Source organism: Dinoponera quadriceps, unplaced genomic scaffold (assembly GCF_001313825.1).
Source record: "Dinoponera quadriceps isolate SergipeBrazil2010 unplaced genomic scaffold, ASM131382v1 scaffold367, whole genome shotgun sequence".
NCBI classification, from domain to species: Eukaryota; Metazoa; Arthropoda; class Insecta; order Hymenoptera; family Formicidae; genus Dinoponera; species Dinoponera quadriceps.
Genome location: NW_014554712.1, coordinates 331,830 through 450,223, shown reverse-complemented (window position 1 = coordinate 450,223; position 118,394 = coordinate 331,830). Strand labels below are relative to the sequence as shown.

Sequence of the window (118,394 nt, the reverse complement as noted above, 5' to 3'; positions counted from 1 at the left end):
CACACACACACACACACACACACACACACACACACACACACACACACACATGGTGGTATAATAAGAAAATAATACACAAAATACAACACTTATTCATTTGAACCTTTTAAATCTCTTATGAATTTAGATCAAGGAAAATTTAAGTGCACAAAGAAATGTAAAGAACGTAAATGTAACGACGATAGAGAAGACCAAGTTACAAGATAATATTCCCGACGACAATGTCGGAAAGAAGTTGTTGAAATTAATGGGCTGGAGCGGTGGCGGTCTTGGAAAATCTCAGCAGGGCATCACGGAACCTGTGATGTTTGTGCTCAATGATATTGTTAATTAATTTTTGGACAACATTTAAATAAGCTCTTAAATAAGTTATCAGAGATATAACGACTGAGTATCCTTATTGTCTTTTTTCTAGGCTCAAGCAACAGCTGAGCCGGAAAGGTTTGGGTCTGAAATCAAGTATTTGTACTTCTAAACCAGCGCTATTACGGGAGTTGAAAGCCAAATGCAAGGAAGCTTTTAAGAAATTGCTAATGGGCGATACGGAAAATGATATAATATTCTCTACGGATTTTACCAGTGATGAAAGAGCAATGATCCATCAGTGCGTATCATTTTTCCTTAAACTATATACTAACGTGAACTGGAAACCCCTCCCTCCTCTCTCTAGACATATACAGCTATATGATTCGCAATATACTATGAATTATATTTCGGGAAAAAATAATTTCCTAATAGATTATTTCTTATAATAATGATTAAATAAGATACGATATTTCCGAGAAGTTTCGCGTCCTCAACGCGAATGTTTTTAATTTGTTTCAGAGTCGCGCGTTCCATGGGTCTCAAATCGCGCAGCTACGGCCCCTCGGATCAACGGAGATTGGTGATATCCTGCAAGATCGATATCCGTAGCTTGGTCGAGGAACTGAAAGGCCTCGGTGAAATTACCGAGAAATACGAGCTGATAGGACCGACCACGTAAATGAGGAGAGATTAGTTTCACCAAGGCACCTGTAAATTTCTTTTATACATAAGCGTCCCGTAACATTAAAATCATACACACACATACTGTAGCAATTTATCGTCTGTCTGGACAAATAAATGGGCTTTTCATGTGTTTTATAATATTTTATTGTTTAAACGATCCAAAAACAAGCTGTTTGAAGTAAATATATCGCAACATTCTAACTGATCACTCCTAGCACGAAGTAGCAAGACTCGCTCGATTCCTGTCTCTAAATAGACACGAAAGTATTTGTGCCGAATGGAAAGGAAACGCTTATACAGATTAGAAGAATTCTATTACATAGTCAGTAAAACAGTACGAACGAATAGAGAGGCGAAATATAGGTGAAAAGTAACGTTCGTAAGGAGCGTTGTTAAGTGGAATGAAGATCTGTTGAATCTCGTGATTCGCGCTCGTCGAATGATGCAACGTACGTTAACTTCCCTCGCACGTCACATTTTAACGTTGAAATCATCTCCGACATCGTGTAGCTTCTTGAGGTTCGTCGATCAGAACTGAGGAAACGGTAAATTTCTTCTTTTTCTTCTTCTTTCGCTCGGCGATCATCGGAAATACCAAGTTCAACGAATGAAAGTACAAAACTCGAAGAAGTCATAGGAAGGGTGGAGAGAGGGGATTACTTACAGTGTACATACGTGTCGCAGTTTGCCGTATAATAAGAATGCTTTGGCAGTAGAACAATTAGAAGTCGAAAAGTAACATATATATAGATACGACGGTGCGTGATTTTAGTAGATTATCACATTGTTATATCTCGATAATTAAGGTGGTCATCGGTAAATTCTTTTTCTTTTTTTTTCTCTTTTCCCGTTTACACATGTATGTCTATATAGATATATATGCATGCGCCGCGTATATTTGCTCGAAGTGACAAGGCTGAGGATTACGCGCGTCTCTTACATAATCACTAATTTATTGATCCACTTGACATCACACGAACGATGTGTGTTTGTATGTGTGTGTATTGCACACGCACACAATATTACATCAGTATAAATGAATAACGAAACTACCGATTGAAACGTGCACATGCAACACGTGTGTATGCGTGTGTGTAAACGCACACCCACTCGAAAGAATATAAATCACATCTTCCGTGTGTTGATTAATCGATTAACCGTGCGATCGCGCGCGCATAATAGCCGACCCGGGTAAGATATTTTCGCAAGAGCTGCCGCAACATTTTCCGCACAGTTGAATTTACGAAAGAAGTCACGCCTTCGTGCGGCGTTAATTCTCCTTGTTTCTCTATTTTCCGAACGACTCCCGTCGTCCCGCGATCGATAAATCGCGGAGAGCGAACTTGTTGCAAAAGGAAAAAAAAGTAAACATACACGTACAATACATATAAGAGACGACACACAATTCATCGGATCGGAAACTAAATCGAATACTTATTTATAGCCGGTGGAGATTTGCGTGGGGAAATGTTGCGCACGGAAAGGATGTTTTGTTCAATGTAGAAATAATTATTTACAGTCGTGCTCGCAGTCGCTTTTTGTATTGTGCGAGGTATAAAAAAAAAAGAGAAAAAAGATAAAAAAACAGAATAATCGTTCGAGGTTAATTCTTTCAAAGGTAACAAATGACATTTGACGAGCCTTTTGTTGCACATTACCAACCTAGTAGCCATTTAGTTTCGCCGCCGAGCTCTGTGTATTATCGTTGGAACGATAATGCCAAAGGGCACGTACACGGCGGGAGATACCACGGAAAAACTAGGCCATTTGTCACCGAAACAGAACAGTGGACGGATCGACGATTTCCCTCGAACCAACGACTCCATGCTCGGTTTTTATTTCAGTTGCGTTCGCTGTTTTTATTTCCGCACGTCATAATTATACCAATTATCGGCGAAACCTGCGAGGAGAAAAAGAAGAGCGATTGGAGCTTAGAATGAACGTGTCTCTCAATTGAACGTGTTTCGAAATAATTCCCCTTTTGATAGAAAAACAAAACATTAATTTAAAGACGTGCTTCGCGGTTTCGACCAAACCAATCTCTTTTGAATCACAGCTGCTATTCTCTCTGTAAGGGCGCGAATAAGCGCAGAACGCGAGACATGCGAAATAATAGATAAGCGTGAGATAAATAAAATGTAGCAGGAGAAGGAGGAGGAGGAGGAAAAAGCAATTTCTTGTCACTCCAAGACGATTGGTAACGCGCGCCGAAAACGTGGCATATATACGTATATATATATATCAGGTATTTTGGAACTCCATTTTGCCGCTCTCTCGGGGGAGAATAAGATTGGTGACCTTATGACTTACGTTGAAATTGGGCTAGAGGGTCAAGGCGCGTGCGGGGCGGAGTTGTCGCGGCGCCTTGACCCCCGGCGCGCCCGCTCTCTAACACACACAAGTTTCCCTCGGATTTTGCCCTCGGTCCAGGCCCTACTTTGGACCGTAATTGACATCTGGAGGGAATATTACACCTTTTTTTAATTTTCTTTATATACCAAAATATTATCTACCATCTGATAAAAGTGATATCTCTGTTCGCTATGCATATAGAGTACGTCTATATGTATGTATGTATGTATGTATGTGTATATATATATATATATATATACACATATATATATACCTAAGTTCGCTTACAATTAGAAGATGATATGTCTCAATCGTTCGACTAGAAGATACCCTTAGCAGGTAAATAGAGACGGGGGAATTCTTTCGAGGTAAATACACTGGACTCGTCCGTCCGCCAAACATCGTCGATTGTCGTAAATAACAATTACTTTAGCGTGGGTGTGTATTATATATATATATATATATGTATATATATATATATATATATTGTGTGTGTATATATACTAGGAATTTATAATATGCGTCATTAATTCTCCTCGAAGTGAAACGAAAGCGCGACGGGGGGAACGCTATACCTCGAGAGAGAAAACCCGGCTCCGTTTTTCTTTTTTTATACTTCACTATATATTTCTTCATATAATTTACTGATATGTATGTGTACTGATATGTATCGTGTTGCCGTAATGAAAATATCAATACGCTAGCGTTATATATATATATATATATCTTGCTCTTTTTTTCTTTCTTTCTCCTCTTTCATTCATTTAAGTAAAACGCGCGTCATACCCTGAAGGAACGCGACGCGATGCTCCGCTCTCTTTTTGTACCCGCACATCACTTCTCCTGTCGTCGTCGATCTCGAAACGCGCATTGTAAAGCGTCCCGACGTCGTCGTCATCGCCGACATCGTGTGTATCGCCTGTGTCGATCGCGTGACGCGCTCGGAGGAAAATGCATCGGGAGAAATTAAACGTAATCTATTTCCTCGGGCCCGAAGGCTGGTACTCTATTCTTGCTGCGCATTTAACGCTAAAAAGGCGGCCATTCCAGCTAATCTCGCGTTCGCGTCGAATGCCACTTTTAAAGACAAGAACTTGCGATTCGCGTGCTCGAACGTAGCTAACTTGTTAAGAGACTTGCTGTCCGCACGCTGTTTCTCTCTCTCTCTCTCTCTTTCTCTCTTTCTCTCTCTCTCCCTCCCTCTTACTTTCTTATATATATATATATTTATATGTATAATTGATATGTTGCGATATTGCCTCGTGGGACTCGTGCAGACAGCGGCGGTAGCGATAAAGTTAAATTAAAAAATACACCGAGAGAACAGCGCGGTCTGAATTAATTTAACGTTATCGACGCTACGATACGGTTCCAGCAGTAAATAGAATAAAACGACATCATCTTGTCTCTATATGTACAGCGATATACATATATATATATAAAATACATTATTCTATAATTATGCGCAACATAAAATTTTTCATCAGCATCGTCGTTCTGCTTGCATCGAAGCGAGTAAGAGTGAGACTCGAGACTCCGTAAGTAAGAGCAACGAAAACAATCGTTGCGTACACGTTCTTCCGTAATAATGCAAAAGTAGCTAAGAGTATATATAGACATCTCTGCACAAACTCCCCTTTCTCCAACCCTCAACCCTTATCGAAGCGCAGCTTCGAGAATATCCGGTCCGACGGTTGCACACTTTTCAGAAAATAAATTAAATAATTTTATTTAAAAAATGGGGGGTAAATTATACTCGGGGCTGATAAAACTTTTCTCTGTAATAGCATAAATTAACTTGTGTTATGAAAAGAGAGGAAAAAGAAAGAGAAAGAGAGAGAAAGAGAGAGAGAGAGAGAAAGAGAGAGAAAAGAAACAGGACTATTGTGTTAAGAAAAAAGTCAGCGTTACGTTTCACGCAACCTTTACTAAGTAAAGGCGTTTTTCATTACAAAACTAGTATTCCATGCTCGAGCGTAATTACATTTCAAGAGTTTCCTTCTTACAGAGTTTTCCTTGTCGAGTTTGAAACACAGAAGTAGCAATCTCATCAAGGATCGTTTAAAAGTGACCTTACCGAGCTTGAGAAATGTTTCATCACGGACATTAAGCGTGGATATTAACCGACAATAATTTCTCTGTGAATGTACCAGCTAGTTATAATTGTTCAGATCTTTCAATTGTTCAGTAGCAGGCGACAAACGTGACCGATCGCATTTAATCTCTTTCAACGACGTGGTTACGAGAAATTTATATACTTCAGATTTTCGCGGTAAGGATCAATTTGTCGATTTTCTACTTCGCGTACGTCCTCGGTGCACAACCGTCGGGCATTACGTTACAGTCGATTGCAAACGATTGTCATCGACCACTCATCACTTATGCAAAGAAACATACGGTGTTACATATGTGCTCGCGTATACTGAAGACACAAGGTTCGAATAAAAGCGGGACACGCGACAGCGCACATATACATGAGGGTGAGAGAACCCTGTGTGAGACACAAGATATAAAGGAAGCTCAATATTTTAGAAGCAGGTCTCGGGTGAAAGCTCATTATTTGCTCGCACGAAGAGGGAGAGATTACGCTTTGACACACACACATACACACACGCGCACACATACGGATACACACACACACACAGAGCTGGGGAAGCAACAGCGAACGTAAGTTCTGTCAAAGTGGAGCCAACAGCCCTGGTAGAAATGTCATGCATTTTTTTCCAGCGGTTACTGGCAGCAATTTATTAACTTCTGTCTAATAAATGAGGAGTAAAACTACTTTTTACTTGATCAAGATGCAAGACGCTTTTCCCGCAGTTGCTGCGCACAAAAGTTGCGCAAGGTCTGAGGTCATTTACTGAACAAAAAAAACAGAACAATGGACAAAAGAACCATTCTTGATTGATTAATAAGCAAGCCTGCTGCTCGTGAAATAGGCAATTTTGCCTTGAATAAAACTCTATTAGATTCTTGTCCATTTCTCACATAGCGTATTGTTACAACTAATGAGAATGCATTAATACTTGACAAGTGGACGGGCGTCTGGGAAAAACTGCGTACATTTGCACCAGGGAGTCTATGTTGATAATAATTCGGTCGGACCAAACAACATTGTTCAAGATTAATAATTGAGGGGATGTAGGGAAAAATTGCTCAGAGAATGGTGTTTTTCGCACGGAAAGAAAAGACTCAGTTCCTGAAACGGAACAGGGACTAGGTGACAAAACTCGGTGACGAGAAACGAAAACTCGGCGACAAAAATCCTATAAGCGAGTAATATTCTAAGTGTGTGATGTAATATTTTTTAATATCGTAGGAATATTCTATTGATGTTATATATCCACTTCACATAATATTCTTGGCATATTATACAAATGTTCTTAGAATATTAAAAAAAAATAATAATATAGACAAAAAAATATATATATGTACAATTTTTTTAGTATAAAACGTATTTTTATACAAAATTCTTTCGACTTTATACATACAGAGTTGAATATTTTAAAAAATATATAACATTACAATAACATTAAATGATATTATTTTTTAAATATTATTAGAAGTGGACATATAACCATCTATCAATATTCCAGAGAATATTAATATTAAAAAATATTACGCGCTTATATAGGGAAGTAATATCTCTGTTATCGCGAACATTTCGCGCGAACATTCTAAACTGCGTTAAAACTCGAAATTGAGACAACCGAGAACAATTTAACCGAGCAGAACATTTCCTACAGGAATCTTTCCGTTCCTGCAACCGAGTTGTCGTCCGGCCTCCCAGGGGTGCTATTCTGCATATGTCCAGCGGCAACTATCGCGTCTGTACAGGTCCTTGCGCAGCTTTTCTGCTGTATACATTACACCTGCGCAACGACACATCCCCTGGCAGTTGTTGGCGGACGGAATGGCACCCCAGACAACGGAAAATTCAGTCACACCAATGGAAAACTGTTCTTTCCCGCGCGACTCCTCAATTAAAATTAAAATCCTCCCTTTCCGTATATCGCGCTCATCGTGAATCCTCTTTTCGCGAACAGAATCGTGTAAACCATCGACAGATGCGAAATAAATATTCGCCCGGAGGAGTACGCGTGTTAGCTATTGATCGGGCGGACTCGTCCGTCTGAATATCACGCTCCTCCCCTGTGCAAAAGAAAAGAAACCGGGCCCCCCGGGGTCGTCCGGGGGAAAGAGCGTCATCGAGAAGTTGACCTGAACGTGATCGACTACGAAACATGCGAGACGGAAACGCTCGACTTGATCCGCTCGCGCGGATGGAGAATCGACTCGCTTGCGTTCGTTCCTGCGGATATCTCGACGTATATCTCGGTGCTCGCAGCGTTTGTTGCGAAGCAAGAAGAGGCTCGGGAAGGGTAGGAGAAGGACAAGTGGAGAGAGAGAGAGAGACTACATCGCGCGGCCGGTAAGAAGAAGAAGCCGACGGCGGCGTGGAACCGTCGCGAGGACACGCGGCGCGGAGAGAGAGAGTGCAGGAGGAGCCTGCGAGGAAGAGGACGACTTAGGCTGCGTCAAACGAGAGGTCTGGTGCGACGGTGATGCGCCGCCGACACGGGTCGTCGCCGTCGGCAGCGGCGGCGATGATTCAGCGGGCGTCCCCGTTCAATCGAGGAAGCCCGTCTTCACGAGCTTCTCGAGGAAGAACTTGACGTCGCCCAGCTCGGAATCCTTGATGCCGATTGACTTCAGCATACCCAGGTCGCCGTTCTCCACCGCCATGAAGACCGAGCGCAGGTGCTCGAGATCGCCGCGCAACAGGTGCAACGCCGCGCCGAAGTCCTCGATCGTCTGCGACTCTTCAATGTTTCAATGTTCTCGATTATTTCCCGCTGGCTGGGAAAGCGACCTCGTCGGCCTCCGCCTCTCAATTCTCGCGACTCGTCTTGAGCGCCGATCTCGATACTTGTACCGTTTTACTCGCGAAACGGGTGTCTCCCGAGGGTAAAGCGAGCGAATTCAGCAAATTCAGGGCTTGGCGTTCGTTTCGGGTGCGTCAGGAGCTTGCAAGCGTCGCTTACATCGTTCGCTCTGCAGCTGTGAGCGTTCGCGGAGCGAATTATGACGCCAACGTCAGAACTGTATTAAGTTATGTACTCCATTCTTCGTATTATAAATATTATAAATATTATAACACACACATTTTCCGTGTAAATATTATAAATATTATGACACACACATTTTCCGTAATATTATATAATATAACAAGACATATGAGAACTTATTGGGAGTATTTTAAAATAAGGTACTGGATGGAAGGCCGTTAGATCATCGAAAAGCGGGGATGGCAAAATGGGCATAGGGTGGGCAAAATTCGTGACCGTCACTTGATCGTGTTCTGAATATCGGTCGTGTAATTTACACTTTTCCCGAATTTACGCTAGAAGAAAATGAATTTATCATCAACCCCCAGGAATTCATGAATTTTCTCCTCGAGCGTAAATTCGTGAAAAGTGTAAATGTTGAAACATTTGGGCTTCTTACGTTTGCACCCTAGGGAAAGATTACACGATCGACATTGACCGTGTTTTGACTGTGTAATGAGAACTGGCCTTGAGTGCCCCAACTGAGCAGTGTGTGAGCATCACCAGGGTTATCACAGGAAATGAATTTTGAAATTGTCCGACTTTTTCACACGACGTGTTTCTCAGGTGATAGCGGAAAATTTTTCATAAACAATATGCAATCTTAAGATTTAACGTTCAGAAGCAGGGATTGTGGAAAAAGTAACTTATATTATTAGGAGAAACGCAAATTTAAAAGTTTAATAATATAATATAATCCTGAGTGCAATTCAGGCTAATAAAAAATAAATGAGTTTTGGAAAGAAGAATTGAGAAGAATGGGAAAGAAGGGTCGAGAGCATTTGAGGGAATTATTAGTAAAGTTCAAGATTCCAGGCTTTTTATATCTTTCCTTGACCTATCCGGATATTTCTTGACATTTTAAGTTTCCAGGACTTTTCCCGGTTTTCCAGGTCTGGCAAACCCTGACCACTAACTAAATATAGGTTGCATTTTAATATTCACCGCCAATACTGAAAATCTACAGTTCATATTACGTACACTATAGATTTTCGATTTACTAACAGTAAATATCGGAACGTAGCCATTAGATTCCAATAAGCAAACATAATAATATCCTCTAATTTCTTATCGTTCGGACTTTTGTCATTTTCATCATTAAAAAATAATCTTAATGACGTGATTATTCGTGCAAATAACATTATCGGTAAATTAACTTTTCATTCCGCCATTTCAACGCGCTTATAATCGCTTACAGTTGCCAAAGCAAACGATATTTCTTACTAATGCGTGAGCGCTCATACATTAAATCGACGAACGACGGAAAGCTACGCTTACAAACGTGGGCACCCAAATCGAACGTACTTTTACATCGAGAGGAAAATATTCAGTATTTGTAACTATATCATCATAGTAAAAGAATTATAATCAAAACCAATTTTCTAATAAATGTCAGTGATAATAATCTTACACGCATATTCTTACTATTATATTTTTGTGATTACAACCGTAAAAGAAATATAGTCGAGGCCGAAAATAACTATAATCTCCCTCAACGTAATATCGCGAGTTTCATGCGTTATGTACAAATTGGTACTTACCAGACAACGCGATGGCTACTTTGTCTATGCCACCGAGCGGTTTTAGCGTGTCGCGTGCTTTAGTTCCGAATAGCTTTTCCAGGTAATTGGGACCGTGGCTGGCTAAAAGGGATTGCAGAAAACTCGCGGTCTCTTCCACGGGTGGTCGTTTGGCTGCAACAAGTACGTGCATGAGCTTTTCTTTACACATAAAAGCCGCGTATAACGTGAAAGAATTACCAACGCACTGCTCATTGTTAATTGTCGATACAATAATGGATCTATTCTTTTTCGCTGAATTGTTACACATATATAGAACTTGAAAAGAGATAAACATATAGTCAAGATTCGGTAAAAGGAAGAAAAGAAGAGAACTAGTACCAATTAGTGCAGCCAGAGTTCGGTGGAAGGAAAAAACATATGTAATAACACATGAATTCATAAATGCTCAACACGTTCATTGCCAATCACGCGATATCGCGTGATGCGAGTTCTCACCAAACGGCCGATCACGCGTTATCGCGTAGTAGATATTTAGGGTACATAAATCCTATGTACATAATAATAAAAGCATATAAATAATATATTAACTTATTTTGAGCACAATAAAAACTAAATAAAAAAATATAAAAAATACGAAATTCCAATTTTCAGCTTGGCAATGAACGTGTTAAAGTGGTTTATAAATAGGCCGCATGATGAGTAAGTTTTTCTCCGAAAGACGTCGGACTTATCCTCGCGAGTTAAAGTTCATTGTAAGTGAATTAATTCTCCGTTTTCTCTCTCCCTCTCTCTCTCTCTCTTCCTTTCTCTAGTTGTTTTCCCCGAAAAGACCGACATGAACGACTGACTGACGCGGGCATATTTCGCACGTCTGAACGAACACACGAGGCAACGGTGCGTCTGCACCGAGCGTTATTGTTATACAGTAACGGCCGGTGCGGTTGCACGGAGCATCGTCGAGTGCATCTACACCGGACGGTATTATTGCATCCACCTACTGCACAACGTGTCTAAATTAAGTCTACGTCATAGATCACGCGGTAACCTTGCGTAACAAAAAAGAAATATTCGACACGAGTGGGAAAAAAGAGGTCAAGAGGTAGGTCAAAGATTATCACATTACGCAGAGCGAATCGTCGTCGTTTTCTGTTATAATTGGCAATCAATCTGCCCGGGAAACACCAATTAATAGCAACGTAACATCGATGTTACAATTTCCCGCTCAACAATGTAAATGCGACATTACGCGCGTGTGTTACAATTGCATTGTTGAATGAGAAATGATAACATTGATATTATGTTACTGTTAGTTGTCAGTGTGATTTATTTAAATTAGTTTCCGAGTTACTGTACTCGCGTCCTTCATGAAGTTGCTTCCAACGTTTTGTGAATATTTCAGTTCACCTCTTCAGAGTGAGGAGGCGACACTGAACTATCGTCCGAGCCGATCGATTTAATTGGCGACTTCGGGAGTCGTCTGTTAACGTCCAATTATGGGTCTGATCGATTGCGATACTAGTGATCGCTCATTACCTGCGGTACACAATCTAGAGTCCTCGTCGTATCCATTCTGGCAATCCGGTGCGCCGTCGCATAGATACTGTATCGAGATGCAGACACCGTCGCCCGGGCACTTGAACGGTTCGTACGGGTGGCAAGCTTCTCCTGAAAGGCACGCGCGATATAAACGCTATGGAATTCTCCGTCGGAATTGCGTCGGGAGAAATCAAGTATGCGTGCATTTCCCGCGTAAATCCGCACGATCGACGACATATCGTGTGTACCCGCGGCTTCTAATTACTTCGCTGAAACGATAGAGTTCAGAAAGAGCGACACACGGTGAGTCGTGGGATCACAAGTCGCCGGATAATTAAATTACCGACGCCAACGTGTATTAAAGCCTGGCCGGGATGGGCAGGGTGGGGAAAGGGGGATCAGAGACGAAATTAGTAACGCATATGGATAATGAGGCAGCACCCCTTCGTAGTACGAAGCTTTCGAGTTAATTGAGGGACACGCAAGAGCAAATTACTCACGCGACAACCGGTTGATGGTTCTCAAAAATCATCTTGACAAGCCTCGAAATTCGACGGGCAACGATCGGAGGAGTAAACGTAATGTACTGAGAAACCGGTTTGGTTGGATCAATTTGATAATCAAGCGTGTTTTCGAAGGAAACAGAATTTCTGGTTATAAGAACTAAATTCTCATTGAGTCCTTTTATTCACTAAAATTTCTGTTATATGCTCTCTCTCTCTCTCTCTCTTTCTCTCTCTCTCTCTCTCTCTCTTTCTCTCTCTCTCTCTCTTTCTCCCGTGTCCTTTTTTATCTGCAAACTGAGGTCAGAGTGATATAACATATATTTTTCGCGTAATGCGTAACCAATAAATTGCGACGTTTGGAATTTATGTTGGGAACGGTGGAAGCTTCTAAAAAACTAAAAAGATGTGATTGGTTACGTGACACGTGTGATACGCGAAAAATATGTGCCGTGAGACATCACCCTTAGATCCTTTTATTTTCTGGCTAACTTGTGGTTTACACTGAAATTGACAATAATGCAAAAATTACGTTTTTCTATTCACGGTTGATTATTAAACTGATGGTTTTGTAGTGGTAACATTTAAAATTTAATGATTAACTACGAGAAGGAAAACACAATTTTTAAATCATCAGCAAGTTAAGTTTAAACTACAAAAGTTAACGACAAACCGGGGGAAAATGATAAACCGAGCCTTAGAGGTACAGCCGAAGTGTCGTTAAATTTAATGAGAACTTTTACTCAGAGTCCCATTTAAAGAAATGAAAGAAGTACACCTCGTACTCTTTCCCAAGGGTCAATTATCGCTAATGTCCTATCGAACAAAGGACCCTGGCGAGAATCCCTCAGCGACCCTCCAAAAAAAAAAACCAGAAAAAATTGGTTCCCGCCTTTAACTGTCCGGAAGAGAATAGCTCGCGAAACGTGTTGAAACACACGTGTACACACACACATACACACACACACATTCGCTCTATGTACTTTTATTTCGGGAGGAACTTTTCGTCCGTTGTTCTCGCGAGAGAATAATTCTCACTACAGCTAGTTTCCACACGCTGTGAGTGTTACAAACGTCGTATAATGTAAGCGCTTCTGGCGCATGGATTGTGCAACATTATGTCATTCGTTATGCGATCGTACGCACGTTCCGCGAAAAGGCAATTTACAGTACAAACACCCGTCGTAAAGCGAATTCGCGGCCGCGTCGAAATTTGCGTCGCCGCGCAATTTAAAACTTCTCCCGGTCGAATCGACCATACAGGCTATATTAAAGCGTTATTAAATAGTGTTACTATAGCGAATATCGTCACGGTTCTCGTCTGTTTAGACAAGGACGGACGGCCGCAGGCGTTCGTGCGCCCGGATCGTTTAGTGACGTAGCGGACAAATATTTTACTAATCAACGAGAGAAGCCTATCCTCCTCCCCTTCCCCCCGGAGTATTCGTTACTCCCACGACATCATTACTCCCGCCGACCTCAATGCATTCCGTATGAAATGGCCGTCGAGGGAATATTAAAGAGAGATTGCCGCTTGTGTTCCGACTTGTGTTACGGCCGTACGAGTGGCGAGTGAGGCGCGACGAGTGCAATGAATTTTAAATAGGGACCGTGTGCGCGGCTCGTTTCAATCGACCATTTATTCCCCAGACGCATGTTGTGGACTTTTCTGATATTACGCTGAAACCTTGTGCACTTTTCGCTCTTTCAAGCGGCACATTCGATACGAGACGGAGGCTTTAATACGCGAGGAGAGAGCACGGCGACGGTCGAATCTGTCCAACGCACCCCGCCGTAGCGTGTTTCTCGTAATATCATCAATCAAATCTTTTCTTTCTCTCTTCTTTCTCTCGGGGAAATTCTTGTACACAATGCACGCAACCGAATTGCGCATTCTTTCGCTGTCGGAGTTCTTTGCGAATTTCCACCACGAGGTCACGCGCATCCCGGAGTCGCTGTTATAATCCCTCGATCTGTTTTAATTGAAACTGATACATCTCTGTAGAGAGAAAGAGAAAGAATCGATGATAGAAAATAAAAAACACACACGTACGTACACGCGCGAATATTGAATAAATCATACGAATATGATCCCGATAGAAATATATGCAGTTTTTCTGAACATCCATCCAGTTTTTTACCGTAGCATCAATGCGTTCTCATTAGTTATAACAATACCGCGTAGAAAATGGATAAGAACCTGACAGAGTTTTATTCAAAGTTATTTCCAAGGCAAAACTGTCCATTTCATGAGCGGCCGGTTTGCTTATTAATCAACTGAATAGCTTTCTGTTCATTCATCGTTCTATTTTCGTTCAGTAAACGAGTCCAGATTTTGCTCATCTTTCGTGCGCAGTAACTGCGGGAGAAGCGCGTAGGTTACATCTTGACTGGGGATCCCAAGTGGTTTTAATTCTCAGAACTTTACTAGGCAGATGTTAGTAAACTGTCAGAAGTTAGTAACTGCTCGAAGAATGCATGAGATTTCTAAGGTGGCGCCCTTTTAGAAAAGTCTCGGCAGGCTCGAAGAAGTGCGGCAGTTCCGACCCTGAACGGGGTATTCGCGAGTCGGGAAGAGGGTTTTTTCCTTTTTTTTTTCCTAAATGTCAACGCGTAAACGCGACTATGTATACGACCTCGCGCAATACTATGCGGGGTATGCGCGTTATTGACCGAGCGTCATGTAACTATCCACCGGAGAGCCACACTCCCATATGGTGCGAACGTACGGCCGCTTCAAGTGGAACAGCTCAGTCATGATTGCGGCCTGCACGGCCCGTTAATGTTAATGAACGAATGAATGGTAGCGGCCAGAAGCGTGACAAAAGCAAAGGGCAAATGTTGTGTTTCCCGGAGCTTTTTTATTTATCCCGTGCCCTTAGAAACGTGCGTCAGAACGCGACCGGGAATTTCACCGAAATGCTGAAAACGCTCATTCGCTATTCGAGCTCAAATTTGCACGCGTAATTTACATTTGAACGAGTCATTTAATCATATATAACCGCGCGTAAAATCACACAGGAGTATAAAATTATGTATGAATCATTGCACGAATATGTATATTTTCACACGATTCGGTTCGAGGGAATCAGGCGGGTACAGAATCGTGTAAAATTATATACAATCATATAAAAAATTATGTATAATTTTATCTGCTTCTATGTGATTTTATACGATCACAATCTCGTATGATTGCGTGTGGAGGATTTTCTATCGGGGTGCGCTACGTAAAAGCTCGTGTTCGATTCTTTTGCTTTGTTTCGCCTCATTCTGGCGCTTTTCGAGAAGCATCTCAAATCTGGGATGGGAATGTTAAAAAATGCAGATCGGCTCGAAGAAGCGGTGCTGATGATCGTTTCCGACGCGAAAGATATTCTATTTAAATGCTAATAACGCGCTAAACTTGAGATGAACTTTAAATGAAAAAAGTTACGCTGCCCGGGTGACTTTAAGTGAATTTATAAAGACGCTAAAGAGAAAACTCACAAGGCGACGATAAACTACGTTGGCTTCCTCAGAATGCGCCCCCACGCATTTCACGGAAGGAACGTAGCTCCAGATTGGCGGAAGAATTTATTCCACCAATAGAGGACACGATGTAGAGAAATGGAATATCATTTCCTGTACATGCCGACAACGATATAGGGAATAGCGACGAGAGGGTTAAGCTAACTAATTAACGAGTCTCACGATAAATTAGTTTCCTTCAGCGATCTCCCACGAGCCCTTCATCCGGCTGAATTATCCGATTAAATTAGCATTTCGCAGTCATGCGGGCAGCTATAAATTGCTCGTTTTTATGGCCAGCTTGCGATGACAATCGCTTTGTTTTTTTCTCAGCTAAACCGGCTGCACTGACTCAAGAAATGTGCACGGAGAAAATATTGTAGTAAAAATCACCACCAAATTTTGCAACGTTGGACCATATACCGGAATTATAGCTGCAATTATGACGCATCCTTATATGATGTAATCCTTAGTGATGTACTACATTGTATACATCACTAAAGATCACAACACACGAAACGATTTCAATCAATTACAGTATGGTAACATTGTAAAATTTTGTAGTAATTTTTACCACAATATTTTTCTCCGTGTACGTACATTGAAGCGCACGAAGCATACGTATACGACATTCCAATGCTTCAATTCGCTCGTGCATTTCCTGAACCAGTGCAGCTAGTTCAACTAAAGAGAAACATATCAGATAGTTCAAACAGAACGGACGATATACGTGGATTATCTCGCATTGCTTACACGTGCGAGATGCGATATTATTGCGTCGCAATATTATTGGGTGCGAACGGGTTCGTTCAAGCTCGCGCACGAACGAGATTAATCGTCGGTAAAAAAAAAAAGGGAGCCACGACAGCTGTGCCGGATACACCAAGAGGTGAACCCGTGTATCCCGGCGAGACGGTCCGTCCGCGAAATACATAGCTGCTTCGGCGCGGAAAATCGATGAAAAATCTCGCGCGTTTACCCGCGCGCGCGCCGCGTATTTTCCCCCCCCCTTTTTTTTTTACTATTTTTACCAACCGTTTTCGCGCACGCACCATCGCTTTCCGATCGTCGTCGTCATCGACGGGATCATCATCGAGGTCCCGACACCGCGTCCGGGCGAACTTCCGGCGAATCCCCTCGAGCTCGGCTCGCCCTCCCTCCCTACCATCTCCCCCGGTTCTCGCAGAAGCTTCGACTTACCCGCGCGTTTGGAGTTGAAGTGGCCGTAAAAGCGGCTAAGGTCGATCGCCATAACGGCGCGCGGAAAAGCGGCGCAGGCCGTCAGGGCGATGCTAAGTGCAACCGCGCCGTTGCAGAGCCTCCGTACCATCCTCTTGTCTTGGTGGTCTCGCGTGGAACGCAGGCAGATACCGGCTGCTGCAGCTCTTCACCCGCTTCGAAGCTCCCTTCTCTATCTCTCTCTCTTTTTCACTCACTCTCTCTCTCTCTCTCTCCTTCTCTCTCTCTCCTGTTCTGTCGCTCCAAATCCGGGAACTTTGTGCTTCTTCTTCCTCCCTTTCTCTCTCTCTCTCTCTCTTTTCTTCTTCTTCTTCCTGTTTCCTCACGACGTGTACCCGACGATGTATTGCCGTCGTCCTGCGAGAATCACCTGCTCGCTCGCCCGCTCGCCGACTGGCAGCCGCTCTCAGCAAGGTTCGAGCAACTCCTCGGGGTGGCTTCTCGCGCAAGGTTCCTCGCCCCGAGAGCTCTCCGCTTCGCTGTGTCGCTCGTGTGTGCACGTACACGTGTGTACGTGTGTATGTGTGTGTGTTATTACGCGGGGATCGCCTCCCACTCAACCTCGTTCGCCCTTTCGCGGACTCTTTCTGTTTCTCTTTCTCCCACCCTTTTCGCTCTGTCCTTCCGCCGAGCTGTGTGTCCCGCCGTCTCGCTCACTCTCCGCACAGCTCTCTCCCGCTTCTGCGCTTCTCCTTATGCTCCCGTAAGAAAAGAGAGATTCTACCCCCGGCTGTGCGGCGCGTGTGACAGTGGGTGCGCAACCACACTGCGAACACACGTCTATGTTCGTTACGCACGTCTCGAGCGCGGTGTTCCTCAGGGCCGTGCTCTCTCCCTCTTTGCGCCCTCCCCGGTGCTGCGGGGGTCGCGTCGGGGGAGAAATTTTAAGACGGACGGGGCGAAAAGTTCTCTCCGAAGTAGATGTATACTTTATTCTCTTTCGCGTTCGATCGTTTTGTAGCTCTCCTAGCTTGACTTGTCGCGGTATCGGGTGTATAGTAATCCCAAGTAACGGTTTTCGGATCCGACAGAAGTGAAGGATAAAAGTTGTTAAAATATTTCCTTGAGAAGGTAACGATATTGATACAGATCTCTGAAAAATACCGCACCTAAAGGGATACCACCAAGATCGTCATCTCGAAAGATTTTGTTCGCCAACTTTTTAGAAAAATTGCGCCACCAGAGGCCCCTGGCAGCTTGCAACGCAACACACGCTGTTTCATGGTAGGGGTTGTGTGGGAGGCTTACTAGCCAATCGGCCGCCAGGTTATGCCGGATATGACCAATCGAGAGACGCGAGATCGCAAGTCTACCCTGGAACACCCACGCTCGCTGTTGCGCCTAGTCGCATCGATTCGAACCCATCGCCTAGTAGCGTAGCAAGGTTCGAATGAAACGGGCGATTTTGCGACAAAGGCCCCTCTCGATAGTTAGTTGAAATTCCGTTTTTTCCCTCCCCGAAACTGCGCTCCATTTTCCGATCCGCTTCGGACTCGCGCGTAATCGGACACTCGATCGAAAGTGTCAAACCGTCTTTTATTTTAGTACGAGTAAAATCAGAATTTATGATGAACGATCTCACTTTAGATTTCGCAACACATTTTCCCTACGAAAAACAAAAGTATTACTGACTGTGTGATAAATTGGCCGGTAATAAATTACGGTTGCTCAGTAGATTTATTACTCGTGCGACTCGCACTCGCACGAGTGATAAAACTACGGAGCAACGGTAATTTATTATTGGCTAACTCGTCACAGTCGGTAATACTTTTTCCGTATGGATTTAAGCTTCGAACATCACGTTATTAATTAATGCGACAATTCTCGTGTATTATTCCGAGACTGTTGAAGAATAAGAACGATCTCTCTACAGATATGTTGGCAAGATGAATGTATGAATTAATAACACTAAATCTGTGTGCTTTTTAACACATATTTATGTGTCTTTCAACACATCCCCCGTGTCAAAGTAACACCAAATTTCAGTGAGCATTTTTAACACCGATTTCTTACCGCGTAATATAATCCCGGAAAATCCCCAAGATTTTACGTGGGGAAACAACCGGCGTTACCCGGTCGTTACATCCGGTGTCGCCTCTCCGTGAATTATTGCGCGACTATTCCAGCGGATGATGCTATTAAATACCAGCGTCCGATGCCGGACATTCGCTCTGATCCTTGCGATCCTCCGAACGCGATAGGATTTAATTTGTCGTCGTAGGTAGATATCGTGTGTCGCAAGTACTGCGATATAACGGTGCCGAATATCGATTACTTCGAATCGCACGGCGCAAAGAGCAAACGTCCGGAAATTCGCGCGCGTATTATTCCGAAATAGACCCGTGGGACAGCCATTGCATACTGTTGCGGCACCGTTAAAAATAACCGCGCAATTCACAGGCTCGTCACGTACACGACGTACAGGGTGGTCAAAAGGAAGGGATCGACCTTTGCGCCCGCGTCGCATTTTTGTTTGGTGTGTGTTGTCTGTCTCGCTCCATCGATAATAAAAGAACAAGGAGCACGGTTGCACATTTGCTGTATTTAACTCTTAAATGGATTAATTTCTTTTTATTAATGAATTATTTTTTTTTTAGGTTCGTAAGTAGTCTCAGAAAATGAGAAAAATATTAAAAAAAATCTGAGGCATACGTTGAACATTGCCTTTGTGCCTGAATTGTATATTTCGTTCTAAGAAAGAATTTGGTCTTCCACGTTTAGATGTGACTTTGATCTCGACAAAAAGGAAAAATAAATATATTGCAAATTTGCAACACTATGCATTTAAGGATTAATATCGGAATGTCTATATACTGAGTGAAGAGTAAAAATAGCATTTCAGACGTGAAAAAAACGACGCACAGAGCTCAGCAAATCGCCGCGAGGTCGAGATTATTCTCTGTCGACGTTGTGTTTTAATTTAGCGTTGAATTCAGCGTGGGACGAGCAGCAGTTTACCTTAGGGTCGTTTTATTAGATTTCGCCAGGATGATGAACTGCGCTTATCCGTCGTTTTACTCGAGTCGTTACTTGGACCAATACCGAGCCCACGCGCGCGTTTTCTCCTTTCCCCTCCCATTTTCTTTCGCTCCTTCTTCCTCGAAATCCTCTCGCGTAAATGGCATCAACATTACGCCCACATATCGAGTGTCCATATTTATAAAGTGCATGTTATCAATGTAAACAGTTCTCTCTGGTTATTATCATAACATTTCGAGGAAACATATGGACCGTATTATGTTTCGTCGTATTATGTTTCCTATCGGTAATCGATAAATACGGTAACTCTGCAGTCGCTGGCTGAAAGTATTAACCGTTAATATCTTCGCATCATCCTGATTTGACCTTATTTTCGTTTTCTTTCTTAATCAAGGAAGAATTAAAAAAAAATATTTTGCCTCGCGTAAGATTTTTTTTAGTCTACCAGGAGGAAAAAATTTCTCATTAATAATTATATATAAAATATGTCCACATATATAAAATACATATTTAACATTGCAATATCGTCGCCATAATCACATTTGAATTCTCTGTTATCGATAAAAAGGTCTTAAATGTGACTTCTCAGCCAATCAAAATGGTTTCCAAGCCATCATGGTTTCCAAGCCGTTTCCAGGGCACTTTTATCGATAAGAGATAGTTCAGAATACGGGCCATTCTTTGTTTTTTTCAACTGCTAAATGAATTATCGCGAGACAATCTAACGGATAAAAGTTTCATCTACGCGAATAATGCGGGAGGGACGCGAGGATATCTCGTGGAACATCTCGCGTTACAATGCGTGTTGAGAAATCCACGTCACCGCCACGTGCGCCACGTTTACTCCAGGAGTTGAAGAGAAACGTCGAAAAAGTGTAGGAGCATCGCGCGGCCTTTCGAGCCGGCCGAGCTTGCGCACACACCTGAACGTAGCGGCGTTTGCGAAGTTCCACTACCGGAAACCTGGGGTTTCCTACTTCCTACCATGGCGATGGTTATCACGCGGAGCCTGTGCCGCACTACAGCCAACTTCAAAAGGGAGCGTCGTCGTTAACGTTTTGACAGCACTGTTGTCCGTATCGTGTCGTCCGTATACGTGGATGAGCGCGTGCCATCGGTTCCTTTTTTGTCCCCCTTTCAAAATTCAGACCGGAACTTACGCGTGATCAGTGATCAAGAGGATCATCCCATGATCGATCGGGCATTATGCCGTCCTTACTTCCCACTGAAAGAGTCGCGCTAATGCAAGGCGTATCAGCCGAGTGCCAGGTAAACAGATGAGGATGCTTCTGGTCTTCTGACGCGAGTCAGCCTGGCATCATGGAGGATTTGAAGTTCAAATTCTTCGGCCTCATTAACAAGCAGGCAAGTCACTCGTTCACGACGATATTCTCCCATGTCGAATATACCGTAACCGTGATATCATCTTAGGATTAGACGTTGTTGCTTGGCTGTGGCTATTCGTAAGTTAGGTTATGTGACACCGACTACCGATGCAGCGTACAATCAAATCTGACATTTCGTTGCACCAAGCGACGCTGTGTCGTTTCGTTTCGTCGTTCTTAACTGCAATTTAATATCAATTTTCAGACATTACTTTAATACGTAGTATCTCGATTGTTGTCTGTGTCGTAACGTGTCACACTTGGGGAAATATCTATTTAGCGTCGATAAATCCGTCGTACTGGCGTTATCCTTCTTCATTATTAATTGAAGTCCGACGAGACTTTGCTTCTCGGAGAGGCTATTTTTCCATTACCGGATGATTATAACTCGGCTATAACAATTTTTTTGTCATAACTTTCTAGAATGCAACCAAAGTACCCCTTATGGGTCTGAATCCTGATTTGCTTAACCCACCTGATTCGCAAAAATGTGAAGATCTACGTTCCGAGGCCGATCAGTCGACAGAGAGCGAGCCTATACCCGACCAAGATATAGAATCAATCGAAGGCATCTATTTTAATATGGACGGTAGTTTCGACCCATCTCGCTACGAATTGGAAAAATTGCCGATGATATTGCACTCCAAGGAAATTGAAAAGTGTTACAAGAAACTCAAGCAACAACATCAAGTTGTGTCTAAGAAAGTATTGCAGCTTATCATGCAGAAGCAGTTCGCCTGTAACACGGAATTTGAGAAGATTCTGCTGCTGCAGGAGCAACTGCAAGATGTGTTGGAGATATGTAAAATAGGAAGGGCAGATCTAAAATTAGCCAAGGAGCAGTTCACGACAGCAAGCTTAGGTATACTAGCTAATTATCGGAAACGACAAGCGGTTGAGGATCTGTTGAATAATCTAAACACTATAAAAACACTGGTAGGTTTCATCACATGTTGTCTTGCTTATGTAGAGAAAAACTTTGTATACTTTAGGGAAAGTCAATCTATATCTGTACATATTAAACGGACCGAACAGATTTTTTCCGATATAATAAATATGATACGACGAATATGATTGTACTGTGTTATCAGCAACGTACAGGGGATCGTCTGCAGGAGCTTCTGAACGAAGGGAATTACCCCGGAGCCATATCACTTCTCCTCGAATGCCAAAGTGCCGCTCAGACTTACAAACATTTCCACTGCATCGCCAAATTGAACGAAAACCTGCAAGATATTCTGGTGCAGGTGGAGGAAGCTTTAGACACCACACTTTCCAAAATGTGTACGAATTTCGACGTAGCGGTGTACGCATCCATTCAAGAGGCTTACACCTTGTTGGGCAAGACTCAATCCGCCATGGATCAGCTACATCTGCACTTCAGCGCTGCCATTCACAATACCGCATTGGCCGCTGTGCACGGTTACGCAGGAGGCGACATGAAGAGACAGTACAAGCAATTGTGCCAGGCTGTGCCTCGAGAGAAGTGCATAGCCTGCCTCACGGAACTGTGCAAATCGTTATGGACGATACTGAGCTCGTATTATCTAGTTGTAAATTGGCACAATGCGCAGGAAGATAAGGCGGAGTGTAAGTCCGACGTTAAGGATTTAGAGGCAACCTTCAGCAAGCAATACGTCAAGCATAAGCTGGAGAACAGTATGGTACGAGTGTGGCACGATGTGGAAACAAAGATATCGACATATCTGACCAATACTGACTTGACGCACACTAAGTTTGAACAGTTCGTTCAAGTGCTGGGCATAGTCAATAGGTAGGGAGTAAATCGATGATAACAGCAACTTTTACCTGGCTTAACTAACTTTAGATCTGTTCTTTTTCGCTGAATTATTAATTATATTTATAGAACTTAAAAAGAGACAGATAAGACTCGGTGAAAGAAAGGGCAGGAGAGAAATAGACCTTGTATAATTTGGCTATTTTGTGGTGAGCAACTTCTTCGATCAAATATTTGTTAATTACAGGCTGGTCGAAATCGGAGAAGAGCTGTGCGGCTACAAATCGGAGAACCTACAGGAGTCCATTAAGGAGCAATCCTCGTCTTACTTCTCTCATTACCACGCGTCACGTTTGGACGAATTGAGGATGTATTTGGAGAACGACGGTTGGAATTTGTGCCCTGTGAAGTCGAATTTCGTGGCCACGCAGTTACTAGAGTTCCGAAGTTTGAAGCCTTCTCTCAACAACTGCAAAGTGTGGAACAGCCTCGACAGTTCGAACTTGAGCGACAGCGACAATTCGGGCATCGATTGGCTGCAGAAATACCTGGAGGATGGCTCGTCGCCGTTCACGATAGGATTGGATGACAGCATGGATGAGGATATTATGATGAAAGATGATGTAAAACGGCTAAATAATCTCATAAATTATTCATCTCGTAAATGATTGTCCAGGACTTCCACGGTCACGCGCGTATCTGTTTTTATATTATTTTGAATAATATCTGAGATCATTGCACGTCTCTACGCGTAATGATCTCAGGTATTACATAATATGTTTGTATTCTATATTTTTTTCCAATTCTACCGTCTTACTCTCCTTCTTTTGCTATTAATTAATCAAACACCATTAATTAATATTTTTATCTAGCTGGCTAATCAACCAGCGTATTTTTCGGATGAGTCCGACGACGACATTCCTGATGAACTGAAACACGAGTACGTCGATGAGCCAGATCATGCGAGAGCCAGTAAAAAGAAATGCAAGCTCAAACAGACCGGGCCTATGGTCACGAACACGACGTTAAGCATACTGAGAGTGTGCGGCAAGTATCTACAGATGTCGAGGCTTTTACGGTCGATCGCGGTCACTGTCATAGAGAGCATGATACAATTTTTCGAGCTATGTTTCTACACAGTACACTTATTCTTTACGTCAGACCTCGTAAGTTCACGTCACAATACTCGATCGTACCTCTCTCGCGGTAACCCTGAATGCGATTTAGAGTGTGTGTCTCTCTCTCTCTCTCTTTCTCTCTCTCTCTCTGTTCCTCCAGCAAATCAACAGTGACTCGTTGTACAGCCCGAAATTAAAGCTGTCCTTAACGCGAATCAGAGAGAATCTAATTGTCTCTGAGAACGATACGATTGAGGACAATGGCAATGCAAAATACAACAAAGTAAGACAACCACAGCTTTCGTCCATTGTGAATTTGTCGCAGCCTGAGAAACTTCACGGATTAGCGGAACGTATTGTAGCTGTCGAGTCTCTGATATTTTTAGGCCAACAATACGAAGGCCTGAGGCCGTACTTAGAGCATCTCATTATCAACAGTCCTCAAAGAGGATTCTTGCATCAGTTTTATATGCAAACGATAGCGTCTACCGTAGATCTGAGAAAGCCGGTTTACATGGCGGTAGTGTCGCAGGTGTTCGATGTCGCGAACATTTTAAATCTAATGAATAGAGTCAATTGGGAGGTGACGGACGTCATGTCGCAGCACAGCAATTACATCGACGCATTGATCCAAGTACGCGTTTGCCGCTTCTTTCAATGAGAACAAAATACGCATTTGCGATTTGCGACGAAATGATATTAAAGAGTTGTCCGCTACCGTTTGCAGGAAGTATGCACCTTGAACGAAAGACTCAACGCTATCGGAACGTGCACTCCCTTACATGTGGACGTGTGCAACGCGGTATGGGAGAATGTAGCTCACTTAATCACACACACTTTGGTGGAAGGGTGAGAGGAAATTTGTTATCGCACTGTCCCGAACGTATTTATGCATGCAATGTCGCGAATAAATTCGTTTAAAAAAAAAAAAAAAAACGCAACATCGTTCATTGTAGATTCTCCAACGCTAAGAAGTGCTCGAACGGCGGCAGAGCGCTGATGCAGTTGGATTTCACACAGCTGAAATCGAAGTTCGAGAAAGTGACGTCGTTGAGACCTATGCCGCACAGGGAGTATGTTGAACTGTACATTAAAGCGTACTACCTTCCCGAGAACAGCTTCGAAGAATGGATCAAGGAGCACAAGGTATCTGAAGTCATAACACTTCAAGTGCTAAATAAAGAAAATGCTTTAGCAAGTTTTTTTTATTCTTCAATAACAACATGCATAAACATGCGTTTTGCAGGAATACTCGGTTAAGCATTTAGTCGGCTTGATATCGGCGGCTTGTCAGAACAATAAGAAAACCCGACAGCGATTGACAGCCCTCGTGGAGGAGCAACGACCCAGCAGATAGCATCCAACCATTTATTACAAACCTCTACAGAATTACATCGAAATAGGAAGCATATGAAGAACGAGCGGTACAGATGCAACGATTAAATACGGGAGATTGATCGATGATCGTGCTGTTGATTGTACAGTAGAATGATTTTTTAAATACGTTAACACGAATCCGGTCAGATGTTCGTGTTGAAATATTCTATCGAAGATCTTTAAATTGCGAGAACGAGCGCGAAACCCGACAAATCACACTTCGATATATTTGCGAGAAATATTCTGTGTATATGAATCTCAGTTTCGCGAAAACGCTTCTATTATGTACTAATTGTTAGTAACTTTAGCTCTAATGTATATATATTTACAGACATTTTAACACACATAGGTTTTTACTAGTATTTTAGGTTCCGTAAAGTTAAACTACACGTGCGAATTGGCGAATCGGAATGTGTACGATGAAAGCTTTAGCTTATTTTTAATACGCCATCTCTTGAGAGCAAAAATGCGCGGTTACGGGAATCTCGTATGTGAATCTGTAAGTTTGTAAGTAAATCGAAGTCTTAACTCGGAGAAGATATAAAAAGTCGACAATTGATTTTACATTTTGCATAATGAAGAAATAGGGGAGAGAAATGTATATGCAATCTGGAACGTGTAGTAATAACCTTAAGAAAGGAATGAGATGGTTTTCGTTTGAATGAAAAGAAATGTGATAAAATGAATTCTTGCGTTTGTTTATATATATATGTGTATGTAATATATGGATTTTTTTTTTTACTTTAGTCCTTTGTATAAACAACTTCGATTTTTTTCGCCTAGATTATATTCTCATGCGTGAAGAGGCAGAGCAAATGTGTTTTAAATACATGACGTTTAAACGTGCATTTCTCTCGCTTTCGTGCTAAATATATTAAATGTTAATTCGTTAACAGAACATCTCGAAACTAGGGCGGGAAACGAGGAAAATCATGACCGTTAACGTCGTCACTCATATATTCTACATACAACTAACCATGCAGATTATTGGAACAATAAAAAACCATGACTTCTCTTACAAAATTTTGATATCGTTATTCTATTCATTCTCTTGTCTCAATTATTCCTAGTGTAAATATGAGTAGAGCAAGTACCAAGGTAAGATACCAAGGAAAATTGTAAAATACACATCCTTAATGTTTCTATGAATTATTATGATAAAAATAATACGTGATGCGTGTTCAATGCGCAGCATATACATACCGCAGAATGCACAATTTAAAGAAATTTTTATTATACAAATGATAGCAATATACATGTATACTTTCTAGCTTCGTCGCTAGTTTTTAACTTGGTCGACTTCCGATCTCGTAAAAATCGCTATTATTTGTATTGCACTTATTATATATTTGTATTTTATATACAACATTAGCCAAAAAGCTCCTGCTGCACCAGCAATGCCCTTTGGCTCAAATTACTTCTATACCCGAGATACTTCGCATACAATTCTGCTCTCTTCCTACGCGTTTTACAGAGAACGATTCGCTTGTTGGTTTATCGAAAATACGAAAGATATATTAATTATTTATAAAAATTATTTCATAAAACTTTACTTTATAAAGCAATGATTGTAATGCTACATATAAATAATTTTACAATAACATTCGCGAGACATGATCTCTTTATGAAGAGTGTAACGTGCTGTAGATTCTATTTAAACAATAAAAAATAAGTAGCGAGAATATGTATAAATCAACGGAACAGTATTAATTTTTGTATCGCTAAATTTTTTTCTCTTTCTCTTTTTCTTAAGGCAGATATTGAAGGACAAATATCACGTTAATGTTATATATACTATTTAGTTTAAATACGCACTACGTACTATTTAGTTTAAAAATATATGTACGTCACGTCTTAGGTTACATTAACGAGTCATTTATTTAAATTTATGATCGGTAGGGTATATAATATTATAAATTAGAAATAAATTTGCTACATTTAGCTGTATATTACATTCATCGTTTCCATCTACATAGGTCATGGGTTGTAATAGTGGTTGTATTACAACAAAATCCTCTTCGTCAGAAGAATCAAATAATTTCATGTGATGCGCCATGTTGTTTACTGCACTCTGGCGTTTCAGCGGTGCAGCGAAAACGAACAGACCTTTCATTGCATTTTTGCACTGAACTGAACTATTCTGTATTAGTCTGTCCCAGTGCGGTTCAGTTCAGTTCGGTGCAGTTCTAGTGCAGTTTTAGTGTAGCGAAAAAAAACAGACCTACTGGCGGTACTAGTTTCATCTTGCTAAGTATACATTTTGACCAAATAATTCATTACTTTTGCCGAGGGATATTTTATATTGTTGACGAGTTCACCGAATATAATGATTGATTATGGAACAAAGGATTTCAAAAGAATCTTAAGTCACAAAAGCGGATAAAAGAGAGCGCGATTTTGGGCTCAACAAACGGCAAGTTTCCGTCAAGGGCAGATAACCTAACTTTGCTGTACCCGACTAGGTACGAAGGTCATCGACAGTCCAATGTTTCCAACACAAGTCGTAAACGGTAAACAAGGCTTTTACAGTTGCAAACGTGTTTCTATCGAAACAGGCCCAGGAGGGAAAGAGGAAACGTGGTGCCCGGATCGTCGCTAAGATGGCCAACTCGTTAGCGAACGTGACCGTGTCGACCATCTTGAAGAACAAGAGTTCTTTCGAGGATGAGCCGCGGAAGAAGAGCCGGGAGGATTGGCGCAAGGCGAAGGAACTCGAGGAGGCCAGGAAGGCTGGTACGGTTTCGGCTGTTGTCGACGAAGAGGGGAAGGATATCAACCCGCACATACCTCAATACATTGCTTATTTCATTGGATATGAAGAATCTTAAGATGAACTTAAGACGGTCTTAAACATAAGATCTGACTGTGAACACCGGCTTAAAACCCGTATCAGACTACGGATTAAAGATTGAGATTGAATTGAAATTTGACCAATCAGTGCAAAATTCACTAAATTTAACTAAATTTGAATTCAGTTAACTTTGCACTGATTGGCCAAATTCAATCTCAAATCAAGCCCCAAATCGTAGTTTGATATGGGCATTAAGTGCTTAACAACCAAAAGGGAACGGCTGTAAATAACATTCGCAAGCGGGAGCGTTTACAGCGCGTGAGCGTCCAAAGAGAACGCATCCTATAAAGAACAGACTATTAGTTTGCGATCTACCTCTAACGCTCCTTTATTCATGTCTTCCCCGGTTCCAGTGCTTTGATATGTTTGAATTTCTCATGTACGACAAACATTTTCTTGGACTTTGCATTTTCAAGTAAAATGAATCGTACAGCGATAAATGAGTCGAGGATCGATCGTTTGTTTACACCGCGTTCACCGCGAACGCAAGAACGTCAATGATTCGATTTAACTCTATTGGGAGAGGAAGAGGAAATTGACATTTCGGGATTGTGCGGTATAACATGATCGTCTTATTTTTTAATATTTTCAATGTAATAATTTCAATATAGCATTATTATTTAAGTTTAAGATATATATATAAATAATATGGCACCTGCAACACTAATTAATCTCTTCGTAGGCGACTTTAGCTTCGCTTCCCTGGAAGGCCGACTGATGAATGCGTCTCTCCGGGGATCCGTCCCGCACGCTGGAGGTCTCCCTGATGAAGGTCTTCCACGGTATGTCGATGTTATGTCATATGTGTATCCACTGTTGCAGGGACATTGCTCGAACGTTCGTTGCGCGACACGTTGTTTGCGAGATCCGCGCAACGGAAGCAACCGCGCGGCAACCCGGCTCCCGTGCTACTGAAAAGAACGGCAGATTATCAGAGAGAACCGCATACTCAATTGTGACCGAGTGCATTTTAAAATGAATAATGTTACACGTACATTTTCATCAACATCAACAGAGTGAACTTTCGCATCAGCTGAATAAATTGGCGTATAATAATGGCCAAGTACATACATGAAACCCTTGCATCAAATCGCACTCTTCTACATAAGATCTTATCCTGTCTGAAAAGTCATCGGAGAACTGCTCTGTTTTCCATAAATTGCAACCATATGTGAACGGTCGATTATTACAATTATGCGAATATTCTTTGACAACTGTCAATGACCTCGGATGAAACAACAGGTAAAAGATAATCAGCCCATGATGATTTCATGTCATTTTCGTCATCACTCGAAGTTGAATGCTTAGCTTCATCTGGTTCGTTCAATGCCTCTGTAGACGGTGTTTCCAGATTAGGTATTTCGGTGCTGGCGATTTCCAATTTTCCGCCGTCCCATAGTTGGTTATTCGAGGCAGATTCTATGCTCCGTATCATATAAGATACCTTGTTCATACATAGAGCTTATTCCTCCTTTTAAATTTGCTATCAATACTCTCGGTGTAAATGTAACTTGTCTCTGCGAAATGCAACTGTCCAATTATAATTACTATCTCAATCTAGTATTTTACATAGCAGTTGTATACATCATATATATTACACACATATATATATAATACACCTATTCATAATTAATGATTTTATAACATCCTTACCTGCAGATTTTCGCACACCCTGTACAGTACATCGGAGCGCGAGCGCGGCATGATAGCGCACCAGTCTACTATGCTAGAGAGGTCCCGGGTTCGATCCCCGGCAGAACCAGAAAAATATTTCATACACTCGTAGCTCCTCCTTCGGTGGCCTTGGTAAGCTATCAAAGAGTAGTAACTACATTCCAGAAAAACTTCTCTCCAACTGTCGTTCGGAACCGGCGTTAAACTGTAGGTCCTCCATATGCATGTGTACAATCTGGATGCGTACCACATGCATATATGTAAAAGAGAGAAGGCTAGGCCAAGTCTCAGACATGAGATGTTAGTGCCATGAAAGAAGAAGTACAGCACATCGTGATTTATTTCAGCTAGATCCTTTCGGATCGTACGTGAAATTGGAGGTCTGCAAAAAATCTTACAATGCATTGCGATCTTTAAAAGAATTATAGGAATAGGAGGGGGCTTAAGATTTGTAAATAAAATATAAAATTAATACCTGCAGATTCCACCAATGCGTGCCGATAAAATTGGCATAATGTCCCAATTGAATGGTCAATATCTCTCGCGCCATTGTTTATTCTTCGAATCTATATTCTGCTCTATAGAAAAAAATATGACTGAATACACCAATAGGTGTTAGTTTCTCCTCTTTTAAATTGACATCTTTTCCCGAACGCAGAACTATACGTCGATCAAAAGACTGTCATGTCGAGGACCGTCGTACTGCACAAATCGCCGTAGTTGTAGACGAAAGTTGAACTGAAGATTGAACCAATCAGAATATTGCTTTATGTTTGAGTAAACCAAAAGAAGCGATTAGAAAAGTCTTAGTCGGGGATCTTTGAGAATTAGGTTTGGTTACTAGAAGTGAAGAAGATCAAGTTGAAGCAAAGCTGAAAATCACTTATAGCAACCAATGAAAAAAAGAGCGAGCCAAAATTGAAACTAGCTGCTTTAATCTTTCATCAACATTAAGTCGGTTCATCTTGGTTAAAGATATATACACCAATCACATGGTTTCAAGTTTAAGATATCTTTAAATATTTTGGTCAAACGTCATATATAATAATGTTCCTCAATCTTCCTTCTCTTCTTACGACTTTCCTTCCTCTTTTGTTTCTTCAATCTCCGTTTAGCCGCCTTGCTCTACCTCTCAATCTTGTTCTTCGTATCTTTGTCTTCGTTATCGTCGTCAGACGAGGACTCGCTGCTCGAAAAACGGTCCTTGCCTGCGGTATCCGACAATCGTCGGGACTCGTTACCCGTTACGTTATAATATATATATATATAATACATTTTACAGAAATATTTCAATATATTTTATATATATATTATATATATATAATTATATATTATATATAAAATATATTAAAATAATATATTATATATATATATAATAGAAATATTTAATATATATATAAAATATATTAAAATATNTATATATATATATATATATATATATATATTAAAATATTTCTATTATAATATTATATACATATATATATATATATACATATATATTTGGAGAGATTTGCATTTCAAGATGCACGCAATCATTGACGATAAAGAAATATCGAATACGTCAGAATGCAAGGCCAAAGCAGAATACGTCATGAACGCGTTTTCAACAACATTCATAGCAGCTATCGCGCTAAGCTTATTATAATTTCTTTTTTCAGCGTCATCCGGTTTTTTAGCGAGGAAATAATTGCGATCTAATAAATTGCAAATCGGCACGCAACTACGTTGTGGAAATGCTCAACGAGCGACGTGATGACAAAAAAGAAAAAAAAAATAGCAAAACCGCCATATTCCACAGATTACTTACTAAATCCTCTTAGAACGATCTGTTCGGCAAAAATCAATGAAAATTGAAACACCCAACGATAAAATCCAACTGAATCTGAGAAGAGAAGTATTCATTGCAATTGCCATTCGTCTATGATCGATAATAACGTGGCATAATGCATTAATGTGCTTCTTTATGATAGCAGAGAGCATTTGAGAACATCTGATGGTAAAATTATACGCGACTATGCACGATACAGCTTATCTCCCTAGGTTCTCGACACTTCCTCTTGCCTACGCATTCGCTGACCAATACGCGTTTCCCGGGTAAATTGATGCTCTCTCTGCGCTCTCTGGTTACTGCTCCCTATCTCTGATTATCGCTTCTGTTTAATAATAGCAGCGATGATATAAATCCGGCGTCTTAAAACTCTCAATTACCGTCGATCAAAGAATTATTCGATTTAAAGCACATAAAATACCGTAATGCTATTTACACTGAGGAGAAAAATATTAAAAAAGAAATCAAATAAAATATTTGGAGCGGATTAATGAAATATTGACTTAGATCTAAATTCTTTTATTTAACACGTTCATTATCAGCGTGACGCATTGATCTTTCATCAGCGATAGTTTCACATGTGCATCAGCATATTTTGCATATACAGGGTGTCTCTTTCGCTAAGTAGAATATCCGTCACGTACTTGTAATTTAGGTCAATGTGGACAAAAGAGTTCTTTACCATTTTGCAAGTAAGCAACTTTTGAAATCATTCGTTAGAAAAGCCTTTATACACGGCCATTTTCAATAATTAAGACTCGTAGACTCGCCCACTTGCCGAGTGTAGCCTTCGAGATTCTTAGAGCAAATTTCGTTTTGTGTTATTTGCTTGCTAACGCCGTCGATTAACTGAAATTCCGCTCATAAATGTGGCCGACACATTAAATGTACTCCCACCCGGTTTCGCGAGCATGGCATGTCACGACGATCTTATCTCTACTGCGCTTCATGCAGCTGGCTTCAAATCTAATTTCTTCAGTGTTTCACCGTATCGCCGCCGTCATCTTCGTTGTCGTCGTCGCCATCGTCGTCGGTCAAATCAGTGCGGTAAATGTGCCAAATCGTGACAATTAATCGACGCCTTCCTGTCGAAATGATCGCGACAAGCGACCACGTGTTGGCCGATTCACGGCCGAGTAAACGAGTCAGTCGGCGGGTTACCGAATCAAAATTACCGGGTCAATTGGTCGGGACAGGTGCGGGGGGACGAGTAACACGTTGCAGATAAGGAAGTTTATACAGAAGGTCTATTCACATTCCGATAAGCGGAATGACGATTGATCTGAGACAGGGGTTGAGGGAGAGGCGGCGGGCACTTCAGAGGTTTGCTACCTGACGAGAACGCGGCTTACCATCGTTCCGCTCACCAAGCAACAGTCTCGGACGCGTCGATGATCCACCCGGGCGGCACTCGACGACAGCTGTCCTTTTAATTCCCCGTGTAGAACCGGTAGGGTCGCGAGATAACTGGTAAAAAACGAAGAATAGAACATTCCTGACTAAGGAATTCACGAACGAAAAACGCTGGTCGCAGTAAAGTTAGTAAAACGGGAGGTAAAAAATTGAGTGAAGTTCGATCACAGAGCGGCCGATGGTGGAACGGAGAAAGAGGAAGAGACGAGTGAGGTATTGAGCTGTTCTTCAGGTACGTCAACGGTGATTTCCGTACGGAACTCGAGAAACGCGGATGAAAATCGAGGATCGTACATGACTCGCCACGGATCAGGCGAGTGAAAGCGATTAAATGGATTAAGAAAAATGTCGCGGAACGTATCGGCCGGGTAATCATAGGTGTGTCGGTGGATGATACGTGAGAACTTGGAGAATAAGAGTCCCTCGGCGTACCGTATCAACGATAGGATCTTTTAGTTTTATTAGAAGACGCCCTTGTCTACGCGGTTCCTTCTATTCGATTACTTCAATTCAATTATTGGATCTCGCGTCGCGAGATCATCCCCGCCGCAATTGCGTGAGAGTTTGTTGATATCATAAAAATATCATAATTTCATATACACACACGCAATGTATACATTATATATATATACCTAATATATATACCTAACCTATATATATATAATAAACTTATATATATATAGGTTTCCCTCTTAATTTATGCTTTATGTAAACCCACACATTCTCAATTGGATTCGCATTCGGGGACGATGCAGGCCAATCGTGATGATACAATTTTCAGCTTTCTATTCTGTGCAGAGGCGACTCCGATGTTTGGGGTCGTTATCTTCCTGAAGCTCCCGATTCTATTTTTCCCATAAAATTCCCCAGCAGATGTCAACGAATATTTCAGACAAATGTAGTGCCTTTTTTTTTCGAACGATCGTTCTGTCCTCTCTTGACGTTGGCGCACGTTAAGCCTCTACCTGGCAAATCGTCGACATGCCCTACTTCTTTGAACAGTCTCACCCACTTCTGAACGATAATCTTCGATTTTCTAATCACTTTGAAAGTCTGAACATATGTTAACTTTATAGTCTTTTGTATGCAAAACTAAAAATACCTGCCTTGTAACACTTGAAATACTTTGCCTTCACTTTGAAAATTTCTATTCTGACCAAGCCGTAACGTCGGAATGACAACAAAGTGCAAACTGGTACGCTCCAAGCTTTTTAACGCTATAAAATAGGTGGCACTACGATCAACCGTTTTGTATTAAGGTCGTATATTTTCTTCTGGAACAGACATAATATATATATATATATATATATATATGTATGTATTTATAAAAGAGCTTATAATTCTCGAAAAGTAGGACCATCGATTATTCCTTAGACACACAGGTGGCCTGCATCACGATGATGTATATGAGGTTGTATTAGGAAATCGAGCGATTTGCATATCCTTTTATAAGACGAGCGTCAACTGCTCCATCGTTAGACGATCACCTTCGCTCGGTAGAGTTCTAATCATGGACGAGGAAGCGCCGCCGCCGACACGTTGCGTGCAAGCCGCAAAATCGAATTACTTCCATTCGATGCACCGACGCGATCCGGTCATGCGACGATAATTTATTCATGATTACATAAAACCTCGAACATACAACCAAGCCAAGAACTGTGTGCTCGTCCGTGTTTATTTGACCCGGGGCACTTTTCGTTTTCGCACTATGTACCCCTTTTCAAGAATTCGCAATCCACAAAACAACAAGGTTATTGGGTCAAATACTTCGCGTTCTCGTGATACGATATTAATACACATTCGCTCATAAATCCGCGTTTTCCATGGATTCGCAGTTCCCGGCAAGGAGTGGACGTCCTCGGACGGTCCACAAAAAATTCATATATATTCTTATTTTTCTGGAGAAGATGGTGAAAAAAATGCCGAGTAAGTGTGCTACCGTAGAAATAAGAAAACGGCGCAAACAAAAAAATGTATTTAATAATAATAATAAATTAATAATATGTTCAATGTAATTATAATAATTATATGATAATAAATTAATAAAATGTTCAATGTAATTTAATCAGTGCGACTATTATGCCGATGTGCTGAATAAAACAGATCAAAAAACGCCGTCGTTGAATCGCAAGTAACAAAATATTTAATTACATGTAATTATAGCACACTCCTGTTTTGCAGTGTTGTGGCATTAACTTTATATGTGATTGAAAAGATACAAGCGTGGTACAAAGCACACTTTTGTACATATGCAGATATTAATATTTGCACTTTATAATGAGCAAGGAAAAAATTTATAAAAATTTATAAAAAAGCAGAAAAAGATGAGAATAAAATATATAAGAATATATTAGAACGTACTAATAATAAGCAGCAAAAAAATAATTATAAAAATGTGCGTGATTCCGCTGCTTCATCAAATACCGAAAAAATTTGTGGTATTCCTTTGTAACTGGATTTATAAAAAGCTATTTTATGCTTGATCTTTTTTTAAATGTCCGCGGATATTTAAACAGACACCTTCTAATTATTATTCATTGGCGTCAATTAGCTCGTAGCGGATCAGAAAAATAAAGAGTTCACCGCGCATGTAATGCAAGTAAAAAAGAAAAAAAGTCACCCGACAGAAGACTAAAGCCTTCCCACGTGGTGACGTACGAGCCACGCAACGGCTAATTCGTCAGACTGCTAACGACGAGGGGACCGTCTGAAAGGGAACAAGGCGCGGTCACGAGGGCGCAAGGGATAAAAACGGCCGGAGGAAAATCCTCCCTAAGTGGAGGGGATACGAGATCTGTTGGATGCAGCCTGTTGATTCACAGTACTCGTCAGTAACAGTCGCGTCGCATGGAGAGCCGCGACAAACCGAGAGAGACACGTGTTGAGTACGCGAGTAGTTTCTGAACACAACGGACGTTTATCTTTCCATTCCGTCTCGTCTGCGACAGCAAACTCAGATCTTACGTGCACGTCAATACACAAAGGTTAAAGAGAGGGCGGCTGCAATTTTTTGACGGCTTGAGAAACGAGTTCACCGCATCGAGAAGTAAGTTCAACGTTTACGTTTCACGTTTCACGATTTTTATTTGAAAAATTTTATTCAAATCGATGTTTCCCTTCGTCTCGATTATAACATATTTTCCAAGTTACGTTGCTGTTAATAAGGAAACGTGAATAATAATGTATGTCCCCTCATCAAAATTCCTGTGTCAATATTAACAAGTAAGTTTTCCGGTCTAGAACGTCTAATACACAGTTTGTCAGATTTAACAAAACTCAACTCAAATATTTAACAGGAAAACTATAGAAAAAATAGAATTTTCAAACTTTGTATATATATTTATACGTATTTTTGGGACATGTAGTATTTTTTGTAATACAAATTCTCTTAGAAACTACAAATTTTCAAAAAGTTTTCAAATATTTAAATTATGATTTTGAAGAGAGATATAGTATTTTTGTGAAAAATATTATGTCTCTCTCCAAAATATATTTGTTTATTTCTACAATAGAAAAAGAAACTTGTAGTTTCCAAGAAAATCCGTATTATTGATGTCCTGAATTTCCTTCTTTATTTATTTAAAATAAAGAAGAAAAAAGATTTATGTGCAGTATGAACATCTTTATATGGCATAAACTATAGTGAAAAAATATTTAAAACTGTAAACATGGGACGGCATGTGAAACATAAAATTCAAAATTTCAGATAAAAATCGGATATTTTTCTGCTTACGAAAAATTTTTGCACATATCATGTTAATTATAGTTCATGCTATAAAAATTAAATTTGTATTTAATATATATGTACAGTTTAATGAGAGTTGCTCTAATGGCATAAACTTTAGGAGGCTCCAATTTGAGAAAAAAAAATAATTATAAGAAATACACATTTAAAGATTTACTTTCAAGTGTGAAAGAAGGACTCAGCTCAAGTGTTTCATTTATTTTTTAACTAATCAGTTATTCCTAATGTATATAATAAAGAGTTATAAAATGATAGGCTACACAAATTCTTCTTATGCCTCAGTATTTCTTTAACACCTTGACATACGAATAAAACGGAATTTGATGCGTCCGAAAAATACTATTTATTTTTGCTCAATGAACAGTTATGTGCAAGCTTGTGAAACAATTGAATAATCACAAGTGAAATAATTGAATAATCTAATATACTGCACGGCGTCACCGGAGACAGTTTTTGACGTCTCGGAGACATCAAAGTCTACAATGGTACATGAAATGAATGACGTCTCCCAGACGTCATTATATGTCAAGAGGTTAAGTTATTATTTTAAACTTTGAGAATGACTATCTTCATAATCGTTTTACTTCAGACTTGTTTTACTACACATTTGACCAAGGAGACAATTAAATGCAAAATAATTTCACTGAAGTTCTCGTCAGAATTCTGAGTGTAACTTTCTAAATATTCTTCCAAGAAATATATTGTCATAAGATTTTTCGAAGCATGTACGGAAGTGTTTCATTTACTCCAAATATTCAATATTCGGCCATACAAGATTATACTCTTGGTCTCACAATTCCGCAATTTCCCCAAATCTTGACCTGATACTTATACACTTTACAGAAATATTTAAAAAACTCGAAATTTCAAGAAAATGTAAAGAGATTTTTCGGAACTTTTAAGTTCTTGATCAAAAAACTCCTCTTTTACTTCTCTAATACTTTCGTATAAAAATTTACTCACGCACACGTTAAAATTACACATAGAAACCAATCGATTACTTGATTTATTGCTCGATCTTTCAAACACTAAGTCAAAACTGTATAAGTTTTTTTCATTTAGTTCTATGCTATCATTTTCAAGAGAGGAATTTTATCATTTTATGTATTATTATAATTATTATATACTTATTATTATATAGCACATATCTTACATGCAATTTTTGTCTTGTAGTCGATTAATAATTAATTAAGAGATATTTAATATTAATATATTTCTTGACTATCTTATAGCCGATAAAAATGAAAAAATTCAATATTTTACCGACTCTAAAATTTGTTGCTATAAATTACTCGTACCTGTATAATTTTAAAAGATATTAAATTATATTCAATATATTGATATTTTCTTTGGTATTTCTGTAAACTGCATATTTAGATTTCTAAGACTTCTAACATGTGAAAGATGAAAAATATCATATAAAGTGACTTAGTCTCGTTGACAGAAGAATCTCCGTCATCGAAAATAATAGATCAAAAGAGATGCCACTTGCCATCAACGGTACGGAGCATCATCGCACTGCATTGATGTTCAACAAGGAACGGACTATCAAATGACCTCGCGTGATTGTCGTTCATATATTGAAAAAGCGACATTGCTACTAATCATCGTAAAAACATTAATTATACAAAAGAAATCGCGAACATGACAAACAGTTCTCGTAGGAATCAAATGTACTATTAATTTATGTATCATTATCGCTGCACTTGTCGAGTGTAAAGAATTATTACAGCTGGAAAAAGCAAACACAGATGATAATTTTTTTAAGAGAGGAATTTTCGACCGAACATCACTTTCGCATAATGGCACTCGGATATTTTACATATGTAAATCGTTTCAGGCGAGACATATGAAAATCAATCAGTGATAAGTTCAACATAAGCCGGTGTATCGTCCGAATGCCAAATAGCGGCTGAGACGGTTTTATACAAGCGTTTATTCCCGTATAAATTTATACGGGGTACCTAATTGCAAAACACTTCATCGACGTTAAATTACAATTTTTCCTCTTCATTTGCGTAACATTGTCGTTCAATTCTCTATTAAATCTATGCATTAACGGAATACTTTCTACTAATCAGACTTACGGAGATTAAGCTTGGCCTGTTGAACTCTCTTACACAGTAATGAAGCTGCAAACACACTCAAAGCGTCAATCTACATTTGCATGTAACGCATTTCACAAGAATACGTCTTGTGTATTAAAAAAAAAAAAAAACTTCGGAGTCCTATATGTCACGTGAACAATTTCGTAATAAATATTTACCAATTTTCGAAGATTTGGTGATTCTCTATAAATTAAATGGACAAATTTATTAAATTCCGCAAGAATACAAATTTGAGAAGAATTATTTTTAAACAAGAAATTCTTCCGCCTTGCACATCAGCATATGTTAGTTAAGCAATAATTACACACAGTACATTTGAATTTAAAACCTCGATCAGTGATGTCGGTTTTTTTTTCACGCTTATTGACGTTATTGACGACATTTTTTATACGTCGATATTTAAATGTTGCAAAGTTTTTCTCCGTTAGAAAATGCGAATGCAGATATATTCAAACCAATTATTTTTATTTTTTTTTCAGCTGTAATTTTTCAGCGATAATTATAGCGGAAGAGCTTGATTATTAAGCAATTTGCAACTTCTTTCCTGTCTGCCACATTACATATCATCAATTATCATATATTGTATCATAGTTATGATACTGATAATGGTCGTAATGATTAATGAAAAAAAAATTAATGTCAATCGATTTGAATTTACAATCTCTTCCACCCTTCTTTTATGCGCATTATTTTTAGCGCATAAAGTACTGTAACATATGAGCAAATGGGAAGAATCAGCAATTTTTCTAATTGTACGCGAGTGTTAATCGTTCTTAAAATATATAATAATGCCGCATTGTGTGTAATCATCCATAACGTGAATCATAGATCACTGCACGATTGTTTATCCGAACCTGAGACGGAAATGGCCATGAATCGAGCAAACAGTCTGCAATTTTTATCCAGCGCGTCGATCGCAGATCTCTTCCTTATTGTCGAAAATATCGGGCATAATGTTAGTGCACAACCGATCGACTTTAACAAACTTACACGCTTTAGTCCGCTGTCGTTACATATAATATACAAGTGCGTAATGCGCGCACGCGTGTTCACGCATGCCCAACAAACGCAACTGTTATTTCTGTCTTATCAGCGTTCCCGATGTAATTGGCCTCGTCTTCGGCACGGTCTTTAACTTCAACAGAACAAAAGGATGAAACATTTTCCCATACCATTGATTTGCAGCACACGTAGTAGCAATGAAAATGTCTTCAGTATTTATACTAATAGCACGTCGTTTCATTTTGCATTACAAGTCGTTGCCTGACCTGCGGCGTTTTCCATATCTAATCAGTGCAGAAATCTTCTACGCAACGAATATAATCATCATGTGTTTCTTATTCATTTGTCTGATTTATTTCATCGCCAGGATTAATAAACGCTCGATATCGCCATAGTTACGCCAAGGGGGATGTCGGAAATGAGAAGCTCTGAGCTGCTTCAATTAATTCCATCGATCCTCAAACGCATGCCTAATGTATTCAATGAGAGTCCTGGGGATCGCGAAATCGCGGTTTACGTAATAACACGTGATAAATATTCTCGAGAAAATAGAACCTACGATTATAAAAGTCGTGATTTTTCATGATCATACATATGTTTATACATTATGTATGATAACGTGCTAGATGTGCTATGTAGAGAATGTGCATAGATTTTGCTTTTATTCTTACTTAACCCTTTGCACTCCGCTGTCGCCGTAGCGGCGACATGGTTGTTTTGCTGCCTCGGCACTTTAAGAAATTTTAAGTCCTAAAATTTATGTTTTTCTTTTATAATATAAGTTAGAATATGTTTTGTTATAAAATAGCTAAGAAATAAAAATTTTGTTTTATTGAAACGACTCTATTTTTCTTCTACATCATAGGTATGTACTTGGAACTAATAGCCTCTATGCATTACTAGGCTGGAGTGCAAAGGGTTAAATGTAAAGGAAAATATCTGATGGATAGACATTTCGTTGTAATCACAGAGTGTCAAGCGTATGTTATCAAGGTCATCTGAATACTAGGCAAGATTAACACAACAACCGCGATCGAGCCGTCTCTTTTACTCCATGATGAAATTCGCGGTGAAATTTTGATTTTTTTTCTCGCACCTTTCCGCACGTATCTCCGTACCAGAATCGGGAGTAACACCGTCAAAACATTCCGCAGAGATCCGGTGCATTCGTTGAGCGTGATGTGTCATCTATTCATGGCGATACCCACGCATTCTCGGTCGGTCTAAACTAGAAAACCGCCTGAGGAAATCAAAGAACGCGCGCACACATATACACACGCACACGTGACGCGCGCGTATACGTGACTATGTAAACACTTCGACACATCGACTTGTAGATTAGATAGATCTATTATCATACGCAGACTCCGTAGATCGTGGACCGTCGCTTGAGCCAGGCTAAAAGAAGTGATCAACGTGAGGAGGGCGACTATTCGAGGTTCAAGGTGCACATGCTGAAGAGACGAGAAGTGCGTGCGGAGAAAATACTCGCGTTGCCATGAAACCTTGGGCCAATAAATCTCTAGGGCTCGGTGTCTTCGGACTGTTACTGGTGGTCTGCGGCTTGTCCCTCTGCTCCTTCTGGCCAACCGTCTTTCATCAGATCCTCCAAAAAGTAAGTGATTCTCCAAATGTCGATTCGCAGCGATTGTTTACCTGTAGAGCGGAGGAGACCTCGTCTAACGAAGCGACGAGATTTACCAGTGGCGAAAATGCACTTCGTAACGCATCTATTTTCACGTTAGATTGCGCTAGTGCGACATTTTGCCATCGGATGCTTAATTGTCGAATGTCTAACTTGACCGTCGCCTCGTTAAACACACACCAAACACCCGAGGCAACGTGTCTCCCGGGATGCGATCACGAGTACGTCGACGATGAAAACATTATCTCTTTCATCACAGAACGTGATTAGAGCATTGAGGTTATTGCTAAACCGCGACGAATTTAAGATGAAAAATAACTTGAGATGCTCGAAGTACGGCGCGATCTCCAAACGTAAAGTCATTTTTACAGCGTTTGCTAGTAAAATACACAAGCGATATGGCATGATGTTCAACACAGTTTTTTCCTACGACGATGATAACATGGCACAAATACACACGGCTGAAGAGCCCAGTCAGCGTTATGTCGAAATCATGACTATCAATTGTTCAGTAATTATATGAAATTCATATATACAGTTTAAAAAAACCGCTGTTTTCAATTCTTGCTCGGAAAGAAACCGAAAAAACCTGTGGAGAAATTGAAAGATCCAGATTTTCTCCAAACCTTTAAAACTATATTCATGTGATAATAGTGATACAATTTATAACATAGTAATAATGTGTAATGTGCGTGTACACGTATGTGTTTCATAATATATGCGGCTTTTAATTTCCTCAAACAATTATATATTTCAGAAGAAACTTTCAGTAAAATTCCCAATTTTACAAGTTGTTGTCAAACATATATTTTGCAACGAAACTCAAAACATCAGAAGCATTGCAAGAACAAATGTTTCAAGAAGCAGTGTTTATTCACAGCGCTTCTGCGTTGTCATCGTGTCATATGACTATTTAAGACATATCTTTGTTGGTAATTTTAGATATCTCATTAGAAAGATAAATACGTCGCAAAATAACGGCTCGATAATTCGCAATTACACAATAAATTCACAACTTATTTGTTCACGAACTATATTATCAATGCAAACGAAAGTTTTAACTTCCTCCCTTTTTTCAACATATAATATATTTCACGCGATGTTTCCTGCATATTATACTCATCGCTTATTATTGCGATCATCAATGTCGACTCACTCTATTAAAATATAAATGATAAATTTCATAACGTGCAGGAAATATGGAACACATCATCGTCCACGAATCACATCTCGCTCTGTATTTTCGTTCCGTTCGCGCCGCGGATAGCCTTGCCTTGTTGGGTTATCATTGTCTTCCCCGCCGTCGTGATTATATTTTTTAAGTTCGCGTTTTGCAATGCAAAATGGCGACTCAGTTCGTGACTCGGCAAACTTGATCGTCGCTCATCGGATTTTTCCCAAAGGAATCCTGCGATTGCGCGCGTTGCGCGGAAAATGTATCACCGTGTCGGGTCGGCGCGTGAAATCCGTACCCATCGCACTGCTAAGGTCGTTTGCAACGAAGTAAGATCGCTCGTTGGGCACATACCATGCATTTGCAGACTGAACACTTGTCTCGGCGCTAGTCCCGGCCCGATTGGAAAAGTGGCCGATTGTCCCATTAATTGGCGTTCCTCTGTATCGCGCGGCCCGTCACGAACGGTTTCACCGACAACACACAGCGCGCGAATAATCTCGCCGCCGATGATGAAGATTGGAACGGAGGAACGCGCTATTCATATCGCCTCCTCGTGTTCCGTTCATGCCATCGTTTATCTTTCCGTATCTTTTTCACCGCGTAAGAAACCACGGAATTTTTATCGGGGATTCCGCTCAGGCCGGTCAGGATCGCATTTATTATTCGGTTGTAAACCAGCCAATTACTACAATCGGTTGGTGTGTCTTAACGTCAATCTAATCTTGTAAATATATCCCGTCTTGTTTACTTAAAACGCGTCGACTGCACGTAACGGTTTCAATTTCGCCAGATCACGTTATCGCAAGAATTAGCTTCTACTAATTTATTCGCGCAAAACTAACAGAATTAGTAGTAGAAATGTGGCAAAAACGTATTTAGAATATATTTGAATGATCATGTGAATATGATATAATATTTGAAATTTACTCGGGAAATCTAATTGCTAACGATAACAAGAATATGTTTTTCGCTTCATAACGCTAGTGTCAACATTAGTGACTACAACTGTTCGCTAATTGCGACAGACGTTAATCGTTCAGCCATTTATATAATAAATCTTGAAACGAGATAACATTCGTGCGGGAAAATTGTACGTAGTTTAAAAAAAAATTAAAACTCCGCTTTGATTGAATCCAAACAGACGTTCGCCACGGTTAACGTCATTCACTTTTTTTCCCCTGACACGCGACTTTCTATTATTAAACCACCTTATATTCCCAGGGTTTAGCTCTCACGCCAACTTCAAGGAGCTTCGGCATATGGAAGGACACCAGCAACCTCCCACCGATGCGCTTGCACATATACTTCTTCAATTGGACCAACCCGCAGGAATTGCGAGTACACGGAAAGAAGCCGCATTTCGTTCAAGTTGGCCCTTACACCTTCAGGTAGAAGACCTTCGCCCGAATATATCCGGATATCGTCCGATCAATAAAATCCTGCCGATCGAAATAAGAGCGAAACGAAGACGCGTGTCCCTGTGCATCGACAAGGCTTATATAAATCGATCTCCTCGCATGCACTTGTTAAACTCGTGCATGAAACGAGCTCGAATAACTTTCACCTGCGTATCGATTAACCCTTTACGTGTTAGACTACGGATCAGGATTGAGATCGGATTGAGGTTCAACCAATAAGTTCGACTAAGCTTGAGTTTGGTGAATTTAGGGCTGATTTGTCAAATTTCAATCCGATCTAAATCCTAATCCGTAGTTTGATACGGGCCTTACGGCCGTACGGCCGAGTCTGCCCCGACATGACGCGTTCGTGTTCTGGTCGATTCTGCACAAATTAATTCTTTATTATTTATTTATTTGTTAATACTGCATTCGATACAAATATATTGCTGCAGAAGTTGCATGCAGTTAAATGTGAAAGTGCTGAAACAAACACGATATTGTCGCTAAATCGGTTTCACAGGAATCGGTTTCACAGGAATCGAATGAGTCGACGAAAATTCTAAACACAACAATGTTAAAAATAGCGATAATCTAATTACATTTTACATTATTCAGTATCGAGTTTTTTCCCCTAGTTATTAACCTTGATAACAAGCTTCGACGCAATCGATTCACCAGTAGTACCGAGATAAAATTACAATATTGATAATTATCGCGACTATGAATCGAGGAAAATATGTATCCATTTTATACTAGTTCTTGAGTTAAAAACAAAAAACACGCATCATGATGACATATTATAGCAAATGATTGGCAGGATCGTGTCCAATTTAGAGAACTTATAAAGAAAACATAAAAGAAAAGGCTTAAAAGAAAGAAAACATGACGCAAATGCTGTTTATTAACTATCATCCAATGAAACACGACCGTTCAAAATAAATTACAGTACACGAACACGATAAGTAATTAAATATATGATTATAAACTTACGACGCCTGCAAACGAAGGGCGACCTTCCTTTCGCGTTGAAACTGACGGCGGCGGTATTGAGCAGAAATTAACAGCGCGGTCAAAGTATCGTCGTTGCTTTTATCCACGTGACGTGTTATCGCAGGTCAGGTGAACGGAGAATATTCATAAGTGCGCGGAGTTCCCCCTAATTTTCGCTTACAAAGCGCGAAACAAAAATAAGATTATTCTAATCAGGCTCGCGAAGCGCGAGTCGAAGCGCGATAACAAAACCTAATAGCGATGAAAAAGAAATAGTTAACCCCGTCACATTGACTTCTTAATGAATGATGAAACGTTCCGGCCGTGCGCGACGCGTAGGCGACACTGCATGTGAAGTAATTGACTAATTACTTTCTCCTTGGTCGTGGACCTCTACTCTGCAACGAAACAAGTGTCGCGACTCCTCCTCGCGGACGTATAAATTTTCAGTAGCCACTGTGTCCTTCGTCCACGACTGGTTCACCTTATCACGAATTTTACGCCGGTGTGAAAAAGAAAGGGTTTAACCCTGAGATGTTGACCTGACAGAGAGAGAGAGAGAGAGAGAGAGAGAGTCTTTTCATTTGGCCGCTGTGACTATCGTTTACGGCTTCGCCGCGAATAAAATGATCGGCCCGTGATGACGGATGTAATATCGTTTGTTGGAAAGTAAACGGAGAGTTGTGATCTCTCGGCTAACCGTTCGGCAGAACCGCCGCGAAATCAAGAGAATTACGGATCGACACGATGAAACGAAATCCTATCCGACCGCACTCTGAAATTTTCTCGCATTCTGAATTCCATGATTCATCCACCTCACGTCGATCTCTTTGCGTCGATTATTCAACTGAATTGTGATAATTACTGCGTAAAAACGAACCCGGCTCGTTGGCCTTCTGCTGGAACCAGAGGATCCGGTTGTAAAAACATGAGAACTGTTTAGGTTTCAAATCAACCAAATATTTCCACTTATTTTAATTAAGTTTCGACAAGTAGCCGAATATTTTCCGTAGCGACAACTAGAAATCCTGTTTCTCGTCGTATAGTTTTCACTTAATCCGCATTCTGTTATGCAAACTACGATTTTTTTCCAATTAGGAAAAAGAATATTTATATACGTCTACTCTTTCACGTATTCCTTTTATCTCTCTCTCTTTCTCTCTCTCTCTCTCTCTCTCTCTCCTCTGTTTTTCCTTAACAGTAAACTTTTCTTCTAACATCGCGTGGCCGATTCTAATCTTACATCGGTTATACAACAAAGACTGCGTCTTTGATAACAAGTGCACATTAAGGCACAGTCATCATCATTGCGTACGTACACTCCATACGATTGCACAGCAATTGTTCCGTTCATACTAATAAGCAAAACATGTAGGTCAGTGTCTAAATCACGTTCGAATAATCAACTTCGGCAACTAGCGACAAATTGTGCCCAAGGCGTGCTCGCGCGTAATTCACGGGGCATTAGTCAATGAGCGACTTACCGATTAAAATAACTTAAGGGGAACGCTAACGCAGAACGCTACTGTTACTAATTTTTTTTTTCTATGCGAACATTGTAATGTTCGAGTCAATTTACGAGTCAATATTACTTGTCTCTCTGATTGAGAAATTGATAAACTATGCGTAAAGCGTGCCCCGGCGAAATTTTTGTTAGATGAAATACCGAAAAAAGAGGAAGAAAAGTAATCAGATTTACAACTGAAAATTTCAGGGAGATAAAACAAAAGAATAATATCACGTTTCATCCCGAAAACAACACCGTCAGTTATTTTCAACGACGATCTTGGAACTTTGATCCGGAGCACAGCAACGGAAGTCTCAGCGACATCATCATCCATCTGAACGTCGTCGCTGTGGTGAGCCGCCTCATTGCATCTTTTGTCACATACTCAATACAATAAACTGGATTCTTAATATCGTTTGCGAGACTAAAAGAGAATGATTGTGTGCATAATCCCAGGATATTAGCACGCAATTGTCAAAATACATTTTCGCTACCTCAATTCTTCTCAAGGTAAATAAAAAAAAAAGAAAATGAAAGAAAACAAAGATATAATCGGTCTGTATGTGTGCCGCGAAATTTTTGATATTAAACGAAGCAACTTTTCGATTATTAGAATCCCATTTGAACGAAGTTTTTAAATGAAAGCCACTCCCCAAAGCTATAAAATGTGAATATAATCACGTGAATCGGTGGATTGTTTTTTCTATTTCACTAAACATTTTATTGCGTAACTATGCATAATATGCATAATATTCGAAAATAGAATTTTCACTTCTTACCAATGCTACTGGAAAAATGACTAAAAATAAATTCGCTCAAGATCGAAGAATTTATTTAACCAGTTAAGTGTGTTTGACGACTATATCCGTCATGGAGATGTAGCAGAATCTTGTGTCATGACGACTATATCCGTCATGCGTAAAATTTTGTTACAATTTGATATTTAAATTGTAATTCTGGCGAAAACTAAATTATATTCGTAAATTTTAATATGGGTAAAATGTTTAGAGGTCAAGACGAAATGAAACAAACAAATGAAAATTATAAATAATTTGAGTTGGATTTATAACTTCCTGAGAGCTAACTCGCTTGATTATCGCGACACACACTGGTGGGCGCTTTGCAAAGAGATCGCCACAGTTAACTGGTTAAACGACGAATAAATAATTTTTTAGATCAAGTATTATCTCAATACATGAAAAACACGAATTATACGATATTTCATATTTTCCCCCGTCGCTTCTGATTCACGCGCGACTTATTCGACAACCGTGAATCTCATCCAAAAGTTATTATTCGAACGGAATTTTAATCAAACGAAAGGTTACTTCGTATCCGAGAATCTCGTTTTGGTATCAAGAATCTCCCGGTGCACTTCGCATTGTGATTATTCTGGGCTACCCTGTATAAAAGAAAGAAAAAATACGCACATAGATAGAGTCTCAGACTGACTCAGGTGTCAGATGTTACATATGCATCTACGTCTTATTTGCAGTCGGCAGCGCACAAAATCCGCTATTGGGATTACAGTTTGCAGAAATCCTTATCAATACTCCTGTCTGGGTCGGATGTCCACATCAAGAAGACGGTGGAGCAATTGCTTTTCGTGGGCTACGAGGACAATCTGCTCACTATGGGCAAGATGTTGGCCAGCGATACTGAAATGCCGCTTTACGATCGTTTCGGCTGGTTTTATATGGTACGATCCGTCAGGTTGAGGTGAATTTTTTTTCATATGGCGAGCCATTTCCACTGAGAGGATAAAGAACTACCTCGAGACATCCTCAAGGCGGCGTCACATACGTATACATTATTTCCGAGGACGCCATTTAACGATCAGTCGTCCACATTCTTGCGCGCTTTCCTTTTCAATTTCCGTCCTTCACATTCATCATTATAAATCAACAACCTGTTTGGTTTCGTTAAATATCGAGAGGCCAGGCAGAACCTCCCGCTCTGTTTTATCGCTGTATCATTAATCACTTACAAGTCCCTCTTCTTCCTTCGACAATTTCAAATGCAATGTTTCAAGTGCTAACGTCGAAAACAGAATATGGCCTTCGATATCACAGGTGTGATATCGAAAGCCATATACGCAGGAACGCGAAGTAAGCTGTTCCGGGAACAGATTGTTTATCAGTTAACATCGAGTGCAAGTAACGTGGAAGTCTAAAGTCTGGTTGGATAACGAGCGAGTACAACGGCGTTACGGTCGATGCTGGAGTGTTCGTACAACCGAGTTTAAATTGGTAATGAATGAAAGAGGTCCTATGTAGGCCGCCACGGTAGTGAATGAAACATGACGAGTACATATTATATGCATTATATATGAGACACAAGCGCTATACAAAACAACTTATAGCTCGCGCGGAAGTATTTCGGCTTTAACCTTCGATCCGTCAACGTAACTTCACGAATGTATCACACTCGTTGAAACCGGTTTTCGTAAATATATAATATGGCTAACTTGTCGCGAGTAGAGAAACCAGTTTTTCGATTGCCTTATTGCCGATAAAAGAAAGATTAACGGAGATTGATGAGAAATATAATATTGACGATGAGACAAAATTACCATTGAAAAGGTATTGATAGAGTCACGGGAGATCAAACCGCGCCGGTCTCGCGATTCATCATCATGCTAATCCCTCGATTATGCGCAGAGGAATAATTCGTACGAGATGGAAGGACTGTACAACATGGAGACCGGCGTGGACGACATCTCCAAGTTGGGGATAATGAGGAAGTGGAACAACAGAGACACAATAAAGTTTTACAGAAGCCCGTGCAACATCGTCGAAGGCAGCGCGGGTGAATTCTGGCCGCCCGGCAGGACGAAGGACGACATCGTTTTGTTCAGCACGGACATCTGCCGGTGGGTGAATAATCCCGCCCGCTTTTGCGGAGATAACGAGGAGCATTTCCGCCCGCACGTGCTGCCAATCGATAGCAAATCGAGCGACACTCGACGAGAGAGATTAAAATCTTTTTCTCAAAGCGACGAGAGATTCACGTACGAGCGCTCTTCCGAGCGATTTAATCCTCGTTCGTTTCTAGTTGTTGTACAGATAATTATACAGATAACGTTGTAATTGGATTATATCTTCTTTCTATCTACGCGCGATCACACACGACGCTAACGAGCACGTTGCATAATTACCGGCGGTTCGTACGCTCGCATGCTCCAAATAATCCGCTTAAAGCCATTTGCGCGTCGTTTCGTCGATGCATCGGCGTTAAAGCCGCGTTCGGTGACGATTCGTTGCGAAACAGACATTGCGCGACATTATCGCGCGCAAAATCCGTACGTATCCCCGGGTGAAATCCCCGGATGAGTGTCCATCTATCACTGATTGCAGGCCGTTAATTTATGAATACGAGCGGACGGTCTCGCGCTTGGGCATCGAAGGTTACCGATATGTGATCGACAAGAAGACCCTCGGGAACGCGACGCGGCGACGCTACCCGCACGAGCAGGCGAAATACTTCGAGCCGACCACGACGACGGAGGACTTCTTCGCGGCCGAGCACACGAGCGACTTCACGACGGAGCCGCCCGTCACGACCACCGAGAGCCCGAGCTCCAGCGAAGAACGCTCGTCCGAGGAGACGGACGAGCTACCTGACGACGACCCGGATGTCGTCAACATGGGTCACTGTTACTGCAACGGCGAGTGCACGCCGTCCGGGCTGATGAACGTGTCTGCGTGCCGCTACGACGCACCGATCTTCATTAGTTTACCTCATTTTTACAAGAGCGACCCTATCCTGCTCGACCAGATCGAAGGGCTGAGCCCGAACGAGGAACACAGCTTCTCCATCACTCTCGAGCCCGTAAGTGATGATTGTCCTATGGATGGTGTCGGAGCGCGAGAGCGAGCGATAAATCCGCCACGTTCGAAATAACAACGGTCAGTCACCCCGCTGCTGCTATTGTCAAGATACTAATATCATTCTATCGCCTTTTATCCAAGCTGTCGAGCGCAGAGGATGCGGTCGCTCGATAATAACACACGCCGTTGTACGAACGGCGCGTGTCGCTCGTGCAACTTCGCGCTCTTTGTGACGGACATGCGTTGCGTCCCAAAATATCAAAATGCCGAAACTCGAGAAGCGGGACAATCATCCCGAGAACTGAATATACCGGGATAATTCCTCGAAATATCGAAGGCACGTTACTGTCCCGAAAAGTTGCCATTCCGAAAACCGAATACCGGGATAATCTCCCGGAATATCGAAACTGTCTCGTTGTACAAGTGTTAGTACCTACTCATTTGAGTACAGCAAGAAAGTATTCAAATAGGTAGATATTAATACACCTGTATTGTTTCCGAGATGATAATTCCTCCTTGGAATAATCATGTTGCTCCGGAAAAATTGCATTTCGGAATGCCGTCTGGGTATTTCGATTTCGATATGACGGCTTTTCGGTGAAATTATCCCAGTTTTGGAATTTCAACAGATTTTGATTTTTCGGGACGTGTCTTTCCCCGCGTTATTTCCTTTCGATTTACTCCTCACGCATGTACGATTCGCACGTCCCACCTTGTAAATATGAGATTTCCCGAATAAGTCGCATTCTTGATGTTCCAGATAACGGGGATTCCCTTGGAAGTGAAAGCTAAATTTCAAATTAATGTTCTTCTGCAATCGTCAGAGCTTGTGTCGTAAGTATGTTTCGAGCAATAAGAAAGAAAAGTGTCTCTCGCGCGTCAAACCAGCGTGAAAATATATACTTGAATGTTGCGAGAGCGATAGAGAAAGACGCCTCGTTAATTTTGAACGAACGATCAATCGTGACGGCCGAGGAGACTGAGAAAGTATCGTTGTGTCTGTTTAGGCTCTTCGAAGATGTGCCCAAGATCTACTTCCCGATCTTTTGGTTCGATTTCAACGTCGAAATCAACAAGGAGATAGCGTCGGGCTTGAAACAATTGCTAGCGCTTCCAACAGTGATGTTATGCACCGGCATAATTATGACACTTATTGGATTATGCTTGATTTGCGGCGTAACGCTCTTGTATCTCGTAAAGAGGCAACGTATATCTTCGATAATAGTACGTGGAATCGTTTGCTCAATTTCTCCGAACGTAATTCGAACGGAGAACGCTTCGCGAACAAAGTGTAAGAAGCATGTTTTGCAGGAGACCGCGCCGGAGAAGCCGATCGACGAGTCTCTCGAGAAAAAATCGGAAACTGTGTACATGGATAAGATAGCCGCCAACGAGGACGCTAACGTCAGGAGCGATCGTCGTTTGTACGCGAAGCTCTACTGAGCGTTTCCCCTCATCGGGAGGCCTCTTTTTCACGAACGCGTTTAAATCACGTAGGAGACAAAAATGTGCAATCGTGGACCAACTTCGAAATATCGTAGAAGAACTTCTTCAAAGGTGCGTTCTCCAGTGGATTCTCAAGTGTGCTTGGCTCGACTGCAGCGACTCGTGTGGATGACTATCTCGAGATATAAATATTTGCACTTGGATACGGTATAAAAAGAAAAAAGAAGGAGACATTTGTATAGAGAGAGAGAGAGAGAGAGAGAGAAAGAATGTGTGTGTATGACAAAGTTACCGAGTACACTTTATCGTAAGTGATCTTAGTTTGTAACGATTCGATATACATATGCGCATCAATCAATTCGCATGATTGTATATCAATAAGTCACAAATAGTGCATGTTGCAAGTACAGAGCACTGTACAGATATAGATGCGTACAGATCGAAGCGTCGCTTTGGTTTTACTGTGCGACAATGAGTTTCAGTAGCGCTAAACACACAGAAAATTACGGATCGAATCGATATTCCTCATCGACGAAATCGAAAATCTTATCCTTCAAGTCGTTTCGAGGTGTTACTTGCTTTGCGAACGACGAATTCATTGTGATTGTTACATTCCCACGTGACGTACGGTGTAGAACGAAGAATGATATTCAAGTGTCGAATAATATTCAAGTTTCGACGTTATATACTAAGACTGACGAAATTGACGATCGTGGCGAAGCTCTTGTTAATTAATGATTCCTCATCTGTTTACTAAACCGGCTGCTGTCACACGCGTGTGCTCACAATCGGAACACAATGGACTGATCAGAAAGGCAAATCGTGCTGCAAATTTCAAATCGATCCGGGGCCGTTTTGTTAATTCATCGTGACAGATGTGAGTAGAGCTTTAATATATTGAGATAAGTCAATCAAACGGCTTTAATCGTAATTCGTAGGTGAATTAATATATCCATACGTTATTGATATCACCGCCGATATCAAATCAACGAGAAAACGCCGTAATTAAACGCAGTTGAATGAAAGAAAAATAGTACAAAAAGCTTTATAAGATAATGTGTGAAACACGGAGGCAACATGGTGTGAAAATGAATTTATCTTTCTACTCAAATTTATTCATAAAAGTGTGAACGCGACGAATCGCAGTTAGATAGTTATTATTCGTCGAGAAACCCGCGCGAAACAACGAATTTTATCGGCATTTAAACACGTAGATACGCGAAAAAATACGCTGCTTTCATGCGGAACGGATATCTGTGGCGTGCCTTGATATTGTAATTAAGTGTTATTGTGCGAATTCGGTGTTTATCATTGTTCGGTATAGGCGTTGTTGCGCACCGTAAGCTTCAGGATAACGTTGTAGCTTCTTGCTTATTTTTTTCGCAGAGAACATGCACGATCGATGTGAAATCAGTGCCTGCATTCAGAAGAGAGAGAGAGAGAGAGAGAGAGAAAGAGAAAATAGTTCAGTGAGCGCTTTGTAGTTATTACTGCTTCTGACTAGTATATTCTGCTAGATCTATAGAGGATCTAAAAGAATACTCCAATCGTAGACAATAATCAACGAGCGTTCACCGAGCTTTTTTCTTTACCGAACGCAGCCAACTTCGCGTCCAGTGAAATTAAGGGAAAACGTCGAATATGTGTTCCTTAGCGATTCATTTCTCGTCGCTACCTGATTACGCGTTGCTCTGTTGAAAAAGAAAAAAAAGACAGCTGGGAATCCACGTAGGAAGTCCACATGGCATCCTATGATAACCTCTGGGAATTTGCGCCGAAAACCTCGGTCCTAGGTTTAACAATCCATGTGGATTCCTGTGTGGATTTTCACACACCGTATGGATTCCTATGTAGGTTATTAATATCCTATGCAAAGCTTGCAGCCGGTTCGTACTTTTCCATAGTTGGACCGGCCGCAGGCCTGTCCTATATGGATTCACACGAGGGATCCCCGTAGATTTCCGTGAGAATCTAACGTAAAAATTTTCAACAGGCCGATACGAGGCCGACCGGCGTCGCGCCTGAGTTAGTTTACCGTGCCAATACTTTTCTTCGTTACAGCATCATTACTGGATAAGTTGTGAACGGCGGAATTTGTGATATTCAGCGTTACTTTACGCGTGTTTGTACAAAAGCAGCCATTTACGAGTGCCAATGACGTTTAGGTTAAGCGTTAATTGTGTTCCGAAATTCACCCCGTCAGTATTAAAAATCGACAGTTTACGTCACGTACACTATACATTTTCTATACTGGCGACGAACGTCGGAACATAATCTCTAAGGTATCCGACCATATAAGGGAAAGGGTGGGCGGGGCGGTATTTCATATGTTACCAATCCTAAGTGTGACCTCACAACGGTGCAATCATCACGTGCTAGAGTGCATTGTGACGCTTCAGTGTCCAAATATGCAAAGGTACGTGAGGCGCGATCCATCGGGCAAAATCGTACGATTTTGTATTTGTATTTTAATAAAGGGTCTACTATTTTTACAACATTACACACATACTCAGACACACTGTGCATCGATTTCGTGCCCGGCCGATACATTTCGGTACATACAGCGAAGCAGAACTCAAGACTAGTAATTTTTTCTTTTTTTTCGTTTCTTCGTCAAGTTTCTCAAACATGCAAATTTACTCAGAGCTTAATTTTATCTCGTTCATAGCATCAGTTCATAGTTAATCTTCGAACAGCCACGGCGCTGTTCCCGCGACTGCTTTATCGGTTACTGGTATCTAGAAGGCTACCCTTAGTAAGTAGGTTAACACAGCATTATTACAATGATATTTTATAACATGTAACGTGTCTTCAAACATGTAGTTCTTAATGTTGTATACAACGTTACTGCCATTGCCGGCAGTATCTGACCGAAACATAAAAAATAATGTTTCTACGCCATAATATTAAAAAATACAACATTATCAAGTAACGGTTGAAAAACATAAAATATTATGTCAAAATGTTTATAAAATCCACATAAAATCAATCATCTTTTGAAAAATCGATTTAACGTTTTTTGCTTACAGGGTACGTTCTCGTTTTCGCTATCGTTTATCGCTCACACAGATTACTGCATTATCAGTGCCAGTGACAGAGCATCCTCTCTTTATTGATCGAAGGTTCTCGGTCACTTTTAACCTAAGCAAAAAGTTCACGAGAAATGATTGGTATCTGCGTGAAATACGAGTACATGTTTCTACTGCGAACGCCAAAGATGCGAAATTCATTTCGACAATCGACGCATTAATGAGAATGAGTGTGCACACCGTTGCGCTATCGTGGGCGTATCGTCGAGGTCTTCGAAGCAACAGCAGCTCGCACAGTGCCGATTAAACCGACAGAGCTGCATCTTGCGCAAGTAAGACTACGTTAATTGTCATCGCGTAGATTAAGCCACGTAATGAAACTACGAGGAGCCTGAAAGTCGCGCGAAGAGACGCCGAAGTATTGCGAAAACTGAAATGTTAACCGTCAACGGAGACACGTAGAGAGAGAAAGAGAGAGAGAGCGCATTATGTGCTGCCCGCTATCGATTATTGCGAGCCTCGTGACTGTGAATACTCTGTTTATCTCGTAAGGTCAGATCTAAAGAGGAGCTGCTGCAAAATTCATTTATGCGCGATCACATCGCGATCACAGGCTCGCCTCCTCGGAATCTGCCGGCGACTCTCGCTGACGAGAACCATCATCTCGCTATCGTAGCTCGAGAGAGACAATTATTGTCGTTAACTATTATTAGCGACATAACCTCCAAACTCGGCTTGTGTCACGTTCGAGCGCAATATCTTGTAATACAACCGCCGCTTGCAAACAATATTTAAAGCGCTTGAGATAAGCGATATAAAAGAATTCAAGGCCGGCGAACCCCACAACACGCGCGCACACCTTCTCCGTATATATCACCGTAAGAAGCGCCGTCATCTTACTTGATATTCCGTTCTGTGACAGCCTCTTGTAACTTTGTTTTTTCCTTATACATTGCTGTATAACCATCTTTATTGGCGCGCTGGAACTCGTGAGAACGCAGGTCGTTCAAAAAGCGGCTACATTTTTCCACAATTCACGTTGCAAACACGTTGCGAACGTGTGACGCGTAAACACGCGAAAATATCGCCTTATCTCAGCCGGGCGAAATTATCATCCGCGAAGGTGCAACATCGCGCGCGCGCGCGCAAATTTCCGGGAACGACGTCGCGACAATATTTACATCCATATTATGGGCGTTCCTCAGCAGAAAAAAGATGCTAGATTAGAGTGAACAACCACTCCGATACTCCTGAACCCACACTTTTACTTGGCTCGGATGATATTTGCACGATCCAAGCGAAATTCACTTAATTCGAGTTAATTTTATTTACTTGATTATTCGCTTAATCCTAAAAGCTTCACTGAGGAATATCGGCGAGTAATTATTCCCTTAAACCTAGCATTTTTCCCCCTGTGCTTTTTTTGAGAAGAATACACGCAATGAGGGGACGCGATGTGACGACGACGTCTCTCTCGTCGACATTCAATTTCCGATGCGCGAGAAAACGCGCGCGAAACAAGCGCGAAGACGGCGGAGACGGAATAGGCGAAATACGCGCGGCGAGAGCGCAATAGTCGCGCGCGTGCTCCGATATTTTTCCCCGGCTTTCCTCCTTTTTCCGCACGATGAGAGAACTTAAGCTGCTTACCGCGCGCGCATAACTCGGGCCGAACTGAAATCACGTATTTAAAGCGGCGCATAGGCAACTGTTGACTCTGAATGTTGAATACGCAAACAGCGCCGCTAAACGAACACCGCCGCGGCCGGGAATTACAACGGCGTGGAACGCGCGCGGGACGGGGGAATTTTAAGAGGCGACAGCGAATTCGCGACGTGTTGTCGCGCAACCCGGCGGGTATCAACGACAGGAGGGTGAAAAAAAGAAGAAACGCGGCCGTATCGACGGAAGAGCGAGGGCGAGACATTTTGCGCGTTTCTAGCGGGCGGACTCGTTAATGATGTTTAATCGCTCGCGCCTGATAACACCATGCAGAAAAATAACCGCACCTCCTACGTGGGGTTAAAAGATTATCTAATGACACTGCACCATTGTTTGCATTATCTGCGAGCGCGATAACGTATCGCTCGCACGATCGTTGAGAACATAATGTTAAGCTGACGCCCAAACACCTCCCCGCTTTACGTGTCAAAGTCGATGAGAAATCCGATCGAAATCATGTCGAGATCGACAATCTTCGATATTTGATATTTCTAAGACTTCGTCGTGACATCCAGAAGATATTATGTAGACGTTGACGATCTATATTCGTTATCTATCTACTTTATATCATATCCACATCAAGTTGAGGTACGTGTGCAACTTTTCAACTTGGATATGATAGCGGACTAGGGACCGATTAGATCGCCAATAATCGGTCAACTTCTCATGTTTTCGTGTCACATAAATAGCTAGATACGGAATGTTCGAAATTAGGCCGACAGAGATAACTTCGTGAGGGCGTAGAACGGGTTGAGGTGAGTAAAAAAAGTCCTCTGTCATTTTGCAAACAACACGTAAAATTTCGAGTTATTAATTATTAAAAACGGTCATGTATAGAGACTTCTTTAATTAATAACTCGAAATTTTGCGTGCTGTTTGCAAAATGGCAAAAGACTTTTGTTCACCTCACTTCGTTCTATGCCCTCACGAAACTTGTCCCTATTCGACCGGGACACTCTATATAGCTGTATAAATGTCGACTATACATCGGCACGATATTAATAAAATATCATATAGATTCGTCGCTAATGTAGCGTCGGTTCTTCTTCGCACATCAATGAAAAATTTACTGATTACTAAGTCGAACGACTCGAATGATTAATTATCGATACTGAATCGATCGTCGACCTGTAAACCCGGGTTGTTACGGATACAAGTCGAAGAAACGGACCGGTCGCTTCAATTGTCGAAAAATTCAGAATTCAAGAGGACGCCCCGAGTTGAAATTTTCGCTTTATGTTTTAAACCTTTAATTCTACAACATAATAGGAACTAAAATAGTAAAACGGGTTCAATTTCAATTCTAATAACATAATAAAACCCCTACTTTGACTTTGATGTCTTAAATTTTCGTTTTCGCTGTTTTAGTATTAAAATAGGATGATGAAGGTAGCGTTAAAAATTCAATCCGTAGAATTAAAGGTTCGAGAGAGATGATTAAAAAGCATCAATGTTGTATCAAAGTTTTTATCGGTCTGGTAGGCTGCCTAAGTAAGCGCAAACTATCCTTGAGAGCGTCAGAGTGACGTCAAAATCCCGACTCGGGCTGTAGAAGACTCTTGGTTTCTTCCCGTGCTTATCTACCTGGTTTGATTCTTACGTCAATAATTTCCTCCATCATTCCTATCAGCAACTACGAGAGAGCCCACAAAGAAGGATTGCGCTCGTGAACGCAGATCGCGCTCGCTGTCGAGCGAACGTGCCGGCTTTCCTGAATTCGGTTTCGCTCTTTGCTTTTCTACTCCGGCGCGGAGTGAAATCTGCGGCGGTATTAGCATACGGACGAAAATTGGAACGTCTAATTGTCACGTCTGCCTGTCGCGCTGGTCGAACACGGAACGCTTTTTAAAGCGGATGTGCCCGAGCGAACGTCTTCGAAGGAGGAGGGAACCACACAGCAATGAAGAATAGCGTTCGCCGTTGTCCCTCGGAAATTCCCATTTCCCGGCCGCTGCAATTTTTCCCATCGTCGCGTCCTCGCCGGCGAGGCGGCCGAGAGACAATTCGTAAAATTCCAGGAATGCATCAACAATATTGAGCTCGTTATTAAAGGGAAAAATCGAAGATAACGCCGTGCCGGGTCAGAAAATGCGGCGATGCAGAGATGAGAATCCGCTGATGAAAAATCCGAGCACGTGAAAGGCTTTGCTTTAAGCACCGTTTTAGATGAGCTTCGTTGAATAATAATAGGTTTTGGGGACCGACCTGCGCGGAGGAGAAAAAATTCTGATTTCACGCGACATCCGGAGAGAGATGAAAAGCGCAGCGTCGCCGCTGCATGAGAGGACACCGCTCCTCGATCCCCGGCAAGGATCGGACGTTTCGCGTATAATTGCGGGCGCACCCATCGGCTGATTAAAAGTGGCCATCGCGAATATTAGAGACTCTCGGCGACGATGTATGTCCGACGACCATGCTGAAAATTGGAAGGCACGGGAAAAAAGACGTTCCCAGCTTTTCCGCCGGTGATTAACCGCGTGATTAGTCATCGTGAACGCTCGCGCGCTATCAGACACGAAGAGACAGATAGTGAGACAGACAGAACGAAAGGCACACAATGAATTCGTATTATCAGGCGCATCAGACGGTGCCTTCAGACGTTTCGAAAATAGGTTATCTTCGAAGTGGCGAGACGGGATCTCGAGAGATGAAACGTTTCTGTTAAGGCCGGCACGCGAGAAAAGGCACAAAAGAGGGCGGCAATTGTGGCGCTAAGTAAATAAGCCACCTTTCTGTAAAAATGGCGTGACGGTCGCTCGAGGAATTAACTCGTTGACACCGCTGACCTCCGGCCGCGACGATCCGTATAATACGATCGTGACGGCGTCCGAATAGACATCGCCGAGAGAGAAGGAGAGAGAGGAACAGAGAGAGAGAGAGAGAGAGGACGATACACGAAATAGATACGCACAGATATCGAGAAATAATGTCGGTTACAGTGACACGGGGATCTCGGGAACAAGCGCGCAGCTTATCTGTGCGCTATTTGATATCTAATTAAACGCGGTGTGTATACCTGCGGATTACATAGATCGTAGTTGCTTACACGTGAAAGAATGTAGTTTCAGCGCGGCCTCGTTAGAAGTAATTGCTGGTTTTACCTCCGCTGAATCGTAATTACCGCGGGTTCCTTCCAGAAAAGAGATGCGCGCGGAACAGCTTGATCGGCCAGCTTAATATATGACTAAACAATTACGACACGCGAGTTTAATTCGCGAACGCCGAGCGCGGGAGGGAGTGATTATTCATGAATTCGGTGAATCGCTCGGAGCACCACCCCTGGTGGATTCATTTCTGTCGCTGCGAGCAATAAGTCTCGTCATTCCTTCTTCCCGGAGAAACGTTGCGGGGACTCTTCGCATAAATTTGTCATATAATACGATTAGATGATCGTCGGATGATTCAGGCTAACGCTGAGAACGTCGTTGACAGGTTGAACCACGGTGGCTGTCGGTGGTGTTCCCACTGTCGGGCGAAACTCGCTGTGTTTAACAGTTCAACGTCTAGAAGAGATAACACGCGCGCAAACGCTTAATTGAATTCGTCGAATTCGTCGGCCGGCTTCAAATTACGTTCTCCCGATCGCCAAGCGTTCCCTTGCGCGTAACGCCGCCGAACAGTCGTCGGAATTTACTGACCGCTCCGATAATTCCAACAATCGTGATCGACGAGCACAACGGAGGAAAAACGCTCCTTCAACTTTGTTGATAATAGTAAAATATCGAGAGAATGGATCGTCTTCTTCTCCGTCGTAACGAGTACCGACCGGAGGAGAAGGTGGTGTTGCGGCTCTTGCAGGTGTAACGGTCCCTCTTAATGTCTTCTTTGTTAGGCGGAGAATTTTAGCGATTCATTGTGTAATCATTTGTTTAGCAGCCCGCTGTTATGCAGTGGCGTTAATACGTCGATATGTAATAGCCGGTATTTGTTATAATGTATTTTTACTTTCGAGTATTTCGACACATTTTCAAGGTACATCTTAGCATTTAATTACACATACGTAATTCCTCATTCCTCTTAAATTTGAGCGTATTATCACACGAATATATGCACACCTGTTTGTAGATTATTTCATATTTTATTCCACTGTAGCACATTTTGAGTTATGCGAAATTAAGCAATGGCATAGCATTTTTTTGCTAATTTGGACCTCCTACCACAATAGATTAAATGCGGTCTCTTTTGCGAGGTCTTCATATTTGATGAGTCATATTTGATTTCATAGTCAATAATTCAAGTTAAGTTTAAAAGCTTATTAGTTTTGTATTTTTTGTGTTTTGGCCTTCAAACAGTTTGCCATCTGTCTTCTGGCAGAGTAAGTCAGTATCTATTGTTACGCTCGCGCGGGGAAATAAAACGAGACAACGTTAAAAAGAAAACAACTTCAACTATATTTGCTATTTACAAGGAAGCACGCGAAACTCGCAGGCTTAAGCTCTCTCTTTCGTTAAAAACCGTCGCGCACGTCACGACGACTCAACCGCCCCAGAGAGAATCTCTCAAACCCGTTGTTTATCCGTCAACGCTGATCATCAGTTGTTTACGACTCGTTGCCAAGAGAATCAGCTGTATGTTCAGGGCGCTAAAAGCGCGGGCGCCAAGACACGGGCGTAACACTATATTAAAAATTCACGGTTATATTCATTGTGGTTTTTCGTAAGAGAGAGTTTATTTTGAAAAAAATATATAAATTTATAACAAAACACAGTGAACTTTTAAACAAAAAATCAATTTTTTAAGTCTATCTCAGTGAATAGACACATCATCATCCCTGTTCCTCTTCGAACCATCACGCAGTGTCAGATTTTTCAATAAATAACGTCCTGGATAATAAATATTTCATAGCTTTGAGCTTGAAATCGATTGAACGACGTTTTGATGAACGTAATTTCGTCAAATTGAGTTTTCAATTTGAAATATTGATTATTAACAAAGTTATCGCACAAAATGTAAAATAGGGGGACCATAATACCGCTTTCCCCTCGACATGATAACGATTTATACGTCGGAAGGATTCGTTATTCGCGTCGCGACCGAACCGGAAACGCGACCAGCGTCCTCCTCTCCGAACGTTCTCGTTGAGGAGCACAACACACGGTGCGAGAGCGTCGTCGTCGAAAGAAAGCCATTCGCGTCGTAGAGAAATATACTAGCCGGTGGCTTCCGTCAATTATAAAAGTTCTACAAAACTCGGCGACTACCCTACGCTCGTGAACCCTCGACAGATGTTCCGCCCCACCACCACGTGTGCCGAGTCACGAAAACGACCCTCGTCGCCGCATTTACGGTCCGTTCGGGGTTCCCTGCGTCGAACACATGTCGAACGCACTCGGCGAATTCTACGGTAAAACAACGACACGTGAACTCGTATTCGTCGCTCGTTTACGGCGCGTGAACTGTCAAGCTCGTCCTTTCGGCAACCCCATCAAAGCCGTTTAACCAAGTTGATCAAGTCGCGCGAGGGTCACGCCCGTTTGATTCACGGCCCCGGTTAAATTAATCAAACGCGGCGCGGCGATAAAACATCGCGGCTCCACAAGCCGCACAAAGCGGCTCCCGCTTTGTTTGTCGATCGATGCCCGTCAACTGTATCGCCGCGTTTCCTCGAATTTTCGCACATTGCACTCGCGCACATCCTTTGCAGCGCAATCGCAATCGGATAAATAATTTCTACGAGCGGGACGCGCAATTTATTTTGAGAAACGCCGAACCACCGCGCGATCGTCTACCTTTTTCCCGATACGCTCGATACTTCCTCTTTGCGCGCGAGCTGCGATCATCCGTGAAACGTGAGGATTCACCTGCCATTCGTAGGATTCGGAGGGTTGTAGCCGTTTTCCGTCTCGCGTCCAGTTCAACGGACGGACGCGAAAAGGACGCCGAGAGAAAAGTAGAGATTTCTCCGACACGATAAAAGAGGGTTCGCCAGGAGCGGACGTTCCACTCACCGGCGCCCGCGGCCAACGGACGTGCACCTACAAAGATGGGCGGTAGGAGTACGTTTGTATGAAGGAAGAGTAATAAATTAACTGATCATAGTCGATTATTCCCCTTACACACGGAGAAAAGAAATTTTGCCGGAACAGCAAATGTTCGATATAGTGACAGTAGAGAAAAATTTGTTTAGACAGCAAAAATTTGATTCGGACAGTGGGAAGATTTGTTGAGAGTTTTAATTGTCCGTGTGTCCAGCAAATAGCAATCAATACTCTCAACAAATCTTTCGGTTGTTCGAACCGATTTTTTGCTGTCTAAAACAAACTTTTCTTTTGCCGTCACTATATTGACGAACATTTACTGTCCTAACGAAATTTGCTTTCCCCGTGCATTCAAGTACGATCGGTTAATCTCATGCTTCTTACTTCTTATGAATATACTTCTACTCTGCCCATTGTAGACTACAGTAACAGAGTCTCAACCTGCTACCTGTCCACAGGTGCGAGTGTCCCGTGCGCGTGATATTTCTGTGCGCGTCTTCCGTTCGTTTCTCTTTCCGCGCGCACGCGAGCATTCGTCTCTCTCTCTCTTTCGCAAACGTCCCATGCGGAAATCCCGCGTCGAACGCGCGGAATGCCGCGATAAGCCACAATGGATCCTTCTAACCCTTGCGGCTCGAAGCGGCTTTCGATTCGATCCACGCATCGCGCGCCTTTCCGCTCGGCGAGAAAGAGAGAGAGAGAGAGAGAGCGCACACCACGTGTGTATACCGGCGCGCGCGGCGTTGCGGCGCCGCGAAATATGACCGACCGCCTGTGTACGTACCATTATGTACGCCTGGATTTCGACGATCGGTCGACCGCTCCTCTCTCGGTGGAGACAGTCAGTCGTTTCGAGACTGCCGAGTTGACCGGGTGTCGCCGAGAGACGTAGAGAAGGCCGCGTCGGTTCGTTCGCGCTGTGTGTCTCTTCCCCCCAACTGCCACTTCTCTTCTCTCTCATTCTCTCTCTCTCTCTCTCTCTTCCCCTTTTTCCTTCTTTCTCTCTCTCGATCTGTCCCCTCGTCCTTTCCTTTGTGAACCCACCCCAACGCGATTACGGTACACCCGACGACCAGGGCCATGGCGGGCACAGCGATCCCAACGACTATTTTCCTGCTGGCGGCGACACGTAAGTTCCATTCCGCACACAGTTCCATCGCAGTCGCGACGGGAGCGGAATATCATCCTTTCCAATGGATCGATTCAATAGATTTTGCTCTTGCACATCTGCCTTGAGATTCGAAATTCAACGGCAAGATTGCGGACTGAAACCGGCTGTGGAATAGTAACGGACGGTCATGTTTAGCACGAAACGACCCCGGTCTTACGGTGTTGATTGTCGAACGAATGACTCGAACGTTATTTTCCTTATACATTGAAAACGTAGCAACAATCAGTATACGCGACGTTACGCTTCGATAGGTCGCTCTATTCGTCGCTCCGAACGGTCTGACTCTTCGACAGAGCGGAAACGTATTTTGCGACGGTCAATCCGCTGTTTCGCAACAATGTCGCACACATTTCCCTCGAACTTTGATCGACGATACACGATGGCACGAGTTTGCGGACAGACAGCCCGATGATGCCGTTCGACGTCGTGCGAGACGTAAATCACCGCGAGGACGCGTTCGAAGCGCGCCGGTTCTCGAGACTCCGCGAGAGCACAACCGGCCCGCGTATCGATCCTATTTTAAAGCCGCGGCGGTTACGAGGCCTGACATTTAGCAGATCGTGAAATCGGTTCTGGAGTATCTTTCTCCGTCGTAAACGCGGCGGCACACCTCGCACATCGGTGATGGCCGAACGCCCCCTCTCTCTCTCTCTCTCTCTCTCGTCTAACAGATATATCGATTTTCTTTTCTCGTCGCGCGTTTTGCACCCATCGCATCATCGCGCGAAAAAACAGCCATTCTCCAGAGTCGCGTGAGCGAAGGTTCCGCGGCAGCCGAGTTTAATTAAGACGAGTCGCCGAAACCGGGCGACGCTCAACGACGTCGATGGCGCAGCCGCGCGTTCCAGCTCTCCTCCGGTTCGATTTCTCGCGAACGAGAGTCCGATGAAGTTAAAAAAGAACATCCCCTCGCTCGACAAGACAATGAGATCGTCGTCGTCGTGCCGTGTCGACTCAGGTCGAACGAATCTCGCTCGGCGAATCGTGACCTCGCGATCGCTTTTTATTAGAAATCGCGTCCCCGACGCGTTCGCGGCGTGCGAACAATCTCGACGGGGAAAATCGCGATCTCTCACCGTGCGCGGAAATTCCGCCTCCTCGGTGTGCTTGAATCAATTTGCAGCTTTCGGACGGTGTTCCAATTAGAGAGGGGAGCAGGGGGTGAGAGAGTCGGACTTTACACGGAGCACGGATAACGAGGTTTGAAGTCCGCGCGGGAACACCTTCGGTTGAGCCAACTTCGGTTAACGCTGATTGTAGACAATTAAATTTTCTTTCGCTCGCGCGGCACATGGCACGGTTTTCCGAGGGATTAAGCCGAAAGAGAGAGAGACAGAGAGGGCAATCGCCATTACGGCGTTCGGGACGGAGAGGTGGCTGCTCACGAGATTAGAGGACGTGGTCTCGAGACGATGGATGACACGTAATAAATCCTCATCCGCCCCCAATCGATCGCTAATAATAATTTCGCGTAGTGACGCACGTCGCTCGCTCGGCGGCCACCGTATATACCGTTCAGTGCTTGCCGAGGCCTTTTACCGTCTTACATTGGATTAGCCCTTCATTTCAGCCGTCCCGGAAGCGCTATTAATCCCGGGATGTACGCGACCAATATTTACCGTGCGCAAAGGCCGTTCTCTCGCGCCCGGTTTCTTTCTTCTTTTCTCTTTCGGCCGCAGCCCTCTCTCTTTCTCTCGTGAGCGATGCGCGGACCTGCTTCCGACCTACCGCACGACTTTTTCTCCCGCTCACCGCGCCAACGTGCGAACGTATTTCCGCTCGTTCCTTCTCTCTCTCTCTCTCTCTCTCTCTTTGTCTTTCTTTGTTTTTTTTTTATTCGTAAACGCGCGAATAAGACCGAGGACAATCTCGGTCCTCGGAATAATTAACCGTGTGTGACCACTTTGCCAATGGCCCTAGTAATGGCCGAATTTTCCTCCGTTAGACGCATTTTCAGCCGAGCGTAGTTATAGCATTTCGTTACAGAGAAGTGCGGTTGGTCAAAGGCGCGTTACGACCTGGCACCTTCCGCAACGCCGACGAGCGTTGCTTATAAACGGAGCGTCCGCAGAAATAGATTAACGCCGTGACCGTGGCGCGCAATGGTTGGCGGCCGTGTAACTTACATGCCGCGCGAAAATAGTACGAAAATAAATACTGTTTTTAGCGTTCCTCCTGCGCCTCCTGTCCACGCCCGCGGACTTAGCACGGTCGACGGGCAGGGCGGACGGTATAAAAAGAAGATACGGTCGGTGTAACTTCTCCTCGTGTTCGACGCGTCGTAAGGATTGCGTTCGGAAAACTGGCCTTGATTTTGACCGGTAATACGGAAGATGGGCGCGGACGTCGGCTAACGATGTGAAACGCCGTTTCTCTGAAACGAAGGACGGACGATAGGCGCGACGATGCCATCGGCAAAAATGAAACCGGGCGGACAATCAGCGTCAAGAATGGTCGGAGCTCCCGAGGGCGACCTCGGAAGCGACGTACGGCAATTACCCGCATTACCGAAATGAATGTTCGCAAATGAGATGGCGATTAATTATTTGTCGAAGAGTCAGCAATTATCCCCGGTGTAATTTGGAAATTTATTCTACGGGCCGGAGGTTAACGAGATTTCGTAATTCTACACCAAAGATAATACGTATACACGTTTTGGTGCGCACGTCCCGCAAATGATTCGTGTCGAAATGGTACATATGTATCGGGGAATACATATGTGCCATTCAAGCGATTATAATGGGGCATGCGGTATATTTACACACACACACACACACACACACACATATAAATATTTTAACCATTGTGAGAAAGAATATAATCCACGAATAATTGCCTACGATATGTTTCGCGTCGGCCGCCATTATGACCCGCATACATGTCAACATAGCATAGCACGAAGCAGTCGTGTATTATATTTCTTGTTAAATTCGACTCTCACTATTATAGCAACGAGAGAGGCAGAAATCCTTAGATCATCGCCCGTACGGGACTCACAGCAGAGCTAGCACAATGACTGGTCGTAAATAATTGTATATCAGTCGTCGTAAATATGAAAGTCGAACGACGAAAACAAGAACGCGATATTGGACTGCGATGTTATTATTCGCGTAGCGCGCGAGCGGCGATACGGTTATTACGATATATACATCTGAAACGATATCTGAATTCGATTTGAACAATTTATCGAGGGGGAATACACGATCGATAAGCAGGATCGATCTGATGCGGCAACCGATCTCTCGTCACATATTTTTCTCCTTTTTTTTTTATCACCACCTCGAGAAAAGGTGAGCATACGGGGCGCGAGGAGAGATGATAATGCGGGCACCGTAACGCAACGTTCCGCTCTTATCTGTCGTCGTGGAGAATCGCTGGAATCTGAGTCACACCGGTCGCATCTCGTCGTTTCCATCGCATTGTGTTTTCCATCTGAGGCGCGCGGAGCACATCCTAGTGCCGGTGAAATTGAAATAATATGCGCTGATACTGGTGTGTTTATTCGCGATAAGCGGAGCAGATAAAGGCACATCTTCTGGAGCACGTCGGAATGCAGGTGCGTTACATGCGCGCGTTCCACGGTGAGGAAAGATTATGAGGAGAACGTCGGCCATGTCGCTGGATTCGAGCGATACCGGGATATTCGTAAATTCCCCGCCTCCGTCCGCTTGCCACGGTCGCTGACTTCGGCAATAAGAACTCAGCACACTCGCGAATCGATTATGCGAATCGCGATCCACGACGGCCTCGTTCATAAACCGCTCGGATCGGTCGTTGCGTGAGAAACGACGCGATTTCCCCGACAACCGCTCGGTCACACTTTCGTCTAATGAAACGATCGCAATTATAGGGGCGCGAAACTACCCGGGAGTATTCGAAATTAACACGTCGAGTGCCGCATCGATCACGCCCGGATGACGAGTGAATTTCCACGAGAGAACCCTTCGCTTTGTACACGCTTTTATTTGCCTGATTAGGAGTGATTTAAACGAGCGCTCGATCATTTCTATAGAGTATTTACACGGATACCGAATAGGGGTAATAAAGTATCGTTAATCTCTTCGGAGGGGAATTTATTAAAGCAAGAAAGAACTGTTTATTTTGAAATGAAAATACATATATCTGTCCATCGTACAAGAGACGAGATCTCTGTTTCTTGTTGAGAAATCTTATAGTAAACGTTTATTCACAGTAACGTTATATCTTCGTTGATAAAGTTTATAATAAAGAAAACTTCGTCCCCGAAGAGGTTAACACAATACATTGGGAATTCGGGCCCAGTGGGATTGGCATGGCACTCAACGTGTTAAAGGGGAGGGGGAAGGAGGGGCGTTTCTCCCACGATGGATGCGAACGAAGTACAGGGCGACGCGCACCCCTGCTGGAAAATTACAGAACGAGAGAGAACGTTCGGTCGGAGAACGCGTCTCTTTCCTTCGATTCGGATAATAGCGCGAGACAAAACCTGAGCTGGCTGTATCTTCTCTCCGTCCAATCTCGGTTCGATAATTCTTGCGAGAGAAGAATCGCGTGAATTTATCATCGCGCGTGTGTGACGTCTGAGAGAGCTCACCGGAAAGAGACGCGGCTTTATAATTAATCAGTTTGTTCGAAGGGTCGCTCCCGCCGTCAATATTTTACGCGCGCGCGCGCGCGATTCGAGGTCGGGTCGCGCGACGAAATCTTTAATTTCGGTACCGACGCCGTCCGCAAACTTTATCAAACGTCCGACGTAAACTATAACGGAACTTCGTAATTGTGTCTTAAACTCCGTTATAATTTAATGGAAGTCGCAAGGTCCTCGCGCGGAATAACAAAGAACGATACAATGCGACTTTATACAGATTCCGTTCGCGGAGAATCTTTGTGTAACGACTGCGATTCACTTGCAATAAGGCAAGTAGCTCGCGGCTACTTCTTTGTCTCGTGATGGAGACGGAGTCTATGACAAAATTGCGTAATTTTCGTTACGCGTTACGCATAGCGAGACCGTGCACGGAACAAAAGAATATTCTTATTTTGAGAAGATCCGTATTCTCAACATATACTTGTTGAAATAAGATTATATAGCGTTGGGTGGATAAAATTTTGCTCACGCGAAATTCCATATATAGTTCCACTAAAAATATAATATTCTCGTTATTCGAGAATAATTTTCTTGAATTGAAAGTGAAGAATATTGGGCAGAAAGGAACGATATCTTCGAACCAAGAATTACAATTTCTTTAACTTGAAGTTATATTATCCTTATTTGGATATATCTTATTCTCGGAGAGAAAGCAGTTTATAATATCGAATTGAATTATTGGAAGTTTTTATAATAACAATTTCTTTGTCTTATTTCAAAATTGAGGGCATAAGAGGACAAGAAAGAGTGTGTTGAAGCAGATACTTGGATAGCTCAGTGGTAAAAATAGACATCTACAAGTAAAAAGTTCCGAGTTTCGAATCCTTCCAGCACAAATTCCGGCTTGCAGATTTTCTTCGGCTCTTGTAAGAGCCGGGTTTTATATTTAAGATCATCTTAAGAGTATCTTCAGATACTATACGGTGGGTGGCTTCATTGGCTACAAGGTATATCTGAAGTTGACCTAACCTAATACGGTCTTAAAATATAAGACCTGATTTGTAATTTGAAGTGAAAACGTTCATATTGTTTGGAAGAAGATCACCGTACATTTGATTCAAACACAGAGTTATTCAAAATAACACACTCGTTCTTTTAACACGATTATTTTAAATGTTACAACAAGATTTATTATTTTCAGAATAATCATATTGTGATCCGTAGTGGACTGTCGTAATCTTGTAATAACATTATGATATCATTGAAATTCAAGAATATTAAATTTCTGTAAGAAGATAATATATTCTTCCTTATATATGGGAAACAATGATTGCGTCTATTGGAACATACAAGTCTTGAATTGATACTTAATTTTTTTCCGTGTAACATCTGTATTGTAACTCGCTGCAGCTCGGCTGCCGTTTGCTACTTACGTCGTCGTCACGCGCGTCACAGACGTTTTCCGGCTACGCCGAAATTAACTACTACTTCCAACGCTCCTTCGGAGCGCCGTTGCAACATGTGCGAGACTCCGGTAAATATAAGAGTAATCGATTTGGAGAAAGCGACACGACATAGCATTTCACGTAAAAATAGGGATACGTATAAAATACGGGACATACTCAGTTTGAACAGCACGGAACAAGCGTGACAGGTGGCCCATCAGATGTTCGCCGCCACCACAGCCGGCACACGTCGGCTATTTGTTTACCATCGGCTTGTCTGCATTACACATGGTCTCATGATACGCATAAATCATTCCCGCACAATTCGTATATTCGGCGGAACCGATATATCGTGATCGCCATATTTCGCGGCTCTCAACACTTGAGGACCCGCGTCTCGGAGGGTGATCGAGCGCTCGCTCGTAAATCATCAATGTCATCGCGCGCGCGATCCAATTAAACTTAATTTAGATACGTCGAATTCCGGTAATGTGCCGTTAGCTTAAAAGGAAAAAAAAAAAGAAGCGAAATATTAGTAGAGATAACTTACAACTCGAATTTCTCCTGCGTCCAAGAGAGATTACACCGAGACAAAGAAGTGGTACAGTCAATTTCGCTTGAGCAAGCGGAATCGTTTCGAGAGAGAGAACGCAATGTTGGCCTACTGAATAAATTATAGTAGTTGCTGTGATATGGATTGTCAATTGATTCAAACGATTGCGATTTGGTCAACATTTACACCCGTGGAAATGCATGCAATTTTCCTACATGGAGAAAAAAAATTAGTCTTAAATCGAGAAGAATCGAAATAGATATTCTCATATGTAAGCGAGAATATCGTAATCTTCTTAGGAGATTTTTAGTCTTGATTTGATTGAATTTATATTGATGCAAGTATCGCTTGAATTCAATTCAAGGCTAAAAATCGAAGATTATAATATTCTTGCTATATGAGAATCTTTATCTGATTTAAGACTCATTATTTTTTTCCGTAATTTTCCCCGATTTTTTTACTACACTGGTTCAGCAACTGCCTTAAAAAAATACATGATATCTCCACTAGCCAACACGTAATTCGTCCGATGGACTCGATATCTTCTCGAACGAGGACGATCTCGTCGATTTCGTCGACCCGAGCGTCTCAGTATCGAAGTATCGACTACGTCGAACTCTCTCTCTCTCTCTCTCTCTCTCTCTCTCTCTCTCTCTCTCTCTCGAATCCGGCGGAACACCAATTTAAGCCAATTTGGAGACGTCGAAAATTCGGGTAATATCGTCGGTTTGCAGAAAAAAAGCACCGAAAATTACCGGGAGAAAATAACTTTCCTTTCTTGCGATCTCCTCCGTGAGATATTAGAAATATCGACCACGTCGAGCGAGCGAGCTCTCGATTCCCGCGAAACTTTCTGACAGTAAGCGACCTACTCCGCATCTCCGCGCGGAGGAGCGCAAGACGTCAGAGCCGAGCCCGAAATTTCGTCGTCGGATAAATCCGAGGGATACATTAAACTCCATCGTTTATAAAGTTCAGCAAATTGCTGTTTTCGATCGGTGGCGATTTCTCGCTGCGAGATCTCCGAGGCTCGAAGTTTCTCGATAATAGACTCGCGGTCGTAAGTCACGCTTTGCCAGGTCGGCTGACTAAGGCGAAACTCTCTCTCTCTCTCTCTCTCGAGGCAGTCCGCCAGCCAGACGCCTTCAAAAGCGCACTCTAAGCGGAAGAGACTGGGTAGTCGCGGCTATTTGCAAACTATACCGGGGCCGCAGTGACGCGTGAAAGATGCTTTTATCAGGCCGCGAGGGCCCATCGGGTTCTTTTATACCGCGAAAGGCGGCCACGCCGGCGTGTTCACGAGGCTGGAAGGAAGCCTGATTCGATTTCGTCCTCCCGGCATCCGCGCGATTTACGCGTCGCGAACGATTCGAGCTAAGAAAATACAGGCCGCGATAAAGCTCGGAATGAAGAAAAACGGCCGATATACGCCTGATATTCCGTGCACGATGACGCTCACGATGCGCCGAGCCGGCGAGCGTCGGAAGTTGGCCAGGACGAAATTTTACCGAGGGAAAATTTTACGCGGCGCATTTCCCTCCCACTTCACTGCCGGTTTCGCGCCCTCGTTATGATCCACCGTCTCCGTGTGTGGGTGCGGTAGACAACTGATATTACAGGTGGACTGTGTGCCGAGGGGGCGCATAGGAAAATATTCGAACCCGTGTGTGTGTGCGCGCGTTCACGGGGAACCGTCATTTCCCCGATATGACGCCAGACGAGACTTCCGCCAACGTTAATTCGTCTCTCGTGTTTCATACGCACGCACAAGCGGTAAATATCTTCGACGAGCGTCGCCGTTGTTATCGCGACCGCGAGTTGGCATACAAACGGCAGGACACGCGATACACCCGCAGGTAACACGATCGCGCATCATCAAATGCGTGCTTTCATCGCGCGTGAAACGCAACGAAATCGTGCACGCCGCGCCACGAGAGACGCGCACCATTCGCGGGGTCCATTGTTGCGGGAAACAGATGATCGATTGTCCGGCCAATCTTATTCTCCCCGAGCGAGGTCAGTTTCAGAGTCTCGATCTCGTAGCGTTCGGTCGAGCGAGCGAACCCCGACCGCTCGTAACAAAAAAAAAGGGCCCCGCTCGCCCTCTCTCTCTCTCTCTCTTTCTCACGTTTTCCCTCCGTGGCCCAACCGGTCCGAACACACAGTACGGTCTCTGTGTGAGATCGCTGAGCCGGAAACGGCCGTTTCGAAGACATTGTAGCGGCGGGGCGCGTTCGCTACAGCGCGAGGACGCTGGATTTTTGGTAGGGTCGAGCCCGCGCGCCCACGAACACAGAAACGGACAACCTTTTCTCCCCTCTCGGTATCTCTCCTCGACCATCGGCACCGGGGAAGATTCCTCAAGGGTGAGTGGAAACTCGCCGCTCCACATCCGAGCGTCGTGAACGACGAACGCGGAGGAATGAATTTAAGACGTTGCGTGACGAATTCGAATGCCATGTCGATGAGTCACGTCTACTACACGTTGTCGTGAGTCTAAAGCACGAACAAACATTATCTTCGCTGGAATGTCATTAGATCAACCCGGGAGTGGCCCCGGGCTAAGTTCATTACAGTGTCATCGGCAAATGCAGTTTGATCACGATCTCCGGGGTTTTCGTTTTTTTCTCTCACGGCTCGGTCGTCATTGGATTATCGCGCGCGCATAACAGCGTTATCCACTCAAGGTGAAAATAATTTTGATAGCCGCACATTGGCATACATGGAGAGCAAGGCTCTTCAGCTCCGTGTGCGCGCGCGGAAAAATATCGCGGCAAAAATTGCAACGACATTTTTGCAATTCTACTGATTCCCCAGTCCAATCGGAGGATCTGCTTTTCAGTAATTCTCAAGAGATACTTCCTCATTCATTTTAAAGTTTCAGAAAACCGATTCTTTTCCCCTCTCCCCCTCTCCGCTTTTCCGCGGATTTTTATGGTTTTTTTTTATCTTCCTTTATGGGAAAAGGTAAATGCGGCAAGTTTCGACCGAACGCACGCGTGAATTTGTATAAACGGATTTTTGCACTCCTGGGAGAGGAACCGAAAAAATCCGCGGAAAATGTGGGGAAAAACAGTTTTTCCCCGAAACTTTATGTGCTTTCCCCTGTTACGGGATACGTTGGAATGCGTTGCAAAATTTATCGAGGAAGAGTGCCGCAACTTTTAATCAGCAGCCGACTGTGTACCTCGTCGAAAGCTCGCGGGCGCAATAACGTCAACCTGATTCCGATTCTAAGAGTGTATTTGTAAATAGGTTCGACTACCACCGGTAAAAAAAAATATGAAGTTAGCAGCAAAGAAAATTACTGGTGCTGCATCTCGTATCTCCCACCTTCAGATGCTACATGGTCAGTCACAAAAAGATTGTTTTCTTTTATACATTTCGGAACGTATCCTGCATACAATAGGAAAATTAGTTTTTTATTAATTCTCAAGAGAGACATTTTCCTATATTGGACACGAGATACGTTGCAAACCTCACAAAAAAAAACGTATGACAATATACCTTTTTTTTATGACTGGCCATACGGATTGTTTCATCGGATGCGCGGAGCGTCTGAAAATGAAGCCCAGCTTTATGAAAAATATCGTAAACAGATATAACTTTAACATAATTTTTTTCACAACCAAATTTCCTCCGTGTTCTCGTTACAACGTGAGTTCCCGCGAGCAGTTTGTAATTGAGAGGCGCTCGATCATCAATGTATGAGTATCAAAATTTTCAGACTACGGGCGGTTATTATCCGTGAACTGGGTTGCAACGGAAACGCTCGCGCGCGTATAGAAGGCTGTTATTAGTGCTTAAAAAAAAAAAAAAAAAGAGTCGGCTCGGCGTCTCTCCATTGGCCGGCACGAATCCGGGTTCACCTCGGTGATCGCCGGACCGGAAACGGGTCAGTAGAAATCAATGGCTCGGCCGATATCGATTGTTCGCACGAGAGGCTTTTCAGGAAAGTTTCGCAGAAAACAGATACGCGCGCGCGATAAATTCCGGGCGACTTAACGAGCGCGGTAATTTAAGGCCGGGCGGCGGTTCACGCAGGGGAAAGGTTCCCCGCGAAGTTTTTGTGCTCCAGTTACGAAGTGGTGGGGTAAGAGGTCGAGGAACAAACGCCACTTTCGGCTCGGAAGCTGATCAGTCGCCGGAACTTTCTCATTACGGTCGATATCGGATGAGACTTTGAATGGCGTACTCGCATCGCTGATCGCAACGTGTTCAGGGACACGCCGTCGTTTCTTTTTCCCGCGGAGGAAACGGAAGATTGCAGACACTTACAGGCATCTACAGGCATCCTTGCTTAATGCATTAACACATCTGTTCCCATTCGAGACGCGTCTACTTTCCGAAGTTATTGTCGGCACGATATTTGCATTGATACAATCGTCAAACGTGAAATGGGAGCGAACCAACAGTTAGCGAGTCAGTCTCCGACGAGTGGGTCGTGTTATCGGCGGATTGTTAAGGCTAATATTTATTTTACTTTATTATTCTGTTCGCTGTACCCGAAGAAGCCAAATTTTAGCCTGACACATAATCGACACGGTATCGAAATCGCGTAACTTACGAATATCTCGCCAATTTATCACAGCAGTTGATAGCCAGAGTGTCGCGCATTTTCCGAGCGCGATCGTAAACAAGAAACTTCGAGGGAATGAACTCGATGTTCGCCGAAGGGTCCATCGTTATAATAACCAAATACAATTTCGAATCACGCCGGCTAGTTAGGACTTCGGCCCGCTGTGTCGTGGCAAGTCCAGTTAGTCGTTCGTAAAAAGTCCGGCCTTACGGAAGGGTTTCGACGTGGTGGCCAATCGGCCTCGCAATCTGCCCGGAGGGGTCACACGTCGCGAAATTTGCCCGCCACATGGCCCGGGATCCGTGCCGGAAACGGCCCCCGAGGAGGATGGAGTTCTCGGCTGCCTTGTCGTGGAAAGTTCTGACGGCGAGATTCTTTATTCATTCACTCCGACATCTCCGAAGCGTCGGTGGAGCGTCGCGCTCTCGCGGTACTCGCCGTGCGATTCATTTATATCGGCTGCGGCAAATCGACGGGAAAAAAGGACGGTCGCGAGAAACGACGGGGGTATCCCCGATGACCCTCGCAAAGCGGTTCGCCGACAGATTCGGCCTCCGCCGAAGCGGCGCAGTGGAAGCCGTTCGGTAACGAGCGGGTGACAAATGAACGTGATTATCGATCGAACGGGTCGCACAATAGGAGGGGACGAATATCTCGGCCGCCTCGGAGAGCGGCCGGTCGCCGCGAGGAATTCACGGTCCGCTCAATTATGGAGCGAGAGAACCCGTCGAATATTGGGTCAGGGGTCTCGGGAATACTGATGGGGAAGGTCAAGTCCGGGTGGGCTCTCGCGCGAAACGCGGAACGCCGCAGGGTACTACACAGCTCCGGCACTTCCCATGTTTCAGAAGCCGTCATGTGCAACATGGTCTCGACGGAGCCGAGGAACTTCTTCCCCGACGTCAAAGGCAATCTCACGAAGATCGTGTGGGCGCACGCTGTCAACAGCAAAGCGGAATTGGAAGCGGTACTCTCGTCAGGTAGGTCGAGATCCTGCTTGTAATTGACGAGCGGGACCCCCTTCGTCCTTACGTTTATCGCACTCGAGATGAAGAGACGTCGGACGTCGACGACGTTCCGGTTAGCCTCGCGTGCTCGAACACCCAACCGGTATTATTGTATTGTAATCGAGTGGAGATTTCCAGCCGGTAACTGGCCGGTGATTCTCCAACTGGCTGCTTCCTGATCAGTTTTATCGGCCAGAAGCTTACAAGTTTGTTGCGCGCCAGTTCAAACTACGGCAGCTGGGAAAACATACCCTGGCGATACGCGACCACCGTGCGCTCTCGCTCGTTGAGAACATATATACTTTTTTTATTCGCATCGGCATTAACACCGTCACGTCAACAAGATCGCACGAGTCAGTTGGCGAATGACGGTTGCGCGAACGACGGGCGTTGCGCAATAAGGCAGCTCCGAGTGATTCATTTCGACGGGTAGCCGCGAGTACGCTTCGAGTCGCGCGATTTACTTTATGTAAATGCCGAAGAACAATGAGCAGATATGACGGGTATATATGTATATATATATATACATGTCCATCCAGACGCTGTCCATCCCTCTGTTATACGTATATCCGCGTAAATCGCGATAACATGAAACACCGGCTGCCTCTCCGAGTTTGCACGGCGCTTTAAAACCAATTTGCTCGCGAGTCGCTCAACAGTCAACCCATAAATATTTAATACCGCGACGTGTACAGTCGTCGGGGAGGTGCACGTAGCCTCGACTCGCGAAAATGTCCCGCGCCGGTGGGTACTTGAATCTTCCTCGCAAGTTCGCGACTCCCAGCATCGACCGTCAACATATTACTAGTTAATGAACTTCGTGACATTTCGCTGCGGCCGACGCGACGAGCCTTCAATGTCGCCGGTGGTGCTTCTGCGTTTGTCGCTTTCATGTCCCATCGTTGTCCGGCTGTGCGCGCCTTTGTGTGCAACCCGCATACGTGGTGACGTGTATTTTTACATCGGCGCGCTTTAAATAATGGTGGCGTGTCCTTGAAAAGTGCGCCTCCAGAAATATCGACAGCGAGGGAGAAAGCTTTATGGAAGCGGGTTTCTGCTTCCCGAGAAACGCTCTCCTCCTCTCGCGGTCCTGCGAAGTACGAGTCACATCGATTTGTTTCGCATTACCAACCGTCACCCCTTCCCCCCTCTCAGCCTCTCTTTGATATACATTACAGCGCGTATCTCGATTCCGGCTGGATGCCGATTCCGGAATTGGCCGGGAACTTGCCGCGAACTTCGCGCCCGGAAGATTTTCGAACTCTCTCTCTCTCTCTCTTCCTCTCGTATTTAAGTTTTCCACCTTTGTACGCCTCGGGCCCTCGTAGATAAGTCATTTGTACGCAGTCACGTCCGATGCAGAGTTTTCGGGAAGTACGCTTCACGCTTGTCTCTCTCTCGAATCTCAACGAGGTGGCTGAGGTAGCAAATTGCCGAAGGTCGGCCGCCGATTTTCGACCTTCGATCGCCGAATCCCGCGATCGAACACGGTTTATCACCTCGGATGAATCGCCCGCGCGATCCTCGCGCAACAGCCTGGAGAGAGAGAGAGAGAGAGAGAGGAACGTTCATCTTTTCGCGCAATACCCCGCAAATCCGTCGGTTCAAAGCGCGGTCACTCACGGGGAGGGGAAAAAGGGGCTATCCGCGGGGAAAAAGTGTCGCGGCTCTTTCAAGCTCGGCCGGAAACGCGCGCGCGAGTCTCTTTTTCCCTCCCTTTCTCTGAGCGCTTCCACTTTTCCGTTTATGAAAAGAGCCGGAATTTTCGGCCATTTGAGCGTCAACTCCGGCGGATGCGCGGCTCCGGCACCGAGTCTTCCAGCCTCTTTAGGCGTAATCGATATTCCCTGCACGTGTATGCATACCGGAATCCCCTCCCCGCCCGGCCGGTCGTCTCAACCACGGCTGGCTCACACGCATACACACACGGGGCCGGCGGACAACCGACTTTCCTTTTTAAAGACGACATCATGATGCTGGAGGCCGACGTCGTGATGGGCAAGCTTAACGAAACCAACAACAGCAGCGTCACCGAGATCCCGATAATGGCGCATCCGCCGGCCGAAGAAAGCGACCTGTCGCTCGAAGAGTTCCTCAACTCCACCATCCAGAGTAATGGCACCAAGGGGATCAAGCTGGACTTCAAGAGCATCCAGGCGTTCAACAAGAGCAAACCGATCCTCACGAAGTTCCGACCGAACGTACGTACGACTTAAACGCGCTGTTTCAGAATGTTAAAGAACGAAGAGAAGGAAAGAGAGAGAATAAAATGTTTGCTTGTGCAGTTAAAGTTCCCGGTTTTCATCAACGCGGACATCATCCCCGGGCCGGTGAACGCCACTACTACTCCGGTCAACGCCAATGATTTCCTGAAGGGCGTTATGGAAACCATTCCGGAATGCATCCTCTCCGTCGGCTGGACGACCAGGTAAATGTTGGATTACAGCGCGCGACGAACGGAGCGGCGGCGAGTTCTAATGTACAACCTTGTGATTAATTGACCGTATAAGCAAAGAAATATACACGGTGACGACCATGGAGGCGACCTCTTATAAAAAAAAAAGGCGGTTATAAATATAAAGTCCTTGGAGGAGGTGGTCCAATAAAATATGTTGAACGTACGTTAAACGCGCGGGACGATATTAGCGGGGTAAACACGATATCTTGGGAGCCGATCAACCGAAAGAAATCATGAGACACGTATTTAGATCCCATCGAGAGAAATCGAATGATGATGTACACTCGCAGTTACATCTGCCTGGCCGTCGCAACGAGGATTAACATGTACGACTTTTCGACCTCACATCATGCAAGGTCAAAATTCGTACAAGTAACTCTGGTTACAATTAACATGTGCGACACCGAGAGAGTTAGCCGTTCATGAAAACTTGGGCGCTCGCGAGTCGTATTTTTTATCCAAGCCGTCAACCGAAAGAAACGACGAAGAGCGTTGTCAATTCGAATCTCTCTTCGCGAAGCGTCGAGACTGAACGGTCCGTCGATATTTCAGGTACGGGAAGAAGGACGGCGTCACCGAGGGTCGATATCTTCCGTCGCAGATCAAGATGATGACCGACGCGCTGACGGATAACCAGGTGAAACAGTCGGTAACTTATCCTGTACGAGCCGGCCTCGCGGCGAACGATATCGAAGTCATGAAGAAACTGCTGAACGGCACGACAACGTCCAGCAACGCGACGCTGACGATCTGGTCGTCGGAGGGCGATTTCGTCGACGTCGCGCAGCTCAAGAAGCTCATGGCGGACGTGGGCGTGGATAAGATCTACCTGGACGTGCCGGAAGATCTGAGGAAGCAAATCAACCATTCGGGCGCGCCCGCCGCTTTGGGCTCCGCGACGATGCTGGTGACGAGCGTGGTGTTGGGCTTGATACTGTCCACGCTGTGAACGTTCGCACACGGATGTGTCGAAACGGACGTAGAGTCGCGGCGGGACTCGGGGAGAGGGGGAGTTCCGACCCCTCGATCCTACGACTCTCGATACAGGAAACGAAAGAGCGAACGACGAAGTCCGATAACGATCCGCACGGTCGTGAATACATCATTCTATCGCGCCATCGCTCGATCGGGCTCCTTCGCTTCCCGCTTCGTCGTCGACCTCGCGGACGTACGTCTTCGAGATATCCGAGATCTCGTCGCAGCGATTTCCACACATAACGATATATACGTTCTCCACCGCGAGTTTTTCTTCTGTCCCGATCGAAAAAAGTGAGAGAAGGGGAACGAGAAAGAAAAAAAATAAAACGCCCGCATATTCAGCCGACAACCCGATTTGTACTTAAATTGATTATCGATTATTGAGGGAAAACCTCGTTCTGCGACTTCAACGTTCTACTTTTCCGACAGATCCGAAAGCCGGCCCGTGATGTATCGAGAGAACACTCGCGCACAGACAGACACGCGTTTTCCGCGGAATCCGCATATCGGGAGTAACTTTAACACGTTAACGTAAGCATCTAAAAGTCTCGATCCGTACCGATCGTTTTTAATTGATGTCGAGACGATTTCTTATTATCGCATTGTATTCCGTAAAAGTGGGACGCAGAGCCCCCGATCGCACGTGTTCGAAAAGTAACTGTTAACACTGAGAGGCGGGAACGGTCGCGCGTCTGAGATACTGTTTACCCGCACTTTTGCCCGGCGCTTTTTTACGAAGGCGCGGCGAACACACGCGCGATACGAGGAAAAACGCGTCTCTCGTGTGGACTTTGTATCAAATTGTATTGCGCGCGCATCGAGCTTGCCGTGCACACTCATCACGATTGATGTCTCGTCTTATGTGGCGAGTTCAGCCTGCGCACTAAGGCTCGTTTACAGTACACTTTTATGTTTAAGATCGTGTCTCAAATACACATTTAAAAGCTTGTCAGCTAATTAAATGACGCGTACGGATACTGTGCATATCATATCATATCACTGGTCCGAAGTATTCGAAAATGTGTTCAAGATGATCTTTAAATGTAATGGCGGACTGTGAACGGGCCTTAGTGCGCGCTCGAGCAACCGAATTCGCTATCAACGTTCGCTACAACGCCGTACCCTGGCGCGTTCGACATATCTCCCCGGTCTAGACGCAGCAGAAAATGGTATTAGTCTCTATGTAAGCTACGTATCTAAGCCAAAGGATTATATAAAATGCAGTATACGGTGCGAGTGCACTGCGTTTGATAATGAGTCAATAAAATGATAAAAGGAAAAGTCGCCGAGGCGCTTCACAGTCTTCGAATTACTCATCCCGAGGCAACATCGGACCGGGTGATTTTCGATCTCGGAGGGGGGGAATTTGAAAGATCGCGACCTCGGAATAGAATTGCAATATCACATGGTATTAGCGCAATAAAGTAGTCGGCGTTGCTCCGCTAATTTAGTAGGACGCCTGGGGCCCGCTACTGCCGCGCGTAATTACCCGTGAAAATGAAATGCAAATCTCCGGCACGCATACAGCCGTCTCCGCAGGTGCGCAGCCCCGTCGAGGGCAGCAATCGCATTATATATCGTGCGCGCCGCATTCTTGGTTATTGCCGATTGCTGGCCTTTTATCTCCGGTGATTGTAGGTTTAAGTGTAAGACGCATATCACAGTGAAAGATCCGAGATAATGACCAGTGTCTGTTAACCATTTCGTTGCGGCGCGCCCCGACATTCGCTGTGTGCGGCGTAGAATTCAATCGTGCGACGCTGAGACGCGAATAATCGCTATTTCCCATTCAGTGATTTACAAATCAACGCGCGAGCACCGTTCGGTCTTTGTTCCGCGTTCAATGAGTAACGAAGATGGGATAAAATGCTCGTGTCGATTTATGTTACTGCACTGAGAAGGAGGCTTAACATTTTTTTGGTGAAACGTAAGATTTATTTCGCAGAAATTTAGATAATAGACCTTTAGATAAACCTTTAGAAGATAAAAGTACGAAGTTTATTTAAATACAAAAGAAATGAAATTTTATTTCTGGCAAATAAACCAATTAGTTTGAAAATTTAGGTATATTTCGCAAAAAATATATGTTCCGTCATCACGGTCAAATTATTTTTGTGACCAAAAAATATCGAAGAAAGTGTCACAAGAAACATTTACTTCGCGAAATTTAAATTTCTTTTTCTCAGTGCGGATGTGGAAGAAGCACCCATTATAATAAAGAAAATTCTAATCGAAAAATTCAAACGAGACGCAATACACACACAGTGTCCGCAAATCGCGAGCGATTTTTCACGTGTATACACACTGAAAAAAGTATTTCCTAATAAGTACTAAAATCTGGTTGATGTTTGCCGATTAAATATTTGGTTATTGCAACCAAATAATTTAGTTCCGTATATTGTATAGTTAGTACATGAAACTAAATTATATTTGGTTGCAATGATCAAATATTTGGTCGATAAATATACTGACTTGTTTTTAAAGTTATTTTTAAAGTTAAATTAGAAATTAACGGCCTGTACAATTAATTTAGTTAAGTCAAAAATAACGTAAACAGAAACTAATTAAAAGTTGAGTTAAAATTAAATTAACTTATCAAAGTTAAAATTTAATTATGCAAAACCATACATATATAACTTAGAAGAGAATAGTTAAGTTAGGTTTATATATATAAATAGTCTCGCATAACCAATCTTCAACTTTACTCAACTCTGCACGTGTAATACACAACGATCTCTCCAGGAGAGTCCAGCGTTACATATGTGCGGCGGCGAAATTTCTTTTCCACGTCGGTATCATCAAATTACGTTTGTTCGATATATTTACCGTAGAAGATAAAAGTACGAGATGGGCCCTGTGAAGAGGGTGGAAACGGAAAAATAAACCAAACGAACGTGTTAAAGTACGAAAATCGCTCCTGGTATCACTCGGGTGTGTAAAACCGCCCGGAGACGGAGGGTGCGACCCTACGGGAATTCACACGTCACCATCCAGATACGGCTGACGTGGCACTCTCGACCGTGTTGACCGTGCCACCGACCGACTTCCGCGAAGCTATAAAAATTACCACGAGAATCCACGAATTTCCATAGCCGCTACCGCGGTTTAGTGGCTGCGCGGTTGTTCCGGTTGTAACTCCGGAGAGGGGGGGCTGAGAGACTCTCATGAGCGATGTTTGCGTTATGATTTAATGCGCGAGGGGTGCGAGGAGAGCCGTGTAGAGGATTTTACCCTTTGTTTGTCTTCCGCTGTTTGTCTTCTAGTTATCTCCGAGGCACTTCCGCGGCCGAGCTGTCCCCGTTATCCGCCGGGGAACGTTAATGACTACGTGCGTTCCCGTTCTCGAACAGATCACATTGTGAAACGACACGCCCACGCGATTTTTTCTTTTCTTTCTCGAGCTTACCACCCCGACGATGTCTCGGAGGGACCGTCCTTCGGCCGTCCTTCGTCGCGACAACTCGATACAAAGATACCGCCGCGCTAAAGCGGAAACGTATTGCTCCGGCCGGAACGTGAAGCGTCATCAAGTGACAAAGCCGGCGCTTTCTCGGTGAACGCCGGGTGGTGCTGCGTCAAGGTGAACCCGGTGAAAGAAGAGGATCCCGGGGGAGAGTGTCGGGTGGGAGGTGTCGCTGGTCGAGCGCGCGCGGTGTCAGAGGTCGCGCGCGGCGAAGCACCGGCGGCGGCCTTGGGACACAAAAGAAGTTATTCCGGTTATCGCAATCGGACATACCCGACACACCGTTCTTTGTGTCGTCCCTCGCGCTGCCACTCAGCAGGTGCACCGTGCAAAATGGGATTCTCTACGTGTGCGAGCGGCCGATCATCAGACGAAAATGCATCCTCGCAGATTGCGGCCGACGGACGGCGTTTTTCTTTTTTGGAAGCCGAGAATCTCCCCCGACTCCCCTTCCTCTGCTCGTCCCTCCCTTCACCCTCGTGAATGTTTTTAACGCGTTGGGCGTGATTTATTTCCGCGTCTGAGAAAGAGAGAGAGAGAGAGAGGAAGAAACAGTCGACAATTCCTGCGTTATATATTTGTCCAGCACCCTCGTGAGTGTTTGTTTTTCCCGTCGTATTTTACGGGCGTTCCAAAATTGTTTGAATATGCTGCGTGCCGCGCACAAACACCGGAAAGGGGCGGGGGGGATAAATTCGAACTTTCTCGCCTCGCTCGTGATACCGTGATATGACGTTAAAGACGCGCGAAGGCAGTGCGCGGCTATCGCAGACGGAATGCGATACGAAATGGCAAAGTGACCCAAAAGCCTTAATCTCCGGCGATAACCCGGCGGATGAACTTGGTCGAAAGATCTCGAAATCGGAAGAGGCGTGCAACGTAAAACGTGCAACATGTCGATAGAGAATCCCGCGCGGCATTCAAGTCTGTCGCTTGTAATTCACTCGCGAGAGAGTTTACCGACGTTTGTCCTGCGGTGCAATCAGGTTTACCATTATTAAGCGGATCCGCCGTGACACTTATTTCCTATGTGGACAGGTTACGTTATCATAATTCATGATATTACAAATCACCATACGCGCGCTAACGCGTGAAAGCTTTCGTATTCAAGCCGACCGATGGGAAAATTGATGTGTGTTTCGTCGTGCCGGTTTCGCCGAGAATCCTGCGCGAACATTTACACGCATCCTACGGTCACGGTAGGCCCCCTTTATAATAATGAGAAACATGATTGATAATGTCTAACGTTAAATATCTGTGTGTTCATTAAACACCTGTAATTTCGTTACTGCCTGTGAAGTGGTTTGTAATAAATAGAGACGCGGGACTTCTCCTCTCCGTGCGTACGCTCGTACATCAAAATCGCTTTCGAATATCCTCGAGAGGTGAGAACACGAAGCGGATAATCCATACGGATTCTAACCGTGTTTCTCGCGGAGCGAGAACTCTCCGTCGGAACTTCTGTCGCGTTCCCCGTTGCTTTCAAGCTCGCTTTTATCACACGCCGTTCGTAAAGAATGAACGCGCTGTATTCACGGTCAACTGTCGGAGAGAGAAAAAATGTCCATGCGCGCGAGGAGAACGCCGCGAGGAATGAGATATCGTCGGCGAGCGAGCGAGCGTCACGGATCTTTGAGTCGGTGACATATGGAAAACTACAGGTACAGGTATTCCGAGCGAGCCCACACGTTTTGTAAGTAGAACAAATCGGTGCTGCGCGCGCGCGTCTCTCTTGGCACGAAAGTCGCGCTTAAATCCGCGTGACTAATCTCGTTTCGTGTTCACGAAAATCTTGATGAGACTAAGCGCGACCACGTGCTCCTTCTCTCTCTCTCTCTCTCTCTCTTTGTCTCTGTGCCTCTGCGAGCGTTTTCGATCTCGTCGAGGCATGCCGTGCATGCCGGAATCGCGCGAGCGAAACGAGATCTTAAATGCATGCACACTTCGTGCTTCGTGTGCAACGCGAAGGTGTCTCGCGACAACCGCGTATTTACGGCGAAGTAAACGACGCAAAAGTTCACCGTTATTAAACGGACGGGGTGTAAACGGTTATTTATCCGATCACCCACGGCGAGGCTGCGCAACGCGCGGCGCGTCTCAAATGGCACGCGTGAAAAGATCTTAAAAACGAGGACTTATTCATCGCGGCCATTACTTATTTTATTTAACGGCCGGGCTTAACACACCTCTCACCTGCGGTCTCCCGATTACACTGAGAAGAAAAAAGTGCCACCGTTCGAGTGATATTTACTTGGTCCAAGTAAGGTGGTTACTTCGATGTGTACTTCTTGTATTTATTAGAAATAGAAATATATACGATATAGTATCCATATAAGTAGACGTTTAATTGTACGTGTTAAAACAGTTACGACGAGTATGCGTAATGACGAGAGTACCAGAATTCACTTTTGAAAATTATCTGCCGAACGGAAAATCTAAATTTAAAATCAGCGGGTTTCTTCAGTGGAAAAGAGGTGTCACTTGATTCTGATAAATACTTTCTTAAATTTCGGACCATTGTACACATTCAATAATTCCTTTACAAATTGAGGTGTAACTGTATATTCGAGTAAGCATTTACCACAAGCTATTAAAATATATTTAACATGTCGAGTGCCACGTCAATTTTACGTGACTTCCCGTTCGCGCAGGCCACCGATATTACCGCGATATTACCTCATTTATTACAGATTTTAGTGTATATCTTTGCGGGATGTCTTATAACATTCGCGAGACTGCAAAAAACGTAATTATGAGGGAAAGAGGTGACGTAAAACACGGCGTTATGCAGCCGGAACGGAAAGTCCAACAGTCGTGGGGGTCACCGACAGCCCACGCGGCAACGCTCGACGTGTTGAATTGATAAAAATATCACGTGATTTAAGAGACTGAAAAACGGGCAATTGCGTTTACCCAACTCCGTCACTTTTTCCCGCGTTTCGCGCGTTCGAATTCCGCGGACGCGATTTAATCGTCATTTTGCGTCGGCGTTGACGAGCACCCGGTGTTTGTTCGCGCGCGCGAATCCTGACAAATGGATACAAATTAACGCGCGGGCGCGCGCGGCCACCGACGAGGCGTGAAAGCGAAATAATTAGAGAAATCCCCGGACGCCGACGCACCGCGTGAGAGCGCGAAACGAGGCGTGTTCGGCCGGATAAATTCCACCTTGCGGAATCAATTCCGGCTTCGGGTCGTGGCCGTCGTTGCGCAACGCGCGCGCGACGTTTAGGGGAACAAGCCCGCACGGAAGAAAATTCAGTATCAATTCAAGATTTGTATATTCTAATGAACGCAATCGTTGCTTCGTATGTAAGCAAGAATATACGACCCTCTTACGAAAAATTTCATATTCTTTCAACGATATCAACGTTATTGCAAGATTACGACAGTCCACTACAGATCGCAATATGGTTATTCTGAAAATAATAAATCTTGTAACATTTAGGATAATTATGTCAAAAAGATGAATGTGTTATCTTGAATAACTCTGTATTTGACTCAATATTCGTCGAAATATTATATTTCTAGCGTGACTACATTCGTCGTGTAGGCAAAATTTTATCTGTCCAACCCTATATAATCTTACATCAACGTGTACACGTTGAGAGCACGGATCTCCTCAAAATGAGAATATTCTTTTTCTTCCGTGCGCGTACGCGAAATATCTTAACGATGACGACGTGACGTGCGAGAATGTGCACGGGGACGACGCGGTAATATCGGTCCCCCTCGCGTCCCGCCGGTTTCGCAAGATAATAATCCATGCGTGGTAAAGTGCACATTCCGATTTTCGTCGCGGCGCGTGACGACGGCGCGTCCTCCGCGGTAGGAAACTGCGCGAGGAGCGGCTTTCACCGATCCCTCGCGTAGCAAATCGGCGATCAATCGCGCGAGCGCGCTCGTGAATTCGACGGACGATTTTCCGCGTCTCTCTCGAGTCTCTTCCGCGTGCGAAAACGGTGCGAAAGTAACGGCGGACGGGCCCGGCGCGTTCCCCGCTCTTTCCAGCTCTTCCTGCCATCCGTTGATGACGCGCGACGTTTCCTCGCGACAAATCGCGACCGATCGATCGGACCCGACGGGGACGATGTTGTGGTAGCCGGCGAGGGGGGGTCCCCACCGTGTTTATTTATCACCGTAAGCACCGCGGTTCGCTTAAAAGGGGCGACAAAAAGCGCTCGCCGACCTCCGTGCGCGCGACGAAAAACCAGTCCTCGTTGTACCGGTTGCGAGATCAGCATCGACGATCGGTATCTTCCTCCTTCGTTCGCGTTCTCCTTCTCTCTCTCTCTCTCTCCTCCGTGTCTCGATTGCCGACCTCTCCCCTCCAGCCCTTTTTTCACCCCCTTTTCGGCCGGATTTCGCGTCGTCCACTCTCCGTCGTGCCTCTCTGAATGGCGGCGCGAAAGTGAATGGGACGCGCGGCGAAAAGGCCAAGCCGGGTCCGGCTGTGTCGTTCGACTCGGACGATCGTAAAATCGAGAAAGAGAGAGAGAGAGAGAGAAACGCTGAGCCCGCGGGTGTGACAGGAACGCATACGTTCCGCACGTTATACGCCGTGGGCGAAGGTCGGGGGAAGCGGGAGCCGTCCGTGAGGGATTAAAATCGGGAACGTCCTTCTCGGACGCACTGAGTCGCCCGCCTCTGATATCTCTCGCTTTCGGCTAAAAGCACCAGCGACGGTTTTCGATAATCGCGCGCAAAAGGGTAAGACGAACGGCCGCCTGATAGCGCCCTCAAACATCGGTCATCCATTAAACCTAAACACGGTCGCGCGAGACTCGCCATGCGCTGATTCTCGATACTCCGAGTTCACCGGTAAAGCCTGTAAGTAAAGGAGATGCGGTTGAAAGGATTCGTTAAAAGTATCCCGACGGTGGACGCACGTGAAACGCCGGAAAGCGTCGACATTTTCACCGAATCACTTCGAGAGAGCGCACCTGTAATTAAATTCCCCGTTCGAGAAGCGATTCAACGTGAGCACAGGCTTGAGATACATTCGCCGTAGGAATCGCCCCTCCCTCCCTCCTTCGGCACTTTAATACACTTTAATACGGCTAATACGTTGTTACGAGGTATCCGTAATTTAACGTTATCGTCGATTCATCTCGGCGGAGGAATTTCGTATCTCTTAACGGATAATGAATCAGTGCTTTTATTTGCCGAGCGGGCCTCCCCGGTGGATAAATATCGCTTCTTATCTAAATTCGCTTCGAGACCAGTCGCGATTAAGATACATACAGGTAGAGAGCGGGGCGCGCACACCGTCGCGTAATGCCGCTCGGCTCGATATTAAATCAATTTAATGCCTTTTATCGCGGCGCGAGAAGCAATCCCCACGAAAGTCTAATGCGGATAATGTCGTGTCTATTCGAAATAAATTGAAAACCGGTTCCCGACGGTACGCGTAATGCCGAGCGGACCACGAAATCTCGCCGGATCGATCTCCGCGCCTCCGATTCCGATTTTTTCCCCGAGGCTTTCTAATCAACGTCCCATAAAGTACTCCGCCGGCGGAGTAATGATTCCCGCCGGTTGAAAAAGAAAATCCACCCGGCCATTCATACGCGAGTCTACTGCGTGACCACACCTGTGCTCACACACGGTTCGCCCGACCTCGGCGATGACGTGACGCCAAGCATCCGATCTCCCTTCTCGGCTACCATATTTCGCCGACTCGTTAAATATGATTCACGTCAAGTGGAATAATTATGTAAACTCCGTCATTCTCGCTTCGTTCGCAGTAAGCAAGATTCGAAGATCCGAGAAAATATACTTTCGCACCGTCGAAGGCCACGTCGTTCCTTCCGCTCCTCCTCTCCCCAGGCCACCCCGTCGCAAAAATACAACCCCGCCGAGGTGGTCGGAAGCGGCGATTCTTTTTTTTTTTAAGGAGCTCATCCGCGCGTACGTATCTCCGGCGGAGATGCGGCCCATCGCGCGTCTATTGTTTCATGGTGCATCATCGCGGAGCCCGTGAAACGTGCGCGTTTCTTGCGGAGGTAAAGGCGAAGGACGAAGGGGCGAAGGAGGTGGCCGAGGCGGCCGGAGGAGAACTCCGTCCGGCGCGGCGACGTGAGGGACGGTGGGGGCGAATATCGCCCGCACGCATGCGCGATGCGTTCCGCGATCTCTCAGGCCGCCGGCTGCTCCGGCCGGCCTCAGTCGCCCGCGACATTCTGTCCGCGATACGATTCCACGTGTACGTGTCGTCGTGCCCTCCGTCGTCAGTGGACGCGCGCGTATCGATCTTCGTGGATCGTGGCAGCACCCCCTCGAGAGAGAAAGAGAGAGAGAGAGGTGAACGGAAGAAACTCGTTGTGCGACCGGACAATCGGAAAATCGGATATCCGCCTGAGACCCCGCGACGGGGAGCGAACGTACGGAAGACGATCTCGCGACCGGTCGTCACCGGGGACCGTCGTGGAGGACGGAATTGACTCGTAACCCCGGGGACTGCCGGAGGGTGGAGGACCTCGGCGGTTTTCGGAGTGCGGATCGATAACTCGCGAGACGATAACGCCCCGGCGAGTAGCCTTCGCTGTAGCCGAGCCTCCGGTGACGTTCACGTGACGTTCGGGGCGAGATCAGAAGAGAGGCTCCCACTGGAGCCGCGCCAAAAAGAGTCGCTCGCGCGCGACTACCGTTGCTGCGGGTTCACCACGTGGTCGGCCGACCGCGCGAGTTCAGAGGGACGAGCCATCGGCGAAGGAGCGAGGAGGGATCGTCGCGCGATGGAATGATCGGGGAGCGTCGCGAGTCGACACGATGCGCCGCTGAAGGAGCCGTCATCCGCGAGGAGGCATCGAGAGGCATCGTCGGGGAGGAACAGGTGCGCGCGAAAGCCGCCGCGGTCACGTGGCCCCCCGTGATGATGTAAGGCTGCCTGAGAAACCGGCGTTTGCGGTGACGAGATGACGCGCGACAGGAGGCTGCTGCTGCTGCTGGGCCTGTTTATGGCATACGGCCTCTTCGTGGCCGAGTGCAAGTACCATCAGGACGCGACGGAGGCGAGACATCGGCACAGGCACAGGCATGAGTCCTCGAATCGGAGGAGTCATCACGAGGCCGACCGGCGAGCCTGGCAGGAGGTCGATTACGAGTACGACGGAGACGGCGAGGAGGACTCGGCCGCCGAGGAAGAGGATTACCAGATGCGATCGTACTACGATCATCACCTCAGGTCGCGTCAGCAACCGAGGAATTATCACGGCCGGATGTTCGAGCCGCGTTACCCGGCCAGGTATTATCACGGCGGGGCTTATCGCGGAAGCGGCTGGTACGACGACACGGAGGACGAGAGGCGCGAGATTTCGCCGCGATACAACGCCAAGTATCGCCGATACGGCAGGACCTACCACGGGCGTCGCGCTCATTCGCGCGATCACGACGTTGGGTCGGGCTACGACGACTCGAAGGAGGCCTACCTCGATCACGAGAGGTCGCACAGGTACGAGGACGGAGGGAGCGGTGACAGGCGTCCCGAGCGGTGGCGGAACTCCCGACGGCACGCGTCCCCGAGGAGGGACTGGAGGAGCCGGGCGACGCGTCTCGACGCCTCGAGGCATCGCCTGAAGGATCGCGACCGAGAGTCGAGATGGACGGAGAACTGGAGGAGAAGATCGAACTCGTCTTCGGACTACAAGTACGACTCGTTGATCAAAGGAGAGAGCGAGTCGGAGGAGGAGGAGGACGAGGATTACAAGGACCACGGCGGGCTCGAGGAGAGTGACAAGGACGAGGAGGAGGAGGAAGATTACATCTCGAGGATCTTCGACGACAAGGACGAGGAAGAGGACGAGGGTGACGAGACGGAGGAGCTGGACAACGACTTCTACAAGAGCAGCAGGTCGAAGACGGCCTTAACCTACGACGACATCATCAAGAGACTCACGTCGGACGACCCGACCACCACGAGGACCACCGTCAAGAGGGATTACCGGAACATCGAGGACAGGAACCTCAAGCACCAGCCGAAGAACGGCTCCAGGCTGCTGGGTCCCTTCACGCTCGCCGCCAACAGATCGCACGCGGTGAGCTCGAGCGTCAAATCCGCCGTCCCGGACGAGTCTCATAAGTCTCCGAAGAACGCGTACGAAGACGCGACGGTCCGGCGCGACTGGCGGGGGAGAAGCGGCACCGCGGTCAAGAGCGACCGCACGCACAAGAACAAGAGGGCCGATCTGGATTTCGACGGGTACATGTATCCCGCGGATAACGTGAAGGAGGACGATCTCGATACAGCCGAGGAGGACTCGGACATGCAGGCGGACGTCACCGATACCGTGAGTAACACCATTGGCATCCTTCGTGTCCTGCGCGCCTCCTCGCGTACCACTGCGAATCCTTCAGCCGAGGCTCTTCTCACACACTTCTCATGCGTGCCCTCACGTTCTCAATCGTCGTCATTTAACGCGATTATTTCACGTGACTTCACGTGTTAACTTGACACGCCGTGATTCAATCTAATACGATTAAACGTTTTAAACGACGCGTAAGTTAATTCGGGAAAAAACACGTAAAAATAGCATTCAGTCGAATGTGTCATTTCGAGGCGTTTATGCGTGTAGGAAATAACGCACTTGGATTTACGGGGATCGTCGACACGATCGTTCGTGGCTTCCCCGAATCGCGCTTCCCTCATCCGCCCGGCAAAAATGCGCCGGAACCGACGGACCTCGCGAAATTCCTCGGCATTCTTTTTTCTCCCTCGGTCATGCGAAATTGCGACATGTACGTAGGCGTTCGCAATCACGATAATAACAACGTTCGACGGGTTACAGCGATCATACGAGACCGCGCACGACCTCTCTCTCTCTCTCTCTCACCCGACGACGATTACGATTGAGAAATCGCGTTAATCGAAGCGGTACGGTGAATTGTATAATTTGCGACGGGGCAAATTCATCTATCCTCCATGAATGTTTCTCACATGCCGAGATGGTGATTCCTGCAGTTTTATTTCTCACTAAGTTCTTACGCTCAGAGCAGTGTCGTTGGGTCGCTACAGGCGTGTCACGACAGATCTGCGATTACCGGCTGGAATAATCGAACAGACGACGGGCACAATTCGGCTTCTGAGAATCCGCGAGGGGCGCGCCATTCCGCCGCTCTCGAAGGAGCTGAAAGTCGTAAAGTCAGTTACCGGCGAGAGCTCTCTCGCGCATCGGCCTTGCCGGTGGAGATTAAGATCGCCGCCGGGGAGGCTCGAGTTCGCGGTCGCAACACGTGAGGAGCCTGTCTATATCGATGCCTTCCTCCCCTTACATGGAGCACCCTGGAGGAACACGCGATATACCCACGTGGCGCGAGAGACCTGGCCCGCAACTGTACCCCTCGCGGATTCCTCGACGATTCCTCGGCGAATAGATAGCCATCTGCCTTCTTCGCGGACGCGAAATCATACGGTCTCGATCGTGATTCAAACATCAGATCGGGCCCGGATGATCTTGACTTACGGCGTTATTATCGTGACGATTGCGGGGAATCTTCGTTATTCAACGTGATTTGCTCTCTCATTTGGACGATGATCGATGCATGGTAAAAAAAAAAACTCGATTCGTGGTTTTTTTTTTTTAATACCTGAGGACCGGGTCAAAAATTCGGTTACAGAAAGGTTCCTGGGAGATTTATATTCCTCCGGTGAATTGCGGTCATTTGTACGAGCTTTTAAGCAGCCGAATGTTCAGACCGACGTTTCCGGTCGTGGTGACAGAACTATCGTCCGATCCCTCAGTTGTGCGAACTGAAATTTATTTCGTGTAATGTAGGAGCCTCGTGTATTTAACAATGCCGTTTGGCTCCTTAAGCTTAAATCGGACCGAGACTAAACAAGCGAAAGCAACGCAGCGTGCGACAACAATGCCACGAGCGTCCTTTGTCCAGCAGGTATAAGATAGACGAAATTCACACGAGACAGAGAGACCGTAAACACAGAGGCCAGTACGAAATATATATGATAAAGTCAGACTAGACAGAAAGTTTGAGATCCGGAGTGAAGATCGTCGCCGAACAATTCGAATAATTAACTAATCCTCTTCCAGCCGGTTTTCTACCGCAAATCGCAGAAGTGCGGTGTATCTTCAGCTTCCGGCAACAACTCTCGAAAAACGGTCGGAAGAAACGAACTTCTGAGAACTTACGAAATATGAGATGAATAAAGGGCGATTCACCACGAAACGAGAGGGATGATCGCCGGTTCTGCAAGTTTTTCTACAATTAGATTCCTCAGTTTTGCCAACGGGTGAGGGATTATTTCCAATCGCTCGCTTGTTTGTATTGGCCCGAGCGCGATGCTAATTCCGTCGAGATCGTTCCCGTTTAATTACGTCGCCCGAGGGTGGACGCGCAAGGAATATCGGGAATCGATCGCTTTTACGTCCGCACGTCGGCCGAAGCGTAACGCAAGATCGACCGGGATAGCGTGTTAGCGGCTTAGCCGTCGTCCACGTAATACGCGGGATACGCCGTTCGTGATTGCCCCGTTCCGCGCTGTCGAACTCGAGATTAACTTTCGCGAGATTTCGCGAGGAGGATAGCAAGCAGCACCTCGCACCTTGAAACATCGTCCCGAGCCTTGACAATCGTCCCGCGCGTCCCGACGTGCTTTCATCGACCGCAGCGGCCGCCACTTTCATCGGAAATTGTTTCGCTTCGCGTGTCACCGCGCTTAATTTGTCAGACCTCCCGTCGACCACATGTCACCCGCTACGGGACGCCTCTTCCTGCCTGTCAATTCTTCCCGTTTGACACGCGTGTCATAACAAAATTAGGCCGCAATCACCGCGAACGTTTTCATTAGCCTTGGCTAATCACAATCTCGCTTAAAGACGCGACCGGCGAGCAAATCGACCAATCACGATCGATTATTCTACCAATAAACGGATCGGTCGAGAATCTTTCTCAGAGCGAGATCGTAAGGGCTTATTATCCGGTCTGCAAGTGACGTTCAGACCGGATTGTAATCAGCGGCAAACTTAGCCGACGAATTTCACGCTTAGGGAGCTGGTTAATGAAGTTTTCCGTGAATCGGACCCCTCCTACAATGTCGGTTATTCTTATCGGCGCGCGTTGCCAAGCTCGTTCCAAGCCGCCGCCGCCGCTCGAGATTGTCTCGAGTACTTTGCTTCTGGGAAACTGTTTTAGAACTGTGCTCTATCGTGAATGCTCGGCCGTTATTAACGACCGGCCGTGTCGTCGACGTGGGTTACGCTTTCACCTACCACGGTTCAGGATTAGACTGACCTTGGCAATGCGCGGATCGCGGCAGAAGCGCGAGCGGTTTTATTCGCGTCAAAACCACCCGATGTGACGTTCGCAGGGTCGACCGAGCTCGGAAATCGCCGCCCGTTAGGCGCCGCTCGTCTGCCAGACTTCGATGTGGCTTATCGCCGGCGGAAGGTCGGCGCAACGGTCGGGGAATTTATTTATGGAACGCCGAGTGTGTCGGGAGAAAACGCTTGCAAATAGTTTGGCAAATGGCCCGATCATTATATCGACAGGAAGAGAGAGAGAGAGAGAGGGAACGAGAGAGCATCTTCTGACACGTGCATCCGCCCGCATGCGATCCCCCAGGTGGCAGGGAGCCGATTCGTGAAGTCAGCTCGCGGTCGGAAGGTCGAAAGCTCGACTGGAGTCTTGTAATCAGGGCCCGATAATACAGCGGAATCAGTATCAACTATTATTAACCGAGAAGCAGTCGATAATCACTGGAGGTTGTAATTATACAATTTTAATTTTCATCAACCGTGATCGGCCAATGTGTTAAGACTCAACGCTTAAACTACCTATCGCGGACCGCCACTTATATTTGACGGTCGAATCGGGTCTCAAGTCCCGTCTCGATTCTCGATACTCGGAGAGCTCGATCGGACGAGTCGTGCGGGTAAAAGGAGCCTCCTCGAGCCCCACGGTGTGTCCCGAACGCCGTGTGCGCACCTTAATTTCGCGGTGTCTCGGAGCGGGCCCGATGAGCAAAACGACGCACGTCCGCGGGGCTGTCGTCGCGCGATCGTGCTTCGCCTTTTTTGCGCCAATTTACAAAGGTAAACCCGCCACGTTCCATCGACAATTTACCTCTGCATACCGCGCCGAGGAGCGGGATTGCCGGGGGTAATTGAGCAATTCCACCACGCGCGCTCCTCGCTGGTCGTGCTTTTCCGCCGTGAATCCGCGACTGCACTGTGATCTGCCGCCGGCCGATCAAAGGGAACCACCGACGACGGTCGCTCTCGGATCGAACGACCGCGGAAACGCGGCTGAGACGGCGGAGGAGAGCGTGCTCGCGCGATTAATCCAGTGACCCAAATCCGACCCTGGAGGGGACACCGTCCAATTAACGTGGCGCGCGAATTATTCCACGTTCCTTTACGCGAGACCGAGCGGTCAATTTTCCCGTCCGGCGACTCGCGATTTGCGCGAAACTGACCGCCGTTTAATTCCACCGGACCTCGCATCCTCGGCTGATTAACGAGGCGTGCGACGAAACCTTACGCGCACTCGTCTACCTGCGCAGAAGCGCGTGATATATCGTCGAAAACGAAAACAGCGTCATTCGGAAGCAGGAGGACGAGGAAACACAGAAGTATCGACACAGCTTGCCGGCGAAAAGTCTCCTTTCCTCGCGGGAATTATCTTCGCAGGCACTTCGTCTTCCTAAGGGTTCCTTATTAATGGCGCACGAGTCTAGGCCAGACCTTAATCGCCGCAGCGTCGATGCGCGCGGCGTTCGCTTTTATCGCTCGGCACGCTTCGACACGTTTATCTAAACGACGGCGTTAATCCGCGACACGACCTATCTGTCTCTCTTTTTCTCTCGCTCGGCAACGACGTCTCATGCGGCGCCAAAGTATCGGATCTAGCCGGGCGCTAATATGCTAATAAGTGCGCGTTAAGTAGCTTATCTCTCGCTCGCTTCCCGGGGATTCTCGTTAAAGCCGCGCGGCGGAGTGACGTTTGAACGTTCTTTATCAAAATCGCGAAGACCCGTAAAGTATGCGCGGAGACTTTTACGACTATCGTCGTACGGCGCACGAAGTACGGGCGTGTAACGAGCGTTGGAAGTTGAAGTCCACGCGGACGAAACACTCGGCGTCACCCGCGAACATTGAAATATTGTATCTGTGATACTTAAGATGGAATATACAGACTCAGACGGATAGGTGTATGTAAATTCGACGGCAACTTGCGTCTCTCGTGAGTGCGCGGAGAAAATAGTTTTCGTCATTGTACGATGTAAATTTCACGATTGATTCGATGCAACGTACTCGCTTCATAAACGTAATGAGAGAAATTGCCAAGTTTTCATTGCCTCACGTCGTGACAATGGGAGTCTCTCGAGGAAGAAGCGCGTTTTCCCATTTGTCACAAAACGCGTTATCTACAGCATTAAACGTGCTTCATTTATTTTATCTAATGCGTTCCTTCCCTCCCTCTGCTCCTCGGTAACGAGAGAGGTTTTCGAAAGTGGATCATCGAGCAAAATTCTTTTAACGTATTTACGTTATACGTTTGCAAGAAAAACAAACCAGCCATTAACGGCCCATTAATCGAGCCGAAATTTTGGTTCCCTACGTCCAACCTTGGATTTTGCAACGTAGTAGGAACTGAGATAGTAAAATAAATTCAATTTAAATTCTAATAATATCTAAATAAATATAACCTCTGCTTTGGCCCTGACGATGCCTTTAAATTCCCGTTTTCGCTGTTTCAGCGTTGAAATAGAACGATGAAGGCGACGTTCAACATTCAATCTAGAATCGAAGGTGCAACGGAGAAGTTACAAAGTATCAATATCGTCGAAGTAGTAATTTTAATTAGTCTACAGGCCGTCTAATTAAGCGCAAACGATCCTTAATAGCGTCGGGGTAGCGTGAAAATTTCGACATCGGGAAGGAGACAAGTTCCTTCGCGATGGTTGCACGCCGTTAACAGCGCGGTCACGTGTTTCCCATTGAAGCGAGGAGGCGCGGGTCACCCCGCGCTTCACCCTGGAGAGATCGCAGGATCGCCGTCTTCGGTTGCGGGGGAAGACCGTTCTCTCGGTGAACAGCCGATAGGCTTCGCGGAAGCGCTGTTTACGCTGAAGCTCCCCCTCGCGCTCGCCGAGGTCAGCGCGCGCTCTTTTCGTCCGCCTTCATCTCGATTTCACGCCGACGCTTTCTCCGCGCGCGCGTTTCGCCGAAACCGATACTTTCAGCATTTAAGAAACGACTTTACCACCTGACCACGGCTCGAGAGGAGCACTCGTAAATCCGCCCGTAAAGCTCACCGCGGAAGCTCGTTTACCGTGGCGCATAAAATCCGGCGCATCCCCGCCGTGAGATATTCGGCGGCGGGGAATCGGGCGAGCGCGGATTTACGGGCGACACGTAATGCAACGAGGTATGAATTAAGGCGCCGTACCGCGTCTCGCGGGCCTCCCTCGCCTCGAGTTTTCGCGCCGACCGTAAAGCGCCGGGGCTATTCTCGTGGGCGGGTAAATTACATCGGCGCGGTGGTTGTGTGCGATTATCGCGGATGGATGCGTAAATTGGCGTGACGCTGCGTTTAAGGGCGAAAGGTGCGCTGAGTCATCAAAGCGTGGACGGCCATCCCGCGAGATTAACAGACCCCGCTTCCTTATCTTCTTCGTCGCCTCCCGCGACCCTCTGGAGCCGCTCTCGCAGCGGATGATTCTGACGCGCGCACTTTTTTCCTTAATGTTTTTAGTTGTCGCGCAATCCCCCGTATGAGTAATCCGCATACAATCACGGCCGATTCCTTCTCCCTTTCTTTCGCCGACGCGCGGATAATTGCGCCGTCTATTGTTTCCAAAGATATGAACCAGTCACCGGATGACACGGTATAAATGATAACGAGGATCGAAAGAAGCCCTGACCGACATCGGGTTGTGACATGTGCCAGAGAGACCACTGACCTGTTCGAGACGATGATTCATCACCGTCGTATTCGACGTCGTCGCGCCTTTAAGTCTGAAGTCCCGCGCGCAGAAGAGCGCGGCGCGTCTATCTGAGCGGCGGCGAGAGGGCGAAATTCTGCGCGACCGGCCGAATTGACACCACCAAGTTCGGTTTTACTCGAGACACGAATGTGTGAGCGCTCTGTCGAGTACAATCGCGGCCGGCTACGCTCGCTTGGATTAATTAATTATTCATAGGCGACCGAGGAGTTCAGGCCGAGCCGCGAGATAAACAAATTAGTCGGGTGACGTCACCGATTCCGATAGTGAAAGCGCGAAAATGATTGCCGCGCAGGTTAGCGAAGTGTCGCCGCTCGGTAGCTCGTTTCACAAGACGCCAGAAGTTTATGGCCGCTCATTTGAGCGCCCGTGATCGCGCGTGTGTATATTTTCCTTTCCCCAACCCGGCTGTCCGATAAACCGAATTGAAACTGATAATCTAAGAACGATATCCGGGCGAGACGTGGGAGGCTCCTCCGCGAAGTAGGCGCGCGATTGCATTATTAATCCTTCGGGGCCCACGCATCGATCCCCCTCCCCTCCCCCCGTTGAAGTAAAATATTGGAATTGGTAAGATCGTCCCGATGGACGTTCCCGATCACATTTGTTTCGGTCCGAATCAAACCGGCCGAATCGAGAAGTGCGTTTTTTTGAGTAACATAAATCAGTTACATCGGACGGTTTAAGGTGTAAACAGGTGTGAAGGTACAGAAATTGTTTCATTTGAGAGACACTTATTTCCCGCCTGTTTATGTGACACAACCGTTGAAGAACATCGGAGCAAATTCCCAGAAATAGAATACATTAACGACTTTTCACGAATAACTTTATACAATTATATAAATTCGAGCGTCAGCTTTGTTCTACACGCGATATTGGCTTCAGCTGGAGCGACATTGTTTCACGGGTTTCAGGTCGGAGAATATAACTTCATTTAAGATGAATCGACGATATTATGTCGACGGAAGCGCATTACTTTACCAACGGACGAAATTTGAAGAAGGGCCGAAGTTAACGCGCATTATTACGTGGACTTGAAGGGTCGAGGTTCTCTGAAATGAATCACGAACCGGCCAGGATGACGGCGGCTCGTCGTCGCGGCGATGCAGTGATTCAGACGGAAGCAATTAAGTATATGGTTCATGAAGAGTTCTCCTCAAGCCCGAGCTCTCTCTTGCGCGCCTCGAAGGAGACGTATTTTAAGCCTGGCACTCGCGTTACATCAATTCGCGGCGCGTGGGCATGCCATTAGTCTCTTTCATTGAACCCTCGTGAAGCCGATGCATCAAGGAGGTTCATGGAATCGCGATAGACAAGCGAGATACGCGTCCTGACGAAGTTCCGCGCGCTTCTGCGAGGGAAATCGCGCGACTTGAACTTTTCCCCCCTCGTTTTCGGCTCCCGAGCGACTGACCTCGACTCGCGGGACACCCTGTGTACGAGAATATCTATTCTTGATTCAAGAGCAATTTTTTCCCGAGCGCAGCCGCTCGCGAATGCGAAAAGGCGCTCCGCTGGGGACAGCGAGTCTAGTCACCGTGATTTATCAAGGCATTATCCCCGAAGCGTCCGCCGAAGCAGAAATAGCTGGTAACGTGTAACGGTGTATTAGTTTGTTGCTAAACAGCGGGCTCGAGTCCAGGCGTGTTCATTTATTTCCCGCGGGTGAAGCTATATCGAGGCGCAATCTTGGCCTGTATTTTTCGCGGTTGACGCGGCCGCGCGTAGGTTCCGTCGAATTTTCCTGCTGCGCAGTCCAACGTAAACAGCCGCGCGTCTGTGTGTGTGTGTGTAGCGTGTAACGTATTAGTACTCGGAAACTTATTATTAATAGCGATCGCTTTGGCTCGTTATGCGCGTCTTCAGGAATGCGCGCGGTCGCCGCCGACAATGCGGCGATGCCGAGCCGCGTTTCCTATTTCGCCGTAAAGGCAGACGTTATTAACGCGATTTCCGCCCTCTTCCGCGGGGTGTAATGAATCGAGCCGGGCGAGTTAATGCCGCGAACATCCGACTTCATTCGTACGATAATTCGTTGCCCGAGCTGAACGTCGCGTCGTTATTTCGCGCACTTCGCTGTGGGTGTTAACGGGCTGGAAAGAGAGGGAGAAAGAAAGAGAGAGAAGGAGATGACACGGGCGAGATATCGGCGATTTTCGTCGGTCTGCTCATTTCGGCGCGCGAAATACTCGCCCGCCTCGGCCGGACTCGCCGCCTAATTAATTCCTGGAACCACGTCTGCGACGGGAATTGTCTCACAGACGCGGTGTATTTGCAGTTACATCTGGATTTACGTCACGAGGGGGGCTTGGCCGGCCTCCAGGGGATCAAGTGCACTTAATAAAATCTGAAATGTTCATCAGAGGGTCCCCCTCTCGCGCAGCGCGCGCCCTTTGTACACTCGGCGTTTATTTTCGGCGCATTGTCTCGCCCGGAGATTCGCGCGACGTTTCGATAACGGAGGTCCCCGCTGCCGCTTTCGCGGGTATTTTCGAAGGCATCCCCTCCCCCTCGCGAAAAGTGAAGGCTCGAAGAAGACTTCTCTCCCTGACGAGGAGACGCGCTGACAGCCGGCAATTATGACAATGCGTTATCACGTTTAATGAAGTATCCTATCTAGCGAGAGAGAGAGAGAGAGAGAGGTCTTCCGACTCAAAGTCAACATTTATGGGAAAAGTGCACACCGATAACTTTCACGCCGGCAGCTACTAATTAGAAAGTTAATCCCTCGAAACGCGATTTAACGAGCGACGCGGACTCGTCTCACGCGGGAAACGCGGCCCCCGTCGGGAACGAGCGAACGGTTGTCCATCCTAAATCCGTTTCGACGGTTTTGAGACGGCGAGGCTCGCGCCTGGCGATCTCCCAAAGGAACGCGCGCGGCAGGGGGTAGGTGGGCTCCGACCAGGTGCAATTCGCCGGGCGCGGACTTCTGGCGCGCGTCCAGGTCAGCGCGTTCCGAGTCGTGTTATCGCGCGACCGCCGCCGGGAGGAGGCTAGTTCCGGCTGATATACCGCCGATCGTTATTCATCGCGAGGCGATACGATCGATTCAGGATGCGAGACGCCGTTCGGCCGCGCCGTCGAGAGTTTCCAAAGCCCGGTGTGTGTTTTGGGTCGAGCCCCGCGCTCACATTTGGACGAGGTCCAGAAAAGCCGCGCGAATCGTATCGTAATCCGAAAATATGCCCCCCCCCNCCCCCCCCCCCCCCACCGTTGTAACTGCGGGCGACGACGAAACCGCGCGCGCCCTCTCGCACATCCCAAGCGACGGGATTGTTAACGGGCTCGAGCGAGCGTGACGCCTCCGCGCTCTCGCGTCTCGGAGTCCTCGTCCACCGTCATTATCGGACAAAAGCCGCGCTGAAGGGGAAAGAAATCGTCGGTATTTGTCATTATAATCGCGTGAACGAAAGTATTATAATCAGGCGGGCCCATTTCCCAGTAAGCGTTACCGCAGTAGGAGTGATAATAAGCTTGCCTGCGCATTGTTGTTGCTATTTTTAAGGGTTAAAGGGATGCACTTGAAATCTTGACCGACGGAATATTTGATGTTTTGCTGCAAAATTGACGTCTTATTCGTCGCACAGAATCGTATGAATGTTTTTACACGGCGGAAGTGTGCGCGAAAATGAGATCGGAGCGTTACTTAGTGTGTGACGGAAAACGAAACGATTGAAAATCTGAAAACTGACATCTCCAGCTGTCGATTGGCGTAAAGGTTTATCTGATACAGAAATTCTGCGGCTTGTACACGCGCCGAATATGTCGACGCACCGATCGAGGGAATCTCGAAGAACATTTTTATATCTTTTCAATTAAACTTAGAGGCCTAAAGGCCCTATCTACCGCGCATGTTCATAAATCATACGTTCGCTTCGTCGTATTTTGTTGTGTACTGCGAAACGTAAAAAAAAAAAAACTGTTGCAACCCGTGACCGAGTGTACAAGAAATTAAACAATAGCGTGAACGTCTACTGATAAAAGCGAGCGAGAAGAAGAACGGCGCATCGTGATTTCTTCGAACGCGCAGTCCATCAATTGCGCCACGGTTTATCGATGTAATCAATAATTCCGGCCGCTATTTCGGACAGCGCGAGAGACACGGTAAGACGAGGCGCGGGAAACGCGCCTCGCGTGGACCAATAATGGAGATAATCATCGGGACGTTAATTTTGTTTACACTGTTCGAAGGGGAGGTACCGGGTAATCGGGTCGCGGCACACCTCGGTTTCCATTAAACCCTTCGAAGGAATGGGAGGTAGGGAAGGCAATTTCGTCCGTCGACCGTTCGAGAGGCGCGATCGGTTAAATAACACGTTACCACCTTCGATTTAAGTTAATGCTCGCACGGGGATGAAATCATTATAAAAAGCCCCTAGGTCGACGGATGCCGATGGAGAGAGAGAGAGAGAGCGGATATCCTGTTTGCCTTACAGCGACCGAGCGCGTGTGCGCTGCGGGCCTTTAATAAAGTTTGCGTTATATCGGGATTACCTCTTTAACTCTGATCCCTTAACTTCGATCCATTTTCCTTCATTTTTGTATCATTCACTTACTTGAGAATTATCCGATTATATTTACTCGCTCTTGGTCACGTTACATTTTGCGACATATACCGAAGCTTGTATGCTTTACATCCACGACATGCGTCTGTCGTAGACCATTACGCCACGCTCCGGTCCTTACTCTCAGGTTAAGTTAAATTTTCGCGCGCGGCGTGTTCTTCTCCGTGTGTGACATACAGCAGCCTCCGACGGCTCTTCTTATCGCGATTCCCTACCGTCGTTTTCGCTATCACCAACCGATTGTGGAAATGCTGCATCGCCGTCGCCGGCGATCGTTATCGCCCGGTATAATGGAGAGCGTTGCCGCGAGTCGCGTTAGTTAACATCGCTCCCCAGATACGCATATCCCAGGGAGTGATCTACAAATCGTCCTAACGACTTTCCGGTTTGACGTCGTAAAAACGAGAAACAACCAGTTCCGAGACGCGACCGGGCGATTTTTGCGCGCGCACACAAACGCGGGAGTTTTGCACGACGGACACGTGAAACGTAAATCAACGCGTCGTTTGTTCGCAAAACGGAGGAGGGGACGAATGTGCGAGTTTTTGTACGAAAAACGAAAAGCCCGAAAAGAGAGCGGTTCACCCGCGTCGACACGGACCGATCGATCGCGATTCACACAGCGTGCGACGTGCCGCGCCATTCCTCGCGCGGATTAGGCGAGTCCCCTCCCCCTATCCGAATCCGTCCGGACAATCCACATCCGCTCGCGATAAATACGAAAAATCCGACGGAATTCCCGCCGTTCCGCCAACCAATTATGCCGCTCACGCTTCAGCTGCGAACCACGTGAGGCAGCACGCTTTCGGGGCGGATAGCGCGTGCTGTGACGGTTGACGGAAACACGGCCGTGTAAAAGGTAAATATCCGCGAAACTCCGCGACTTCGTCGCCGTTAACGCAACGACCGACGAACACGAAATTTCATCAATGGAGTGGCGTATGTAATATTCATAGGTGACACACGCGGCACGTCGGGTAGCACACACGCCGGGCGTGACGCGCGAGATCTGTTTCTGCCTTCGTGACTCACCGACAACCCGTTGTCCTCGCGAGAGGCCGAATAACATTAGTAATTAATTCGACGGACAGCGTATCGGCTTTCAGGTAAAGATCAATAACAAGGGGAAACAGTTCGACAGCGCACAATTGGAACGTTTCGACCGTAGTACGTGGTCATCCTCAGTCGAACATTCGATAGTCAAGTTAATCCGAGAGAGCACGTAATTCATGGTCGTCGTACGTTGACGAGCTGTGACGGCACGTACGGTGAAATGTAGGAAAATGAGAAAGAAATCAGCTTCCATAAATGTGGTGATTTGTATGAGATCACCGCGGATGCATTGCAGTTTCGAAATCCGGTATCAGCCCGTCGTAAGAGAGAACGGATTATAAAGCGACGATTATTTCTGGCGAATTGATGACGTTCGTTTCTGGAAAACGAGACGTACATCGGAACAGGACGAATAAACACAACACACGTCAGTGTACATCGAGCAGCGTTTCGTCTCGCGTTCTTCGTCGAATTTTTTCCCAGTTATTGATTAATCATTAATTCGAAATTACAATGAGCCCCCGGATGTGTCTCGCGGGAGCGGACGGGCAGCGTTTACGGGAGCCATCGTCGGCGAATTAGCGGGTGAACGTTAACGACGAGGACGATCCTCTCTTCTCGCCACGGGTCATTCATAGAGCCGACAATGCCGCCGACTCGTCGTTGCACGATCGTCGCGCGAAAGGAAAATAACGCGTGCTCCTCGGCCGCTCACTTAACGAGTAGAATTCTGGCGCCAAGATCGGCGATACGAGCATCGGTGTCACGTTGCTTGATCGAGCGTGCTCGCGCGCCGGCGATCGTTAATCGGCAAGAATTCTCGCGCTGGGGGGAGAAGGATATACCCGGCGTGGCCGTGGCTCCTTAATGAACACCGTCTGGCGAATGAGAGGAGAGATAATCACTCATTAAGCCGCCGCGAGTTTTCACGGACGCTCGTCCCGGCAGCACACGGTCGTAAAGCTTCACTTTTCATTCTCCAGTGTGCACCGAGAGAAAGAAGTGGATGAAAGAACTGTAATCTCATTATATTTTACGGTAGATTCCGGCTTCATTATGTGTTCATTGTTCTTTTGTGAAATACAGAGAAGTGAAGCCGGATTTACAGTCGCAACACAACTGTGTGACATTCGTGTAGCGATGTCTTTTGATTTCTTTATCACGTAACACAGTGCACACGGCTAATACTTACGCGTTTATTATCACAGTCGCACGGCGTGCGGAGAAGTGATTCTATTTCCCTTCCGCCGCCGGGTGGAACGAAGGGATCCGATCGACGGTGCAAGGAGAGGTTCCGAGCGATCTCGCGAAAGGAATAATCACGCGACGGACAACAATACGCGTGGCGATCGGGCTCCGCTGGGAATAATAATAATCACCGCGCGGGATTACGGGCGATTACGCTCGCGTTCGAGCGATTCTCGCTAAGGGGCGGAACGCCGTGGCGCGCCGCAATTTGTTAATCAGCCGAGATCAGAGGCCGCTCGCGTCCCATTAAGCGCGCGATTACAATGTATACACCGAGTGATACGCATACCGCATACAAAGCGCGAGCAATTAACTCGCGACTCCTTGCGTAATTTAGCCGGATGACCACGTGAAATCTCGCGCGCGAGAGGCTAACGGCTGAGCCTCGCCGCGAAACTCCAATACGTTAACTGTAATCGGCTGCACGCCTCCTCGTCCGTGCATCCCCCCGGACGTACACAATGGCCGATAAGACAAATTAATCGGTATATCCCGCACGCTCGATCGATTAGCCGCGTAAAAAGCCTTGCCTTACGTAACACGCTCCTCGGCGAGGCGATCACGTTGGATCTCGTGCCGAGCTAACGACCACCAAACTAATTCCCCGGTACGCCCACGTCGCGCATCGGGGACGCGCGATCGCCGCGCCGATAAAGTTAATTTTATTAATCGATACCCCGGGGAGAGAGAGAGAGAGAGCGCGCGAGCCGTCTAAGGGCAAACAAGATACATATTAGAGTCGAAAAGAAATACATTTTGCTGATTTTCAGTCGCGTAAACAAAAATAATTATGCGAAATCAAGAGAAAACTCAAAACGGGAATGAAAGGCCCACTTTAGAGCGTGGGTTAAAAGATAACTTTAAGTCACATGTGCATAAGGGAACAAATTGAGCTGTAAATTTGTTAATAAACACTCTCCGAACCAAACAACACTTAAATCCTAAGCTAAGTTCATATACGAATCCAAGTTAAACTAAGAGAGAAAGGGAGAGAGAGAGAGAGAGAGAAGGGAGGAGGGAGGCAAAGATCCCGGGAGTCTTTGTGCATCCCGCGGCCGATCGTTATCCTCGAACCACGCGCACCCGCGATATCCTGGGTGGTCGGTACCGAAAGACGCGCTTCGGGCAAGAAAGCTCGCTCCTGCGGCATACACATGGAAGGCCACCATAAAGGAGCTTCACGCTCGCGGCACGACCGTGAGAGACGCTCGGTTTCGGCCGTTACCATAAAATTAATCGTTCAATTCGCCCGTCTAATTTGTCCCGGGTAAAGAGGAGCGGCTACTCTTTACGACGCGCTTATGACGCGACGACGCCGGCCGAGCGTTCATCGTTCCCCACAATTTCGTCCGAGGGATCCATACGCGGATGACGTGCATTTCGCGCGGGCGAAATTAGGCTCCCTCGAGGTCTCGAGGTCGGTTCAGCCGTAACGAGTATTACGGCACGATCGCTTGCGCGGCCCCCGCTCGCTCCCGAGACAACCTGTTTAGCTAAGCTGACTAATATCCGCCTGAAAGAGTGAGAGAGACCGAGAGACTTGCTCGGAATGAACGACTCGACCTCGAGGAATGCGAGGAGCAGCTCGCGTCAGACGAACCGCCGTGGATGATGGCTCCTCCTGCCTCCTCGTGAATTGGAGAACTTCGAGGCCCGAGAACCGTGAGAATCGGCCGTATCGCGCGTTACCACAAAATTAGTGCGCATAATTCGCCCGTGTGTACGGGCTGCGTATCGCTCCGCTTACACTCTTCGCCCCGGAGTCGGCCGAGTCTCGTGACTCGAGAAAAACGCTCCTGTTCAAGCTGTGTTTACACACTCGTCTAACGTGGGTGCCCCCCTTCATTTCCGACCCGGCCCTCGTCGTAACGGCGCACGGAGCGGGTTGAACGCTGAGCGATCGGCGGATTTGAAAAAAATCGTGTCGTCGCTTATCGAAATTTCGAGCGAGTTGCAGCTGTCCATTCAACGTCGCTCCTCCTCGTGGGGATCGACATTCCCGAAACGTCTCAATGCGCGCGCGCGCTGCGCCGCTCCTCGAGCAATCGTCTTAGCCGGCACGCCGACACAGATGTTACACGTCTCTCTCTCTCTCTCTCGTCCTCTTTCGTTGCGATTAACCGGCTCTTTTTTGTTGCACGGCGATTGTGCCATCGTCGGGTATGATAATCGTGAGTACCGCTCGCAGCTAATACCGATTTCCTTGCGCAACGTCGCTCGTCACCGACGCGCCGCTCGTCGAGCGAAAGCAGCAGGTGGTTACCGGCTCTCGCTCGCTCGTTCGCTCGAGGTTTTATCTGAATTTCGATGTGGGCAGATGAGACCACCGGGCGAGACGAGAAAAATCTATTATTCTATTGTAATTGCGGCGCGATATGCCGATTACAACGCGGGAAGACGATCAAAAGGGAGAGCGCGAGAGCCGCGCGCGGCCGCGTAACTTCCGAACAATAACGCAACCGAGGAAGAGTAAGACCACGGCAATGTCGCCTACGTCGTCCTCGGATGAAAGAGACGTCGCCAGCGTCTAATTTACAACGCGCTCGCAACGTCGTCGCGCGGAAAATGCGCGTTTTATGCGCGCGCCGCGCGAAAACGCGGGCGCGCCGGCGTCGTAAAGTGTGATTTATTTCGCTCGTTCAACCGCGCATATACCGCTCGTCGCCGGTAATTATACCGAATAGCGCGATATATAAGCCAATTTATCCAATACTGCGGCCGAAGTAAGCGTCTCGCGCCGCAATTCGCGTGACTCGTGCCGGCCTGATGATTAGTCGCGCTTGTCGTTGAAACGCCGAGCGATTCGCGAGAGTTATGCCGATTCGGTCGTTCGGCATCGACAGGTGAACAGGTTGCCGGTTGGAAATACTTGCGACTCATTCGAACGCTCGTCTGGAATCATGTTGCTAATGAATAATTCTTACCGAAAAAACCGCAGGACTCCCATCGAGCATTCGAATGTCTTCGGGATCAAATTTTCAAGTACAACGCTCCGGTGAAAGGTAAAGATAGAATGTGAGGCCTCGTATTCGAGTATTGGAATATCGCAATTTTGAGAAGCAAAAGCACAGATGTTCTATGTAGTGCAAATTTAAATACTAAAAAAAACATAGTGGAAAATTTTGTGTAAATAAAGATCTACTGAAATTTTTGTGTTACTTTAACATGGGGTTATAAGGTATACAAATATATGTTAAATGAAAACATGTTTACCTTATTACTTTTTATCATATTGATTTTGTTAAGACAACACAAAAGTCTTATTGGACAGTCATTAACATAAAACTGTGTTATTAACCTAAAACCACGTTTTACTATATCGTTATTAATATTAATTGTGAGAGAGTGAAATTCTCTATTGTGTATTGCGAAACGTACCGAACTTTCCGGACAAACGAACAGCCTTTCACGTATGACCACGATCCTTTGAATTCCATTAATATTCGTTATTAATTGAAAATCCCCTGAAAACCATTGCCTAATTGCTAACTAAATTATTACGCAACTGCATTACTCTGCTTATTACAGTTCCACCGACCCACAGTTAATATTAATAATGTCATTATTGATATTAATTGTAAGAAGGTGAAATTGTAATAATCAGAGCGATCAAATTGCGCACTAATGTAGTACGCAATTTAATTTAGTATATTAATAACAATATTATTAATATTTAAAATGGTAATATTTAGAACTATATAGAACATTCGTGCTTGGCTCCTCATGGCCTCATATTCTATTTTGAGAAGCATATATATTTATCTTCGAAATCAGTTCTAATTCGAAAACTTGAAACCGCATCGTCCTGATAATCCGGATGATCCGAGTTATTCGGATCCAGGTTTGGGTCAGAATCGAGATCTGGATGCAGAACGGAGTCCGGATCCGATTAAGTCATCTTCGTCGAGAATACTGACACGCATGTGTTTGCCTGGATACGTTCGATTTTTAATTTTTAACTCGAACATCGCCGACAAATTATAAGAAACATTATTGCGAGTGAACATTTGCCGAAAACTTCGCAAGAAAAAGTGAAAACCCGTCGTATGATCAACAGATGTCATACTTGTGCACTTCCACATTAATTCATTTCCTTCTGATCTTATTCGTCCCTGAGGAGATTAAAGATATTAAATTGCTGTTAAAAATACCGATTCGTCAGATTATAGAACCGAATCCAGGTTGCTGCGAGTATATCTCCGGCTAAATCTGTCGCGAACTTAAATCTGCATCTCGCCTGGATTCCGGTTCGATACTTCGTCCGTTTAGGTGTATTTCGGGAAATCCGAGATTTCTCGGGCAAATAACCCGAATTCGAGTCGTTACGTTTATCCGCTGACCGAATAACGGAATATGCCAGTAACGTCCGAACGAATCTCGAATCCCCGAACGCTCCTCACTCCGCGTAAATTCGCCGGCGCTTAGTCGATTCGAAATTAGAAAATCTAATCGACGACGCAGATGGATCGTGCTTTCTAACACGCCATGGCTCCCCGTTGAAAAATCGCGCCGGCCGTTCTAGCGAGAGTCCACGGTCGATTAGCATACGTAATGTGCGAGCGCGAGCTAATTACACGGCCGACGAGCCTTATCCTTCCTCTCGGCGATGGTAATTGATACATCCAGCCGGGCATTTGTCAGATAATTATTATCGCAAATATCCCACGGGCGCGTCGAAGTGCGTCTCGCGAGCGAGCGTCCAGGTGATACAATGTACTACCTGTCGCGGGTGCGCGCGATATTCGGTCGGTATCGCGCCCGCTCGATTTATCATTCCCTACGATCCATTAAGAATCAACGCAACTGACAAGTCTGTGTATGCGGGGGGGAGGATAGTTGTATATTCTATTAATCGGACGCTACCAGCCGATATAAATGATCGATAATTAGCGTGTCCCGCGAATTTACATCGCTACGTGAGCGTTAACTTGAAACACGTGCACGCGAAGCCGCGCGGATCCGCGCCGGGTTGATTGATCGACGAGCTTATCGAGAGCCCCGATTAACATATCACTATCGTCACGCCCCAGCGCCACATAAATAATTAATGCATCACACGGACGCGTCGGACGGGGAGCGTAGGAATTTTCGTAATGAAGCTTCGCCGTCTTTTTCTCCTTCCTCCCTCGACCACCGGCTTACGCCGACGAGCCAGGTGGCGGCTTTAATTAGCATTTAATCAGCCCGACCGCGTATCACGAATCGGTATTACGCTCTTTACACGTCCCATTTATCCAGACATCGCCGGCGATCGCATCGCCCCGTACAGAGAAGAGACCGCTCGAATTCCCTCACGCTCGCCCTGAAAAGCGCGTTGCTCGTGTGCGATCGAGAGCTGCGTTAACGGAGTCCTCGCCGTCAATTCGCAATAACAGACGCGTGAAGCGAGGTGTCCGCTAATGAGGATTCCAGGCGTAAGACTTAAGAAATTGATTCGATCACAATCGAATTACAGAAGAAAAATCAATCACGATCGGCCGGTTTCTAGAATCCCACGCCTTAATTTCTCATTGCAGACCCCGCTTGAGCGCGATGTTACGCTCTCCGTGTTTGTAGCATCGAGACTCGCGCGGAGAGAAATAACTCGCGATTTTCGCCCCGAAAGCCGGAGTCGAAATTTTGCTAAACCTTTAATTCTACAGCACAGTGAGAATTAAGACAGTAAAATAGGTTCAGCTTCAATCCTGGTAATTTAATATAGCGTTGATCCTGACGATGTCTTAAATTTCCGTTCTCGCTGCTTCAGCGTTCAAATAGGACGACGAAGGTAGCGTTAAAGTTCAATCTGTAGAATCCAAGGTCCGAAAGGGGAGTTAAACAGCACCAACATCGCGAAAGCAGGCCTTGATCTGGCCGTTCGAGCAGACGCGAGCCATCGTTGAGAGCGTCTGAGCAGCGCCGAAACCTCGAAGGGCGCGAATCGCGTTTTCGTCTCTTGAACCCGATCACATTCTGCGAGAAACGCGTAACAATTTCGAATACACGGGACCCCTCTCTGACGCAACTCGTGATGCAAGTAGCGCCCGAGTGTGCCAGGGATACGCTGCGATCGTGCCAACGCGCGCGAAGCCCCCGGGCGGCGAGGGGACTCGCGCGAACACCGCGCGACGTCGTTCCAGAAAACACGTGTTTCTTTTAGTCGGTAGGCCCGAGACCAGGTGTGTGTTTGCATAGATGTCCCGGCGTACGTGTTGACTCTGCGCGCGTATCCCTCGCACCTTGATGATATACCCGCGCATTATGTCCTCTCACGTATTACCAATATTTACGCAGCGACCGTGTACGCGCGCGGCATCACCTAACCGCTTGGCTTTTACGTTACACCGCAGGATAGTGACCCAATAACTTTGCAACAATGGGCCGCTTGTTTGCCCGTTACGTTTGTTGCGCTTTCGTTCCGCTAACTAATTACCCCTTTACCGAGGACCCGGGTAGCTGGCCGGGCTAATAAGTCGTTCCGTTAATAGCGTGCGTACTGTTTGCAGTGATGACATAATATTTGCCTCCACGTGTGATCGCTACTAGTGTATGCGTGTGTGTGAGTGTGTGTCTGTTAAACAAATCGGATACCTTTACGCAATTCCTATTATCCGCTTTATTCCTTAGCAGCGTTGCCGATTATCGGCTAAACGCGATCGCTGCTGGAGGAATGATTTGACATTAGAACTACGAAAGCAGTGGAAATTAGAGATGGAAGTTATATTCGATATTTTGGCTTTCCGAAGTTGAAAGAACTGGAAACGTACATGTGTGTGTGTGTGTGTGTGTGTGTTTCGTTTTATAGACATAGTAAGTCGTATTTACCGTCCTGAAGAATGTAATTTTTTTCGCATTGCGCGTCATGTTGTTACATATCGTGGTAAAATTTGCATCTATTTAAAGAAAAATGTGACCTGCTTATTATTTGTACTTTCTTCTTCATTCGCTTTGTTTTAAACCAGACAAGTATAAATCTCAAAATCGAACTCTAAAGATACTTATCTAAATTGACAATCTCTAGTTGCACAGTACCTTGTTGCACTCTTCAAAATTAGTTCCACCAACAGCTTCGATATTTCGAATCTTCGAATAATTCGACTTCGTCGTCAAATATCGAATTATATCGAAGTTTCGAAGTGTCGAATAATACTATCCGCGATCAAAATAACCGGCCTGTGATATCTCATAAAAGTTATTCCAATTCACAACGATATGTTTATTTGGAACTAACGCTTTTCTCATAATAAAAGTAGGAAAGTGAACACTCTTTCCCTCGCATTACGCATTCTCTTCGAAAACCGACCGTGGCGGAAATAGGTCGTGATGTTAATGCTATTGCAAAAAAAATCATGCAACTGAAAGCACTTCGCGATGGAAAAAAAAAAAATCTTTATCTCCGCGAGCCGTTCATTCTCGTCTCGTCTACTCCGTGCTCCGCGTAGGCGCCAGCCGGCGCATTACGTCAATTGCATTCTCTCATAAACGATAATCCGCGGGAGATCTCGCGATGGAGATTTTATTATAATGCGTGTAAACAAGTACTCGCGTGTAACAATTGCCGCGTCGAGCGCGCATCGGTCATCGCGGACGGCCGATTTGATTTCCGGCTGTGCGCTTTGGCATCGGTCGATCGCGTGATTCATTATTCATACGGCCGGGCAAATGATCGTCGTTCGCGCCTACCATCACGATATTCACGTGTGCTTGATTTACGATACAATCTATTTTCACGAATCCGCTCTTCGACTCCCTGCGCTTTCCTGCGGCCCGTAATTACGTCGCGCGCGCGCGCGATCTACAAAGGAATTCCGCGACGTCACATTGTCCGAGACGGGACGTGGAAGGTCGTGTCCTGCCCCTTTGCGAAGGATAATTGAACGCGCGTCCAGGAGAGAGGGGCCGCTCTCGCGATCGCTCGTTGGACGTCACGACGATCGCGTAAAATGCAAGACTCGGAGCGAGCGATGAAGGCGAGCCTCCGGGAGCCTTTCGCAACGCAAAAAGAATCGAGTCCCCGCGCGGGGCGATGCAAAAAGGCTTTAAGGTCGCCGCGAGGGAAACGTGCGACAAGACTATTAACCAGCCGTAAACGGTTACGAGGATGTAATTAAGCGGCGCGCGCGCATGCACGCCGCGTTTTTCCACTCGATCTGCATTCAGCGAAGCCGGCGACGACGATTGCGCAAAAGCGGGATGTGTGACCTCATCGCGGCTGAACTTGGCGAATCTTTCGCGACTACCGAGAAACCGCCGACTCGGCTTCTTTCTTAATCGCCGCGCGACTCGTTATCACGCGAAACTGCGACTTTCTATGCTCACCCGGGCTGTAAGGAACCGGTACGCGACGTCCGGAGATTCTCCACCTCGCGACGGTACGAGCACGACGACCGAGTGACATTTCGCAAGCGACGCCACCCGTGACGGATTTTACGAGCTATCAAAAAGCTCGGATGATTCACAACCGAGACCTTTTGCTTTCATTCGAACTTTCTACCGGGCGTGAATGTTAAACCAGTGTCTACTCCAAACAAAGATCTACATCAGCACTTGTTCACTCGCTACGATCAACTTAAATGCGACGAATTATTTGTGTTTATAAATAAAGAAGGTCGTTTTTACTGTAAAATTGCACTCAATACCGATACAAGAAAATACGTGTCCCCTTTACTATTTTCGAATATTCTACGAATATATTGTTTCAGTAAATCCGGCGAATAACGCAAACGTAGATTTACCGGTCGGTGCAGCGACGGCTCTTAACTAAACCTATATTTCTCTCATCGGTGGTCCGCCTTAGAATTGTTTCTTCCATTATCCTTCTGCACGAGATGCACGTGTCGGGAGAGGGGAGAGGAAGTCGCGAGAGACATTCATATAGGTAAAGATGCCAACGTCGATAAACTTTAACAGCGTTGTGCCGTAGGGTTGAATCACTGATTCACCCGTCGAGCCCTCGTGGATCTTTCCTCGTGCGAGACTCGTGGATTAATAACGATGCAGACGGACCCCCCCCCCCGACCATTGTTGCGTTCAATTAAAATGCAAGCGAGAAATTGTGGTGCGTGAAACCCGATCCACCTAAGCACGCGCGTGCCCCGTGAAAGATTTAAGTTTATTCGTTACGTGACAATCAGACTCCACTCGTCTCTCCGGAGACGTCTTGTTCTTCCCACGCGCTCATAACGTCCATAAATACGCACCTCTGGCGGGCAGACGAATAATGGTAACTCGCCCTTCCTATGGAAATTAATTCAGCTCGCAAGTGTCACGGGAATAGCTACCGCGCCCGTGACAATCACTTTTCCGAGCGGCACGGACGAGAGAGAGAGAAAGAGAGAATGAAAGAGCGAAAAAGAGAGAAGAACGGAGCGAAAAGAAAGCGAGAAGCGAATTCGTCGAGAAGTGCGAGTTGCGCGACATTCCGCGATATTTATCAGGCGTCAGCTGGCACACGTGCGAAATTCATTCTTTTTTCCCTCGACATCGCGCATAATGTGGCGTGAAATTAATTTCCTCGGCTAACTTAGTAAACGCCCGACGACGGTACGACCACTTCGCAACGGTATTATTATTAGTGACGGCCGGCAAAAAGTCGACCACCGCCAATAGACCGCGCGCGCGCGCGCGATATTTCTAGTATCTCGCAACAATCTTCGCGATATTAATCCATATTTCACATTCCCTCTGCGTGAAACCAGCTATTACTGTCTGTCTTGCTGTCATTTTTTTCTTTATACTCGATCTTGCAGACACCGCGGTGCATTTCTCGCGTTATTTTCAATAATTGCTCGCGTTAACTCGACCCTAACGGGACTCTCAGCGAGACGAGAAAAATCTGATAAACTCGGAGCTAAATTCTAACTTGGACCACTGAGAGAATTCAGAACTTCGCGACTTTCTCAATTTCTCCTCCGTCTTATCTCTTCCTTTCGGGGTCATTCAACAATTACAACACATCACGAAGAGGTGGGGGAGGGGGGAAAAGGTTTATTAGCTTGCGTGACAGTCCGTGATGGCAGAGAGGGGAGGAGTAAAAGACACGGAACGTCACATTAGATGGCATAACTTGTAAATATGGATGCGCGTGCGGTTATCCACGTCGTTTGCATTCGTGACACATTTGGTGAAAGAGATTTAAGTCTTAACATAGTTTCGTGTTAATGTAATCAAAATACATTAATTTTTAAATACTTATTCTTCCAAAACACAATGTTTACTAATCAAAATTATAAAATGAGTCGATTAATTTGATATTAAATCTGAACATTATTTGCATCTTAGAAGAAGACAGCGTGCAGTCTAACAATCATTATCCACAGCACGTTTGCAAACTATTTTTTTATCATTTGAGTTGGTGGGGGAGAGGGTGATTTCACGTGATATCGGAAGGGGCAGATATATTTTCTGACGAAATTCCGACGAAGAGGGGGGGGGGTAAAAGTACCGAAATTTAGCGCGACGTAAGTGTTAAATGGCCCGTTTATTTCACACACCTGCTACTTTAATGCACACACAGAGAGATAACAACAATCGGCATTAAACGGCTCGCGTACGGACACGCGAGCGTTACACGTTGCGCAACGCAAAATGTCGCAGCGGGCTGATCGCTCGGGATTTACGATGCATAATTCGCGACATCGCCACATTCTCGCGTGTGCTCTCCCCCCCCTCCTCCCTTCAGCCGGTACCCACCACCGACGGGTGGAATTTATACACCGTCTTATGCAAATAATAATTGTCGTAATAATTCTACGCGAGTTTCTGCGCGTTCGCGTGTCAGCTCGGATTTACCGCGGTGTATTAAAGGCGCGCGCACGCACGCTCGCCGTCGATGTACGACAGATCAACTGTACCGTGCGATGTTTTAACACCATCAGCTCAGTGCCTCCCAATCGTCGTGCCGTCGGCGACATCTCCGCCCCGCGTAATCGAATTTCAATTCGATCGCGGCAGGATAAAGGCCGCCGAATCGTCCCTCATCATCGCCTCTGCGAATCGCGTGCGTGTAAGCTCGCTCGCGCTATATCCACACCGTGGCCTATCGATTATCCCAATATCAACGTAGCCTCCCTCTGGCACCTCGGCTGGGAATCGCTGCCTCGAGCGCGTAATGCTTTAATATCGTTAGGTTCGTTAGAATCGCGCTTGAGCTCGCGAAAAGAAGTCGTGATGAAATGACTGAGGCACACCCAGCGCGTGGTACAAGGAAGTCATTGCCGTGTATCGTCGGTGGAACGCGCGTGGCGTGGCGAAATAACGATTACGCTAATCAACGATAGCGTTAGCGGGGAGCACGATGAACGCGATAGGGAAACGGCGATGCGAAAAATTGATGGTTCTAAACACCAACGGGGACTTGATTCAAGTCACGCGAATGCGAAACACGCGGAAGCACGATCGCACCCGTAAATCGCGCCCGAGCAATATTTGTATTATCCCACGTAGTGAAGGATTTCGTGTTAAAAACGGTCCGTTAAATTGTTGCGCTACTTTAAAATGGGTGATGTGTGTTAAAAACCTCACAAATATAATATTAAATTAACACATTCATACTTTGTCGACATATATTGAACGTATGCATTTTAGTGGGGAATTTTTCACCGCGCACGACACGCGTTATCTCGAGAAATCGACCTCGTAGACAGCTTAAACGCGCCTTCAAAATCGCTGACGACACATCGATCAGGGTTAATTACATCCGCATGATAAGCGTGCATATCCGTTGCCCGATTATCGTTCGCCGCTTTCATCACAAATCGCGTCTCATCAGTGTAATCGCTGTAATCGCGATGGGAAAAAGCTACACGGTCATTAGCGGAATGAGAAAAGATGAGGTGTACGCTAATTAAAAAGATCGATCGCCGAGTGATTTTAAACGACGTTTACACGTCGCCGAAGGCGATTCATAATGATACAATAACATAACGCGGACGATCGCGTTAAAGAATCGACGAGCTCTATCTCGGATCTACGATGTTGTCCCCCCTCCTCGCGGTGTGGGACGAGTCGTTAAAATGAAAATTTATTCGAAGGCGCGTGCTGAATGATATATACGATTAGATACGACGATTTCGTATAATGATGAAGTAGCTTGTAGATCGACGTATTTACACGGGAAACACGTTTACCGACTGCTTGCGACTCTTGCGATATGTATTTTCTTTTTTATATGAGCACTCCTTTACACAAATATTTCACCGTTTCTACTCCTCACAGCCCCGTTTTTAGCCCGTTCTATCATTTTTGCGCTTCTTGCACTCTCAGGCACGCGCAGTTTATCAAACGAAGGAATGACGAGTACGCGCGAGTATGCGTGAGTATTTTTGAGGCGATCGCCTGTGCCGTGCGGAGGAAACCGAGACTAGTTGGCTGATTATTTCTGTCCGTTTTCCAACAGGTTGCAAAATCGAGTAAATAGGAATTTCATAATCATCTTTGGCATATCTGAAAGCTCTGCTAGCTTGATTCTGCAATTAGTTAGAAAACAGCGGAATAAATTGATCGGCCGAATTAGCCGTTTTCAGTGAAACATTTGTGTAAGGGCTCGAACTGTTTGGTACACCTGAAAGTGGATTCGCACCATGTACGAACGAGCATCGGCGAACGTGTTAGATATCGTATCGGAAAAGTGCATCAGACAAGACGTGTACTTGCCCACTTTACGAGCTTGCTCGGAGATGTTCGTTCCCGCTCGCTTCGTCTGGATTCCCCGAGCTTAACCGAATAAATAACTAAATGAGCAACATTAATACACACACACACACACACAGACATATCGCTCGCGATATTATCCTTGAATGAGAAATCACGAGAATGTTGGGAGCGTGACTTTTAGAAAATGCTGCGAGATTTTCGCGGAAAAGTCAACGGACCCGAACGGGATCTTGGCAAATGCTTCACGTGCAAAAACGATCCGGGAGAGCCGAGCCGAGTTTATCATCGGACGCGTGCGAGCGTGCGTGCGCGCAAACGTGCGTGCGTGCGTGCGTTTAATACGTCTCTCCTTGAGTATGCATTGCTATAATGTTACGCGCTTTTCTCGGAAGAACATTGCCGTTCTATTACGCCGGCGCGCAGTTAAATAATCCGCGCCATCGAAGCGCACTCACGCTTCTGCTCTCGTCTCTCGGTTTAGTTTCGCGCAGTTATTAATTGGCCGACAAATTGCAAATATCCGCCCGTCGCTGAAAAGTGTTCGCGCTCTTGAGATACAGCGCATGCGCAGAGGTGGATCGTTGGAAAGAAGAAAAAGGGAGGAAAGCCGAGTCGAGATGATATTATATATATTCGCGAGCAGTGCAAACAAGTTATCACCGTCGTCAAACAGAAGTTTCACGATCGCCGTTTCTCTCCTCGCGCCGCTGACTTTGTACTTATCACAATGAAGCACTATCATCCGTGCGACGGTAATAACATAGTATCCGAGTAATAGCGGGGGTTATCAACGGTGTAAGGAGCGGTACTACCGGTATACTACCGAAAAAAATGCACTCGACGGCACATGCGCGGCCGATTTGCACGTGCGGGAGACCGCCCGTAGAAAGTAGGAAACTATGTGGACCGATTTATAGCCGACGCGCGAATGTTCGCGGAAGTGATCGCCGTGGCTGAGACGGCGCATCCGCTAATTACTGCACTCCCCTTCCCCTCTCCCCCCCCCCCC

General features: G+C 45.5%; 8 protein-coding genes across 14 annotated transcripts in view; 6 read left to right on the top strand and 2 right to left on the bottom strand.

The window, feature by feature from the left end:
• Positions 1 to 2,556, top strand: part of LOC106741071 (NF-kappa-B-repressing factor-like) — a 4,146-nt gene extending 1,590 nt beyond the window's left edge. The window contains exons 4-6 of the mRNA XM_014612678.1: positions 128 to 306; positions 416 to 604; positions 826 to 2,556. Of these exons, the coding sequence (XP_014468164.1) occupies positions 128 to 306; positions 416 to 604; positions 826 to 985 (528 nt within the window). The 3' untranslated portion in view covers positions 986 to 2,556. The remainder of the gene's footprint in view (positions 1 to 127; positions 307 to 415; positions 605 to 825) is intronic.
• A 4,367-nt stretch (positions 2,557 to 6,923) lies between these two features.
• LOC106741118 (IDLSRF-like peptide) lies at positions 6,924 to 17,906 on the bottom strand. The gene is made up of 4 exons (XM_014612788.1): positions 16,720 to 17,906; positions 11,507 to 11,638; positions 9,992 to 10,144; positions 6,924 to 8,165 (listed from the first exon to the last, which is right to left on the bottom strand). The coding sequence occupies exons 1-4, from the start codon at positions 16,847 to 16,849 to the stop codon at positions 7,972 to 7,974; spliced, it is 609 nt and encodes a 202-aa protein (XP_014468274.1). The 5' UTR covers positions 16,850 to 17,906; the 3' UTR covers positions 6,924 to 7,971.
• A 3,151-nt stretch (positions 17,907 to 21,057) lies between these two features.
• LOC106741107 (syndetin) lies at positions 21,058 to 26,466 on the top strand. Its single transcript, XM_014612768.1, has 9 exons — positions 21,058 to 21,102; positions 21,546 to 22,058; positions 22,214 to 22,896; positions 23,108 to 23,483; positions 23,733 to 24,026; positions 24,139 to 24,612; positions 24,706 to 24,827; positions 24,935 to 25,124; positions 25,225 to 26,466. The coding sequence occupies exons 1-9, from the start codon at positions 21,058 to 21,060 to the stop codon at positions 25,333 to 25,335; spliced, it is 2,808 nt and encodes a 935-aa protein (XP_014468254.1). The 3' UTR covers positions 25,336 to 26,466.
• Positions 26,467 to 27,435: 969 nt separating this feature from the next.
• On the top strand, positions 27,436 to 30,340 carry LOC106741062 (pre-mRNA-splicing factor Slu7-like). 3 transcript variants are annotated; one of them, XM_014612663.1, is made up of 5 exons: positions 27,436 to 27,817; positions 27,911 to 28,088; positions 28,889 to 28,988; positions 29,866 to 30,012; positions 30,228 to 30,337. In XM_014612663.1, the coding sequence occupies exons 2-4, from the start codon at positions 27,956 to 27,958 to the stop codon at positions 29,990 to 29,992; spliced, it is 360 nt and encodes a 119-aa protein (XP_014468149.1). In that variant the 5' UTR covers positions 27,436 to 27,817; positions 27,911 to 27,955; the 3' UTR covers positions 29,993 to 30,012; positions 30,228 to 30,337. The 3 variants fall into 3 exon arrangements, with proteins under 3 accessions (XP_014468149.1, XP_014468148.1, XP_014468147.1); XM_014612662.1 differs by having other exon boundaries at positions 29,866 to 30,340; XM_014612661.1 differs by lacking the exons at positions 29,866 to 30,012; positions 30,228 to 30,337 and having other exon boundaries at positions 27,438 to 27,817; positions 28,889 to 29,262.
• LOC106741063 (protein misato homolog 1-like) lies at positions 29,363 to 29,946 on the bottom strand. Of its 2 annotated transcripts, none has more exons than XR_001374151.1 (2): positions 29,860 to 29,946; positions 29,363 to 29,736 (listed from the first exon to the last, which is right to left on the bottom strand). XR_001374151.1 is itself a non-coding variant. In XM_014612664.1 (2 exons), exons 1-2 carry the CDS (start codon positions 29,908 to 29,910, stop codon positions 29,610 to 29,612), a joined length of 165 nt encoding a protein of 54 aa, XP_014468150.1. In that variant the 5' UTR covers positions 29,911 to 29,941; the 3' UTR covers positions 29,363 to 29,609. The 2 variants fall into 2 exon arrangements, 1 of the variants encoding a protein (XP_014468150.1); XM_014612664.1 differs by having other exon boundaries at positions 29,363 to 29,723; positions 29,860 to 29,941.
• A 5,394-nt stretch (positions 30,341 to 35,734) lies between the features above and the next one.
• On the top strand, positions 35,735 to 54,471 carry LOC106741061 (protein croquemort-like). 2 transcript variants are annotated; one of them, XM_014612660.1, is made up of 10 exons: positions 35,735 to 36,167; positions 41,350 to 41,591; positions 44,020 to 44,186; positions 46,903 to 47,047; positions 48,191 to 48,394; positions 49,356 to 49,567; positions 50,052 to 50,526; positions 51,286 to 51,359; positions 51,533 to 51,749; positions 51,837 to 54,471. In XM_014612660.1, the coding sequence occupies exons 2-10, from the start codon at positions 41,475 to 41,477 to the stop codon at positions 51,966 to 51,968; spliced, it is 1,743 nt and encodes a 580-aa protein (XP_014468146.1). In that variant the 5' UTR covers positions 35,735 to 36,167; positions 41,350 to 41,474; the 3' UTR covers positions 51,969 to 54,471. The 2 variants fall into 2 exon arrangements, with proteins under 2 accessions (XP_014468146.1, XP_014468145.1); XM_014612659.1 differs by having other exon boundaries at positions 41,341 to 41,591.
• A 760-nt stretch (positions 54,472 to 55,231) lies between these two features.
• On the top strand, positions 55,232 to 80,742 carry LOC106741109 (protein FAM151B). 2 transcript variants are annotated; one of them, XM_014612772.1, is made up of 5 exons: positions 55,232 to 55,332; positions 75,864 to 75,995; positions 77,985 to 78,223; positions 78,308 to 78,450; positions 79,033 to 80,742. In XM_014612772.1, exons 2-5 carry the CDS (start codon positions 75,872 to 75,874, stop codon positions 79,427 to 79,429), a joined length of 903 nt encoding a protein of 300 aa, XP_014468258.1. In that variant the 5' UTR covers positions 55,232 to 55,332; positions 75,864 to 75,871; the 3' UTR covers positions 79,430 to 80,742. The 2 variants fall into 2 exon arrangements, with proteins under 2 accessions (XP_014468258.1, XP_014468257.1); XM_014612771.1 differs by lacking the exon at positions 55,232 to 55,332 and adding an exon at positions 63,517 to 63,829.
• Positions 80,743 to 89,074: 8,332 nt separating this feature from the next.
• The window catches only part of LOC106741093, a 111,027-nt gene continuing 81,707 nt past the window's right edge, over positions 89,075 to 118,394 (top strand). For both annotated transcript variants that reach the window (XM_014612738.1, XM_014612737.1), the window contains exon 1: positions 89,075 to 91,209. In XM_014612738.1, the coding sequence (XP_014468224.1) occupies positions 89,839 to 91,209 (1,371 nt within the window). In that variant the 5' untranslated portion in view covers positions 89,075 to 89,838. The remainder of the gene's footprint in view (positions 91,210 to 118,394) is intronic.

Coding starts and splice junctions, on each gene's coding strand:
- LOC106741062 (XM_014612661.1), top strand. CDS start 27,956: ATGGCCAACTCGTTAGCGAACGTGACCGTGTCGACCATCTTGAAGAAC. Junction 28,089..28,888: donor CGAGGAGGCCAGGAAGGCTG/GTACGGTTTCGG, acceptor ATCTCTTCGTAG/GCGACTTTAGCTTCGCTTCC.
- LOC106741118 (XM_014612788.1), bottom strand. CDS start 16,849: ATGGTACGGAGGCTCTGCAACGGCGCGGTTGCACTTAGCATCGCCCTG. Junction 11,639..16,719: donor CTTCAACTCCAAACGCGCGG/GTAAGTCGAAGC, acceptor CGTGCCTTTCAG/GAGAAGCTTGCCACCCGTAC. Junction 8,166..9,991: donor AGTAGCCATCGCGTTGTCTG/GTAAGTACCAAT, acceptor GAAACATTGAAG/AGTCGCAGACGATCGAGGAC.
- LOC106741109 (XM_014612771.1), top strand. CDS start 63,781: ATGGCGGGCACAGCGATCCCAACGACTATTTTCCTGCTGGCGGCGACA. Junction 63,830..75,863: donor TTTCCTGCTGGCGGCGACAC/GTAAGTTCCATT, acceptor CCCATGTTTCAG/AAGCCGTCATGTGCAACATG. Junction 78,224..78,307: donor TCACGAAGTTCCGACCGAAC/GTACGTACGACT, acceptor TTGCTTGTGCAG/TTAAAGTTCCCGGTTTTCAT.
- LOC106741107 (XM_014612768.1), top strand. CDS start 21,058: ATGGAGGATTTGAAGTTCAAATTCTTCGGCCTCATTAACAAGCAG. Junction 21,103..21,545: donor TCGGCCTCATTAACAAGCAG/GCAAGTCACTCG, acceptor ATAACTTTCTAG/AATGCAACCAAAGTACCCCT. Junction 22,059..22,213: donor TAAACACTATAAAAACACTG/GTAGGTTTCATC, acceptor CTGTGTTATCAG/CAACGTACAGGGGATCGTCT.
- LOC106741063 (XM_014612664.1), bottom strand. CDS start 29,910: ATGCCGCGCTCGCGCTCCGATGTACTGTACAGGGTGTGCGAAAATCTG. Junction 29,724..29,859: donor GGGTGTGCGAAAATCTGCAG/GTAAGGATGTTA, acceptor TGCATTTCGCAG/AGACAAGTTACATTTACACC.
- LOC106741061 (XM_014612660.1), top strand. CDS start 41,475: ATGAAACCTTGGGCCAATAAATCTCTAGGGCTCGGTGTCTTCGGACTG. Junction 47,048..48,190: donor ATCTGAACGTCGTCGCTGTG/GTGAGCCGCCTC, acceptor TCTTATTTGCAG/TCGGCAGCGCACAAAATCCG. Junction 49,568..50,051: donor TTCAGCACGGACATCTGCCG/GTGGGTGAATAA, acceptor CACTGATTGCAG/GCCGTTAATTTATGAATACG.